This window comes from Gymnogyps californianus, chromosome 1 (genome assembly GCF_018139145.2).
Source record: "Gymnogyps californianus isolate 813 chromosome 1, ASM1813914v2, whole genome shotgun sequence".
Lineage (NCBI taxonomy): Eukaryota > Metazoa > Chordata > Aves > Accipitriformes > Cathartidae > Gymnogyps > Gymnogyps californianus.
This window is the reverse complement of record NC_059471.1, coordinates 121597845-121719740: the sequence shown is the minus strand read 5'-3', so window position 1 is coordinate 121719740 and position 121896 is coordinate 121597845. Positions and strand designations below refer to the sequence as shown.

The 121896-nt window shown below is 38.9% G+C and overlaps 3 protein-coding genes across 3 annotated transcripts; 1 reads left to right on the top strand and 2 right to left on the bottom strand.

The window, feature by feature from the left end:
• The first annotated feature begins 414 nt into the window (after positions 1 to 414).
• Positions 415 to 11491, top strand: LOC127029578 (T-cell receptor-associated transmembrane adapter 1). Its single transcript, XM_050915271.1, has 7 exons — positions 415 to 432; positions 5435 to 5545; positions 6160 to 6162; positions 7218 to 7254; positions 8584 to 8645; positions 9945 to 10003; positions 11225 to 11491. Exons 2-7 carry the CDS (start codon positions 5443 to 5445, stop codon positions 11489 to 11491), a joined length of 531 nt encoding a protein of 176 aa, XP_050771228.1. The 5' UTR covers positions 415 to 432; positions 5435 to 5442.
• A 4164-nt stretch (positions 11492 to 15655) lies between these two features.
• HJURP (Holliday junction recognition protein) lies at positions 15656 to 39031 on the bottom strand. Its single transcript, XM_050905832.1, has 13 exons — positions 38919 to 39031; positions 37558 to 37624; positions 36072 to 36136; positions 34855 to 34882; positions 30209 to 30264; positions 28597 to 28636; positions 25020 to 25081; positions 23794 to 23892; positions 22989 to 23049; positions 20458 to 22043; positions 19839 to 19902; positions 18410 to 18497; positions 15656 to 16296 (listed from the first exon to the last, which is right to left on the bottom strand). The coding sequence occupies exons 1-13, from the start codon at positions 38994 to 38996 to the stop codon at positions 16170 to 16172; spliced, it is 2421 nt and encodes an 806-aa protein (XP_050761789.1). The 5' UTR covers positions 38997 to 39031; the 3' UTR covers positions 15656 to 16169.
• Positions 39032 to 57004: 17973 nt separating this feature from the next.
• GUCA1C (guanylate cyclase activator 1C) lies at positions 57005 to 91396 on the bottom strand. The gene is made up of 4 exons (XM_050910614.1): positions 91193 to 91396; positions 63052 to 63201; positions 60206 to 60293; positions 57005 to 57135 (listed from the first exon to the last, which is right to left on the bottom strand). The coding sequence occupies exons 1-4, from the start codon at positions 91394 to 91396 to the stop codon at positions 57005 to 57007; spliced, it is 573 nt and encodes a 190-aa protein (XP_050766571.1).
• Between the last annotated feature and the right edge of the window lie 30500 nt (positions 91397 to 121896).

Below are 121896 nucleotides of genomic sequence, written 5' to 3'. Positions count from 1 at the left end.
ATCTAAATACTTTTGTTGAATTCAACATAAGATCAAAACCCGGAAGACTTAGAGTATGGGTCTCATGAATATTACAAAAGTAGGTTTGTATCACATAAAATGGAACTAATAGTCCTGTACATGCTCTTCTGTGGCAAGACAGGTGGATAATAAATGCAAGTGCGCACATAAGTATTTTATTCCTCTCTTGGAGGCAAACACTGAAGGAGACCGTCAGTTTGCTAGTGAGGTTGTAAAAGCCTGAACCACATTTCCTGTTTGTAAGAAAGCAGGTGAAAAAAAAAGACTGGAGACCTTTAAGGGTGACAGTAACTCTAGAGCTAGATTCATGCTGCCCGGTCCAAAACAAAAGAGCATCCAAGGTTTGCCAACATAACTTGATTTCCTGTTGGATAAAGGGGCGGGGAGTATTCCTAGAAACAACAAGAACAGGTAAGTCTTATCTTTTCAGTATTATAAACTTGCAAACAAAGGAGCAGTAAAAACACACTATGGTAGACTACCAGTCTTCCAAGAAGGTTGCTCAGGGTTCTGAAGTCAAGTTATTAATAATAATCATGATGATGATGAGTCATCACCAACAGCTTAAACCTTCATTAATTAAAGTTTGTTAATGAAGACTAAGCATTGGCATTAGTTTTGTGCTTAAAATATTTACTGTGCTGAGGGCTTCTTATTTTACAATGCGCTGCTTCCCTTCTGAAGTACAAAGTTGATATCTTACAAAGCAATTAGTTGGGCACTAATTAATTGCAGTTTAAGGAATCCTTTCCAGAGAATTAATCCTGTCTTAAAAACTCACACAGGTGGAAGCATCTTTAATGCTAATTTAACATTCATCAGTTTCTTAATGGGTTTCTTTTTCTAAGGGTCATTAGTACAGAATATTATTTATCTCACCATTTAATCGGAGAGGGGAGGAAAAAAGGTAATTTTATCTCATCTTTGACAAATTTGCAGACAGAAACAACAGGAAACAAACCATTTAGTGCTCCAGATCATCATCTTAAATCTGGTAGTGACCAAAGTAATTAATCTGCTTCTGTGAATGATGAGTTGATACCATAGCTGGCATGTTCAGCTAGACGGGTATCTATATTCCCCAGCTCATGTTCCTTTTCAGTAGGAAAAACTGGTAGAAGTATGATACCTTCCTGTTATCCTTTGTGATGGATTCTCTAAACAAAATACATTAGAACAAGAAGGAATGAAACTTAGTACTTCTGTTACCTATTCTTATGCTGTTAGGAGGATGAGCACCTTTTTCTAGCCCCGAATTGTTAAATCTGGCCCCTTTCCACAAGGGTAAGTATATGATTATGTCCACTCCCTTGAGTTGCAATAACATTGAATTGCAGAAGTTCATCCAGGAATGATTAGAATGTTTTGGGGGCTTTTGTTTGTTTGGTTATTTTTTTTGTTTTCTTCCCTTCCCCCCACCCCCCCATTACAGTATAACGAACGCTGCAAAGAGAAAACCCAAGAACAAGCGACCAAAAGTCTGTTTATTCCCATGTCTTGTCTCTGTTGGCGGAGAAAGTTGTCAATAGATTTAAAAAGGAGAAAAAGCACAACTAACGATGTCTTTAGAAAGTCTTTTGTTTGCACGTATTTTGTTGTGTGAATATAGTACCTTTAGTTTATAGCAGTGTAAAATATACTAAGAGGAGGTGAGTAACCCCATCCCTAAAGTCAGAAAAGTAAAAACATCATCCAGATGGAGTAAATTACCTAAGGTAGATGTTCTACTTGGATGCAACTCCAAATTTGACCCTGTTTCCAAATAGAAATGAAAGAACAGCAGAACAGGAATGTATCATTAATACTAGAGAGATTCTGGTATTAGGTATTCAAAATACTGTCATCTTTATAATGATTAAATATAGTACTTCCCCCACTCACACATCCCAACTTCTTCTAACAATAAAATGAGAATTGTTGTCCTTCTCATGAAACCTTTGGCTATACGATGAACTCTTTTTCTTTCACAGAGGAGCACATTACTTTAAGAACAGCTTCAATATGATTTCTTATGAACAAACTACTATCACTCTTAGGTTTTCCTATCACAGATAGACTATCGCAGAAAACCCTGATGGAATTTGCGCTTATCCTATTAGAATCATAGTGTACTATTCCCAGGGGCCTAATTTTTCCTTAGGACTTTTTTTTCAAAGATATAACAAAATTTTTTAAAATATTCAGTTTGACAGCAATTGAGTGAGAATGCCCCTGAACACAGTGCTACGGGTTCTTTGGAATAAATACATAATATGTAAACAATAGTAATCTGTTTTTGCTACATTTGACAGTAGATGACTTGAATGAGAATTAGAATTAAAGAATAGAATAAAAGACACTATTTCAGAACAGACTATAATTAGTCTAATAGACTTCTCTTTCTGTTTATTTCTCACTCTCCATCCACAGTCACCTCATCTTTTTTTGTCTTTAGCACAACCAGTTAACTGTCATAGGTTGCATCTGCTATTATACATATAGGGACAGCAGTGTAGTTATCTGAGGAGACAAATTGTTCATCACACAGGTATTCAGCTTTCCTGCTACTGCTGCTGTTGTCAAAGTAGTAAATATTTAAATAATGCAGTTATAAATGTAAATAGCCAGCATATTGGCAACAACTATAAGGGTGGTACAAGAACACCTGGGAAAGAGCGGGGAGTTGTATATCCGTAAAGCTAAGATATAAAATCAAAATCTCTCATATTTTGTACTAGGAAAGTAAGATTAACTTGAAACTGACATTAGAAAAGCATAGAGCACTCAGAGCAGCACCCGTATGTCTCTGATCAAGGCCTTCAGTATGGTTTTATGGGGTAAATGAAACTGCTGCTATTTCTGAAATATAAAAGTAGTGTTGTCTGACAAACAAATAGCTCGTATGGCAAAGACAAAAAAAATTTAAAAATAAGATACTGAAGTCACACATACGTTTGTATACATTCTACTGAAATACAAGCACATGTTTAAGCCAGAGTTGTGGAAAATAAATTTTAAAATAAACTAAGTAGTGTTCAGCTAGGAATAAACTTAAATATTGTTTTCTTAATCTCCCCACACCCATGCAGTTTTCTAAATTATGTTTAAGAAAGAACTACAGATTGTGAGGTTTAAAACATTGGTACGTTTTATTAGAAAACTAAGTTTCATGCCTTTTGTTTTGCTAGAATATTTTTACAGTCCTAGACCAGTGGGATTGCTCAAATACTGTAGAAGTTAAGTTAAACTTGAAACTGAAAAGGTCAGAACTGTATTTAGGTCAGAACTGTACTTCAGGTACCAGCTCACTCTTTTTATTCTAATGAATCACAACGTTGTTCCCTTCTCTTAGGCCACAATACTGCTTTTGCTCCCTGGGAAAAGAAAAAGAGTTCATAGGAAAAGAAATACGAAATGAACATAAGAAAAATGGAAAACAATCACTTCAGAAAAGATAAAAGGACAGGAGAAGGAAGGATGACTCCTATTATTTAGGCACCACATTGAGACTTAAAAGTTCTTGCCTTTGACATAGACTTCTTGTAGTTTTGGACAGGTTGCATAAGATGCAAATGTTGAGTGACTAATTGTAGAGTAACCAGGTTCCAAACACTGGTGGTTCTTGACATAGCCTGATAACATCTTCTCAAGGTAGGATCTCCCTTTCTTTTAATTCCTTCTCTGAAAAACTGGAATAACAGCTGCTTCATGGGGGTGTTGTCTCTCCTCATGAATGTCTGTATCTCATTGCAAAAAAGTGCTTCTCAACATGAAAAGTAGTATTGCAGTGATGGAGAACCCTCAAACACCTTTGGGAGAACTCAAGTAGGAGAAAAGAAAGGAATGAAAATTGGATGTTTAGTTTAAAAGGAAGGATAAATGGCCACTGGAAGTACCATGTGCAAAAACCAGTTACAAGTCTGTCAGAAAGTTACAGCTTATTTGCTCTGTTTTGTTCCTTTTAAGAGAGTTCTGATTAGGAAGGAAACCTGCATTGTGGAAGCCCATGTGATTTGTGATTTTTTACTACCAAGGATTATCTTATCTTGTTCCATCATCATAAAAACATCTGTGGCTTGGAATAAAACAAAACTAAAAGAGCTTTTGCAACACCAGCATAATTAGGGAACAAAACTCGTAAGGGGCAGTTCCTAAGGGGAGCTGGAGCCGGTCAGGCAAGGAACAAAGCTCTGTCTTCTCAGCAGGAGCAAATGCATTGCTCCCCGCCACCCCCGGCCGGCCGGCAACATGGAAATGTGTATTCCTGCACTCCTTTACCTCAGTTTTCCTTTAAGAAGCAAATAAAATGTCAGCCTCCTGAAGGAATCCAGCTACATCAAAAGCAAATAAGTGTATTAAGGACCTGCTCGAATCTCACTCTGACAGTATCATCCAGCCTCTCCCCTTGACTTCTCTGCTCTAGCTAGACTTCTTTGTGCAGTATTAGTGGAGTTCATTAATTTTTGGTACCAGGCTTTTTTTCAAACACTCCAAATCTAGAAGAACATGAAACATGCTTCTGGGGAAAGTGAAAAATCTAGCTTCAAGCTCCTTTCACTCGTGTATTTGGCTCAGCATTCCCTCTGTCAAGGAAGGGTTTCGCATTCCTACGAATGCATCGAATTCCTATGAAACAGTAGTTCTGCTAACAGTTTATTGATGTTGCTTTCTTATTATTTAGCATCTGGTTTTGATATTAATTATTAAGCTTGTATAGCAATGGCTGTCACAGAGTAAACAAGAAAATAGCAGCTTCAATTACAGAAAGCAAAAATCAACCAACCACAAAGAATACACTTGTCGTGGTTTAACCCCAGCCGGCAACTCAGCACCACACAGCTGCTTGCTCACTCCCCCTGCCCTCAGTGGGACGGGGGAGAGAATCAGAAAAAAAAACCCTCGTGGGCTGAGATAAAGACAGTTTAATAGGACAGAAAGGAATGAATAATAATTATGATATTAATAATAATAAAATGACAATAATAATACTAAAAGAATTAGACTATACAAAACAAGTGATGCACAATGCAATTGCTCACCACTCGCTGACCGATGCCCAGTTAGTTCCCGAGCAGCGATCCGCCCCTCCCGGCCAACTCCCCCCAGTTTCTATACTGGGCATGACATCATATGGTATGGAATATCACTTTGGCCAGTTTGGGTCAGCTGTCCTGGCTGTGTCCCCTCCCAGCTTCTTGTGCCCCTCCAGCCTTCTTGCTGGCTGGGCACGAGAAGCTGAAAAATCCTTGAATTAGTATAAACACTACTTAGCTACAACTAAAAACATCAGTGTGTTATCAACATTATTTTCCTACTAAATCCAAAACACTGCACTATACCAGCTACTAGGAAGAAAATTAACTCTATCCTAGCCGAAACCAGGAGAACAGTAGAACTGTTAGACAACACAAACCATAAAATTATTTTCTTTCAGTTACAGAAATGGACTGCCATTTTTCTGTCTGGGGAGTTTTGGCCTTTCTGAGTTTGGCTCTGGTTGTTTCGTTGATACTGAACATTTCACACTATATGAAAAAGAAGCAAGGTAAGTAATGTCTCTCTGTAAGGAATGGAGTTTGAGTGTTTAAAGTGTCTGTAGAGAAAGCCATCACTGCTGGGAGATTTCAAGACAACAAATTGATTCTTTTGAATCTTAAAGTTATCTTTTGGCAGGAATTATTCTAGTAGAGAGGATGTAACTTTTAAAAATTTTTAGGAGAGTCAGGTATGATTACAGAATGATTGCTAGCTGCCCAATCCGCTGCTAAAAACAGCTACCCAAATCCATTCTCTGAAGACAAACCAACAGAACATGCACGAGGTGAAGAATTTAGTTCTGGCTAAATTTTTATTTTTAAAGTATATTTTTAACATCTGTGATTTCCTTTTAAGTGTACTTTTCATGTAACTGGTTATTATTTTTACTTTAATTTAAAAATTATTTTAGGTAGCTGCACTGATACAAAATACATTTGAGAAAATTTTCTCCTCCCAAAATTCCTGAATGCTTATTTGAATTTCAGATTTCATACACATTTTATGCTTAATCAGTTTATTTAAAAAAAAAGTTCTAATTGCTTTTCATCATGGGATCATAATGTAGCTCTTAAACTAATGTGTCACTCACAATAAGGAACTGACTTGTTTAGTTTATGTTAGAGGGTGACTACAGTCATACTCTGGTTTTGGTTAAAATTAACTATGACTTTTTTAACAGAATTGATTATGCCAGTGCAACCTCTCTTATGCATACAGTTCTATAGTTATTAAGTTGTACAATCCTCACCACTCCCATTCAGGGAAAAACTGCCTTTACACAGGGAAAACTGCACCTGTGCTATACACATATGGGTGGGCAGGCAAGCAGTGGTGGATCCAACCACGTTAAACACACATACATACATAATCTACATAAGCAGAAGGCCTATGCTTATAAACTGAACTCACCAAGTATAAGAGAATTAGATTATTACAGGATATTAAAAGAGCTGCTGGAGTATTGTGGGATAGGCGAAGGCTTTTTTGGTTTATTTTGTCTTTTAGTGCTACTAGGCAGATATTTCTATGATGAAAAATCACAGTCATTTACAAAACTAACCTTGAGCAAGGTTTCGGTCAGTTTGGCTGATGCTGCATTGCTCATGGAATCGGAGCTTACTGTGGTAAATTCTGGAGTCCTGCAGCAGGGGATAGAAAGTCAGGCATTCCTGATTTACTAATGAAGCTCTAGCTTGATTAATCAAGCTCTAGCAATAAATCTCTTTGTAGCCATTGCCTCTCTGCTTCAGTTTCTTCATCTGTGTGGATCACAGGATATCTCTCTTTCAGAGATACAAGCAACAGAACTAGTAAAATAAACAAACCCTTCACCGTGTAATATAAACACATGATGCACATCCCTAGGCAGAGAAAAAGATGAGGTAGAAGCGGAAGGAGGAGGAAATAAGGCATTAATCGCATGTGTCACAATACATTTTTGGGGTCTTGTAAACTAACGTAGACTTTGCAGCCACAGCACAGGGTCATAACACAAACATTTCTTGTATTAGTCAAAAGAATTTGAGAAAAGCAGGGGGACAACTGAAGGTCCTGAGAGCCAAGAGCTTTCAATTTTACTCTCTACAGTGAAATCAAAAGCATGTCAGTTGAAACAATTATCTGAAGTGTTCTAAAATAGCACGTTTCATTTTCTCTTATTTTTTTAACAAATTTTCCAGCTAAAATGTATAAAGACTATGAAGACAACAGTCCAAGGTAAGTTGGAGAAAAAAGTTTCTTTCTGGCAAGGGTGAAATAAGCAATAATGACAGATGACTTTGGAGGGATGGCATAGATGATCCAGTATCATCTCATGCAGCCTGCCTGGAAATGTCGGAGAGCAGGAAGGCTGTGGAAAAAAAGTTTTCCAAAGAAAACAGGAAAAAAAATTCATGTGGGAAAGATGTACTCCAGTCATTTTATCAACAATCAAATAATTGCATGCTAATACGATAATTTTATATACTGAAGGAAGCGCAAGACTTTGAGCTGAAACACTATTTACTATCACTCAAACTCAATAAACCTTTAATAATTTAAAAGAACTCTCAGAAAACAATGATAAATTATAGTCTGATATTTAATACTTGTGGAGCAATAATTTACATCTATTTACATTTCATACCCTTCTTTTACTGTGACATTCAAAAGCAATAAAATGGAGTCTGTTTACAGCTGCTGGATATCTCATGATGTGTTACAACTCGGTTTCTCTTATTCCATATAAAAAAACCTCCCAAACTTCAGAAAACAGAGAGGGAAAGGGTCTCATCTGAACCCAAATATAAAAGGCCCTTGAAACAATAATACAAAAGCCTGCACCTGTTCCCCAAAACCAATCCTCAACTAAAATTTACTTGAAGTTGGGAAGTCTCTGTCTGTTACTGCCTGTTCAGTTGAAAAATACCACTGAAAAAGTGGTGTTAGATTGCATTACTTCATTCCCTTGATGAGGCACAGCATAGGGATGCAATAAGAACAAGGTTACAGTGTTTCCCACTAACAATTCCCATTTTACAAACATGCTTAAAAACATTTTCAAGCAACACCAGGTAATGAAACACAGAATACCGTTAAAAATGCAAAGCTGAACTTTGCTTTGGTCTTCTCTAGTTGTGTTGACATGTTTTAGTTGAATCAAGAATGGACTTTTTAAGAACATTGCCCCAAAAAACCCATTTGATGCTTTAGTTTGTATTGCAAAGTGGTCTCAGAGGACATGAACTGGGTTCCTTTCCGTGATCATTAATAGTTCTAGAACTACATCAAACAGGAGCTTAGTAGTCTTGAGATTAGCTTTATACTTAACTAAGTTACAAGAAAGAAGAGTTCAATTCTTGGCTAGATAACAAATCTCTCTTCAGAATACGGACATTGCCATTTCTGTCGTCTGTTGTCCCCCCCCGCTCCCTGATATTTTTGGTCTTGTTTTTTAGATCACATACAATCTGCTATTGCTATGTGTGTGTGAAATGTTTAGAGTAGAATAGTGGGGTCCTAAATAAAGCATATTCTGTGAAAAGTATTTTTCCATTCCCCTTCTAGCTATGATGACTATTACACAGAAGATGACCCAGTTTATGGCAATCTCAGTCAAGATATTTTAGGTAAGCTTGACTTTAAGAACATGTGTCTATGCAGAGGCTATAATAAATGTATGGTTAAAAGCTGACTGACCAACACTTTCTGTGTTTCTCAAATAGCAAACTTGAGAATCTACCCCTTTTCATTTGCTGTATTAATACCTACTTGGGATAGAACTGCAAACCATCATACTGCACTACTATTTGTAAGACCAGATCTCATGCTGAATTTGATTATCTACAGTCCAAATGGTCCTGTTCAGCCAAATATCCCAAAACCAAGAGCTTTTCCACATGTAAAGCTGCACCAGTTTAAATAACAGCTCGATCCATGCATGTTAAAGCAATCTAAGACACATATTACTCACTGCCCAAAGTCCATACTCCCACAGAAGCTGGCAGAAACAAACACATACCAGTTCTCTGCTGTGACTATCCACAGATCGTCAGTGACGTTGACAAATATGCTGAAACAAGCCCAGTGGCTGAATGATGGGCAGACATAGCTTTTCTCTGCTTTGCTGGGCTGAAGTTAATAATCCTTGGCAGAGAGGATACCACATTACAGGCAGTAACATCATATAACTGCAGCTAGAGCTAGATATGCTGAGGGTATGTCTTTCGAAGCCCTTATGGTGTTAAAGCAATATTTAAATAACATGAACACAACTTTTTTGCTAGCCTTATTTGGGGTTAAGCAAAACTAAACTAAAGTACTTGAACTGCGAGGAAAAAAACCAAACCCAACTTTTTCATACAGGGTTTGCATAAAATTAACTAAGCCAACACTCAAGTGCATTGACCCTACAAAAGTCTGAAAACTGGAAGGAAGTAACCTGTTTTACTGATGGCTAAAACGAGATGTGGCATGAGAAAATAACTTGCATCAAGTTCAAAGAAAACTGAAAAGTAGTCAGGGTTAGAATTTAATCACCAGCTGCTGCAAAGCACAGCCTTTTTCTCAGCCAAAGAAAAGATTGCCTGTGCTGAAAAATACATCAGTATGTGGTTACCCCCTAATTGTGTGATGTCCTCCTAGCAGTCTAAAATGATGCCCACTTAATGAATAATGAGAAACTTCCCATCCATACGAACAGAAAATGCTTTTCATTTTCACAGTATGCATGTCTGAATTTCTTAGCTATTTGCCCCTCCATAAATAGAAGGAGAGATCTGTGTATGATTTCAAAACAAAACAAACTTCTACCAAAGTAAACTGGGGGGAGTTAGTTCTGTAACGGGGAGGATCTGTTGATCTGATCTTTTAAGACTCAGTAGTGTGTCTTAATAACTAAAACATTTTTCTACTTTGATAAATTATAGAGGAATGTTGTTACGAGCAGATGAAGTCCCAGCCTCAAAGGCCAGTTAACCAACTACAGGTATCTTTAATTTTAATTCTGGATTTCTGAATGAGGGTAATGTGGTCTGTCTCAGAGTTTTTTGTTATACATTGTCATGGGATAAACACAAGATCTTCACACTGCTCATCACAAAAATTACCATGCGTTAGAGTCTCAGTTCATCAGGGAATTTAAGACAGACTTGACCCTTTGTTCAATCTGGGTCATTAATGAGGGAGCAGGAGAATTACAGTCAGCTCATTTCCATCCATATAGCATGATAAAGCTCAGTCACAGGCATGCAGATCATGCTGAACTAAGCCTGCGTCTACTGCCATAGCTTATGTAAAGAATTAATTTTGAACATCAACCAAGTGAAAACACAAGCTGCATCACATGATAATCATGAGTTTGACTGGCTCTCTCCTGCCCAGCACAAAAATCTATATGCCTTAACAAATGAAAGATGACTGCTTTCCTATTGATTTGTATTTTGTTGAGATACCTGGATGCCTAAAAGCATGCAAGCTTCAACTGAAATTTGTCTGTAATTGAAGCATTTCTAACATCAATTTCCTGAGTTGATTTCCAGGTGTTTCATAAGGACCGATTTCCAGCTTCTCTCTCAGGATACTTCCAGGGGGTAGAAATATCCTTTTTTTATCTAGACATTTGTTTTCATTAACTTCATGGAAACAGAATAATCTATGAAAATTCCAATGTCAAAAGTGCTTGACAATTTGGCTTGAAAAACATAGAGAGAAGCAGGGGAAAGACACACAAAGCATACATTTTACACTGGAAATGAGATCATATATGCAGAGGACAATCACCCATCTTTGGTCTTCTGCACAGACAAAGCCTGTGAAAAATGTTGTTGCTAATAACTGGATTCTAATTTAAAAAAAAAAAAAGTGGGAAGAAAACCAGATCAAATTATGTCTTGTACCCCAAAGAACTTGGACTGATTGTATAAGCTACCCTCATTCCCACAGGGAATCTTTCCAATAATACCTTGATGAATTTGTCCTTACTGCCACTATCCTAAGAACATGAGTCATTTACCATTAGGTTATGTTGGTCTGTTTTCTGTGCTGCCACAGCTTAATAATTTGTACTTTTATTGAGTTCATTTACAGCTAGTTTGGGTAAACTTCAGCCACTATTGTGATTACAGTGTAGACATACTTAAAGTCTTAGACATAATTTTAAAGCAAGCATAACTACTGAATGTTAAATATAAAGTGAATTTCCTTGTAGGTGGAGTCTGCCAATCAGATGTGTTATGCCTCACTTGATCACAGTGTCAAGGGAAAACGCAGAAAACCAAGGAGAAAGAAAGACCCTTCATTAGACGAGGATGAAGAAGAAAGATCATCTAACCCCACCGTGACGGCTTCCAAAGTTAGCATTTACCTCAATAGTGAGCAGCTGGCTGCTGAAAACACAGCAAGCGTAGAAGCCATTCATGATGATCCCATCAGATTAATGGGTTTGATTCATACTACAAAAGGAGAGAACATCTGAAGTGGCTTCACGAACCAAATATGTAATTATAAAGTGAAATCTGCTTGTTCGTTCTGGAGGAGCAGTGAATGATTAGAGACGATATCCTGGCAAACTGACGTACCAAACAATGGTATAAAATGGGTAAGTTAAGTGTTCCAGAGTGTCTTCCAAGTGTATTTACGGACTAAGCAAGAAATAAGTATAGATCCAGACTGCCACTTTGAAGGACCTGCCCTTCTGAAGACGTTTTGAAAGGGAGTTGTAGAAGCTGGTATCTCAGCGTTCACATGGTATCGATTCCAGTAAAAATTAATCCTTTCTTTAAAACAACCATCAACTTTCAAACAGTCCCAAAAGACCCACTCTGTTGCCTGTGGAGCTCTAGCAGAGTATAACTATTCTTCTATATAGGTTTTAACAATACTTTTGGAAGGAAATTGTGTTTCATACTTGCACACTTAATGATTTAGTTGTTTTCCCAATTAAAAACTGATCTGCTGTTCAACATTGTGTACTTTCCCACTGTGACTGGTCTATGGTAATAACACAATATATCTAAAGCTAATTGGAGAATAATTTAACAGCTTGTTTAAAGTAGTAATTGTACATCTCGCAAGATTTAACAATACCCTTACATATCTTTAGTTTCCTTCTGTAAGCAATGCCAGAATACATCTCAAATCTCAACTCCTCTACTAATGTAATGTTGTATCCAGCCATATTCAAGAGTCCACAAAGATACTAGCAAATAACAATAAATCTCCTAGGGAGGATTTTTTCCTTCTAATATTCTATACGATGTTTAAATTCCTATTGGGTTTCACATTGCCATTGTTACCAACTATTTTACAAAAGTAGAAAGAGCTTTTTATTTCCCCAAATAATTCACGTACTGTGTGCACATTCATCTTAAGACTTTAAACTCATCAGATGGTAAGCTTTTATAGCGTGGGGATTTATTTTTATATTCTGGGAATCATTAAGTAGTAGTAGCAGGAAACAGTAAGGCATGTTGATGTAATATGCCTACCTCTAGGTGTTGGACAGTTCTGCCTTCTCAAAAAAAGGATATTAGGGCCTTTAAAATCCACGCAGAGCACAGTGTCAAGGAGCTTGAAACTCTCAAGCACATACAGAGCCTTGCAAGTGTTTCAGGTCCTGCAGGAGATTGTCCTGAAAGCAGTTACAAGAAACAAAACAAAAAGCCCATAGCACAAAGAGCCTACACCTCTTCTAAAAGCAGAAGTGGACGGACACGTCCAGAGATGAGACAGATTTATGAAGGAAAAAAAATAAATGTAAAAGAAACAGTTCTTTGGCAGCCTGGTTTATGTTTAGTTTAGCTCATAGTTAATGAGCCTCTTTAATATGCCTTAACTTCTATGCTAGACCAAAAGGAAGGGGCCAACCCCTGCAGCCAAAGCTGCCCAGTGTCACTGCCTGTCTTGTGCTAGCACTTGCTTTTGTGTGCAGAAATCAAGTCATATGTTTGGCTGTTACACCCCAGAAACAAGGCAGGCTTGGAATTAAAGTGACTGCGTTACCATGGTCATAGACCAACTACCATCGGATAAGCAAAAATAAATACTGTTGAAGAATCAATAAAAACCACTTCAGTGGAGAACTGTATTAAACAACAACCCTGACTAAGGTCCTAAGGGGGGCAAGGAGGAAGGCAAATCCAAAGCTAAAGATCCAAAGCTAAACACCAAGATATCAGTGCATGAAGTACTAACTTAATTTGATTAGATTGGAAGGAATTATACTTTGTTCCACAGTAGGAACAAAATAAGTAATAAAATACATATCAACATACTCTTGCTCAGACTCATATCAAAATTGTTTTAATAGCATTAATATGTAAATATTTATATAAAATATTTCAGTTTAGCTGGCCCCAATCAGATGCAACACTCAGCCCTCTGAGATGATTAAAAGAAAGCTTTCTCAGTCTCTCAAGCAAATAAGCACAGGCCCAAGAATCTATTTGTTACTATTTGCCAACATACACATGAAACAAGGGATGGTGTATTTTCATTTAATACAACTTGTGTACACTTCGTACAAAAGTTGCTATTTCCCAATTTTCTGACAGCGTTTGCACTCTTGATTATGCCTTTTCTCTAAAAATTCCAGAGTCAAAGAACTTCTATGAGTTACCTAAATTCAACCTGCCATTTCAGCCTGATCATTAATTTAACAGAAATGAAGTACACACTTCTCTCATGGAGTACACATGTAACAGTAAGTCCACTTCATGGGATTTAGGTACATCGAGTTTCCTCTGTATTCTTAGTCTTCATTGTTTAGTCCAGCTATTTATTTACGCCAATTTTCAGCAGCTGCTTTCCCTTGCAACATAGCTTGCTAAAAGAGCAGGGCACTTGTGTAAATATTCTCCTTCAATATATACCCTCTCCACACTTAATCACTGCTTCCATTAAATTATTCACTGCTGCTCTCACAGACTCCACTTCAGGATCATCTTTAACGGCCTATCCTCTGTTTCCAAGGCACTTCTAATGCTGCCACAGTCCAGATCTAGCTTTATTCCTCCAGCTCTTTACCCTCTCTCTGCTTCAATAAGCAACTGAATGACCTATATATTTTTTTAGTAGCTTTTTGAGATAGTTTTCAAATGAGTACTGAATTCTTACATGAAAGAGCATTTTCAATACTGCTCCATCTTCAAGCCATTACAGAAGGACCTACATAAACTATCATTTATTAGTTAAGTTCTTTATGTATAAAGAAAGTTTCAAGTAATTACAACAAAATAAGAAAAGGAGATGCTAGGTCTAGGTTTATACTGTCTCAGTAACCTAGCCTGTTTTTCCAGTGTTCTTCACAAAAATTTTGAAGCAGAGGGAAGCAGTGTGAAGTTGTTTTTATTAACAGTAAGCTTAGCATTCAAGTATCAGTTCAATGGAACAGTGAAGAATGAGTGAACAAGAGGAAATATGGTGGAAGAAGCAAAACTGTTTGGAAGGGAAGAAGAATGGAGCTCAAAACAGAAGAGAGATGAAGTAGCACCACAAAATCTGTGTAAGTCTAGGACAGGTATACTCCAGTAGTCATTATAGCATCTAACAATCACTGCAGATGCATCTGTTTAAACAGTATAGTTAGGAAAAACAACACAGACTTTTGGTTATATTGTACTTTTAAGAGTCTTAATGAGACTTTTAATGTTGGAGGATCAAACGCCAAAAATAATCGTGTAACTTTCTCCCATTTTTTGCTACTGCTAGCACCAAAAAGGTGGCACTGGGATGAGCTTATCTTCCAACAGCTCAAGGTTTTTCAAGAACTACCTCTTAAAATTCTTTCAAGGTAATTTTCGTGGAGACGATGAACTATTGCTGTGTTGTTTAAATAAACTTACCTCCTTACCTGGGTAAGCCTGCATTCAGGCTGCTGTGTAGAAGTTATATCTAGAGTCAGAACATGTCCAAAACCCCAATTCCAGTTTAAAGTTACTTTAGAACAGAAAACATTAGTGGAGTTATGTAATCTCTCAGTACTGGTGTATCAAGAACTACGGGGAAATAATTACCTCAACAAATCCAAGGGGAAGGTAGTTCATAAAACATATTCCCTACAGTTCATCCAAGTCTGGAACAGGAAGAAAAATGAGCCACAAAAGCATTTCTAAAAGACAATCTTTTGTTGCTGTTGTTGAAGGCAACATAATATACAAGTGATGAGAGATAAAATGTGTGTATACATTGCAGTTCTTGTCTTACTGCAGAGTAAACCTCACTGAAGCTGGCTTCTTGTTCCATTCAAGAACAACACTTAACAAGATCTTAGTTTTAAGAGCTAAAATAACAAAAAACTCTGTGTGCCCAGAAATGAAGTAAAGCCAAAGGAAATTATTTTTTCCTTTTCTGGAGCTCAGAAAGATGACAAGGGGCAATGCCGATAAAACAGAGTATACTTGACCTGACACTTACCACTAAAACAATCTCCTTGCCAAGAAAGAACACAGCAATGAAAACCTGTGGGACCCTGCCACATCATTCTCAGGTATTTGCTGTAGGAATACAAACTCCTCCTGAGAATTCACATACCTGAAATAAAATGCTGAAAGCAGGTTCAGGTTGTTCAGAATAGGTTTTTATTCAGATTATATATTGTGTCAGGTAGAATTTTGTCAGAACAAAGAACATAACTATCAAATCCACTGAAAATTATAAAATTTTATTGAACAATCAACTTCAGTGAGCTACTTAGAAAATGTAACGTTAACATTACATAGCAGGCATATTACAAGTCATAGTGTATAATACTGCATTTGGATCATCCAGCCCAGTTTAGATTTTTTCATTTAGTACTGATACATCTATAAAGCATGAATAGGCAGGAACTCAGCAGAGCGACCTCGTTAATTATCTTATTACTAATACCTTAAGAATCAAAGCATATTAGCAGATAAAAAGATAATACAGATCACATTCTGTTATTATAAACACTACTAAATACATAACTTAAGCTTAGCCATAGAAAGGAAGCCTGATTCCCTGCAATACCTGATGAAGCCAAAGGAGTAAGAAGCGCCCTGTCAGAAGGGATGAACTAGTTCCTGAAGATTTATATTACAGGGAAGTATAAATCAGGACTAATTGTATATTACATATATATACTACATCCTTGATTCTTGGAAGAAGAAAGAAAAACAAAACTAAACCAAACTTTATAAAACAATGTTTTCTCTGTAGCAGTCCATGAACGCTCCTTGGTGAGTTTTGACCAGGAAGTCGTCTGAGGGATTGCTAGGATTTTGGTCTTTCCCATCAGTGTAGCTTAGTTTTCTGGATACCCTAGAGAAAAGAATTGTTTAAATTAAGGTGAATTACACAGAAATACTATGCTTGCTGAAACTCCAATGAACAGAATGAAATTGAAACAAATCGCCAAAGCAAGATATCTGAACATCTTGACTGTGAACAGCAGCAGGTCTCCTTGTCTGCATTCCTATTTGCTTTCAGCTGGAGAGGAAACTTTTCATCCTATGTCATTTTAATGTCTCAGTAATGCTACTACATTAACCTAAATTATATAAATATCTATTAAACTTTGAGATGTAATCTTTGAATTTATTCAAATAGCTAAAAAAGAAAGATATAAGTGAGAATACAATTATTTCCTTGCAAATTACTTAAGAAATGACATAATTTTTTTTAACATCTATTTTAAACTATTTTGGTTTACATCTGACAATTAAGGATAGCAGTATAACTGTAGGACAGCATTCACACAGAGCTGAAGAAAAGTTTATTAGTTATGAACATTTCATTTTCTGAAATATCTCTTTCATAATCATCTTCTAAATAAAGGCAATCAAGTTCCAGACAGGAAGACAATATTCCTTTTCTTTCCACAACCATTCATTACAACATACAGCATTTTGCCACATGGCTTAGGCATAAAACTTCTGAGGGCTCTGAAGCCATTAAAGAGCAGCTTCGCTCCTGGGAACCGTAGAAGGCTAAGAATATCACACCACAGGCCTAAGGAAGCTTGCCAGCTGACAGTCCGTTTTGGCCACAAATCAGCAAACATGCATTTGTGTAATTAAGGAACAAAGAAATAGATTTTATTCCAGATGGCTTGGCAAGAAAGAGTAGGAAATCAGGATTTCACGGAGTGCTTTCTCAAACTTCTCTATTTATATGCATTAAGGAAAGGAAACCCTTTTCCTTCAGAACAGTTACTAACCTCATAGGGAGGGCTATTTTGTATGGATTTGGGAAAAAGAAGTGAGGGGAAAAAAGAGAATTCAAGAACTGAGCAGAAATTTACTCAGCTAAGTGTGCATACTCAACATCACAGAAACATCCTTGTATACTCATCAGCTTGCCTCCAATCTTCTGTTATATCAAAAATAATCTGAATACAATCTTTATCAATATTCTTACACATTTGTAACACAAGCCTCTAAGTTTTAATTCCATCTTTGCTTAAACTGAAACTTTAAATCATGCAGCCTCTTTTCCGGTTAAGTTCTCCATGCAAGTAGTTTAAAAATGCATTCAGGCTTCCTTTGAAGTTTTAACTCGAACATTGTCAAGAGAATTTTGATATCAGCTGTATGATCATCTCAAGCATAGTGAAGATATATCTTGACTGAGTTTGGGAAGGCACCATATCTTGTGGTGCCAAATTAGACTGTTTGGCAAAAAAGCATGTAAAAAATGTTTTGGAAAATAAAATGAGAAATTTAGAGAACTTTTAATGCTTTTTAATCCTGCTGCCTATTAAATTAGTTTGTAATTAAAAATCCAAGAGATCTGAAACTTGAGAAACCTTTAAAAGTCACATATTTTCTAAGAAAAGCAGGTGTAGTAGGCCAGTATCCAGGGAGCTGGAAGGAGTGCTCTCCTTCTAGAGGTCTAAATACACTGCCAATAGTGATAACAGCAGGAGGAGAGAATCTCAGATATCTTCCAAACAGAGCCACTGCTTGTTTACACAGAGCCAAAATGCAGGTAACTATGCCCAACCACACAGCAGCTAACTTTTGAAAGTCCTTTTGAATGGCAATATACTGCACTCTCCACAGCCCAAGGATCTGAGAGGACTTGTTATCTCAAACACAGAGCCAGAATCAAAACAATTCTATGGTTATATCTAAAATAAGAAATGCCTCTATAATGAACACAAAATAAGGATCAGAGTAGCTATTCAGTTAGGCCATCTTACTAACTTGTGTTCACTGGCCATCCATGCTGGAGCCTGGCTAGCTTTGTCCACAGACACTGGCCTCCCAGTCTTCAAGTCTGCAGGTCTGATTAACTTGGGCCTCCCAAGCATCCATGCTGATTTTCATCAGCATGATGAAGTATGCCTGTAAGCGACAACCTCCATATCTTTAATATAGATGTAGAGCAGCAAGAATTTCTTTTGAAATTTCTTTTCTCAAAAGGCACTTACCTTTGGTGACACTTCTGTGCATTTCTGGGACAGCTGTAATTCTTCATTGCCCTAGGCCAACCAGAGTGGGCATCTGCAATCCCAGATTCTGGTGATGAAAAAAGAGTAGTATGAAAAGGGTAAGAACAATGCTGAGTAGCACGGACACTACTGTATGTTGTTAAATTATTAGCCTATTAAGTCATTGGTAATACTTCATCGGCATGCTTCAAGGAGCAAATTTCCTTAAGAAAATATTCCAATGCGAAAGGTTCTGGCAAAACTTAATTTCAAATACATTTTATACACTGAATATATTTAAGTATAAGCTAGGTTTCTTCAAAATGCTTATAATTTATCACCATTAGAAAAAGGCAGAAGTAGAAGAAACTGTTGATACCAGAAAAAAAAAAGTAATACATAAAGTATGAGTTAAAATTTGAGGAACACAAAATAAGACAGATGGGATAAGTCCACCTCAAATAATCAAATTCTTTACAATTAATCAGTAATGAAAATGCAACAAGGCAAGAACCATGCAGACAAGTGCATTTCTTCTGCCTTTCTTCTTGTATACCAGTTGAAAATATTTCAAGTCACCTTCTTCAGTATCTTCCTTTACATGTCAGTTATCCTAACGTGCCATAAAGCACGATCTAGATAATGCTTTTTGTAGTCGTTAGGCTTGAAATATTTACACCAAAATTCTATCTGGGTTTGCATCAAGTCTGGAGAGCTTCTGAAGAAAGTTAGTTTACTAGCGCAGTACCTGATGACAAGGTTCATAAAATAAAACATGGAAAATAAACATTGGTGATTTTACTTAGCAGGAAAAAAGTTCAGCTTATGTTATAAGCATGCTTTAACCAAAATCAGATTTTTAAAAGGAAATTAGCATCTAGAGTCTTAAACTAATGTAGTTTTGTTTTGGTTTTTTTTAATAATAAAATTCTACTGTCCTGAATTGGCAAAAGTCTTTTTATCCAGACTAACAATCTAATTCACCTAAGCAAGTGACAGCACCCATGCAACAACTCAATTGCAAGTTTTTGTAAAGCTGAAGAATCCAAACAAAAGCATTTGGTTATTCAAGTGTAGGGTTAACAAACTATGCATTTCCCGCTGAACATTTAGATACTGAAAGTAAAAGCAACAGCAAACTTTAAATAAAACAAAAAAAGGACCAGAGAAAACCAGCAGATAATAAGCAACAGTTTAGTAGGAAAGTCCTAGTTTACCCAAAGAAAAGCTTCTTAAATAGCCGTTAACATGTGATTCAGGAAACCCTTTTCTGTATAGATTCCTTAAAGGAACACTAAAACATACCCAATTACTACTGAGGAAGAAGAGCTGTCACCTAGACAGTAGTCTACTGAGATCTGTAGGTTTACCCTTTGAAGAAGTGCTTGTGATTGCTAAAGTAGTAATTCATAAAGTCTCTGAAACTAACCTTGCAGGGAAGTACCAGGAATACCAAGAGAAGTTTTGTCTGAAGAAGCATGAAATCCAGAGTCCTGAAAATAAAACGTCAGGTTACATCGATGGAAAAACTCTCGTATTATTTCACAGCTTGCCTCAGAAGAAATGACTGGGAACCTGGAAATACAGGCCTGATTAATATTTAAATCAACAAGTCTAATGATTCCAATGGAACCCAGTAAAGCTTAATTTGTTTGCCTCACCTTGTCCATCTATAAAATGAATAAAACATCATCACTTCAGAAGGACAACAACTTAGCAGGGTAACTGTTTGAGATTATTTTAGCCAGTGACACAGTCTATTAAAATGTAACAATTTTTATTGAGCATTTTATAACTATTTTCAAGGTTATTAAATATAGTGAGCTTCCTCACGTGATCCAGGAGATCTGATGCAACTTATATTTTAGCAAATAAAAATCCCCAAAATCTCAAACCTGTAAAACAACTCTACTGACCAAACAACCCATACTGACCAGAAGTATGCTGTCACTAGTTTAAACAGCTTCCAGCTCTAATCCATTTTTAAGCCCTTTTCCAAATATCAGCAAAGAGTGCACAATCATTTTTTTTACAAGGTCCTTAAGTACCTGACTCTGACAGTTGTGACTGTCAAAAAAGCTGGGGTTACTGCCATTGTATGTGCTCAAAGAATCCATGCCAACTGTCTGAAGATTAACGTTTTTTCTGTGAGAAATCTGTTGACATTTTGTTGAAGGAAAATAACGTTCTGGTATATTTTTCAGTCGCTTTACTGGTGAACAAAGATGATCATTTTCAGAACTTCCTAGTCTTTTAACTCTGGGAATTGCAGATAAAGTTCTAACAGGTGAGTTAACAAGCGCATTTACAGTTTCAGACATGGGTATTCCTTCATATTTCCTTACATTTGAAGCTCTCTGAAACCCAGGAAGTTTTGGAACAGCCTCCCTACACAATTGCTCATAGATCCTGTCAAATTCTCTATCATACTGTGTATTGGACCTCACAGAATCACTTAAATTACTCTTCACTAATCTTCCTTTCTCTTCAAGGTTCTGTGAATTTGAAAGAGGTCTTGTTAACGTCAAAGGCTTTTGGATTTCTTTGGAACACAGTTTGTAGTAGAGTTTTTCAAATGCATCTTCGTATTTCTGGGGCATCTTTGAAGGACTCTGCTTCACGGAAAATGAGTGTTCGCACTGGAAAGAAATTAGTCTTTCAGAAATTCTTTTTTCAGGATTTATGAGCAAAGTATTTGATGCCCTTCCAAGAGAAAAGTTTGTGACAGGTGTAAAAGCGTTACCATTGCCGTAGGAACTGCAAGTAGATGAACACAACTCTGAGGTATCACCACAAGGAAAGTCAGTTTTTTGAGTTTTACTCTCTTTTACCAGATGAAGCGCTGTTGACCCTGAACTGGCAGTTGATGTTATAAAACAGTATTCTGAGGAACATTTGTAAGCCAATTTTTCACTTTCTTGGCATTTTGAATTCTTCAGTGATACAGTAGTCTGTAACTCATCTTCAACTAGAAATGTCTCTCCCATTCTAGCCATAACATTAGGAAAAACAGTCTGTTTGGAGACTTTTTGGCCTTTTCCAGTTACCAAATGATGTTCTAAACTTGAGTCAGAGTAGTCCATTTCGATTTCATTTGTATCAATATAAGAATAAGGTACCAGACCAGATAAATTATTAACGGAACACCTGTCATCACAAAGTTCTCTGTTCTCATTTCCAAAAGTTTGATTCTGGATGTCTTCACTTCTACTGCTGCATATGCTGGGTAGCGCTTGCTTCAGTTTAAGAGGTCTGAACCCTCTTATTTTGTCTACAGTGACATTGAACTTTGTTCTTCTAGAACACCATCTTTTGTGCCTTAACTGTCCAAACATGTGTTTTAACTCTTTTCTCCGAGACTGCTTTGTCATGAGCCTTGTAAGTATCTCTACCATCGCTGGATACAAGTCTGCAAGAGTTACATTGCTCCAGGAGCATTCCTCATCTGCAGACTGGTATTCTTCCAAGATACTATCACAGCAAATTTTATTCAGTTCTGGAGAAGGTCGATGCCTGGGTATGGTTATTGTATTTGGTGAAATGGGAACACCAGAAAATTGTAACTGTAGAGGTCTGGATGAAGAACATTCATTTGACAACTCCACTTTCTTTCTGCAAACAGCAGCTTGGTTGCCTATTCAAAAAAAACAAATGAATCACAAAACAAAACCAGAAGAAGAAAACAACCCCAAACCTATTAGGGCACTTCCAGTAATGTATTACATGACTTCAAAACAATTGCATGTGCTACAGACAGTCTTACTGTAATAGTATGTTTCATTAAGCTTTTTTGCCAGGCTAAATGGATGATTAACATACAATCCATTAGGAAAAAATTAAAAGGTTTTTCCTAAACATATTGAATTAACAGACTATAGAAGACAGAAATGAAGTGTGTTGGGAAAAAAACTTTATATAGATATAAAATATTTTCATTGTAGAGGTAGCCTGCTTTGCTCTTTGTGATTTCTGACCAGGAGAAGCAGCCTTATCCTACAGGTTTTGTTACTCTATTGCCATATTACTTGAAAGCTTTGTACTTGGCTAGTACCAGTGCAGTTTTGCTTGCCGTAAAGTGTGATGAAGATAATGCTTTTTGTAGTTGTTAGGCTTGAAATATGTACACAAAAATTCTATCTTGGGTTTGCATCAAGTCTGGAGAGCTTCTGAAGAAAGAAAGTTTACTAGTGAAGTATCACTTTGAGTACCAGTTACCAGCAGACCCAAAGCCATTCATTACATTCCTTGAATTTAAAAATCAGCAGAACCAAAAAATTACGCTTTCATTTAATTGAGCTTAATGCTGCTGAATTTTGTAACTATGCATTTTTTTCCCAGGGCTATTTAAGAAAAGCTGGTTTTATGTATACAAGTTATTTATTTTCTATTTTTCAAATACATTTTGCCATAAGCAAAATCACATCTAACTTCTCTTCAAGAATCCAGCCTGTTGAACTTTTCTGTTGGATAAATAGTGCTTCTGTTTTCAATAAATTAAATATTTATTTCTAACAAATTTTAATAAAACCACATTTTGTTACTATCCTATTTGACCAACACCCAAAAGATTTAGTTGTACCAATCAGTTCTTGCACTGGCGAAGCTAAATGAAGACCTTCCAATGAACCTTGAGGTGCTATCTGAAAAACAAACAAAGCAAAAAAGACACATAATTAATATCCTGATTTTTTTGCACATTAAAGGTGACTTCAAAGCCTTATTTGTGACTCCTCCTACTCTCTCCTTACTATACTAGGTACAGAGTTATGGTCTTAAGGGGCTTAGTAAATTTCAGACAAGGAGGAAAAAGCCTAGTCTAAGACTTCAGTAAGAATTTCCAAGAGTTACCAGTTTAGTCTTGGAAAGCTATTTATCATCCTTGCAAGTTCTACATTATGTATCATATTTTAATCCCTTTCTCAAATATGATAATTTATACATGGATATATATATCTGGATAATCTATACATCTCTGGCAACTCCAGTAGGAAACAGAAGCTATACCATGTAACATAACCCTTCGCCCCCTATCCCCCTCATCCCCAAAACCAAAATAAAGCTAAAACTCCTTTTTTTTTTCCTACAAACCTCAAATTTAGACTTTTCTGAACACTTACTGAAGTGAAGATCAACTCACACATCGGGGTTCAAAGAACAAACTATAAAAGTAAAAAAACCAAGAAATATTTGGATATCCTCTGTTTCTTACAAATCATTGCTGTCAGAGACCTGAGATACTGTGATATTTACATAGACAGCAAGCAGGAGAGGAACAACAATGGAGCAGCAGAGAAGTTGTATTAGAATTCATTGTGCTGCACAGTTACTTCTTATTTTATTCTAGTTAGCTAACAACTTATAACAGAACAGGAGAAATATGTTACCGTAATCCACTTGGGAATTTTTCTAGCATGATCTTGTACTATCACATCCACTTGAACTTTTACTTTCTCTTGAAGTTTCCCGTCATCTACATACAGATTCTTAGAGGAAAAAAAAAAAAGAAAGAATTAAAACACATAGAAATTATTGACACTGACAAACCCAAACATATTGCTTAGATTTGCTTCAAACTGGTATTATTCAGATGAGGATATCCAACGAGCATAAACTTATTTTTAATGTATACATTTTATGTCAAAAAAAAATCCCGAGAAGGAACTGTATGTAAAGACATATAAAAAGAGATAACCAGCTAGTTTACTGATGCAGGGAAAAGTACACACTGCCTCAGAAGACCCACTGATAAATACAAAAACAAAACAAAAAAATCCTAGCGATAGGTTACAAAGCACTGGTAATTATGGCTGCAAATCTTTACATGTGTTATTAACATCCATGAATTCATATACAAATCAAATTTACTCTGTAACGCACCTCTATGTAAAATCTAAAAGCATTTGGTGATAAATGGCAAATGTTTTTCATTAGTGAAACTCTCACTTTCTGAAGCAGTTCTGTTGTTAGGGACATGACAATGCCTAGCACTATGCTAAACAAGTAGGAAAGTAAATTTAATTTTTCGTAATTGTATTTGAGCAAGCAGAATACAGGATTAGAATGGATGCACACACAAAGTGTGTGTTGTACTTTTCTTCACCAATGTAACTACTCTGGGTAGTCCCGATACTCATAGTCTAGTCTGGGAAACAACAGCAGAGGATTCCAGTCTGCTTTTGTTATGGTAGCCATTATTTCAGATTTACTTTTTAAAAAAAAAAAAAATCATGTTACCTATTTATGCTAGACTCTCAGGTAAACTATCATATTTTTATAAGTGTTTTCACTTTGTGATTCATCTGGTTATTCTTTTTCCATACCTATAAAAGACTTTCTCAGGGTTGCCTGTTCTATGCAATACATTGTATGGCTTTCTCTGGTATACTAATAATACCAAGACATAATATTACTTCATATTGGTCTTCATAACATTATTTATTGAACCTCTCATTTGCTATACTTACTAAAAATGTTGCATTAAGACGCAGACTACATAAAGTATTCTGCTGACTGCATCAACTGATCAGGCACACGTAAGCTATTCAAACACTTCAATCATTTCTATCGAACACAAAATTATTCCATTACATTAGACACCAGAAATTTTTACCTGGAAGTGAATGTCTTCAAATTTTCTTCTTACTGAAACTATATCGGCATCACTTTCTTCATCTACAATTTGAAGTTAAATACTAAATAAAAATCTAGTTGAACTCAAAACCAAAAACGGAAATGTTTTTAAACACACACTGTGTAACTTATTGACTAAACTGATTTCATTTTAGAAAATGGTTTTGTACACTAAAACTTTTAATCTGTATTACATTTCCATTTCAAGTCTAATTGAAAAGCATGGTTTACAGGTTCATAAATAACTTGAGGGGAACAAAGACTGAAGATAACTTGTTTGTAACCAGTTCTTCAAGATTTATGCTAACCATTTCAGAGAGTAAAATATTTTCAAAGCACTGCTCTGCAAGATTCACTATTCATTAATGTATCATTCCCACTTATTTTCCACTACATTCCTAAATACCCCAACAAAGAAAGTAAGGACTTTCTACCATGCTTCCTTTTCTTAGTTTCTTATTATCAAGACTGCCTTAGAACTGCCAAGGTGAGAAATAAGACAGACTTGAGAATATTAAAACACAAGTCCAAATCTTCCAACTCAATTTTTAGGTATTCTATGGGCATTTTTGTGAATGAAATGCAACAAAACATTTTTTTGCTAGATGTAGCCAGACCTTCCAATTCATCATTAGCTAAAGCCTCAGTCTTTCACAACCATAAAACACGTGACTGCATTGTAAGCCCCGATTTCTGAATTTCCCTGGCTGTTATATCTTTGTCCCACAATCATGTTCACCACAGTGAGGGAAAGAGGAGAGGAGAATAAGCCTGAAAAGGAAAACAATGAGTGAAAAAAAATCTTGGTTATGATACCTACCACATCACTGCCTCCTCATACTATTCTTAAATTACTAAAACCAGAATGAAAATCTTTTCCAGCTAATCCCATCTTCCTTTTTTGTTCCCTGTCAGTGCAATCATCACCTAAAGCCCTGTGGACAGCTGCTGCCATAGAGCTAAGATAAAGATACATATGAAAGAAACGCTATCTTTGTGGGAGACAACACAATTTCACATCTTCCAGGGAAAGTGTTGAGCAATCAGAGAGTTGGCTTTGACTGTCTACCTGACCCCAGTAGAATTATTTTATTAGAACTGAAACCCATACCTCTCAGATTATCAAAGTTTCTTCCCACATGACTAATGGAAAACAAAGTTGTGGTCCCTTTATCCACAGGAAATCAGTTACTAAGCATCAATAGTGGAAGAAGCAGTAAGAATGTTAATGTTTTAATCTGGAAAAGTTTCAACCTCCAATTTCTGTTGTAACAGCCGATACTCTCTTTCTGCCATACAGTCTCCTTCCTCCAGTAGAATCGGACACAAAACTGGCAGACTGCTCCCTAAATGGTCACTGAGATGACCAGACTAGACTGCTACAAAAATCAGAGGTTCTTGAGATAAAGGTAACAACTTCAGTGTCCAGGAATGGTTGACCCCATCATTCCAATTAACAAATCATTAGAAAATAGCTTGTATCATAGAATGAATTGATCTGTATACAAGTTGAATACTCTTCTAGGTGTGAAACGTCACAAAAGTGTAATTTTAGTATGTCTTCAATGTATTGTCAATCATACTTCAAATCACTTGGACATTAATTATTAGCAGAGGACCATGGCACAGCACAGAACAGAAAAAAGTGAAGTATCTTCCCCAGGGACCCTTAAAGTATTTTTAAGGGCCAAAAGGGAAATTTGGGAACACCTTTGTTCCTCAAGTGCAGAAGAGAGAAGAAAAATGAGAACTCCCACCTTTCTCTGGAAAATTTGACCCATAATACAGGAAGTTATTTCACTGGAGATGCACTCAATACGCTATCATTACCTAAAAGGTATATCTTATTTAAAAGATGAACATGTTAGTAAGGGGGTTACTGTAAATTTTAAGTTTTGACTTTGATGTGATCTTCTAAACTTAAATACACTTAGATAAATATACAATTCAGATTGAACTTTCCCCTTTCTCTCCAAATAAATTCATTTTTCTGTGACACTATCCTAATAGATACAAGAAGTTGTTCAGATATCACTATCCTTTGCCATGATACTTCCTGTGAAACCAAAGAAGGTAGACCTAATACTTTTCCCTATTAAGGGCAGACTAATACTTGCAGGTACAGGTGAGAGCTGTTTCACTTTATTTGTACCTGCTGTTGGTAGGCTTTGCATATTTTTAGAACAAAACCACTGTATAATACCTGGAAGAAACACTGCCTTCACTGAGAAATGTGAAGCATTCTGTATGAATACTAAAGATGGAAAACACCTACCAAAGCTAAAGTTTTAGCTAAAGCAGCTGAAGATACATATACCCTATTGCTAACCTTTTATATATTTAAAAAAACCAAAAAAACCTAAAACACCTAGGTGAATTCCATTTTTAAGTGAGGAATCCAATCCCACATCTCTATGAAGCTAATTTCTAGGTCTTATTGTATTTGGAGATAGCTGGGACTCACCGAGGCTGCTATAAATCCTCTCCAGTCTCTTTCTAGAACATTCACAAGAGAAGGAGAAGTGGATAATCGTAATATTGTACACTGCTATGAAGATACCAGAGTCTGAACTGCATCACTCATTTATCCCATGAGTGCAAAAGACACAAAGGACACTTACAGAAGCTAAGCTACAGATGCCTCTGAAATTTCTTTCCTATATTTGATTGCGAAGGTTGAGAAAAAACGAACTCACATTTTCTAAATTTGCAGAAATTATTTTATCATTCAAATAGATATTTGAAATTATCCTCTCAAATGATAGGAGGACAAATTTCAGATTGCTACTTTCTGTTTTCCCTCAACAGAGAAGTAATCATCTGCCTTGGAGACAGCTATGCATATGAAGCACCTAATTTATACCAGAGTATTTAAACACCAGCTAACCATATTTTGCTGCAACTGCTCTTTTAATCATTAAATGCTGGTTACTACCTAGCCATAGTTTCATTTATGCAACATAGTAAGTTTTTATATGCACAAGAATCAAAAGATCTTGAGTAATACAAGTTTTAAATATTTAAAAAACAGTCATTCAAAGATTGTTACCACTAATTAATACAATCAAATAATTATTTGGGAATACAAGGTCAAAACCACACAAAACTTTGCAGACAGGCCACAAGACTGATGCTGAAACTGTTACAAACACTACTGAAGACTTATTGTTGCAGCTGAATGCAATATCCGTGTTTACCAGACCATTAGAAATTAATGTATATATAGTAATTATTAATAAAACTTCTATTGCCACTTACGCCGAAGTTTTGATTTCACTGTTCCTTTCTTTATTAAGAAAAGGCAACTGAACATATTCCACATTGACTTTCTAGCGTATCAGGGATTCAGGACTGAGATTTTAAAGAGGAATGTGGATATTGATTTCATAGTACTACCAGTACCTCAGTCTCTTGTTATTCCTGTTCTCTACTTTCTGAAAGGGTATAGAACACGTATTAAAATTATTTTTACTATATTAGAAAATTATGAAAAAGTTATTTGCAATCTTTTTCAAAAAGTTAAAAAAGGTAGCTAAAAAGTAAGTTAAAAAACCCACCTATGTCAGATGTATCCACATGAGAGTTCTCAGGAGATTCCTTAAAAGCACATGAAAGGAATTTTAAGACCTGGTAGCATAAGCTATATTAACTAGCCTGTAGAATTTTCTGCTCTCACTACTTGCTCAGTTTTTTGAGGGGGGTGGTGGTAGTGAAACAAACTCAGTTACATTCCACAAACTATGTCCAAATGACACCATCTTTATGAACAAATTGTACATAAATTTGTCTTGATTCACATCTCATTACTCAATGGGGAAAACTATTCTCTTCCCAGCCCTTCTATATTCAGACAAATAATGCAAGAAGCTATTATACCACAAGAGCAAAAAATAGTTGACATTAACTCTAATCACCAAATCTTTATCAGTATGTACTGGGGATTTTCTCTGTGTTCCAATGTATAAGGAAAGTTTCTTAACTGCCCACTTTAAACAGTTCTTAATTGCCTACTTCAAATAATCTATATATAACATTTCAAACAGGTTTTTGCTCTGTTTTGTAGAAGTCCTGATAGTTGCATAAAAAGCTCATTTATATGGATAGGGAGCCTTTTCTAAATGTTTACCATCTACATCTGACATCACGTTCTTCAGAATTTTTTTTAAAAAAGTCTAAATCTATTCTGTCCAGTTCAATCATAAAATTAGTGTATTGTGGGTTAAAATGACATCAATAAAATGAGACAATTCTAACTACCATCTATGTAGAACAAATAATTAGGAGCGACCAGTGAGATGGCCCATATCACTCTTCAAATGCTGAATATTTTCTCCTTAAAAAGGAGTCAAAAGAAGTTATTGTAGACAACCACAGATTTTTACAAATAATAAATAAAAAAGTTAGACACACATATTGCCTAACTAAAAAGACACTTGATGGTTTAAAGCCTATAGACAACTGCTCTCTCTCCCTTTAAATAAACTTAAAAGAGTAGAATTCAGCTGAAATCCATGGCTATCATGCCTGTTATTCAATAGCTCAAATATCACAATGGGAGGGAGGATATGTAATTATATGAAACATACGTAAAACCTACCACATAAACAACATGAATAGGGACATAGCAAAAATTAAAAAAAGTTGCATGAATCCACCATCACAAAATATATTAGACCACCACATATAGAAGTCCAGAACTTGAATTCATCACCATCTCAAAGCACAGAACCTATCAGGGGAGTAAACAATCACGGGACAATCTATATATAGATGATCTATACTAATGATAACATTAATCAGAACATGAAGATTTTAATTTTACATGAACACGCACCTGGTAAGTAGACACATCTTTCCTAAAATAATGCAACTATATGCAGGGAACTACATGAGGGGAAATATAAACCAATTGTTTAATAAGATATCTAAAGTTTGAAGAACTGCAGTGAAAGAACTGCAGCAAAATACTTCAAGCCCTCAATTTTTTTCAGAAGTACTTATTTAAGGAGAATAAAGTGATTCAATTCAGCAATTAGTAGGTCTTTAAAATCTAACTTTATAGCTATGGTACAGGACCACCTGCTCATGATTAATTTCTTAGCTTTTGACTCCATAAATACATTTTCCCAAAGAGGCTTTATAAGAGCAGATGCAATGTGGTACCCATACCTGATGTGCTGTTGAATGTCCATCTTCAAAATCACTGGTCTGTTGCTTTGACATTTCTTAGCATGCATGGGAGGAAAAAAAATAATTCTATTTCAATTTGATAGGTCACAGATCAATGTTGTACCTGAACTCATTAATTCTTCATTTGGATATACTCTTATTTGTTTTGAAAAACATTAAACACAAACATTTAACAAATGGAGAACATACATAGGACTGAAAAAGAATAGACAAGTGACAGAACAACATTCTAGTCAAATACAGCAGACTAATTCTGATCAGAGATGTACACCTACCATATTACATGTTTTCTTCTTAACCCATGAAGCACCACAGAAAATAAAATTTGCCCCTTTATCAGGTGGTATCACTTGTAGAAAAGGAATACAACTGCAAACTTTTTGTGCATTTTTCTTAGCATATGTTGAAAAGGATAATGAAAAGACTAACTACTGCTGAAGCCTGAGGGTAGAGCCCCAAACCTCTATTGCATTTTTTAATGATTTTTGGCAAGGGGGCCTTCCAAAAGTGCTATGCCTGTGTTCCTGCACAGAGACACCCACCCACAATCTTTGTGGGATGTTTTTTTCCCCCCTCATTTATTTCATAAGAAGCAGAAGAAATATAAAGAGTGTAAGAGCTGTCTAATTTAGCAGAGATCTCCCCTTTTTACATTTCAATCTATATTTTGGTCTTCTTAGCTATTGCAACTCAAACGGGTTTAAATGAAACCCAAAACATTAGACCCACAGAGAAGTAGCTATCTTCAACTAAATGTCACTTCCACATAAGCTTATTTCACAATTAGCCTCTAAGCCAGATATTCTTGCTATTAAAATTACTCAGACTGAAAACTGTTTTGATATTGCTGAAAAAAGTTACATTTCTAACCATTGCCTTATTAGATTTAAAAAAGGTATCTATAGCAAGCTCTAACCTCTCAAGTCTGTATACAGCGCATACGATTATGATGTGCATATAAAAATTATTGCCTAAATCTATTGTTAATACTGCATAAATTACAGAAATTTAATCTTTCCCAAAAGAGAAGATCTATCTCTCCAAACATACGACTCTGCTGGTACTAAAGCTGTAGTGGGACTTCTCATGATTGGATGCATGTGATAGACTTAGACTTAAATAATAAAAATAATGCATGTTCTTTAGCAGATATATTTACCCTACTCAAGACTGTCATTAAACAAGTTGTTGTTTAATGCAGAATTTTTTGTCCTTGCTTTTTTCTGCATTTCTGTTTACAGATAAATTGATGTCAAATATCACAAGTGATTTACTTTTTTTGGTAAAATGGTAAGAAAACTTATCTCATACGTAACTCAGGCACATAGGTATTATTTACTCCTATAAACACTTCATATTATTTAATAGTGCCAAGCATATATCTAAAGATTTCCAGTTTTCTAAAGGCTTAAAGCATACGGAAAGGAACCTAAAGACATCATCTATTTCTTCTTCCATTTTAAAGCAGGAACGACTATACCTAACTTACGTCTAGAAGTCTAACTCATTCTTAAGAGCAACTCCATAATCTCCAAGAAACATATTTCAGGACTTCCTTACATTGACATTTGGAAAGCTTTTCTAGTATTTAACCTAGAGGCTCTCTCTTGTTCTTCCCCCCCCTTCCATTTAAGTCCTATCACCAGTGGCTCTAGTAATTTTTTTTCTTTTTCTGACTCACTCCAGCTAGTCAAGCTACTATCAAATACAAAACAAAGTACTCCACCACAAGTTTTATCACTGTTAAACAGTGCAGAAAACCTGTTTTGTGTGCTTTACATACTAGGCACCTGTGCATATCTTCTAGCACAGCGAGTGCTATTTTCACAACAGAGTGATATTCTTGGTTGGCTCAACCAGCCTTCAAAATTGCCTCTTCTTGCATTTGATTATCCCTACATAGGTCTATTACTTTGAACGTCTCTGCATGAAATCACACAAAGTTTACTTTAAGTTTTAGCCCCAATTTGTCAGACCATCTTTCACAGTGGTCATCCCTGCTTGGTATCATCTGCAGGTTAATTAAGGGTATCCTCTCTTCTACTATTTACTTAAAGAAAGTATAAACTAGTAATTTGCTCAGAACAAGTCCTGGAAAAAATCCCTCATGTTTCCCTTCAGTTTGGACACAGACCATGGATAACTATTCTAAGCACAGTTTTCCAACCAGTAGGAAAATAGGCTATAAAACCACTCTCATGTAAAGTTAATGAAGCATATTATATAACTAGAAGACTCTGGTTTCAGCTTGTAAACTTCTCAGGAAATTTATGTTCACTATTTTGCAAAAAAATTACAGTAATGCTTCCTTTAGAATATATTAGCAATGCATTTTTTTTAGAAGCTGAATAAAGCACTTTGCAAACATTTCTGGATTGGGAACACGGGAAATCAGAATAACACAGTAATGTCCCATTGAAATCCCTTACTGAGCAAGATCTATGAAACACCACAGAAGGTGTTTTGTTTCAAAAAAATTTCTCAAGGAAAGAAAGAATTTTAAGTGGCTAATATATGACAGAAATATTGCTGCTCTTAGAGGTTGAAATTTAACATACTTGGTCCTCCCATACTCAGAACTACCATATATTAAAAAAACCCACACTCAAAGGATTGTCATTTTACCCAGTAAAACTTCATGGGGGTACTGGACATTCTATCCAAATAGTAAAAATAGATTCTAGCAAAATTCAGAATTGTGAGTCGGAAAAACACACTCAAGTTACATTCCAAGGGAAGGGGTTCATTAATAAGTATTTGAGTCTTATAAAGATATTTTAAGTGTTCACAGGTAAGAGCACAGAACTTTATGTATCCTAATTGAAAACGCATATCAGGCCCACCTAAAAGTATAGAACAAGAATAGGTGAGATTTGCACGTTAGCTTTAATAATCCATAGCCAGAAGGATTTTTTCATTGTTGTTGGGCTGGGTTTTTTTTGGGGTGTTGGGGTTTGGTTTTTGGTTTTTTGTTTGGTTTTTGTTTTGGGGTGTTTTTTTTTTGTTTGGTTGGTTTTTTTAAGGGTAACACCAACCACAACCAGCCAGTTCAAATGCTTACTCCATGTACGCTTGGTTTCAAATAAAAAAGTCAGTGCAAGACATGATTTTCTTAAATTGAACAAAATCCACAAGAGTCTATCTTTTATAGCGTATATAAACATATATGTATAAACACAAATCTGTAAAAGCAGTTTTTTCCTTACGACAAAAGCTGTTAACACTAGTGCTATTCCCCCACCTTCAATATTTAGTTAAATATTTCTTCCCTAGGATAACTTGTAACTAAATAATAAAGACTTTGCTCAAGTTATAGTAAAAGTTAGAAAAAATATCTAAGATATCAATTTTTCTGCTTTTCTACCTTATCTGTAATGCAGTACGCTAAATGTGAAATTAATTAGATCAAGCCTTCGTAGCATTAAAGAAACTCCAAGTAAATTCCTTCAATAAGAACTTCTAAGGCATTCAGATCTTAGGTCAAAACACAAAGATTAACAAAAAGTTACTTCTAAAAGACTTCAAATACTGTATCTTTTAAAAAAATAACTGATAAATGCTCTTTCTTTCTGAGTTTTACTGCAGATTGCAGCCAGTCATTTTTTGTACTATTCAGACCCATCAGCATATATTTTCTAAAAATTAGAGGCAAAGGTCTGGAACATCTGAATCTTTTTGTATCAGACCCTTATTTCCCAGCTCAGCATTTTAATTTCATAGGTTGATTCAAAGTCTATACCTGAACCCTGTATGAACAAATTTTTTGGTAGGATTGTAGAGGGAGAGAGATATTAGGTTGTGTTTTGTCCTCAGATGTTCAGCGTAAAATTTTCTCAGATTAATGTCATAAAATAAGCAACACCAAAAAAACCACTTCAAAACCTTAAGAGAAAAAAGCCCAACATACCTTTGCTGTACTACACATCATAATTTCCTCCAATCATTTATCCCAGTAAAAATATGTATTGTATTGGAACATACAGCTCCTTTTCAGAACAATGAGAAAATCTTCAGATGTCATACATCTCCCTAAGTAGTATCAGAATTATGCTTTGGTGTGCAGTCTTGATTTGACTTCCACCATGATACTTGATCTCTAATGAAATAACTATACATTACCTTTTCCTGCAGGCAGCCTGATTCATTCAGTATACAGAATAACCTGCTAAATTTTTGATAGCTCATCATGTGACTTCATGAGATTCTTTTAACACACGTTTTTTAATATGCCTACTTATCTAGTTATTTTCAAAAAGCTAGCAACTTCCAAATTTCTCCACTTGTACAACCACGTAAGTTAGGGTTACAATTTTTAGATTCAATGAACATCTGACAAAACCGACATATACAACAAAAAAGCTGTCTGTTTCATTGATAAGGGGAGATTATTTTAATCAACTGTTGATGATAACATCAATTAAAATGTATTTACTTATCTTAAAGATTTCAAACTACATTTCGGAATCCTGATGAACATAAGTATTATTGGTTTTTTGGGTGGTTCCCCCCACAAAAAACGGTGAGTATCCTAAAGAGTTTGGCATAAAACCAGGACATCTTCTATTAAGTCAAGACTCTTTGGATAAGATAATTTATAGCACTTATTTTTTTTTAAAACACTTTACCTGCATTCCTTTGACTTCCTCTATTACGCTGCAATTAGAAATAGGAAAAAAAAGTCAGAAGAATCTTAGAATAGTAGTTAAAATAACTGATGCCTTTATTTACTTTGGTATATCTCACAGCTAGGCACTTCCTAAATAACCATTCAGTTTCCTTCAGGTTTCCTGTGGCCTGACCAGAAAAGCCACATATACATCGTAAAACTTACCTGATCATTCACTTCTTGCTATACTGTTGCTGTTAAAATCACTACAAGAACATAAGCTATAGCTACCTTGGCCCACATAACAGGCTAAGACAGAGAATTCCTCTTACAGTCCTTAATGGATTTAGCCTGTAAAGTTGTGCAGCAACGCTTAGTAGATGATGCCCAAGGTATTACCAGGAGTGGAAAAGGAAAGGGAAATACAGCACCTTTTCCGTCTCTGTTAAATCCACTCTTGTTCCCCAAGACTGAATTTCACTCCTCATCCCCCCACTCTGTGGGGTTCAGAACAGCTTCTGTGTTAACTACCAAGGCACAGTACACAACAGCTTTTAAGATAGATATTAGGAATGTAGCAGCAAGGTGACTTGTGACAGTTATGTGAGAAACACTGAAATTTTGATGAAATTCACTGTTGAGTTCTTATGGGGGAGTTTAGGAAATAGAAAAAGAAGCGACTGCTTGTTTAATGTAAACACTCAGAATAAAAAAAATACAGATCATATGCCCACAACAGTAATGGCTTTAGCCTGACACAGACAGCGAGTGCTGAGACTGCAAAGATACTTTAATTACTCTACCATTGTTTTACAGAAAAAAAGATCTAAAGATGAAACCAGTAAGCCGTTTGGAATTGAAAAGCTGATTACCTGAACTGTGATAAATTGATTCAATGCATATTAACTTCAATGACAATGTTCTGATGAGATCCAAAAGTACGTGTCCCCATCAGACAGCATTTTAAAAAAAAAATATATTTCTCCAGGTTTACCAGTGGTGCTAACCACTGCTAAATGGTCATCTATTTTAGTATATCTTACCTGACAGTCTTAACCAATCTATCGTAAAACCCTATTTTAAAGCAGATGTTGACTTCATTGATTAATATCTCTTGCAAATATTATATTGCACAGCAAGATTAGAATGTATTCCTATATGTATTTTATAGATATATTAAAAAAAAAGAAATATTGCTACATTTTGACTGCATAGTAGGACTATATTATTAGATACCTCAAGTACTTCCTTCTTCCATTTTTTAAGCTTCTTGGCTGACACCTTCCCCCATTGTTTTGGTCCTAGAAACAAGAGATATCAATATAAACATGGCTTTTCTTATAACACTATCTATACCAAGTATCATTCTAACAAACATAAACATTTAAGAAGAACATATTACGTAGTAACAAAACATTATAAAATCTGAGCAGCCTCCAATACAATTGCTGAAACAAAAACTTATAGGAAAACAAGCCAAGAGAATATTATAATTTCAAGTTAATTGAGAAGTCAGGCAAAAAAAAACCAAACCAAAAAACCCACACATGCTGAGTCTAACAACACTGAGCTAAAATCCAAAAAGCATTACAGCCCCAGATGCTACAAAGAGGGGAAAAGCAAGTTATTTTACTTTTTAAATTTTATTTAATGAATTCAGACTACATGGTATCTGAGGTTAGTTAAAGCCATAAGTAAGGCTTTACATGACTGACATCCATATTCATTCCATATTGAATAGAGGTTACTAAACCAAAAGCATAACCAAGCCTTTACAAATCCAAGACTGTATATTACAGTGCTGTATGCATGCTTCCTCACTCTCCCTCTCTCAATGGACAATGTATGTAAAATGCTATAAAATGCAAGCTTCCCAGTCTGTAAAAGCCTTTAAAAAGTAAATCATATTTGGTGCAACGATTTACATTGGGCTTGACACCATGTTAGTACTTCATGTGTATGTCCAGTAAGTTCTACTTTATAAGAATTGATATGGCAATTTACATATCAAAATCCTCACTTCAGTGATAATAAAAACTGGCAGAACATTTCGTTTCCCAGTAAAGCCACCAAGAGACTAAGTCACAAGTCCCAATAAAACCCCGAGCAATGTATTTTAGAACAACAGGGTTTTTTTCACAATAAGCTCTCCATAAGCATTATCAACTCTATAATGGATTGACAGTTATAATGAAACACTAGAAAAATATGACATGGCACAATGTGGTATAGATTTATGCTAACCACATGAACATTCAATGAAAAGTTAAAGAGATTATCTACCCAGTCTACCCTGACATTCGACATAACAGAAATTTATCAGAGCAGCCTTCAGAATACTAAGCGAAGATGAAACTACACAACCCATTCATGCATATCAACTTCCTGCTAATACCTCCATTCCTTTGTTTCCCCTCAGTCTGCTCCATTTTGATTCTTCTTCTCACAAGTCATCCAAATATTAACCATTGTTATCCTGAACTTTGTTAATAACTCTTTTCTGTTGTCTAAAACAGAGCATGCAACAGACTAAAATGGCGCATATAAATAAACTCTCCAGGTATTATATGCATGTATCAAAGTTTACATACGAAATGCCATACCTAAGTGGACAAAATTCACTATCTGTTGCAATTAAATGTTATATAACTGCCAACAGTTGCACGCTTTACTAAGTCTAAATATACAGCATGTAAATATTGAAGCTTTAAGAAGTTCTTACCTTCAGGTGTATGGTAAGTGAGAGTTTCCATGGAAATAAGCAAATCATCTTCAAAAGGATGATTATACTAAATAAAGACCATTAAAGATTAGAATAAATGATTAAAGCAATGTTTTTAACATGCAATTTAAGCATTGTTTTTATACAATTTTGTTTTGACCAAAACGTGAAGTTATCCATATGTTTATTGGCTGAAGTTAGAAGTCAGGAATCTGGAAATATTAATTCCTAGCGGAAACACATATATTTTAAGCATGTATATAAGTGATTCAATTTCAAGGCATAAACCAGTCACTGACAAAATGGGGCTTCAGAGAGTTTTCAAAAGTGGTTAAGTTATTCTGTTACAGTTTCTTCTAAATTTTCTCTGCAGTAACTGGAAGTAGCCACTTAGCACAGACCTACAGCTCATGACATATAAAAATATCCAATCTAATGCTAGATGAGAAAAACGTTCTAGAACCAGACTTAGCCTTATGCCAGCACCTAGACACTAACACAAAACATTTCCCTGAACAGCAAAGCTGACATCCCTGAATAAATACATGCATCTCTGGACAGAGATCTAAGGTTCCCACATCTTTAACACAAAACGGCTCTGAAGTAAGGAGGACTCATGGAGGGAGTCTCCCACTTCTTTCTGTAGTTTCATTGAAAATACCTTATCTAATGCTAGCTAGTTTGGGTTAAGGGCACTATAAAGACAACTCAGACTTATAATGAAGTCATTTATTCAATACTGGCAGTCCTGGATCTAAGTTTTATGGACGTATTCAAGGAGGTGGCTCTTTACTAGCTTACTCACGCCAAGGCACAGGAATGCATGGCTCAGCACAAACCGCAAAGCTGCCTGAGGCCCTGGGTGACAGCTGCTTTTGCCAGCCAAGAAAAATAGGAGCTTGTGACACCACAAGTAATTAATTGATGAAGAGAACTCAACGTCAGTTACTGCAAATTAGTGCACAAAAAGAAAATTGAACCTGTCAGTACTGACGCACCAGAACTTACAGGTGGTCAGGAAGGAGGGGAGTGGAGTGCACTGCCACTGCCTAAGGCGAGGCGCGCTGAGGGCCGTGGGGCCTAGCAGCCTTCCAGAGGCGGTCAGAGGGACTCACAAGGGCGACCAGGCCCGGCGAAGCCACGCCACACGCCGTTTCGGCAAGAGAAACCGTAAGCGGACCGCGCTCCTGAGACAGGCAGGAGCGAGGCAGGGCGGCGGCAGCCTGGAAGCCCCGCCGGACACGGCCGCGCAGGTGACAGAGCTTCCCCGCCGCCCCCGCGCCCGCCTCAGGACGGCGACAAGAGCCCCTGCTAACGGCCCCTGCCCAACGGCCGGGGCGGCGCGCGAGCGCGGCCCTCACCCGCTCCACGATGCGGTTGATGGAGGCCACGAAGCGGGCGTTGCTCTGCCGCAACCGCTCCTCCAGGTCCAAGGCCATGGCGCGCGGGCTGCTCTCCTCCGCGGACGCCGGGGGACGGCGGGCGCCCCGCACTGCACGCCCCGGCCCCGGCCCCCACCGCCGCCAGACGTTTGCGCCCCGCCCCACTCCAATTCAAACTGCGCGCCACCCACTCCCACCGCCTCCGCCCCGCTTCCCGCCTCTGATTGGGCCCGTTCACGTCAGTTCAGGCGCCGCAGCCCATCCAAGTAAGCAGTGGGGCGCCTTTCTCATTCTGATTGGCTGCTAGAGCTGCCCGGCACCCACCCCCTCCTCACAGTCCACCCGTCTCAAAGTCTTCCCATTAGAGGCTGTGGGTCGGACGCGGCGAGAAGTCGCTGTTCTACCTAGCAATAGTGGCCCACCGTGAGCTCCTATTGGCCGCGGGGTCAGCTCCCGATGCAGCCGGCCGAGCAATGTGCTTGCGGCGGCCGGTGGCAGCAGCGGGCGTTGTGCCGCTTCCCGGCCGCCGGCTACTCCCGCCGGGCGCGGCTAGGAGCCGCGTCGTTCCTTCGGGCGGTCGCTGCCGCTTTGCGGCCGTGGGCCGGGTAGGGTCGGGCGCTCAGAGGAGAGCCCCGCCGCGGGAGCGAACGTGGCGGTCCGGGGGCCCCGCGTGTGGCCGCTGTGAAGGCAGCCGCGGGTGCCGAGAAAGGGGAAGCTCCGCCTGCCCCGCAGGGTGCTGCCCTGGCCTCGGCAAAAAAGCCGATATTTAAAAAATAGTGTGAGCCACTTCATGTGAAATAGACGCCAGCTTTTGCCAGGGCTCCTTGGGGCCGCAGGCCCTGCCACCCCCCGCCGAGGAGTGGTGCAGGCCGGGCAGCTCTAGGCAGGGCTGTACAGAATATAACCTTTCTGTGGGATTCGGCAGAAACGGCGGGAGGAATAAGGGCTGGAGAACTTGATGCTAAATGGCTGCCGTGAGTCGTGCCCTTTCCAGTCGTTCTCCACCCGGTCCCATAGGGTTGCAGGCCTGAGGCCGCTGAGGAGGAGGGCTGGAACCGGCACCACCGAAAGCGTTACCAGCCCACCAGCGCTGATATTTTGGACGTCAGCCCGTTCCTTTCCAATATTCTTCAAGCAACCATTCCTTTTCTGTAAATAAAGTTTATATATATAAAAAAATTGCTGTCATCAGCGCATCAAGTTCCCTGGAACCTCCGAGTACAAAAACATTTGCCATTTTGCCAACATAAAGACATAGATGCATTTTTTGTAATGGCTTCTTGTCTAAAGCTGATTTGTATTTACCTACTTACTGTTTATTAGTTCAGTTGTAATAAATCTTACTTTTTAAATGGCAGAACTAAAGAAAAATACATAATTTAATCCATTTTTAAGCATTCTTACTATCATGTGGTTGTGAAGTTTCCACAACTCACAAGTTGTGCATTAAGGCCTTACCTTGTTTCTGACAGGTCTTTCTTACCCTTTTTCTCGTTCTGCATTAAGGCCTTACCTTGTTTCTGACAGGTCTTTCTTACCCTTTTTCTGGTTCTGCATTAAGGCCTTACCCTTCTTCAAGGTAAGGCCTTGAATGATTTTTCTGCCGCCACTGCATGAATCCCTGTGCTCAGCGGTGAAATCACATGTGTGGTGAGCAAGCCAGTTACAAGAGTAGCAAAGTGTTGATTTCGGTTAGCAGGAAGAGAAAGGACAAGTGTGGTAATTCAAATCTGATGAACTAGATTCTACTCCTACATTTGTGGCTCTTCTTCCACTGCGATGAATGCAGGACAAACCATCTAAAAACCAGAATCTCGCTGATGAACACCTAACTGGATATTCTTTATTTTCTTGATACCCACCTGGGAATGTATTTGCAGAAGCTCTCAGCACTTTCTCTTGCTGTTCACTTTGATGGAAGCTATGCTTTGAATATATAAAAGCTTATATAAAGTTCCTAAGATTAAAAAAAAGGTGTAAATACCCTGAATAAGTCAGATTCTATGTGTCTGAGACTGAGTTGACAAAATTGGTGGGCACTCAGTAGTTTGAACCAAGTCCCTATAATCTTTCCTTTCCCATGGGTAAAAGAGGAATAATACTACTACTTTTACTCCCCTGAATACTGGAAAAATAAATTCTGTGATACTTCCAATATGGTCAAATATTGGAATAGGTCAGAATATTAGTAGGAAGTTTATCAGTAGACAAGTAAGTCTATATATGTTCAGGGCAAGCTTTAGATGATGTGTAGTAAAAAAGACCTGAAGCCTCACACTTAAGGATAAAAGGAAGTACTGGATAACTAACTATTCAGTTCTTTCAACAGAGTGCTATTCCCGTGGAAAAAAATGCATCATAAAGTTGCTGGTGGAACAAAAAGCATCATAAAGTCTGGTTTTTCACTCTAGGGTTCAGGGTCATCATGGCCTTCGTTGTGGGGTGTTGTGAGCCCCTTGCAATGCTTTGATAATTAAAGATTGAAATACAGTGCACGCAGAGAATGAAATTAATTACTTTCCTCTGACATTCCCTAGCTTAGGAGTCACTCACTTTACAACCTTAATGTCTTCTAATTTCTTGATACCTAATTTTATACTAGAAATAATAGAAGTAGCCCCAGACTTATTTTATATTTGAGGTAATCACTAACCTACGAAAATAAGTGTATGTTCCTGTTATTTCAGTCTTATTGATAGAAGATCAGTCTTTCAGCCAATCTGTCCGGTAGTTACTTTTGGCTGTTTTGAATTCATGCTACACTTCACTAGAGTGACAGGAGCACTCAGTTGCAGAAAATTTCTTCTATCACCCCTGTGAGAAAATGAGAGTGGTGTTCAGCCGTTGTGTATGAAAACTATCCTATACCAGTAGTAACTGGTATATTTGCTAAGGTATAACCAAAAATTTGAAACTCCATGACCTTAGGAATCACAAAGTCAACAGATGTTAGCTAATGCTTTTGCCCAGAGGATGCATTTATGCAGACTGCAAAGCAAGGTAGTGCATCAAACTGTAAACAAGCAAAGAAAGGAAACAAGGAAAAGCCATAACGTTAAAACCTTGCTATTAAGGTCACTATAGGAAACAGCAGCTGTCATCTGTCTTGCGTGACCAGAGAATGGCCTATCTTTTCTTAGTGCTCCTCTGTACTTTTTTTTGTGTCTGCTGCTTGCTGTCCCTTGCTTAATTGTTGCGATTGTAAATTAACAGGGACTACCCGTTTGTCTTGTGTTTATGCAGCACCTAGCATAACGAAGTCCTTGTCTTAGGTTCTACTCCAATAAAGATACTTAATAAATCATTAAAACTATTTCTGAAGTCACGAATAAGCTGAGTAGTGGGAGGAGTGGTTTGCAGTCCTCATTTGAGTGGGGGTGGCTGGATTGTAAGGGTGTAATTGTGCTATGTGCCATGAGGAAGCTTGGGTCTTGGACAGTACCAGCGGAGGGATGAAAATGTCCTGGTCCTGCAGTCAGTACACAGCCAGACTTCTGAAGCTTTGCTCTTAGGTAGGTTCTCACTCTTGCTCTGCCACTGGGAAAGGGCATACTGATGTCAGCAGGAAATTTCCTATGGTATGAAGACAGCCAGCATCTTTTTAATCTTATGATTAAGTAAATATAGAATCATACAATCATTTAGGTTGGAAAGGACCTTTAAGATAATCGAGTGTAACCGTTAACCTAGCATGGCTGAGTCCACCACTACACCATGTCCCTAAGCGCCACGTCTACACATCTTTTAAACACCTCCAGGGATGGTGACTCAACCACTTCCCTGGGCAGCCTGTTCCAGTGCTTGACAACCCTTTCGGTGAAGAAATTTTTCCTAATATCCAATCTAAACCTCCGCTGGCGCAACTTGAGGCCATTTCCTCTCATCCTATCGCTTGTTACCTGGGAGAAGAGATGGTCTCCCACCTTGCTACAACCTCCTTTCAGGTAGTTGTAGAGAGTGATAAGGTCTCCCCTTAGCCTCCTTTTCTCCAGGCTAAACAACCCCAGTTCCCTCAGCTGTTCCTCGTAAGACTTGTGCTCTAGACCCTTCACCAGCTTTGTTGCCCTTCTTTGGATGCGCTCCAGCACCTCAGTGTCTTTCTTGTAGTGAGGGTTCCAAAACTGAACACAATATTTGAGGTGCAGCCTCACCAGTGCCGAGTACAGGGGGACGATCACTTCCCTGGTCCTGCTGGCGACACTGTTTCTGGTACAAGCCAGGATGCTCTTGGCCTTCTTGGCCACCTGGGCACGCTGCCGGCTCATGTTCAGCTGGCTGTCGACCAACACCCCCAGGTCCTTTTCCGCCCGGCAGCTTTCCAGCCACTCTTCCCCGAGCCTGTAGTGTTGCATGGGGTTGTTAACAATGAACATTGTGCCATTTTTTGCTATAAAAGAGAATATTGTTAATTAATGTGCTGCAGAAACAGAGACATTTCAGGAAGAAAACTTCTTTGGTGCCTGTATAGTGCTTGAAGCTCGTCCTCTGTTCTGTCCAAGCTCCACATCTTCTGCAATTCTGTTGAGTAGGTCTATGCAGAACTGTTTGACAGAAGATTTAGCTTCAACTTCTCTTTGATTAGTTTAGCTTGTAGAAGAATAATTTGTGGGACTGAGTTGTGTGTGCCATTGCTTACCCTGTGGTACACTGCCATATGTAATTGTTTTATTCATAGTGTTTATTCATGTTTGGAGAGAGCTGTGTCCTCTCTAGCTCATCAGTTAGCCCAGCCTCAAGCTGTATTTTATCCCTTTAATCTTTTTATCACCTTTTTATAAATCAAAACATCTGCACTAAGTGATCATTTTTACTATTCTGCACTGAACTCTCTCCAGTCAGTCAATATCTTTGAGTATGTAGGCATCTGGAATAGTAAATCATTTTCTGAAAGCAACCTCTGAAGAACCATATAAAAAGTGATTTACACATCTAATCTCTGTAAATGTTGATCTTCAGATACAGCCAAAGCATTACATTGACTATTGAAATGACAAACTCATCTCCTTTCAGTATATTTCTTCCGGATTGCATGCTGCTCTCACTCTTTGTACAAGAGAGTATGAAAGCATAAAATAACTGCTCTTTTCCAGAAACCCTTGCACAGCTCAGCTTGTGTCAAGTCAGTGAATATAATCAGAGATTCAGAGGCTGTGAAAAGCCACTGAGAAGTGTGGAGGGAGGAGCAGCTGTAGGCATGCAGAAGAGCTGGCTGCCTGTGGAAAAGGGAGCGTGAGCATCCCGGGAAAACGCCACAGTAAATTAGCCAGCACAGGCCAGGTGCTGCAGCAGGCGCTGTGTGCCGTTGCTTCTGCGAGGAGCCCTGCCTTCCCTGCTCTCCTAGAGGTAGGACGGAAAACGGTATTTTACTCCTCCTTACTCACAGCTCTATCCAAAGTCACAAATGAGTTCCTTCACATAAGGCAGTCGCTGCATGAGTGTCTCTATTAAAACAGACAGCTGTTTCCAAACCTTATCATAATTAAACACACACAACCACTCCATAACTATGCTTATATAAAACATAAAAGAAAACAAAACAAAAAAAAACCCCCACAGTTGGCCATCAGGAAGCCATCAAAAATCTTGCCTGTGAAGCCAAATACTTTGCTGAGCTCCCAAACACGGTACTGGGCTGAGTAACATTATTTAGCTCCCTACTTCTGAACATTGTGTGCAGGCCTGCTGGAATGGAATTGGAGCAGGCTCTAAGGCTGCCCTTGCTGTGTCGCTCATTCTCTGAAGGCTGTTCACTGCCCTCAGTTGTTCAAGAGCATATTTAATTTCGTGGGGGAGTAATTTAATCAGTTCCAGTCTAATCAGTCCTCTGCCAGAATGGGACTTTGCTATTTTAATTTCTTTCCTGGTGTACTGGGTTTGGCCGGGATGGAGCTAACTTTATTCATAGTAGCCCTGTGGTGCTGTGTTTTGGGTTTGTGGCTAAAACAGTGTTGGTAAGACATTAATTATGTGGCTGTTGCTGAACAGTGCTTGCAAGCATGAGGCTTTCTCTTTTTTCCCACTCTGCCCCCTTCCCCCCAGTGAGTATGAGTAGGCTGGGGCTGTGCCAGAAGTTGGGAGGGGACACAGCAGGATAGCTGACCCGAATTGACCAAAGGGATATTCCATGCTATATAATGTCATGCTCAGCAATAAAAACTGGGGTAGAGGAAGAAGAAGGTGAGGGTTTTTTTCTTCCATGTTGGCCATTGCTTGGAGACCTCTGCTTGTGGGAGGTAATGAGTCATCGCCTTTGCATCAGTTGGCTTTTGTAGGTTCCCCCCCCCGCCTTTTCTTCACCTGCTCAACTGTCTTTATCTTGACTCATGAGTTTTCTTGCATTTGCTCTTCTTGTTCTCTCCCCTGTCCCAATGGGGTGCATGTGGGTGCTTGGCTGCTGGCGGGGCTCAACCCACAGCACCTGGTTACTTCTAAAGCCTTCTGATCACTGAAATATGTCCGACTGTAAGATCATTTATAAAGGCAGGTCCCAAGTTCAACTACCATGTCTGTGAATAGAGGGACAAGTAATTACTAGGACAGGCATTACCTTGAAATGGTCAATCCTCTTTTCCATCACATGTGGAAATGGAGAAGTGAGAACAAAAGTAACTTTTTGTCATTGAGGACTCGGGGCACAAAGCTCAGGAATCAGACCTAGTAAGATTGTACTACTATTGAAGCAAAGAATGAGAATTTCCTTAAAAAGGAATGAGCGATTCTCGCCCCTTTCTCTACTCGCCATTTTCCCCAATTTCTCAGCATCAGCTGAAACTGTCTGGATTGACTTTTGCTCCAAACCCTTCACTCTCTCTGGCATTTTGTAGAAGTAGCTCCTGCCTGGACTGGCAAAGAACTGAGCGTCACCAATGTGCTGAACGAGTGCCACGCACAACTCAACAGTCACATCACACCTCTCTTGCATAGATGTCAAACTGTTTCACAAAACGTAGTAAGAATTATTAACCTTGCTTGACAGATAGAAAACTCAAGGCACAGAGCTAAGTGATTTGCCCAAGGTTATGCATATGCCGTTGGCAGATCAGCGAATAGGCGGTAGGCACGTCCTAAATTCTGGTCTACCATCCCTCTGCTTGACAGTATTAACATCTAAATAATCGTAGCCAATTCCCCTGAGTGCTTTCACACACAGCAGGATGGAAGGCTCAGGGTCTGTCCCCAGTATGCTAGTCCTCCTGAGGAATGCATGACTATCTGTCATGTCCCTTTAGGTCTTCCTTTGAAAGAAAGGGAGCAACCATTCTGCATGAGCCCATCCTTTCCTGACAGCTTGCACAAATGAATGATTGCAGTCGGATACATTGGAGGTGATATCAAAGTGTATTCGTCTGTAACAGAGGCCACTAAAAGATGTGCTGTAATCAGCACCGCTACCTAACCTCTGTCCTGCATAGGCAGATTAAATTGTTTTAAAATGTTTGAACACAGCGCTCATTGTGATCAATGTCATTCTGTTGATCAGATCAGTGGGAGTGAAAAATAAAACCACATTTACTCAACAACAAATATTGGCAGCACTTCTGAAACAGGCCAAGGGCTTATTGAAAAGAATATTGATTGAGCCAAGAAAACATCAAGCAGTTATAAAAGTTTAATCATATTCTCATTCAAGCCTGCCTTCAGTGCCAGGAATTAAAATTCTCCCATCTCCTGAGGATGGAAGATACATTTCCATAATGTTCTGTAACTTCCCATGCTTTGCATCTGTACCGAATGGTGGAATTATTCTTCGCAAATGATTTAGCTGAGATACATAGCCCTTTCTACTGTGAGCGTACAAATTATGCATAAACAAGCTGTGATTTTTTGAATGTTTCTCATTTGCAATTGTTTATCAAAGAGCTAGGCAAACCAGAGTTAGCCCACAAGGTATTTTTGAAGTGGTCAAAATAAATATTTGGTCTGCATGATTCAACAACATATGCCTGGTCACTCAAACCATGATGAAATTATAACGATTCCTCAGCTAGAAAAGATTAGTTTCATTAAAAAGGATGTGTCCCTGTCCTTATTAGAAAACTGCTCATAAACATTTGCAGTTGCCTGAGAGAACTACTGTATGGAGAGAGTGGAAGGCCATTTTCAGAATGGCATATTTTGGCACAAGTGCTGTGGCAGTGTCTGGTTATAGAAGCTGTATGTCATTTAAGAGCACAGAAGAAGTTAGTGCTTGCCAGCAGAAAACAGGAAATGGTTTTTCTGGGCTGCAGTTGTGAAGATTCACACCTTTCTAAGCTAGATTCGCTGCTGTGGAGAACAAAAAGAAAATAGAGCTATGCCTGAGCTATTATTTCCCTCCTCTTTCAACCCTCTGCTTCTCTTAGATCTGTGGCAAGCTTTATGGAAGTCAAGTGTTGCTGGGTCTGTCCTGCAAAGGGAGATGTGAACGCAGCAGGGGCAGCAGTATCTCAGTTGGCTCCCAAGTAGCTGGGACTGTAGCATTAGCAATGGTGGTAGGGTTGCGCAGGGCATGGACACCCCCTGTACACACTTGGGAGCCCTCAAACACGCTGCCGTATTCTCAAGGATTTTGTATAACAGGTACCTGGCTAAATCAGAGTTATGTGGCATGTGGTCCCATGTGTTGTAAAATTGACTTATATCCTACCCAAAATAAGGTGTGCTGGGCGTCCTTCCCCCATTGCAAAGCTCGTAAGAATTCATGGCTGTAAAAAGGGTCAGTGGGCGGCATGGCTTTAGCTTTACAGACATGTCTTGCTTGTCTCACACCTCTGACTTCTGACCACTGTGGACCACAAAGCAAGGAGTTAAACCCATCTGGACCTGTAGGCTTCAGTTTGCTTTGTCTGGCTTATCACTTCTGAGGTGCAAAGGACAGTTGCATTGGTGCATGGAGTTCTGAATATCTGACCTTCCTCTTTCTTGCCCCCCACCCTTCAATTGCCTCCTTCTGTGGGATCTTTTCAGGGAGCGGGAAGAAATTTCATACATGAAGAAGGCTTTAAAATTAAGATAGATTCTGTGTGAAGTTGGCTGAAGGATTGGGTTGCAGAAAAAAAAAATCAAAGGGGATGGATAAAGACCTGTTAGCAAGTGCTAGGGTAGAAAATGAAAAATTCAGATGCATTGGTGGGGGTGGCTTGGGTGGAGGTGGATACAAATAGGAGCAGGGCCATGAGGAACAGGGAAAGCCTCGAAAACTTGCTTGAACCATCAACAGATGCACACAGTGTGGATGCTTGGAGGCCCTTTTCTCAAGGCAATGAGGAGAAACTACATCCCCCTACTTGAAAAAAAAAATACAACAGGAAGATTTAGACCAATTCCTCTCCCGATTTGTCTGGGAAGGTAACAGTCAAAGTGACAAATCCAGAGCACAGGGCTCTGCAGAACTGTTGTGTCCTGAGGCACCTTGCCTACATCCACTTGTCCAATCTGGCATCTAACACTCACGGATTTGTAGTAGAGTACCCCTAGCTCCAGCTGTACGCCTGCTACACAAGCCAGGACAGTGCTTCCTAATGGCACCTGTGCTTGAAAATGCCCCATTTGAAGATACGTTCCCAGTCTACACTGTTATACCCTTGTCCTTCACATAGCATCCAGCACCCCTAGCTACTTGCGCTTATTGTGTGTCTCTGAGCTGTATGCGTGTTCATCATGCTGCTTTGACAAGCTGAACGCTGTGCTCCCTGTCACTTAACCCAATATTTAGAGCGTCACACATCACCATGCTCAGTTAAACTGAAAGATTAGGTCTGCTCTTTGGCACAATACACCCAAATAATTTAGAAAGAAAAAGAAAGTATTGCTTTGCGCTTTTTTCCTGCCTTACTCTTATGGTGCACAAGGTTAACATTTGCTTAGACATTTCTCTGTGTTTAGAGAAGGTCTGGTAAGGCGGACACAGACCTATACTCTGAGGTGGGGGGTAAGATCATCTGAACAAGGAGATGGGTGCTGGGAGGGAGCAAAGGAGCTGCTAGTCAAGGGGGTGTATTTCTTGCTTGTATGTTTTAAAGACGATACCATACATAGATTAGCAGCATGTGGGAAAACAAAAGCTGATCAAGAATCTTTTACAGATATAGATGAGGATTACTTTTAGAGTGGAAACTAGAGCTGGATTTATATAGCTCACTGTGTCTGGTCACCATACTACTACAGAGGTTATAGTGAAATTGATTCTCAACAAAACCTCCTTTAAGAAAAAATTGTGTTTATTCGGGCTTCTCTCTCTCTGCACTCTTTTTGGTATCACAGAAACATGTGGAGATAGATCTGTAGCCAAATACTAATCTCATAAACTCCACAAACACTAACACACACCATCTGTCGCAATTTTTACTGCAAATTACCACACCATGTGAAATGCTCCTCTCAGTCTGATAAGCGGAGCCTCATCATGGGAATAGTGTCACAAGGCCTCCTTGCACCACGGCTCTCATTTCCAGATGTCTCTGCTTTAGATATATAGGAAAAGATGCTTTATTATATCTCTCCAGTAAACAGGGAAGTTCATCTCAGTGCGCCTTGAATGCCAATGCAAAGCAGAAATGAAAGAAATCAAAATAAGCAGCAGGAGTGGCACATCTGTGAGTAAACAGTTTTCTCCAGCACAAAGCTACTCCCCAGATGCTGGAAGGCCATTTTTATCTGTCCTCTCCTGTTTTTTCTCAGGATCTGACTCCCTCTCCCTCGAGCTTCTAGTAGTACTTTGGACAGGTAGGAAAAAGCAGAAAGAATTTGGAAGGGGAAAAAAACCCCTCAGCCACAAGCAGACCAAAACAGTGGGAACAGGAAAAAAGACATGGACAAAGAACCCATTATACTCCGTTCATATCCGATTTGCTTGCTCGTCACATAAAGTATTCCTTCCTGCCAGCAGCAGACTGTCTTGCCGCAAACATACTTTGCCATCACCACTTTCAGGAGAAACTTTGGGGGGCTAGAAGGATTTTGCTTTGATGATTTCTCTTCCATCTGAAATGATGTAGTTTATTTGTTGAACTATTTCCCCCTAACTTTTGTACCTGCAGAACAGTCATTTCTTACGTGTCCACCCTCACTTTGGGCTGTCTTAAGATCATTGATCGGCACTTCCCTTTAGTCCTAGGAGTAGCTTCTTGCCTATTGTGCACATCTGACTTCTCTTCAGAGAGCTGGCAGCATTTGGCACTTTTCTAGACAGGAGGCAGAACACATCCTGTATCTGAGTGGGCGCAAATGTGCTTTCTGCAACAATCAAGCCCACCAGTAAGTACTAAATTAAGATTTATAATTGTGTTCTCCAGAGGCATTTTCTAACCCTGGCAGGCAGAACACATCATTTTTGGAGCTTCCCTTTTTGGGGAGCAACACTACGCCTTTATTTTGCTTGATTATTCATATCAGCTTCTTTAGATGGTAGGTCTGATGTGCTGACCTACCATTACAAGACCTTCCTCTTTCCACTGACTAAGGAAAGTCAGCTCCTAACTTGGGTGCTTGGGAATCTCACCAGCTTAGATACTTAGAAAAAATTGACTGATAATTAAAAAGCTTGGATTTTTTGTGTATTTGTTTTCCCTGTGCATTTTGAAGTTCTAGGGAAGACCCCAAACTTTCTTGGAGAACTGAAAAAGTATTCTGCTTGGAGGTAGTTCTGGTCATAAGTTATAGTTTGTGTTTTGCAAGCTGTTTGATGTTCACTATTTATGGAATGTTATTAGAAGTCATTGCATTGCTTAGAAGATGACTACATTATTATGATCTTCACCAGAAGTTGATTGCTAGCTGACACTGCCATTAGAGGCTGAGCTGGTGAACAGGATATCAAAGGAAAGACTGACCGAATTAAAAAATAAACAAGGGCAAGGGAATAAAGATCCTCTTTTGATGTAAGCATGTTTAGTATAATAAAGAAACAATGAAAGAACAATAAAAACCTGTTTAATTGCAAATGTTCAACTTTTTCCTCTAAGTATTAGCAGCTCTTTAAAAGTAAGCTGTGTTTTAAATCTGAGGGGATTTGAAATCCTCCAGGATAGAAGCAGTTTGTCAAATATTTGTAATTTAAATAAAAAGAGGAGGAAAAGTGCAAACTCTTCCCATATTGTCCAGAACCATTAAAGCTATGTGCCAGAGGTATGCTGCCAGTGTGAAAAAACCCACATCATTTTTATTGCTTTGGGGACAGCGATGGAAGGAACATGTGAATGGATGCTAAGAATGGAAAGCTGTGCCTGAAGCCTGATGGGAGTTTAGTTTCTTTTGATACACTCAAAACTGTGTCAACCCTTTCCATGAATATTTCATTGTTTTTTAAAAGGAAAAAGATCATGGCACTAATACATTACTCTTTTTTTTTTTTTAAAGTGTTTTCAAAATACTTATTTCATTCCTTCCCTACACCTTTCTGCAGTAGGCCACAGAAATACTGTGCTGCATAAAAGGTTAATAAGATTCTGAATAAATCAAGAATTTGATGTATTCTTTAGATGTTAGCGTGAAGAAATTCTGTTCCGGTTTGCAATCAATGGGATCATTGACTTATAATGGGACCACAAATGATCCGTAATTCCACATTCATTTATCATTCTGAGCGTACTTTGAGTTTTCCAAGAAGGGTGGAGTTTAATAGATCTGTAATTGCTATGTGTATTCAAAAAGCCAGAAGACTAGATGGCTCATGGGATAGGAGAATGGAATACCAGCCATTTTCTCTTTAGATCAGTTGCTCAGGCTCAATTGTGAAAAACAGTGCTTGAGTACCATTGCCATTCAGAGGGTGTTTAGTGGCCTGTGAGGGAAGAAATTACTGTGTTTCCTAAATAAATAGTTTTCCACAGCATGCAAAATTCCGCATGCCAACACACCTGTTGGTACCTTGCTAACTTGGACAGCTAACGAACATAATCTAGAGAGGAACAACAAAAGGTACATTTGTTTTGCTGGGCTGTTGAACATCTGCAAAGAAGCAGAAGACATCTTGAATGGTTAATTCCCTTGGTATTTGAGAAATCAGGTGCAATAACAGTAGTGCCCCAGCACTATCCTCAGGTAGAAAAAACTGCTGGTGCAGATTATCGCTATTTCAGATTCCTTGTTTTTAACACTACTAATCTGATTGCTAGACAATCTCAGAAGGCAATTTTGGTTTGTACCTTTGTGCAGGAGGTAGGCATATACAGGACAGTGTGTATGACCTCTTTTGGGCTCTTCAAGAGTGCATTGTTGGAAAAGTTTCACAATTCCATTAGGGCAGCAAGGAAAGTCAAATCTTGGACAGAGTCTCAGATGAAATACTATATACTCTCTGTTTAAGGTTTCGTTGAGCACTTGTAGAAGCAATTGAGTTGTCAAGTATCGTCTGAGGCACAGAACAGTCACAACATGAACATGGTTCTTCATAGTCTTAGTCTCTCCTCCTTTTCCTCTTTTCCATACTTTGACGTTTGGACTTTCCTCTAGAGCATGTCCCTTAGGGCCAGAGGTTGTCACACCATGATGTCCCTTCATGGGGCCTGATCACCTCTACCTCCTCTCCCTCTACAGGTTTATTCCCCTCCTGCTTTTTCCCTGTGGTCTTTTTGCGTGTTCTGTGAGTCCCTCCCTTCTACCCTCCCAGTCTCTCCAGTATTCTGCACGGGACGTGGGTTAATCTATGTTGTTTTGTAAACAGTGCAGCTTTAAATGAGACAAGAAGTTCAGGCCTTACTAAAAGCAACTAGACATTCAAACCAGAGCCAGTAGTATTTGATGATTTAGCAACTCAAAAGCTAGTATTTCATTACAGTGTTGTTTGTAAGTGCAGTAACAACTGTGTAGAAAGCTGTCTTAAATTCTCTTACAGTTCTACTGCAGAGGAGGTGGAAATAAAAATTAAGTAGTGATACAGGAAAACTTTTAGAACCACTGTCTTTGGCAGTTAGGTTACCTGTGATGGCTGAACCTTCTCTCACATGGCTAATGTAAAGCAAAAATCAGCACAGGCCTAAGCATAAGACATCACTTTTCAAGTTGATCCATCTACCTTCGTTCAAAGCCAGAGCTTTGTCTTCCGCTCTGTGTCCCAGTCGGGCTGTAGAAGTAAAAAGTTCCCTGCCTACTACATGTACCACCTGAGCAGTGGCTCCTTTCCTAATCTTTAGGTCAGAAGAAGTTGTCAGGTCACTGGAGAATAAAGCAAGGGTTCACCATAGCCTGGTTACTAATGTAGAAATGCCAGTGATGCAAACAGTTTGGGCAGGGACTGGAGAAGAGAGCCTATTCCAGCCAGAGATGGGTCATTATGCTTGTTATTTCAGACAGAGCTCTTACAGCCTAAGGTCAGCTAGATTTTGCCATGTTAAAAATCATATACTTAAGCTGTTTTCTGCCTCAGCTTTCTAATAAGGGCAGGTCAAAAAGTACCGTGTAAAGCTACCTGCATTTCCTGTTTTTTGGAATATTCTACTGTATTTAGCAGAAGTTTTAAAAATGGTACTTAAAAATCCCTCCCTGATATCTTCAGCAATTTCTATAATCATGCAGAGCTTCTAGAAATCTTTCCATGTGGAAAATCTTGATCCAGTATCAAGTAAATGGACATACACCCTTGCACACACGGAACCCAAGCTTTGAATATTTAGTTGAATACTTAGCTGTTGTGGTTTGTATGGTACAGCTAATCTTACATAAGGTCAAAAATTAAATGCAGCTGTGAGATCTTTTCCACACCACAGCAAGCTATCCCCCCACTTTGTCAGGGATGCATAACCGTGGCATAAGGTTTAATCCTGCCTGTTAATGCTTAAGCGATTTCATATCTACAAGAAAAGGCGGTTTGCTTGTGGCTTTGAATTCCCAGATTCTCAGAAGAAAAAGTACCTGTTTATTTTCCTAGCATATTGAGCTACCAGAAAAGAAAAGGAGATAATTTTAGGACAATTAAGAATTGTTCAAAAAAGGGAACTGTCACACTAATTACCTTTAGCTGTTTAGATGCAATAAAAAGAACATAAAGTCATAAGGATTTCTTAACAGTAAAAGACCTTATATTAGAAGAGAAACTACCAATTACCCTGTTGATTGGCAAAGCTCACCCAGCTGCACAGAGTGAATTTGAAACCTGTGATTCTTTCCAAGGTGAATATAGTGACAAAATGATTAGTCATTCTCAGTACACATCTATCTTAATTAAAACCCACCCCCCTGTGATGATGATACAGGCAGCCCAGCTTCTCCAGACACTCACAGCTGGCATCTGCATTAATCTTGTTGACAAAGATACTTCTTGAGAGCATGTGCTATGACGTTTTTTTCTCTCCCATGCAGGGCTTTGAAGCAAAAGCATTCCTGTGGGCTGTGGCAGTCCCCAGGATCAGTGGCTCAGCACTGCCCCTTAACCACTTAAATATTTGCTAAGGTGTGTACGTAACATGAGCTAACACTGGGTTTTCTTTTTCCTTTTCTGCTGTCTATTAAACTAGCAATAAGCGTTTCGATAGGTGAACTTACAATATTCCTTCATGACTACAAAGCACCTCCACCACAATGAGTTGCAGCTTCACGTTGTTTCAGAACAAGACTTTGGGCGGTCGCACTTGACAGGTTTTCCACGTGCCGCCTGATTTCAGTGATACACTTGATGAGCAGCTGATGAATTTAGAAGAATGAGACCAACAGAAAATTGTGGCCATAATGCATTTATCTCAAGCAGCTGTGTATCAAATTGTGCTTAAGTAGTTAAAGGAAATTTATGTTAATCAACTTATAAAAAAGCCTAGATAGAATCTTATGAATAGTCCCAGACACATGTGGAGTTAATGTAGGTAAATATTTTTGGAAATGATGTGCCAGAGTGTTTACATTAAACAGCAAAGATACTTGTTTCTTAATTACACAGGTTTCTGCTAAATGATTTTAGATTGAAGTGTAGAAAACGAGCATGTCAGCTACTCCTTTAAAACTCAGTTTAACAAAAAATGGCTAAGAATTTCCTTACATACATCATTTTTTTAATACAACACAACACTCCTCCTGAATTGGTAATTCACTTCATATAATTACAGTTACACAGAAAAATTAGACAAATTTAAATGGAAATACTCTCTTTAAAATCCCTTTATAAAAAAAAAGTCTGTGAACATAGATAGTAGTCATTTTTCAAAGTCCGTAACTTCATTAGTTTAAAAGCAAAAATCCAAAATACAACTGTTCCCATACACCCAAATTGCTTAGATTGGGCCATTTTATTTTAAATACTTTAAAGCCAATTCTGAAGGGCACCACCCTCATAGGATCTAAATACAAAAACATTAGATTAAAAAAAGTGGTTTTTTTGAAGTCTGGGTGTGAGAAAACTGATACTGACAATGACATATTAATGTGTCAGTGATGAATAAATACAAGAACTTAAAATTCGAACCACCAGCAATCTCATACATCATTCTCTTTTTTTTTGGAAAGGATATAAAGGATTCAAATGTCAGAACTATAATGTCAGAGCTGTTTATAATGTCAAGTGATGCATGTTGCATACTCTTAGTATATTCCATTGATCAAACCAGAACCTGAGATAATAAGTGCAGATGATGGAGCACATTTCATGTGCAAATGGACATGGATTTGAAATGAATTTGGAAGAAAAACATTTTCATATTGAAATCTTAATAATTGTTTAATTCAACCTGCACCGATCCATGCACAAATTATTTTGCATAAAGCTGATACTTCTAACAATAACTAATATGAGTGTGATGCCTGCAGGGCACTGTCAGGCAAGGAGAACTTATTCTTCTGATATAATGTAGTAATTTGATAAAACTTGTTGCAGACTTGAGAGAGAATCAATCCCAACAGAACCAGAGAGAACTGTAATTTTCCCTTTGAAGACAGTTCATGCAGTTCCATTTCAGCTTATAGAATTAATCATGTTATTTGTAAAGTAAGGTTGAGTTGTTTTTAGCCTGGTTTCCTAAGAAAACGAGGCATATGTGATCATGCCATCTGCGAATGCCTTCCCTGCACTCCTAACAGCTACCACGTTCAGAGACAATTGGAACCCAGTTTGAAAGAAGGTAGAAGCCTCAAAGAGACTAAATTGCTAAAAGCTTTCGCCCAGGTATCTGGGCAGGGCAAAGATACCTAAATTAGTACTCCCTGTCAGGGAAAGGCAGGAAGGAAGAATTCAGCTGTTAAACAGTCTGTTTGGCAGAAGCCAGCAGTCCCATCAGCAGGAACTAGTCGTGATGCCTCTTACCTTTTGTCTCATGCAGCTGTGGCAAAGAGCCCAGTGAAAACGAGTTGTTTTGTAAAGGAGGACATACAAGTCAAAGGACACAAATCTCTGGGAAAACAGAGTGCTTACAAAATGATTTGGTTTTAGCTATTCTTTGAACATCTAATTTTACTTTACAAAGATAACAAAATTTCATTCCAGCGCTTCTGTAAAAGGTTAATTTGAAAGAACAGTAGCTGAACCCTGCCAAAACCAACAAATCATCACATTATTTTAATTTACAGTTGTAATAAAATCAAGAGTGCTAGACAGCTTGTTAAGGAGGGTGCACATCTCAGGAATATTAAGCTGACTGAGGTGTTTCCCAGAGAACCTACTCCAATTTTGAGTATTGATTAGAGCAAATGTTAAGTTAATGCAAACCAGGCTTTGTTCTTAATTAATCCGGATAGAACCCAGTCCTACGTAGAAGTTTTTATCCACACTTTAGATAGACAGTAGGTTAAAGGGCCTGTGCTTAAAAGAAGAAATTTATTAACTCTCTGTCTTCTAGGAAGGTTGCATTTTGCGATATTTTCATTGTTTCATTGATTACTCTGAACAGTGTTCATAGAGACCAAATAAGTTATTTGTACTGCATCAAATAGCTTTTCTGTTATATGTAGGCAAAGGTTTGTGTCCTGTGGCTGCCACAGTCATTAGCGAGGGAAAGAATAAAGAAAAGAACAGGAGAGCTGTGGAGTCAAGAGTGCAAATTGTTACTCCTGGAGCAGGCTGCTCAGTATTGCCTGGGCAGGCTTTGATGACATCAAGCTCTCTGAATGTATCAAATATTATGTTCCTTGAAATGATGACGCAGATGCCACATCCGTCACTGGATCCTTCAGATGCTGTGTCTCCTGCCGCTCTGTATGACTTTGAGTACGTTGGAAAGGTCAAAATTTTTCGTAATCAATTCCATTAGGTCCTCGTCACTTTCCACGCCATTGATGAATTCTTCTAAAGTCAGTTCCCCTAAAAGGAAGTCAGATACTCCTTAGGAACCGAGAAACCCAGCAATCACTCTCAGCCCAACACAAGGCCATTCACGCCAGATTGAATCCCTCAGGAAGGTTCCCTGTTCTCTGCTGATAGGCAAATGCAAGCAGAATATTTTCTAATCTTTTCCCACTTTGCATCAGATCCTAGAACTCAGACTTGCTTTTTTCTGTTAAAAGAGATCAAACACACCTTTCACAGAAGTCTAGGACAACTATGAGTGCTTAGCATCTATGGTGACAGAAATGTGTGAAAAAGGGCGCTAATGAAGCCTGTATCAAGGCTGAATTTAGATGTATGGACCAATTCTCACAGAGCTAACTGGAATTTATCTTACAGCTGGTTTTAACAGAGATTAGGGCATGATTTGCTGAGGATTACCAGGCATACTCCCTGTGTTGACTACTAGGATTATTTAGAGCCATGATAAGATGTAGTGAAAGAATCAGTTAAGTGGTTTGATTAAATAAATTCTTCCAAGCAACTGAAATGGTCATTTAGAGCATGATTTTTTGGTCTTATGTCAAAATCAGGTAATACCTTGGAAGTTGTGAGACAACTATAAAAGCTCTTTTATTGAGGAGCAGGAATATCGTTTAGCATTCTTCCTCTTTTCTTGCTCTCTTCCTTGTCAACAAAGGCAAAGGCCAGTCCTAAGCATGTGTCTGCTTGCATGGTGCACAGGAGTGTACACAATTCTCTGGTTAGAAGTTATTCCAGTGATACTGTTTTTCTCTGAGAGGGGAAACAGAGCATGGTTTAATAGGAAGAGCTTATTTCTTTTTTCTGAGAACGGTTCGGAGTTTCTTGTTAAAATCACAACAATGAGTGATTTCTCACAGAAATAAGAAATGACAAGAGGCCAGGCAAAGAGGAAGATAGCTGGATGACTTAGGGCCCCAGGGTGCAGGGGAGCAGCAATTCAAGTCGTGTGTACTTCTGGTGAATGCTTAGCTAGATGACTTTTGGCTATTTTCAGATTTAAGTACTCCCTGGAGTTTTTTTGTGTTTTGGTTTTTGTTCATGGAAACCTTGGAAACTTCATCTGATGTGAGAAAGGAAAATGATCAGCATTTGAAAAATGTAAAAACCACTTTCTGCCCATGGGCAATAAAGGCTGCTTCCTCTTTGGTCATATGGGTCCTCACTGCACTGGTGAGCAGGCTCATATACACACTATTAAAGTGGAAAGACTTCATTTGACAGAAGTCCTGGCTCTTAGGCTTCAGTGAGAGGAGTAATCTCCAGGGGCTGGCGTGCAGTGCCCTGAGGATGTTCGTGCCTCCTCTTTCAACCCCAGTGCCCTGATATAATCATCCCAGGAGCAGAGACGGAACAAGCCACCTCTTTACATTTGTCTGTGTCCTCCTGCTTTGCCACTCATCGCTCACTTCCTCCGATCTCTCCTCCTACCCCAAGCACTTCTCTTACTTCCCATCTTCCCTCTGTGTTGCCTTTGACTGAGGTCCTTGGGTGGATGGGGTTCCTGGACCCGTCAGATGGACACGCTGCATCATTTTCCTGCTTATGCAGGTCAGCTGGTCTTCAATTCCCTCCTCTTAATCCCAGGCTGTATATGTCAAAGTACCAATACCACCATGCAAGCATACAAAACCCACTGCAGTTACCAGTGAGATGTGGTTACACTGGCATGCCCACACTCAGTGTGACCACGAGGGGTCTCAGAGTTCCTGGAGCTAATGAAAATAAATTGCAAAGCCATCAGGAGATTTGTTTTAAGAATTGCTCCCTACAACCATGGGATTATTTCTTGTATTTTAATGTGAGGAAGGACATTGCGACTTATTTGTCTATTTGCCCTTTTCTTTAATAAGAAGCTAGGTAGCATAGTTTAAGCTAAACTTGGTAAAATTTGTCCCATTCCTCAGGTGGAGCTAGTCCTGCTGCTTTGCAGCTATTTGAAAAATAACTAATTATGGAAAGTTTGAAATGGGAGTATTATGAAGATAATTCTGAATAACTCATGTTCTTGCATTTCATTGCTGAAACATAAGACACAGAAGTTTTTTTTTTCAACTGATGGTCTAGCTCAGGTCCAATTATTACTTGTAGTAAACATATGGTCAAAGCAGGGGCCGAAGTACGAATAATCATGGAATTTGGGTTAGATTCTGGAATATGACTATATGTTATTTGGAGTCCTTTGGTAATTTGCCTTCACCCAAAAGATGGGCCAAGCAGGTGAGGAAAAAATCCTCTACGAGTTATTCACATGCATCACAAGATCACTGTTTATACTTTGATTATGTATCACAAACAGCTTTTTTAAAAGTAACCTTAATACACCAAATAAGACCAGAAAAATGAACAAAAAAATGCCCAGAATTCCTGGCTGGGATCTGATTTTGCTCTGCGATGCTTTCCTAATATTCCTAATTCGTCAATGATTGCAGTAATTGATGTAAAATGTAATTGCCAGTGGAAGGAGGATCTTCACGATTAGAAATATGAGGGAAGACATTCACATGTGACAGATTTTCTATTAGAAACAACTCTGAAGCAGTGAATTAAAGTTTTAGTTTCCAAATGCAAGTCCAATTGGCTTAATCTAGCTATCTTGAGAAAAAACAGTAGCATGTGTCTTAGCATGTGTTAACGATCAGCCTTCAAGGGACATCCAATATGCTGTCCAGTCTTTAGAACATGCTAGAGCCTGTGCAACCATGCATCTTAATTGGTTTTCTTATCCATTTTAGATAGATTAAGCCAACACAAATATACTAAAAGAATACTTTGATCACACTTTCATTTTGCTGTGCAACCAGAGTACTGGCATTGTGGATGAACAGTGCAAGACCTCCATGTTGTAGCCCCTACTGCATGTAATTCCTCTGTCAGCTTAATTGAGTCAGTTGATTTACACTTCACTGTAAAGCTGAAGTAATATGGGTAAAGAAGAACAGATTCAGGCTCTCAGTTTGTCTAAAACAGTCAGTTCTTCAGTAGTGTGTTCAACTCCCCTCTTGATCCCATACTTCCTTATGGGGAAAATCCCTACCAATGCCAAGAAAACCTTCATTCTTACCGTCATTGTTCACATCTATCTTCTGAAATATCATGTTTGTGAACTCTTCAGCAGACATGTTGGTGTGGCCATTAATAGCCTGGATAGCCTAAAGGCAGAAATGAGGAAAGTTCTTTCAGACTTTTTTCCATCAAGTTGTGAAAACAATACACTGGCAACTAAAGTAATTGTGATGCAGCTCTTTGGTTCACCAACCCTTTCAAAAATCGCTAAATAAATAGCTATTTCAAGTAAATCTTCAGTAATGAGGATTGGAAATTTAATTAACACAACACAGCCTGAAGATTACAGACTAATTTACATATCTCTGAAGGTCTTCTGAAACCATGTGGCACCTCTGCTCTGCAATACACTTCAGATTCCACACCAGCATTTTTATCTTGCCCTAGAGAGTTCTGTGTCTTTGGAGAGTGCCCTATGGTGTGTGTGATTTAAATATAGTAGTATTTTTCACAGCTGAAGGCACATGAGGAGAAAGCCTAAGTCATTTTTCTATTGAGACATGTTTAACTTAGTAATCACAAATGAAGTCAGGCCAGCAGTGCTGGAAGTTGGCAGAATTTACTTGTCCTCCAAAGAAATTAAGAAAACCAGAAGTCTCCCCTCTACTTTTTCTGTGGCAAAAGTACCCAATATTTGGAGTAAAGGTATAAATGAATATTTTTGTAAAAATTGTATCCCATTCACTGAGACAGTAGTTTTTTCATTATGGTGATCATTCGGGTTAATAAAATAGGAGTCTATATGTTAATAGTGATTCAGATGCAACAAGCATGTGTTTACAGAATTGGATTCAAACTCAATATCCCAATTAGTAAGTGACTGGGAAAATATGTGCATATGTATTTATAAATACACATGCATATATGTTCTAGAATGGGCATACTATAGAATTTGTTTTTCTACACCTGAATTATCTCGAGATGAACTGTGTTGTGTAAGATAATTCACCATATGTGCCAGCTGTTTCTTTCAGTATTCTTGATATTATATTAGAACTCATTATATTTAAATAAAATGTAAGTTAAACGTATTCAGCACTAATGTGGAATTCTTGACCATCACTGTCTTTATCTTACTTTGCACAAATGAGTTCCAAAAGGCAGCAAAAATTTTACAAAAATAGGTACATAAACTTGTTTGTATTACTAATTCATACTTTAGATACTTTTGGTGTTTTCTGTGTCTGACCCTGATGCAGTCTTCAGAAGAAGGTTGTACCTCTGCCACAGTTAAATTTGTTGCAGTGCTGAGTAAAGCAGTGGCTCCTGAAGTACTGGAATCACTGACTACCACAGAATCACCTTAAATAATAAAATAAAATAACTGGGCTGTTAGGCATTGAGAGGGTGCATGGTTGTCTGGAAGGAGTTTTGATGGTTGATCATGATCTGCTGGTCCAAAGTTTGCATAGCTGTAGGGACAGATGAAGTTTTAATAGGACTTTTGTGATTTAAATTAATGACTCAGATATGACATATTTTTGGACAAGCCCTTGTTTACTGAGGCTTAGTATGAGCTGGGCCCCTAATGGCTGTGAGCGTGTATTTTTATTTTTGTTTAGAGCCCACCAATTTTAATCTAGCCTAGGCCAAATGACTTAGGCAGGTTTAAGTTAAAGTTCTCATATTGCAAAAGAGAAGAAAACACAGAGGTTTAAGCAGGTTTTAAAACCAGGTAAGTTGAAAAAGAAATCTTCTTTACATTAAAAGGATTTTAACTCTCTTTTCGGATAAAGCCCAAGACAAAACTCAGTCACCTCATTGCCTCTGGGTGAAAAATGATGGAGAATATATGCAAAAGAAAGATGTCATTAGTCTTAAATGAGGAGAAATCTGGGAGATGCAGCCTCTCCTTCTACCTTTAGAAAGCTGCTCTTTAGAAGGTTTTTCATCGACTTTATTTGTTTGACCCTGTGGCTCCGTCTGGCTCCAGTTCCTTTTAATTTGGGCAGCAGCTCTTGAAAGTCTCTAACAGTGACTAGCCAGGCACCAGCAGTAATACAGAATCCAGGAAAAGTACGTTCCTTGTTTATTATGACGTTAAATCCCTATTTCGATTTTATGCTCCCTGCAGCAAAACCTTGATCTGTAACGAGTCCTGTACATTTAGGGAGCAGTATTAAGTCATTCATATTTGCAAGGAACCCTATAATGCCTTTTGGATGAAAGCAGCTACTGAAGTGCAAAATACTGTTTCATTAGAGCAAGTTGAAAAATACAGAAATCATTTTAAAGAAATAATTGCAGTGCTTTGGTTTTATGGGTTTGAAATGGACCCATTTTCTGCAAAATTTTCTACAATATTTGTATTCAAATGTCACTATGATTTAATGGTAAAATTAAATTTCCCCAATTTAATTTTAAAATAGGGGTAATGGCATTTGTAGTAAAAAAATCCAAAAGCCTTTCAAAAAATTAAAATATTGGAATATTTTGTTGACATCTATATTGTTTCTTGCAGTAAGTTCAATCTGAGAAGCCAGTTTTGCACAATAGACTGGCACAAACACTTGTAACCAGCTGTTTTATTCGTTATGCTGCTTCAGTTCTACCCTGCCTTATAGTATAGTTTATCACAATAATGTCTCTACTGTTTCTACAGTTTTTCACTTTCAGTAAAGCGTTATATCTGTAGAACTATGGTTTGAAGTAAAATACTACTTAGATATGTTTACTTCAAAAAGCAAGAAACTAATGGCAGGAGTATTGCTAGCCAGAACAATTCTGGTTTTACAACTGTAAAACATTAGGTATAGACAATCCATTTACAACACATGATGAACCACTGTTTCAGGGGCAATGCACTATGTCAAGTGCTCTTGCTATTGGTCATAACTTGCTTACCGTGAATATGCTTAATAGTTCTTTTTTGTCAATACATCCGTTTCCATCAGCATCGTATAGCTTAAAATACCATTTCAATTTTTGGTCAATTTTCCCTCGTATAACCAAATTTATTGCAGCTATGAACTCCAAGAAGTCTATAAATCCATCCTAAGAGAGAGAGAGAGAAAAAAACCTATTATTTAACAACGTTGGTTTTCTGTTCATTCTGGCAATTTCACAGAAACAGGTCATCGAATTCACTATAACACACACAGATTTATAAAGCACCTTAACATAGAAATCTCCTGTGGTATTTAAAAAGGATGTGCTCAACTGGAAGCACTATAGGGAAGGGGTGTTAGCACAGACAGTTTTGTTCTCCCGGAAAGCTGGGGGCAGTGTGGGTGGGGAGCAAATCTGTTCTGAGCAGTTGTTATTGACGTTTTTTGAGGATAAGAGAAAGAGTTTTGTGGTAGACTTCCACGTGCAAAAAAGGGGAGTCTGGGATATCTGGTTTGGTACTAATGAGATGTCTACAGTGGAGTTGCTTATATTCATATGGGTACTGCAGAACTATGGATGGTTTCCAGTGCAACAGAGCTGTTCCAGGTGTTATTCATCTGAGTATTGATCATGTAGTAAGTGTTGTACATGGTAACCAATAACCTGGCATGAACCCCAGGTACTGTGGTTTATCCATATAAACATCAGATCTCTCTGACTAATACATTTTGCATGGGACATAAAGCCTTCAAGTCCTGTTGTGGTTTAATCCCTGCCGGCAATAAAGCACCATGCAGCCGCTCGCTCACTCACTGCCCCCCTCCCCCAGTGGGATGGGGGAGAGAATTGGTAAAAAAAAATTTAAAACTCGTGGGTTGAGATAAAGACAATTTAATAGGACAGAAAAGAGGGGGGGGGGAAATAGAATATACAAAACAAGTGACGCACAATACAGTTGCTCACCACCTGCTGACCGATGCCCAGCCAATCCCGAAGCTGCAGTGCCCCCCGGCCAGCTCCCCCCAATTTATATACTGGGCATGACATCATATGGTATGGAATACCCCTTTGGCTCGTTTGGGTCAGCTGTTCTTGCTGTGTCCCTTCCCAGCTTCTTGTGCACTCCCAGCCTCTGCTGGCAGGGCAGTATGAAAAGCTGAAGAGTCCTTGACTTAGTATAAACACTGCTTAGCAACAACTGAAACATCAGTGTGTTATCAACATTATTCTCATCCTAAATCCAAAATACAACACTGTACCAGCTACTAAGAAGAAAATTAACTTTATTCCAGCTGAAACCAGGACAAAGTCATAAACTAGTTTCTAAATAGTGAGGATTGGGGGATATTCATAGGGAAAGAACATTTCAGATTGATTTAATTCCATATTTTCTGCTTTCTTCTCTGAAGCTGCTGATGGAAACCTGTCAAGGACAGGCCTCCATGGTCAGGTGGTCTAAGCTACTGTGACAGTTCCTCTGTTTCTGTAAAAATGTGGTGAGGATGGAAGAAACAGTTGCTGAATTTGGAGAGTACTTGCTCCAACTGTTTCTCATGTGCATATAAAAAGAATTAACAGCTGGTAAATTTAATCTTGTGATCTTTACATTGATCAGCATCCAATCACTTGGAAAACCTTGGAAAGACTGTCATCAGTTTCAGATGGCCTGTGATTGAGAAAAGAAGGTTGGATGAGTATCTAGTAGGTTTAGCATGTTACTTATTTTTATTGTCATATATCAACCCACGTCTTGCCAGTTGAGGTTTTGCAATCAGCAGGCATTATTCTGTCCTCGAGACTGTACTAGACTAAAGGAAAAGAAGTCCTGTAAAGGTGCAGTGCAAGTCATTGCCATACTTGTAGTGCTTGTTTTGATTTCTGTGGAAGGCTGTTCGGCAGAGTGGCACCTAAGAGGTAAATCCAATGTTTCAAACACACTGGATTCAATGTACATGCAGAAATGGTGTGTGCATAACTTGTGCAGACTGACCATTGCTTCACAGACTCTCTGTGCAGGTTCTGCTGCGGTTGCTAGATTTACTCTAATTGCAATCACAGCAAACGCAGCAAAGGCAAAGACACCATTCAACAACTGTTTCGGATTAAATGAAATTTGGCAGTAACTGCATTGAAGTTTTCAAACAAGATTAGGCCCAGTGTTAAAAGCAGATGCTTTACCAAAAATGACACATCATGTGCCACAAACTTTATGCTTCTTTTTGGCACACCAGCTTGAATTTCAATTTTGCAAGTATTATTTCAAGAAGCATCTCATCAAGTGTTTTACTGGAGGGCAAGGTTTATTTTGCTGATTATGTTTCCATCATCTGATTTGATAGATCTATTAAGAATGTGGTTAGATGCATTTCACGTTGCTGCTTTTTTATTGCACTTCATACTACTTATTGAAATTACAGATTAATTTTAGGCTTGGTGGATGTCCATGACCAGATTACTTTTCTTCTTTCTCCCTTACATTTCACTTTTTGGATTTTGGAAAATAGTATTTTGTTTGCTTTCTTCCTATGTCTTGGTGTCACTGTTGTTGCTCTGACAAAATATGAGAAGTTCGGACAACGTAATAATCAGCTTAATGTGTTTGAGTATGTAATTCTGATCGGGTGGATCGTTTGGCCTGTCCCAAGCAGGAAGGGACTGAAGGCCAAGGTCAAAGAACTCCCACCTCTGAAAAACACCTGAGAGAAATTGTAGTTGCCAGGAAAGCCCCAGCCACATTCTGTAGACATACAAAGTCACCGGCGACATGTGAACTTCAGCAGCCAGTGCACCAGGAATAGAAATACTGAGAAGGCAGACACGTTTATCTACATGATGTGGAACCAGAAGCATTGCACAAAAGCATTGATGAGAAATGTACTGGTTTTCCTTTCTACACCAAAAAAACATACATTGTAGGTAGAAAAGAAAATATTTATGTGGTCCAGAAGGCTATGGCGATCTTGTTACACGTATACAGAACTTTCTCAGATAGATAAAGAGAAATACTGCACTTTTTACAGTAGCATCCAAGAGCCTCAGAATAGTACATTAAATAATGAAAAAACCCATAACAGTAACCTGCGAAGATCATCCTGTGGTTCTGTGAGTACAACAAATAATACAATAAATGTGTTATGATGTTATTAAAAGAATACTGCCGTGCTGATTTACCCATCTGCTGCTCTATAACCATTCACAATACAAGTATCTAGGTAGGTCCTTACGTGTCTCCGGGCTCTGTAAAACTTCACTCTGTGCAGCACGCACAGTAAAGTATCTGTTGCTCGTTAGGAAGTCAGTAATTCACAAGCAAAGTGCTACCATAAAAATAATAAAATAAATAATAATAAAATAAAATGAAAAAAAACCCCAACAACATAATAAACAAAGCTGATTACCAGTGGTGGAAGATATAAATAATTTACTTGTGGTGCTTTACCTGTTATTCCAAAGGGCAAATTTCTAGTATTTTTATTAAATGGAGTTAATGCTGGCGAAGCCTCCTTATTTGGCAGCTTAGGGTACTGGACAGATTTGGGTGATGGATGCATTTCTTGTGTGTGAAGGCTTATTTCCTGTGTCTGTATGGTCCTGGCCCTGCCATCCTTGGCTGCAGCACATTACACTGGGATACCATGGACATCTGGAGGGACGGTGAAGTCCTGCTCCCTTCCCTGCCTGAATGGGCAGAGCCAGCTGGGGTAAGTTCACAGGGTACCCCCCCTGGATATGGTGTAAAATAGGGGGGCAGAAATCTCCTAATGATGTTCTGAGGAGTGGGCTGGAGAGACACCAAAAAAATGAGTTCAAAACTTCTTTTATATGCCCCAAAGGTTTCTGGACTTTCTGCTTAGCATAGTAGACTTAATAAAAATATATACTTTTTTTTTAGTCTCTTAACAGCTTGACCAGATTAACTAGAAGCTTAAGGATGCATTATGGTTGTGCATGTATTTGTGCCCTTTGATGCTGTGTTTTTGTAACTTGTTTTGCTTTCACTGATGAGTGATTTTTTAAGCCACTTGGAACAGTTTGATTCACAAAACAAAGACAAAAGAAGGCTCCAAAACTGGAAGGAGAATTTGCTGATGATATAAAATTGGTCCTCACGGCCCTGAGGGCACCACCAGCTCTGACTGCCCCTGCCCACGGCCCAGGCCCCATTTCAGTTGTTCATTAGTTACTGGATCTCCTGAGGAGAAAGCAATTTAATTTTATCTTTTTATGAGATGTTTTTGCTTCAGAATGTGAGCCTATATGCAGTTGCTGGAGGCGGCTCACTTTTGTTCGGTGAGGACGGGGATGCATGTCCTGTGAGGGCAAAGCCGGGCAGTGAGCGACCGTAGCGTTACACAACAGCAATTAATACTCCAGCCCTGGAGCCGTAGGAGGGCATTATCCTTCTGTTCCCAGAATAGCATTGCTAATCTTCACAGGTCCTTAAAAAACTCTCGCAGCTTCAAACTATTTGAATACAGATTAAAAATAATTGACTTGTCAGCTATGAATACACAGCTGACTTTAAATGGCACGGTAATTCAAGGTTGGACCAGAATGATCTGAAACTCAGCATTTTGGCTGCCTAGCTCTTACCTGAGAGTGATTTCCTAGCAGTGTTGATGCAGTGCTACTGGGATAGCCAGCCATCTCCTGCCACACACCATGGCTATGCACGTGGAAAGGGACAATTTCTGTCCCTGCAAAACCCTATGATGAGTGAACTCATTGTCTTACTTGGACCACTGAGGACTCTACCAAGAGTCTATACACAATAAGCGGTGTCTTGTTTCCAAAATTTGCTCCTGAAAAATCTCTAAACTCAACCTGATACCAGGAAAATAGCTCAACAAGCTTTATCAGGATTAACAAGTGTGCAAATATAGACGGTCCAGGTATTTCAGACCTAGGGCTTAGGACATTAAGCCACCTTCCCTCCCCACCCCTTGTCTTTCAGAATACTACTTAAACCTCATAAGGCAGAGGGAAGAGGCACAGGTCAAACAGCAGATTACAACAGCTCAGAATAACTGTGAAATTTATAGCTAATTCTATGTGCTTCTTTCTTTCTCTGTAGACCCCATTTCAAATATAGCGCTGCTTTCTCCGCCCTCAGAAACCTAAAGGAGGATTCATTTTGCTCCATTTCATCTTCCCTGATTTCCTTGCTTTCTTTTTGCTTCTGATGACTTTCAGCTGTTCCTCAAAGGCTGCATACACATTATTGAAGAAATACAGAGCTACTTGTGACTCCATTACCTTGACACGTCCCTAAGGTCTGATACTGGAGTTTGGGGCTTGGAGAGAGCTCCAGATCCCCTACAGGCTATGGCCAGAATCACCAGTTTCCTGAATAAACACCTGCAGGGCTACAATCTTATTGGCATCACGGAAACGTGGTAGAATGGCTCATCTCCTATGTTGGAATGGAAAGATACAGGCTCTTTAGGAAGGACAGGCAAGGCAGATGAGGAGGGGGTGTCGCCCTCTATGTCAATGGAGCGCATGGAGCTCCACCTGGGGATGGATGAGGAGCTGACTGAGAGCCTATGGGTCAGGATTAAAGGGAGGGCAGGGACAGGTGACATTATAGTGGGGGTCTGCTACACGCCACCCAACCAGGAAGACCGAGCGGAGGAGGCCCTCTATAGACAGATAGGAGCAGCCTGACGTTCACAAGCCCTGGTCCTCATGGGGGACTTCAGCCACCCCGATATCTCTTGGAGGGATGACGCAGCAGGGCATAAGCAATCCAGGAGGTTCCTGGAATGCGTTGATGACAACTCCCTTCTCCAAGTGATAGAGGAGCCAACAAGGGGAGGTGCTATGCTGGACCTTGGTGAGAACAAGGAGTGGCTGGTGAGGAATATGAAGCTCAAGGGCAGCCTTGGCTGCAGTGACCATGAAATGGTGGAGTTCAAGGTCCTTAGGGCAGCGAGGAGGGCGCACAGCAAACTTGCTGCCCTGGACTTCAGGAGAGCAGACTTTGGCCTCTTCAGGGATCTGCTTGGTAGAGTACCATGGGATAAAGCCCTGGAGGGAAGAGGGGACCAAGAAAGCTGGTTAATATTCAAGGATCACCTCCTCCAAGCTCAGGAGCAATGCATCCCACCAAAGAGGAAGTCAAGCAAAAACACCAGGAGGCCTTCATGGATGAACAAGAAGCTCCTGGACAAACACAAACACAAGAAGGAAGCCTACAGAGGGTGGAAGCAAGGACAGGTAGCCTGGGACGAACACAGAGAAATTGTTTGAGCAGCCAGGGATCAGGTTAGGAAAGCCAAAGCCCTGATAGAATTAAATCTGGACAGGGATGTCAAGGGCAACAAGAAAAGCTTCTATAGGTACGTTGGTGATAAAAGGAAGACTAAGGAAAATGTGGGCCATCTCTGGAAGGAAATGGGAGACCTGGTTACCTGGGACATGGAGAAGGCTGGGGCACGCAACAACTTTTTTGCCTCTGTCTTCACTGGCAAGTGCTCCAGCCACACTGCCCAAGTCGCAGAAGGCAAAGGCAGGGAGTGGCAGAATGAAGAATCGCCCACTGTAGGAGAAGATGAGGTTCGAGACCGTCTAAGGAACCTGAAGGTGCACAAATCCATGGGACCTGATGAGATGCATCCACGGGTCCTGAGGGAACTGGCAGATGAAGTGGCTAAGCCACTATCCATCATATTTGAGAAGTCATGGCAGTCTGGTGAAGTTCCCACTGACTGGAAAAGGGGAAACATAACCCCCATTTTTAAAAAGGGAGAAAAGGAAGACCCGGGGAACTACAGGCCAGTCAGTCTCCCATCTGTGCCTGGCAAGATCATGGAGCAGATCCTCCTGGAAGCTATGCTAAGGCACATGGAAAATAAGGAGGTGATTGGTGACAGCCAACATGGCTTCACTAAGGACAAATCGTACCTGACAAATTTGGTGGCCTCCTATGACGGGGTTACAGCATTGGTGGATAAGGGAAGAGCAACTGACATCATCTACGTGGACTTGCGCAAAGCATTTGACGCTGTCCCACACGACATCCTTGTCTCTAAATTGGAGAGCCATGGATTTGATGGATGGACCACTCGGTGGATAAGGAATAGGCTGGATGGTCACACTCAAAGAGTTGCAGTCAACAACTCAAAGTCCGAGTGGAAACCAGCGACGAGTGGCATTCCTCAAGTGTTGGTATTGGGACTGGGGCTTTTTAACATCTTTGTCGGTGACATGGACAATGGGATTGAGTGCACCCTCAGCAAGTATGCTGACAACAACAAGCTGTGTGGTGCGGTCGACACGCTGGAGGGAAGGAATGTCATCCAGAGGGACCTTGACAGGCTTGAGAGGTGGTCCCATGCGAACCTCATGAAGTTCAATAAGGCCAAGTGCAAGGTCCTGCACCTGGATCGGGGCAATCCCAAGCACAAATACTGGATTTGTGGAGTGGATTGAGAGCAGCCCTGCAGAGAAGGACTTGGGGGTATTAGTGGATGAAAAACTGAATATAAGCCAATTGCATCCTGGGCTGCATCAAAAGAAGTGTGGCTAGCAGGTCGAAGGAGGTGATTCTCTGCCTCTACTCCACTCTCATGAGACCTCACCTGGAATACTGCGTTCAGCTCTGGGGCCCGCAGCGTAAGAAAGACATTGGACCTGCTCGAGCGGGTCCAGAGGAGGGCCATGAAGATGATCAGTGTGGGCTGGAGCACCTCTCCTATGAAGACAGGCTGAAAGAGTTGGGGTTGTTCAGCCTGGAGAAGAGAAGGCTCCGGGGAGACCTTGTAGCGGCCTGCCGGTACTTAAAGGGGGCCTACAGGAGGGACTCTTTATTGGGCAGAGTAGTGATAGGACAAGGGGTAACGGCTTTAAACTGAAAGAGGGTAAATTCAGATTTGATATTAGAAAGAAATTCTTTACTGTGAGGGTAGTGAGACACTGGAACAGGTTGTCCAGAGAAGTTGTGGATGCCCCCTCCCTGGAAGTGTTTGAGGCCAGGTTGGATGGGGCTTTGAGCAACCTGGTCTAGTGGAAGGTGTCCCTGCCCATAGCAGGGGTGTTGGAACTAGATGATCTTTAAGGTCCCTTCCAACCCAAACCATGCTATGATTCTATGCAAAGGCTATTGGATAAGGATGAAGAACAAAGCAGGGAATTAGGAGCTGCAGATCGTTAAGTGGTTTTGTGATAGTTGCATACCCACTGTTATATAAAGAGACGAGGCTGTATTCTGCTTTGCCCAGATGAAGAGGACCTGCGAGATTTGGGGACTTAGAAAATACCAGGACCTTTGTGTTAGAGGAGTTGGAAATGCAGAGCCAGCTATGTGTCCTGGCTCTCACCCTGGTAAAACCTGGTGAAATCCAAAATGTTAAGATGACAAACAATTTTTTTTCTTTAAAATTAACAACTAGTCCCCAAATCCCTGCCATCACCCATGATTTTCTTTCAAGATTACTGGAGAAGCAGGGAGACAGGAAAATGACCAAGGCGTCAGGCTGGGTCCTGTGCTCAGCCTGCAAGACGGCACAGCAGTGCCCAGGAGGGCTGTACTGAAGAAAAGGATGTGCTCAAGGACCTAGCCCTCTGCCACTATCTCCTGGATGGTGGGGTTCAGCTTTCTGCACCCCTAATTTTGAGCCTCTGTCTGTGCTTTTAGGAGCATCTTTCCTAACTTAAAGCGGTAGGCAAGAGAGAGAAAACTAAAAAACGCAGCCATGACCATATAATGCATTTTTCAGCAAATTTCTTGCTGACAATTGAATCAAATTTTTCTTGTTTGACAAACCCAAGAATGGAGCAGGAGAAACCTCCAGGAAAAGCACTTTGAAGACATACATGTCTTCTAGTGGCAAAGATCCTCTATTTGGCAGATTATCTCGGGTACTTCTAGATAATGTTTTTAGGAATTAATGTCTCAAAGGATGTATGCAAGAAGGCTCCTAAAAGTTAAAGACGTATACTGTCATTCCCTAAACTACTCAGTATTATCAGACAAAGAACCTCAGGGAAGGAAAAAGTTAATACTATCTACCTTCTTTACCTAGTAGGCATTTTTTATTTCTGTAAAAAATGGGAGATTATAGATCATGTTTTGTAACAAGAAAGCAGTTACCAATTTATCGTCATTACATGAGTTTGTGGCCAAGTTAGTTAAAACAGATTGTCCAATTTCTGCTGCATTTTTTCTGCAATTATTATTTGCAAAGGGTAGCTCACCAACATCATGTCACCAACATCATTGTCACCAACAAATGTGTGAATCATGATTGCATATTTTTGGATGTTTCAAAGCAACACTTAAATGATAAAGGGGAAAAAGAAGAAAATGTAAGCCTGGAGTAGCCTCTAACTGCTCTATTCATAATTAATAAGGAAATAAATAGAAAAAAAGACAGTTGCACTTTTAAAAAATACTTAAAATTTCTTTAAATAAAAGAAGCAGATTCCTGAACTGTTTCTCATTAAAATGACTTTCCCCTTTATCTACATCATAATTTAACAAGTAGTATTTAAAAGCAATTATGATTAATTGTACAAAGTTAATCTTCATTGCCTATTCATGTAATGTGACAAAATTACAGTGTTAGCTGGTAATGGTAGTAATATGCTCCAAGCACTTTTTAAGCTCAGTGAAAGCTGCAGAGTACATGCTAATTTGTTTACACTTAAATTAAATTTTCAAAGAAACCCTACACATGTTGTTAGAAAAGTGTAATTGCTTCAGTTTGATGTGTAATTTTGGTCACTGAGTAACTGCAGAGGAAAAAACTCTAAACCCTTTCTTTTGTTTTAGAAACAGTCAGGGAGTGTAGGAACTCAGGCAGCACAACTCAATAGGAGACTGTAGACAATGAAGATTATTTTGAAATAAAATTGAACTTCATCATTCTTTCATATTCCTCCCTTTCTATACTGACTCACATTGAGTTTTGCTACATTTGTTTCTGCAGAACATTCAGTAAAAATGTATGTGATCCAAATTTAATCCATGTTAAAGAAAAAAACAAGGAAAAAACGTTAAGCCAAAGAATCACTTGACCAAACTTCTAAGTGCTTAATTTTTATTGTCAGTACTTTTTGCCACTGATTTCTCTGTATCCAATGCAGTGATTCATTTTCTCTTGTGCAACGTAGCAGGCATTACAGCTTCATACAGGACCTACGGGCTGGGCTGTCTTAACCTGTGGATCTCAGGTGCTGGGTCCTAGTGTGAAAGGGGACTCCTGACAGCCAGCTGCCAAAGCATTGGTGGATGTAGTACATCTGGCCTTGCACCACGCACAAACTGTGTCTTGGGTCCGGGCATGCTCTACAGTGTGAGGGACCTACTGCCCAAGTGCAGCAAATCTCTGTTGCAAACGCAGTGAGCCTGGACACGCTGCGTACAGATGGCGAGGAAGGGCCTATTCAGTGAGGTGGGGACACTCCATGGTGTGCACTGTGAGTTTCGCTGCCCCATCACATAGCTTAATCCAATCCAGATAAGCATCAAGACTACGATGCAAGGAAAATTCAACTGGAACATTACGTAATAGCAGTTGCCTACATGAATATTTTGAAATTTCGTTTTTAAAGAGAAAATTTCTTGGACGTTCAGATTACCCTTTTTGAAATGCAAAAAAGCGCCACTGAATTCTGCAATGCTCTAAAAGAAATCTGAGACAGACCTCACTTCAATATCCATGTAAAGAATCAGCCTTCCATACTTGATGGTGCTGTGCCACTACTGGGGAATTACCTCTGGTCTAAAACTTTTAGATCATAACTCGTATCATCAAATTCTATAGTCAAGAACTCAACTGTACTGACATAAAGCAAGTAATGATTTTAATGCTAATGTTAACGTAGGCTTTTAGCTGGTAATGACACATGATTATAGCATAAGTTAGTACTATCACAGCAGTAAGTCCTGTGCCAAACTAGAAAACAGAATTAAGATTGTGAAACTGCACCAATAGTTGTGGGAAGTCCTTACAAAGTAATAGATTCCTTTTTGGAATCAATATATAAAATTGGATTTAAAAAACTTCTGGAGGTAGTTAAGAAGTAGAACAAAGACATTCTTTAAGATGGTCTATAAATAAATAGAGTAGTGTTTCATGGAACCAGGTCAAATATTTGTAGAACATAGTTTCTATTCCATGGAATTTCCTATAAGGGTACAGTACCTTTCAAAGGCACTTAAGAATGCTGACAAAAATGATATAACTACACTGCTTTGAACACAGCAAAGCATAATTTAACCTCCTCCTTATTTACAGTAATCAGGCTAGTTACTTTACATTTGAGATAATTTTATGCAACATTACTCCAGATTAAGGAGAAACAAATGGTTTAGCTTTGTTGGTTTTGTTGCTTTTGTTGGATTGTGTCTGAAACTAATGGGAAAAGGATTTGTACATGTACATGTCAACTCCAAAAAGCCCAAATATTTCAGGAAGTAAAAGCTGGAGATTTTTGTTACTTCTGACAGAAGAATTCTTTCTGGCTGAGACATATCTTGATCCTTATTTTCTTCTAGCCTTTGGTTTAGAAGCTGATTAATTTTTTGACACACAGGCTTTTATTGCTGACTCTACAATGTGATAGCTATGACAGTCATGAAAAGAAAATAAGTTTTCTAAGTATTTCTTGTTGTGGAGACTAATTAGATGTGATTGTGAGAGTGAAAAAGGGTTCAAAACCAGAAAAAGCAACAGTTAGACATCTCTGGGCAAAGTGGTAGTGCTATCCGCTTGTGCTAGGCCAACACAAGAACCACGGAAAAGGAACAGCAGAAAATGTAGCATGTCTCGCCAACCACAATACCAGCTTATATAGCTCTTGGCCTCATAGTCTAGTGTGTAATGCAGATGTTGCTGCTGCAGCCTTACTGCCTTGGTTAGCTGGCTGGTTAGAGTAAGCTAAGAAAAGTGTACTTGTCCAGAGAGGCATTTCAGCCTGAAGACATCCCTAATATTATGTGTTCAGCTTAACTTATGTTTGCACAACTATTTGAAGACTTAGGATACAAAACAGGAAAGTTGTTCAGGCAAGTCTGGGAAAATATTTCTATAATTATCATCCTCTCTTACCCTGCTTTGGATAACTGTTAACTATTGCACCCAATTCTATTGTGTCAAATTTGGTAATGCCTGCAAACATGTAAGGATGCAGCAGTCTAGGCAGTTCCTTAGGCAGCCTGACAATTCATATCACAGCAGCTATTCCTGGTCCTGAGGACACATCAGAGCAAGACAATCTGTGAAGGGAAGCCCAACTGAAGATCAAATTTTCCAGCAAAGGAGAGTTTGCCCTGAGCCATTATAATTAATCCCACAAGAGGTGGAAACACTTAATATTTAGGTTCCAGGTAGTGTTTGAAGTATTGCTCACTAGCAGTCATGTTATTTCATCTTTTAAGAGCTCTTCATGCCTTCAGTAAGAATGTGGAAGGCAGCTATCGCATAGTGCTAGGTAACCGTTGCATAGTTGGGCCATGTCAATCTTTAACAAAATAATGTCTTCAGTAGAATCTCTAGCGACTAATTGCCTCATATCGATGAGAATAATGTTCCTCTGTCTCTCACAATTCCTAAGAAGGGGGAAAAAGTGAGGGAGAAAAAACTGAAAGTCAAATGAAGAATGAGTTACATTAATCATCAAAACAACTCTAAAAAATATTACATCTTGCTGTGAACATTTGCATGCTTTTCTTGGAATATGAGGTGCAACCACTGCTTTCATAGAGAATTTCATGGCCAAATGATTTGCATTTCCTTCTGCTACAATACCTGAGAAGATATACTTGGCTAATCCCATTCATGTCCCTATAACCAGAAAGGATAACAACTATTTATAGCCAGAACACAGAATCAGATGATGAAAAGTCTACCTGAAAATCGGAACTATGAAGACAGAGCAGGACAGTGGGGAAGGAACTAGGATGAGGAAAAAAGGAATGGTGGTCTGCCTCCCAACACTTGTCAGCATTGTGCAAAGTATGAAGAGTGAAGGAAACTCTTATTCTTCAGGAAAAGAAAAAAAAAAAGGTAGCTTGAGATTTAGTTTACATTGCTATGTAGTAATTTCAACACACAACAAAGTTCTATTAAGTAACACATTTTTGCATTTCTTATTATCTGTTCTGCATCAAACAGCCTGTCTTAACTTTCTTCTTTAGATTTTAAAATGGCTTCCTTTTAAAATCTTTTTTATAGTTCTGATCTGCAAATGATGTCAGATGAACTCTAGTTTATCACAGAACTACTTTAAATTTAAAATGAAAAAGCACAAACCAGAAAGATGATTAAAGCTTGACATGAGTTGGTGGCTCCTTATCTAAAGAGTTCTTAAACTCTGTGCTGTGGAATGTCCATTTTTCTGCATCTACCAACTTTATCTCTTCATAAGAAGTGTAGCAGAAAATACTGTTCTCAGTTGAGGACTATCCAATGCTTTATAAAATGTTAACAGAAAATTCTTGAACTTGCATAATTTTCCTTCAGTGCCACATACCTATTAATCTTCTTTACTCTTCATGTATATCCTACCTTTGAAAATCTGATTTTCTTACAAAGCAACAGAGACATTTCTGTAGCTAGTTTCAATTAAAGGCAAAATAAGCAATAAGGGAACTACAATAGCAGCATCCCATTTTCAGTACATTGCTTCACATGTTAAATGGCTATGCAAATTTTGTCCTTCACAGGTCATAAGAACCCAATCAATCAATCAATTCTTACAGTGTTCAGTTTTTATTTTTAGTGGTGGCAAAGCCTATCTGCAAGCGAGTGGAAGTGGATGACAATGATCTGGGTTTCTGATTTAAAGAAAGAAGATTTTTAGAATAAGTGTTAAATAGTAGCAGTGCTGACTATAGCATGTTTCCTTAGTTCTGTTTAAGAGCAGATAACACTTCCAATATATTATGGATACACCAGACATTATTTTTCTAGATATGCTCTCTCCTTTAACATTGGTGTAACTTCATTTTGAAGGATATAATCTCTCTGGAATATGATACATATTCTCACAGAAAACCAAATATACATCAGTATACTTGGGAACTACTGAAGTATTTTAGATAAACATAACGGTTTCCTCTCTAAAATTCATCAGTAGGCTGCATGAACTAGGACTGCATGACAGTTATGCGTGGACTGAGATGCAGAGGGAATAAAAAAGCAAGAGGAATTCAGCTTACTTGTATGTGGTTGCAGCTTTTTCATTTTTGTATTGCAAATAGCTTAAGGGTGAAGAACACTGAGATCATTTTTCCCTAAAATGACCATAAAGGAAATCTTTTAAAAAATGAACTCTGTTGCACTTGTATTTTAATAAAAACATTATTTTTGAATGTTTTCATTGGAAAGCTGTGGCAAAAGATAATCCCACCATTTATTATACTGCCAATGCCACTGTATAAATAATGCTTACAAGTATTAATGTATCAGTCATTAATAAAATGTTTGCTTAAATGCTACCTCCTACACTCCTCATGATAATCTCAAGGAAAGTTAACTTTGCAATTACAGTTCTGAATGTTCAGCATCTTTATTTTTCACTGGAGCGAAGAATGATGAAGAACAACTTTCAAACTTCACTAGCATATTTATTTATTTATTTGTTGGTTTGTTTATTTAATTATTAGCAAAGCATCCCACAGAGGTCAAGGAAGGGGTGAAAAGTCTTGACATCGAACCCTTGTTTTTGAGAAACATGGAAAAAACTCCAAGAGGTGTTCAAGGATCACAATATCTGTCAATGGCCATGTATGCGATAGTTTGGAAAAGTCCTTAGCTGCGAAGGCTGGCAAATGCATGGATTTGCTGTACTTGAGTGGCCCAGTCCCTGTTTGGCAGATGGTGAGGTGCTGATGCTGGACACACATGGCCTTCTCTGGTGGAGGGGCTGCTGTTCCAACCCACCCAGTTTGCTGCAATCAGGCAGGCCACCCCTCATTGGGCTGGTATCCGTAACCCCGAGCATTACAACATAGAGACATGGGAGAAGACAGTAGTGGGAAACGCCTTCTCTTGTGTTGACTGTACAGCCATACCCTTCTGTCCCCCAAGGATGTGTTCCTGAAAGGTGTGATGGTTAGCAATATGATGAGTGATGAAGCAGTTTTTCTGTGAGACTGAATTCCTGGTCATTACCCTGTTTTTCTATCCTTTAGCCTTGATTGATCTTGGTTCATCCGAGGAAGATGAGGATGAAGACAATGATAAGGTAAAGTTCAGAAAGATGCAGCAAGAAAGTTCCTGGTAAAAGAGGGAGTTCAGTCACGCAGATGAAGCAGCTGAGATCTTTCAGGATGGTGATCCTGAAAGCCATGCTGAAAAGACAGCATGTCCTTCAGCTGACAATCCTGCTGCAGCTCCTCCTGCCTCTCTGTCCTCCACACTATACATACTGTCCCTCTATGTTTAAAACACATGTATTAAGTCCCCCCAGGCATCTGCCCTCTGCTTCTTATGGGAAAAGTTGCTTTGCTATCTGGCAACTTGGCCACTTCATATATGAGAGTGATGACAGCCTGCAGAGCAGGGTGACACAACTCTGAAACACCAGATAGAGATGCAACAATTAGCAAAGGGTTCCCATTTTGTTTTAAGTGTGTTTGGCAACTGCCAGAGCAACTAAAGGTGAGCAAATGCTATTTTCTGAAACCTCAAACCTGAAACCCAGATAAAACACATAATTTTGTTCACCAGCCTCGTGACAGAACCTGAGCGGAAGAGGAATGTTTTACCGTAACTCCTTTAACAAGAATCAACTTGGTCTGATAAGTGAATTAAATACAAGTTTCCTTGCTGTTGGTCAGTGCTGTAGTCCTACTTTTTATTTTACAGCTTTCAGGAGCTGAATTCCTTCTTCCTCCGTAAGGTCAGGGAAGGGGTTAGGTATCAATAATACTTCTGTACTGATTAGCTTCTATATAGGAGATGAGTGGCTCAGGAGCATTACTATAGCACAGACAAATTTGGAGCTATAAATATCAGTGTAAAACTATAGGATGTCAGAGATGCAGGAACAAGACACTCCCACTCATCCTTTTCATTTATAATCACACGATGGAGTTAAAGAGCACAGTCCTGTGAGGTGTTGAGTGCCTCATGAAAAACGGCAACCTCCCTCCAGCCCGACTTAAGCCAAAGAGCAATCAATATCTTATAGGATCAGGTCAATTTTTGAGAAGGACTCCCATACTCTTAACGGGCTATGCTACAGCTCTCTCCACAAGGATATCATTAAGTTTAATATCATATACTTCAAAATATGGCATATGAGTAAGAAAGCTTGAACACTCCTCAAGTGCCCATGAACTTTTGAAGATTAAACAGGAAGATACAGACATTACCATCAGTTTAGCCAAAACTGGTTCATAGGCAAAGAATATACAGCAAACTGGGTAGCTGGTGTCTTGCCTTTCCCCCAGAGACCATCTCTGAGACCTAGAGCTGCTGTGTGATCCCAGTGGCTGAGGGAGAGTGGGGACACATCTCGTGCGGGCATCTCGTCTGCAGGCGAGTGCTGGCTGGAGCAGTGAGGGTGAGTGAAAAGGAAGTGAGGACAAGGGAGGTGAAAGTAAATAAGCAGACAAACCTCTTGGGTATGCACAGTCTGACAAAAATCCTGAATTTTCTTCTTCAGCCATCATGCCCTGGTCTTAAAGCAATGACCAGTCATTGTGTTAAACACCAGAGAAAGACAGGGCACCAGAAACATGACTTAAGCAGGCTGCAAACTTTACATGATATGATTAGATTAAGAACTGTCTATCAGTAACTCACCCAGTACTAGTCATCTTTCCTCTTTTATCTCTTCCACTTGGACAATGACAGCTCTCTCGCATCTCTTCACATGACCTTGTGCACAGGTCACAGGATCCCACTTAGGCATATGGAATTTGTCAGTTGCTCACATCTACTGATCCCTCTCCTCTCCCTCCTATTTTCTCCCCCCTGAAAAAACACACACTTCCTCTGCCACTTGCTTCCAAATAGCAAGTCTTGGGGAAGTGTACCCATGGTGAACTGAGGCACATGAGAGAGACCACTGTATTGACTTAAAGATGGGGCCTTAGAAGTCAGATTTTTGTCAGATTTTGCACGTTCTGGTAAAAAACTTAGAAAAGAATGTTAAATTAAAGTTGGAATTATTTTAAAGTAATACCTGTTTTCAGGATCCCTTTAGTTTAATAACAATAACTAAAATACCTGTAAAAGACAGCAAAAATGCCTGGGGAAAAAGTGATCTGATTTATAGTTCCGTCTCACAGCATCTCTCACCCCTAGTAGGGGACTGGAACAGTATGTAATAGCTGATATTACACCTGACAAAAGAAGGAAAGTGAGTTTTATGGGGCACAAAAAGGCTAAAATTTATAACCTGCTGCATAGTTTGACAGCACTTAATAAACTGACAGAATAAGCATGTGCTGAGATAGTAGAAATTCTACACAAATCACCTGTTCCAGAAGCCAATGGCAATGGAGCATTTCTACTTTTATAAGTAAAAATAGAAAAATTCATAACAATGTGGAGCTGAACTGAAGAAATTAATATAGCAAAGCCATTTCAAAGAACTCTGAAACAATGGGTATAGAGACTAGTTTGTATATAGGAAGCCCAGTGAAGCAATTCCAAATGACCTATCTGTAGCAAACTGAACTGATGCTAAAAGATGAAGATAAAATTACAGTATCTATTGAGATCTACATTAGAGATGCCAAGCAGCTTTCTGGAGTCTGTACAATATTCTGGAAATTAAGAAAAAGATACAAACAGGCAACAGTGGGACTATGTACTTGCACTGAAAATGACAGTCCTGTGATAAAGAAGATTGTTGGTTCAAGGACAGACTGTTGCTAAACTGCAAGAACATGGGGCATACAGAAAATGCATACTGCACGTAAAGCAAAACTGCCTCTGTAGGGAAACATGAGAAAAAAAATCAGATTCATTAGTCCTGCTCTGAAAATGGTATAAAATCTCATCAGTTTTGAAAGGGGTGATGTAATTTAGATTTCTTTACAATTGAAAAAGAGGTAGTCTTTTGACAGAGTTTGAACAGAGAGGTTGCTCCTTTTTTTTTTTTTTAAAGAAAGAACTTCACATACTCCTTTTTTTCACATACTCCTTTTAAAAAAAAAAAAACAAACCTTCATGTGCTCCTTTTAAAAAAAAAGAAAACAAAAACCCAAAAAACTTCACAGCAGGGTGATCAGGAACTACCTTGATATGAAAAACGGCAGAAAAGTAAAATAATAAAATGACATTCTCTTTCTCTTGGGTATTGTGTAAGCAGTAGTAACTTGGCTGTAGGCAGCAGATACTAAATCCCTGTGTTGTGAAACAAGGAGGTCACACATCTTTCCACTCTGATAGATTCAGCTGAATGCTACCTGTTTGAAGTGTAAGACAAAAAAGGCAACTGCTAGTGCTTGAAGTGGCAAATGCCAAGTTTTAAATGCATTTGGATAAAAAGCTTACCTACAGATTTTTATCTAAATTTGTGTCATCTTTGCCAATTAACTTTTTGTCTTTTCCTCTTGATTTTTGAATCCACTCCGGCTCACTCCAGCCCCACTCCCTTTTTTCTTCCTCGGCAATTTCTATCTGCTATTTGCTCTGAAAAATGCCATTTCTCTCTCCTGCATGACTCATCTCGTGCTTCTGAACTTTGCCCGGTCTCTCTCTTCTTCCATCCCCTTTCTTCCCTGCACTCTACTACTGTCAGATGCTGGATCCTACCAGTGCTGAGTGCATACAGACATCTGCCACTGCTCATTTCAGTTGCAGAGGGGAGCTGCGTGGGGAGGACCAGAGAAAGCACCATTGCGGGCATTCCCATGTCCCAGCCTAGTCAGCTGACTTAAGAGCATAGTTGCCTTCCTCCTATCCTGCTATCTCCCTCTATTAACTTCGTTGCCAGCTCCCCACAGGCACATGGCTACTCCTCATCTCTAGCCAGCTTCAGAGTCCATTTATGTCTCTTAAGGTAGATGCAGCCTACCTCCCAGCTCAAGCAGACCTGGGTGAGGTGTTTTCAGAGGGACTAGCTAGGCTGCCCAAATGAGAGAGAGTCATATGGAAAAGATACAAAATTGTAGAAAGAGGAGGTTATCCTCCAGGAAGAGCTGGAATGGCCTACCCTGGTCAGAAAATTTACCCCATGAAGGCTTTTAATTTTTTTTTTTTTTTTTTTTTTTTGAAGTCCCAAACTGTGAGGTCCCAAGCATCACCATCTTCTCCCTATGGCCCACCCTACACTTTTCTAACTATTTGAATGAGTGTTTAGCTTCTAAATTCTGCTTTCCTCCTATGCATGTTACAAGGAGGAGGACCAAGCTAGCCTTTCCTTCTCCTGTATCTTCATCAGAATGGTAGCTTGCTTTTAAGGATTGTTTTCCTCTCCTTCATAAACCAGAAGGCTTTTGCCCCGATGAGGCAAGTTTCTAGTAGGATACAACCTCTAATCTCTCTGCCTGAGAGGAGAGGACTCACCAATTCTTGCTAACTCAAGCATGGGGATGAGGCAAAGAGAGGTCATCGCTACTTTCTATGGCATTTTAGCCACGCCGTACACAGCAAAGTGTGTGGGAATATACACACAATTGCTTAATTATTCTCTCATTGAAAACACTGATCAAGCACTGGCACAACTTTGTTAGTTCCCAGTCACATTCCTTGTGTGCCTGCTACTATATTTCTGCAAACAATGAACTCCTTGGGTTTGTGTATGGACTTAAAACCGAAACAGAAGGCAGTGACCATTTAAAAATACATCTAAAGAAGCCTATTATGTCCGATTCCTTTTTGTACTACTGCTTCATTATTCCTTTCATAGAGATTGTGAGTGTAGCACAATGCTACAAGTCCTGGTGATGAGATAAGCAATTGTGCTTATCTTAGTTGTGCACAGTCTAGCCTAGGCTTTCTTTTGTCATTAAACTAACCATTTACAGCCATGATTTTGTGGGTGTTGTTAGCCACACATGCTGCAGCGCACCGGTATCTATAAATAACAAGCAGACCACGCATAATGCAATAACAAGTCTGATACTTCCCACAGAACCATTTGTAGTGCAGTTGTTTTCATTTTAATGATTATGGGAAGTGCTCTGAGATACCACCGACTTCATGTTTTCCGTTTGGAGTTAAAGACTTAACACAATGAGAGCCCACTCCTGAAGCTGTTATTTTGATCAAGGTTTCTACTTGCCAAAGAAATGCGTCCTCCTTTGTCAGGAGGATAAGTCAGGAATACTTTCTTTTTGTAGCTATTGCAAATTCACTGATTTTCCTGAACTCAGGGTTGGCAAGAGCTTGGGCTGCGCCTTGCCTTGTGGGCATCAGGGAGCTGCAAGTGGGACTAACAACCTCTGATTAAGGACAGAGAGGCAGTGTTAAACTGTTACTTTTAAGTGGTCTTATTAGAAATGAAGGGAAAGAGTCCTCTCATCCAGGGAAAATCTGAGAGGCCAATGAAATGTCCTGGCTCCAACTGGGAGAAATAAAAAGAAAAGAAATACCTGAACTTTTGCATGCTGATAATCTGGGGAAGAAGGGGGGAGGGGGGAGAACCCCATTAGTTTAAATTTATAAAAAGTAATTTAAGTTAATAAATTCCTGTTTCAAACATCCCCCAAATCTTTGTGTTAAGGGTAATATCTCTGAATTAACCCCCACGCCCACAACTTTTTGATGCCACAGGCTGTTTTCACAAAGGATTTCAGCTTAGACAAATTGGATTTTTCCAGTTAATAGTGTTACATATAGATCCTTAAACAACTCTAAATCCCAGCTTCCTGTTTTTATCTGCCTACGCAGCACAGCTATTTGGAAGAACTTTGGATATTAAAGCATCCTTTTTCTTTTTTTTTTTTTTCCCCCACCAGCAATAAAATCCACTGAGTTAAGCATTTTGGAAAAGGGAAAACCAAGCCAATAGAGAGAGACATCAGTAAACATTTAATTAAAAGGAGAGGCTGTCTTCCCTAATTAGGTACCGTTGTTTTGATTAGAGATGTTCTCCTTCTTGGTGCCTGAAGTCTTTCCCAAGCCGAGCAGACACTGAGCAACTTGCATCTCCTAGCGGCTCCAGTGAGGAAGGCAAGGGTTTGTTGCGGTTGCTAATGAGTACGGCGATATTTCAGTCTAGAAATCCCTGTCCAAATGCTTTTCTGGGCCAGTGGAGAGGCAGGCCCTGCGGAGAGACACCCCGAGGGGCTGGTTCTTGTGGCTGCCGTTGCCAGCCTCCTCTCCCTCTTACTGCAGCTGAGCAAACCACCACCTTTATTCCCGTATGTTGTTTTTGTCCAAGTATCAGCTCTGTTTCTGATGGAGAATGAATCTCTCCTTTAGACTTTTAACTACCTTTTCAACACTTTTCCTCCACAGCTTGCATTTCAGTTCCACAAGGGTTTCAGTTAACGTACAAAGAAGGGATGAGACACTATTTCCTCCTTCCACGCTTTGAACATTTATTTCCATCTCTTTATACTTGTGCCTTAATTTTGTTAATTTTATTTTTTGTTTGTTTTACGTTTCACTTATTTCTTCCCTCTCCTGGAAAGCTGGTATCTACTTATCTTATTCCTGCCTATTCCTGTTTTTTTGACTGTACTTTTCCCACTACATTTCTTGATTCTTTCCATTTATATTTTAGAAGTAACATGGTCTTCTGATTTCTGATCTATGCAGTAATTCAAGTCTACCTGCCTTCCACTGCTCAGCTTTAAAAGTTGCTTTTTTTAAGGGGTGGGTAGGGAAGTAAAACAGCTATATTACTCTTTTACGAACTTTCCAAATAAGAATAAAAATGGTTATAATAAAATACAGAAAAAAAAAAAAGATTCATTGTAAATGTCCAAAAAATGCAGCTTAATAGATCAGAACAGACTTTGCTTTGGAAATGATGGGAAAAATAATTTTCTAAAAGGAGAGTGAAGACAAAATTATTCACACAACCTTCCAGCAGTGAAAGGGGGGAACATGAGGGTTTTAAGACTCTCGTCCAGCCCCACCTACAAGGAATCAAACTTGTTTAGTAGATTTTTGAAGAGCTCTTCTCTTAAACAACCTAAATTACATTGAAAAGAGTCCAACAAATCCAGTTTTCTCAGTTTAAGTAATGCTGCACAGCTGCTGGAAATTAATAAGAAAAAACAAACAATTCCTAGTTAACCTACCGCTTCTTATTTGCTATCACTAAAGTCCTCTGCTGTTCATGCTAACACATAGATTTCATGACGAACATTGTCCAAGAAAATTTCTTACCTGATTCTTGTCAAAGATGTGAAACACCCGCTCAACATACATGTTCGCCTGAGGGTTCATATCACGTAAACCCAGTATTATCTTAAACTCATGCAAAGTAAGTTGCCCGGAGGGGCATTGGTTCAAAAATTTCTGGTACCATCGACTGTTCTCTATTGCAGCAAAATCATCAGCTGATTCCCCGGCACCCATAGCACCGTCCACCCTTCCTCTCTGTCCACGCTGCACTGTTTGCCTTTGCGCAGTGCTCCTATGTTCCGTGGCTCGCTTCCAGCTAGAATTCAACCACAAACCAGGAGCTGTAAAACTACCATAAACCTCTTAAAGATCCGTGCAGATCTGGATTAGGTAAAAATAGAAACTCCACGGGATCATCTTTCATGACCTATTTGAAGACAAGCAGGCTTGTCAATAGGTGGGTCCTTCTCTCCGGCCAGAGCTACCTCAACGTGTTCCCAGGGCTCAACCTGCTTCTGCAGGGACTGTCTTGAAGGCAAAACATGACATTTGTGCTTGTGTTGTGTAAGATCCTGTGTCAGGTTTGCAGCCTTGGTACTCTTCCTAAACTTACAATGCTTTGCACTAAAAATGCACTGGCTGAGATGACGTTGAATGCTTCCCAAACTGTGAAACGGTGTTGCTGGGCTTTGTTTGGAGGGCTTTGCATTCAGCCCCTTGGAAACAGGGAGAATCATAAATCCTGCAAAATACTAATGATATGTATGGTGACTCTGGTGTGTACCAGTAAGTGTTCATCCAGCTGAAGGAAGATTATATATAAACAGACCATACAGCATCATAACATTAGCATTGAAAAAAATGCTAAAACTATTTAAAAACTGATGAAATTCACACACCAGAACCTGAAGAAAGAAAATAAATCAGAGCTAGTGAAATTCAGGAAGGGGACTTTTTAACTGAAGGCAGACTCTTCATGACTCTCCAATTAAAAGTACATACTTTGAATTTGACTTAACATCTCATCTAAACCAAGCATGTGATAAATACTTTTCATATAATCCTAAGGTAAAAAGAACTAGGAACATATCCTTATGTATATAATTCTGAAACAGTAAGAGCGTGGGGAGGCACTAAAAAGTAATCATATTGCTTCATTTGCATAATCCACTTAACAGACACGTTCTGTTCACACAGTCTCAGTGATGGGTTTTCAGATAATACAGTAATAGAAATTTAAATATTTAAAGCATGGCACTTTCAGTATCATAGAAACTGGAAGGTGATAGAGGCACCTTCAGCAATTTCAGGTTCAGGGAGAAGCTTGCAGCACACCAAAGTCTGTTTGCTTGGAATCTCACTTCCAAAATGCCAAGTACATGCTGCAAGAGATTAGGTCCCAAATTCTTTTCCTCATTGAGTAATGTCAAAGATCTGGCAGTGATTTTTACCATCATGGCAGTAGACAAAATCTGATCCTCTAACAGAAGGAAAATAACATATAGACTTCAGGAAAAAACCAAACAAACAACTAACACTGCAATTTTCAACTTTGAAATATAATTGCACTGCAGTGGACAAGACAGTCTGAACAATAATGACTTCTTGCATCTCTAAATGTTATGCCACTTCAGAACCTTGATTTACGTGTAGTTTCTTTCATAAACCGATAAAAAATATCTGCTTGTTCTGTTAAGAAAGAGTTAAACAGTTTCCCCTGACCAAATCAGGTAGGTTGTTATTCCACTGAAGTATAAGGGAGGGCAGACAGACTTGGTTCATCTAACTTGCAAAGAGCTGAGTCATCTTGAAATAAGATCCTTTGGCTCTGCTAAGCATGGAAAGGAGTCTTGAGCTGGATTTCTGTATTAAGATCAGAATCCAGAAGACAAATGCTTTTTGATTGTACTACACATAAGTCATGCTCTTGTTAGAGAAGCGTCGATATAGTCAGAATGATCAAGAACAGTATGAGGATACTGTTACTGAGAAAGCCTGTGCCAAGCCATAAAAATCCCAAATGCATTACTCTTGGCAAGCTGGTATGCCAACAGCTCATTCTTCAGCTCATTCTTCTTCTTACGTAAATCGGTTCCCTAAGCCAGCCTGAAGCCCCATAGAATGACTTCATAGGAAACATACGTTACAACAGATAAATATACACATCATATCAAACTAAACAGACGTGGTGTGAGTCCCACAGGGGAAGCTTATGAAATCCTGGCATGTGGCTTGAGAGGTCCTGGTCCTCGTTTGCCACAGGCTTTTCAGGGAGGCTCTCACAAGACTTTATTCAAGGCAAGAGAAAAATAAAACTGAGCTACAGCTTATCTAGATGCTATGTGTTGTATCTGAATCTTGTAGTTATACTGTTGCCATTTCATTAAAAATGATACTGTTGCTATTTCATCAAAAAGAGATTTTTTTTTTTGCTATTATTAAAAGGAAAAAGTAAAACTTTCAGGTAAAACATTCTGGTTCACTTGATTCATTTCTCTAAGTGTTTAAGCCTTTCCAGCCACTAAATTATATAAATAGATTGGACAAGGAGAAAAACTTGCCAGCCTTTTATCTGGGAGTAGATGCCACATTCTTCATATTATTTCCAGCTGCAAAAGGATACAGACTATACAATCTCATGTATGTGACTATTCTAAATGTGCCATTCTAGTCCTGCCTTCTAAATAACTTTTTCTGGGCCTACTGCTGCAACAGCTCAATGAAGATAATATACAGTAAAATCTATGCCTCAGATTACAGCAGCTAATGGAGGATTGTTACAACATCTTGCAGAACTGGAAATGAATATCAGATTTTTAGCAGGACCTCATTATTAAATAATGAAGTTATAAGCCTAGCATAAGCAGTTTTATAGTGGATTTTATGAAGCCCTAAAGGCCAAATCGTTGTTTAATTTCATTAAAATGGGGGGAAGACTTCCAAACGGATAAAACATTGAAACATCTTTTTCTGTCTAACATGGAACATTAATTAAACAAGCTCTTCTGGGAACAGTAAAACAAAAGCCTAGGTTTGTACAGACTCTGTCTTTTGTCCCCTAAATCTCCACACCCTGGTACCCCAGCTCCACCCTGTATCCTCGCCAGGCAAAAGAAAACAAGTGCCTGATTATTTTGCCAGCCAGCTGTTGCCTTAGACAATGAATAAAAGCTGAATTCTGCATGAGTGGGGCATTCATTCTGGGTGTGTCCCTGCTACCCAGCTGCCAATTTTTATGAAAACTTTAGGAAATAATTAGCTGAAATGCCTGCTCTTTGAAACTTCATTGAAATATGCCAATTGATTAAAAAGTTATGGGGAAACAGGAGAAGGGGATCAGAGATTGATGGATAGGACTGTATAACAGTCAAACTCTGATGTGTGTATAACCTGACAAGTTTAAGGCATACATCTTAACATTCATCTGATAACTTGAGCAAGCTACTCCCTGGGTGCTAAGCTATTTGTACTGGGAGGAAGGCCCTGTGATTAGTAACTTGTAAAAAACCAATCAACTAAAAGACACCCCCCAGTCCCGTCCTGCCCCCCCCCAAAAAAAAACAACCCCCCAAAACCCAAAAAACTCCCCACCTTTTTGGTTTGCATCTCCTTTCCCTGTTTAGACAGGTTCCAGGTTCACCTAAGGCTTGTCTTCATACAGAGTGACTAGCTACCTTTGCAAAATATTTTTTCCTTACAGAAAGGTACTCGAAATAACCTAGACATAGAAAAGTATTCTTCACAACTGTAACATGTTGGACTGTAATGCTTGAAGTATATGAAAAGCAAACGTCAGCGTCTATATGCACATTCTCAATACTGTAAGTAATATAAACAAGTGAAGAAAACTGTTACAGTTTTGATTACACTCAGTGTTACAAAGAGTACAAATAGTAGAGAAAGCTGAATGGGGTAAGGTGGTAAAGAGCAACCGTGCCCTGAATGTTTGTATCTAATTTATTCTGCACTCTCTGCTTGTACTGGATGCACCATTTACTGAGTACAATAGATATTTTCAAATATATAGACCAATATCGGCAGTAGTGGCAAGTTCTCCTAGGCATTTCTGTTGGTGCAAAACTATTTGAAGGGTACTTTCTTCTTCCCTCCCCACACCCTCAGTTATCTCATGGCAAACACCCAATTTCCCTATACCTGTGGTTGGTCCTGCACTGGTATGCTATCATCTTGACAGAAGCCTGGTTTTGAGGAATTGTTTGTTTCACATTCCAGTCTTCCGAAAAGTAAAACCAGCTGCAGGCTCAACTTTCTGAAACATCCTCAAGTCACTCGTTGCTTTGAAAGTATTTGTCTAAAATAAATTTTGGAATTATTTCCAAATATTTTTCAAGAATAAAAGCTAAACTGAAAAAGCTCTTAGGTGAGCTCAGACACTGTCCATGCAAGTTACCCAAGAAAGTTAGCATTGATGAAGCTTTGCTGGGGAACATAATGCCTTGATTTATTAATTGAAAAGAACACAGTAAGTTGACAATTTCTGCCAGTCAGATTCTATGTTTGTGGACTAGAAGTTTGCTCATCATCTATAATTAGCGCATTTATTGAGTTAGGTGACACTACTTAATCAAATTCCAGTATATTTAACCATCTGGTAATTGGCGGGGGTAAGAAAAGAGCATGCGAGGAGCCTGATTTTATAGGAACAGTACTTGAAGATTATGTGAGAAAGAATTACATAATACCAAAGAAGCAAGCTGAATTGGGGGTGGGGGTGTGTGTGTAAATACACACAACAGAAAACGGTGTAACAAAGCTACTGACTCTGGGAATTCTTAGTCTACTGGGCACCATACAAGAAATTAAAGGTTGGATGTAAAAACACACAAGGTACCTTATACTCTCAGCATTTTCTGAAACAGATATAATTCATTTCAGAATAAAGAAGACAAAGGCCATTTCTGGAAATTGAAACTGTCTGGAGTAGTTCTGGCTATAATTTGGACCAGTTTTAACCTGCTACTAAAGTCATTCATGTAATAACACATTTTTCATTACATCTCTGAATTCATTGAGATCAACGGCGTGGGTGGAGAACAAGAATGCTTTTATATTTTTTTTTAAATAAGTTTTTATACCATGATGGGCCCATCTGTTCCATTAGCTGGAAGCAGACTTTGATTGTGTAGTATCGACAATTCAGCCTAAACTTTATTTCAGTCAAGGACAAACTCTTTTGTAGGAATTACAGATGACTCCACTTCTTTTGTAGCATTGGATAGAAAGTGTTATTTTGGCTTAAGAGGCAAATGACAAGGCAGAGTCTTCTGGATGGGTCTCATGGATAGAAGGAACCTGTATGAACACTGAGTTGGAAGAACATGAGACAGCAATGTAACTAGCAGCCGCTGGATGCCTTTGGGATGACCTAGGATGTTAAGCAGTAAAATTGGGATGATGGATCAAAACCAGACAGATGTGTCTTTGGAGGAGGGGGAATTGACTGATACCAGTCAAACTAAGCCACAGAAGGTGCTCAGAATGAATCCAGCAATACTGTATTTGGTGACAGAAGGAATCATATTGTGTCTATGTTGCACATTCTTAAAGCATTAATACCTATGGACCCAGCCAAACACTTGCTGCTTTAAAAAAATTTTTTCAAGCAGAGTTATAAAATAAAACTTCCAATTATTAACACACACTGAAAATAATAATAAAAAACCAGGTTTCAAAGATGAGAAACTATTCAACATGTAGTAGAATGACTGTATGCAGTTTTCAAAGTGGCAAAATGTACTGGGAACAGAGCATTCAAAATTGTTTGCCTGCCCCTCATGTTTATTTACCTATAGCTTTCTATTGAATCACCTCTGAATCACTTCCATTACCTCTGAATAAGCAGCATTGCCAGCCCTCTGAGACACTTCGCTGAATGCATCACATGATACAACCATAAGAAAGCCAGCAAGTTAAGAATGAATTCTTACCTTATTCATGTCAAATGTGTGAAATACTTGTTCAACGTAGCTGTTAGCTTCTGGATTAAGTCCGTGTAGATCCAGGACGTGTTTAAATTCATGCAGACAAAGTTGTCCAGATGGACACTCCTTCATGAATTTTGTGTACCAATGGTGAATTTCCATAGCATTAATGTCATCTGCTGATCCAGCAGCACCCATAGCATCAAACATACCAGGTAACCTTTTTCAGTATTTATTCATTTAAATGTTGATTCTTGCTTCCCAACAACGATCATTCAAACACCAACTCTGTCTTTGAGAGCTACTTTAAACCTCTTACAGATCACTACCAATATAGACTAAGTAAATATAGCACCCTAGTAAGATTACTGGCTCCCAGTTTTAGTGCACCATGGTTTTATGAGCTGCTTACAGTCTTTGTGCACAGTCAGTTTGTAGAGCCTCAGCAGGGCATGAGGACCGATTATGCTGATTCTCACCCTGCATTGGCATCTGTGGTGCTAAAGCTATGTAAACTGGATGAATATTGAATAAGCAACACAGGGACTTTGAGAGTAGTTTCTAAACCTTTGTTTTAATAATTCACAAGGTTTTAACTAAACCTTCAGCCCCATTTTAGTATTTGGATACCTTTTGTGCAGCTGCCTTGTAGCAACTGACTTTTCATTTTTATTACTTCTGTATATACCGTGGTCCGAATCTTACCTTATAGGCCAAAACTGCAACATGATTTGACTTGGATAACCTGAAAAAACTGAGCAGCTATACACTAAGCACAAGGAACTTGCCGTTGTCTTTAGATAGCAGTTCTACAATTATCCGAGTCTTGCGTAAGCCAATGTTGTCCTAAAAACGGCTCCCCCACTGCCACTGCTCTTTCAATCCCATGCTTTCCCTTCTCTTAGGCCAGCATGAGTGTTTGTGGTTGCACTTATGAACAACTGTGAGAACAGATCCAGGCAAAAGCTTGCAATAAAATTGAATAGTAATAAATATAGTTAGCTTTAGACGTTATTTAGATTTTGCATTGCCTGGTCTCACAAAACATTGGGTTGTACAAGAGAAGAGATTAAGCAGGGATGAAAAAGGGGTGGCCAGCAGTAGAGGGGGTGCAGGACTGCTTCTTCTGCTGATTAAATTGTTTGTGGAAACTTGTGGTGTAGTATCATAATGTCTGTGCTGTATAGTAGTACACAGTAGTTTACAGTTTTACAGTGTTTAAGCCTTGCAGTATATACTATGGCATACAGTAGTTAAAGACTAAACTGTTGGAATGTGAAAATGCATTTGTTACACTTAATCCTATGGTAAAGGTGTTGTCTCACCAATAGCACTCTGGTGGTATCTCATAAGAGGAAAGGGGAGCACTACCCGAGCAGTATTTCTACTTCGCTCTGCAGAGCAGAACACAGTCTGGCTGCCCCCTGGAGTGCTGTGCAGCTGCATGAGCTGAATTTTCATCTGGGCCAAGGTTCAGGCTGGTTTAGTTGCAAAAACAATATCAACAGCCACAAGAGACAAATTTAATCTCAAAACTGCAAAGAAACTGAATGCAACATCACAAAACCTGGTTTTCAGGTGACAAGAGGGATGAGTGGTAGTGCATCCATTGGGTGTGCATAGTGAGGGTGGTGTAACTGAACCCGGGCAAGCTGCAGCAGAAGGTTTAGGGCAGGCTGTATGTCACAGCATACAGGCTTACATGGTCATCCAATATTTTGAGCTCTGTTTAATTCTTTAGGCAAACAAAGAACTAGGACACGCTAGTCATGTAAGATCAGAATTGCAAAATATTTGTCAGAACTAGGTACAAGCCTTCACTGCAAGAGGTGACAGGGCTGGAACAAGCAGGGCTGTGACTGGAATAGGCTTTCAGCACTTATTTATAACTACATTGCGTAAACCAGAGTCTGCAGCCAGCCAGGGCATTGCTGCTGAGGAGGGAGAGAAGGGGAAAAAAGTGTATCTGGATGCCTGGAGGACTTCAGTAGTGACATATACTGTAGCTATCATTAAAAGGTGATTTTTCTAATCTCTGGTCTTTCCTTGCACCTCTTTCAACAGTCTCCCCAGAGCAACAATAGCTGTCTGCTAACATTCTGTCAGTTAGAGGATCAAGGCCTTCAATAATGAGAAGCAGCAGGCATTACCGATGTAAAATACTGAATAAACCCAGAATAAATCTGAAACGTGAAGTGGTATTTGGAAATACTCCACTTCAAAATATCACTAGCAGGCAAAGAATGCTGTATTTGCAATAACCAAGAACAGCAAGCAAAAGAAAGGTAGCTTGAAGTAGCAATCTTCAGTCTTTTATCTTTGTTCATCAAATCTAAATTTTCAATAGCCAGTAATTGGAAATGCCGACACAGAATTTTCCATGTGTATACCTACCAAATTTCTTGTTCAACAAAAAGAGAGTTTTAAAACTCAAATGTTACTCAGACTTCCATTTTTTTCAGAAATAACAGCAGTATTCAAAGGAAAAAATCAAAGGTTTCAACTTTCAGAAGCCATAGACAATTAGGTTTTTTGTAAATACAGGAGTCTACAATCATCTTTTGTACATTTTCAAAAGTGCTTCGAAAAATGTGACAGCATAAATGTGCATATCAAAGACTAAGCCATCTCAGTCCTTGAAAACGTATATTTCTTTCATATGGCATGGAAAAATCTAACTCTGTTGTGTTTGTCCTTACAGAAGACAAGGTTAAATCGCCAGAGAAATCCACATTTTATTTAAGTAACTCTTCAAGATAATCATCAAGCTGTTCTAAATCATCTATTTGAGGAATCTGAAAAAAACTTAAATTTTACACTGCAGCATTTGACAAAATAAGCATATGAACAAGCACGACACGCTTATCAGCAAAGGTCATAATTAAAAAAGAAATGAGAGAACACCCTGAAGACTTGAAGAAGCAGTGCAATAGCCCAGAATAAAATGGAAACATGGAAGCTAGAATTAAGTGCAAGTAGGAGAAGAAACTGCTTTTAAAGGAGTTCTTGTAGGCCACGTTCCTGTTAGGATAGCTTTACTGGGGGATTATAGTGATGAAGTACACACAGATCAGAAGGTCTATGCTGGCAACACTGTTCTTTTTAGCAATTTAATACTATCCTCGCTTTCACTCTGAGGAAAAGATACTTCTCTAGTTAAAGCACAATTTTCTCAGACTTACCGTATCTGCACATTCAGGTTAGTTGGGGATTATATTTCTTCACGCGTATGACCCTACAAGCAAAGTCCACCAGTAGAATGAGGCAGAATGCAGTAGTAGCGAAGAACTTGCATGGTAGGTCTGCAGGCAATGTAATATAAAGGGGAGGGAAAGCAGCTAGAAGAGGAAAAGAAACACATAGTAGAGAGACTGACAGGACTTTGAGAATGTAAGGCACTTCAGAAAGGATGGAAAAAAAACCCTGTAAAATTCTGCCATAAAAGAAGTGTGAGGCCTGGAAAGAAGCAGCTGAACTCATGCATCAGAGTGAAAACCAGAATCTAATTCCAAAGACTTAAATCCAGCATCAACACTCGTACACAGAAACCTATTGCCCGAGTAGTGCCTGTATCAAATATATACCACGTGCTTAGTTTCCTCTGAACATGACTGGAAAAAAAAGCCAGGTCACCTAGAGCCTCTCAGGACTGTACCAGGTGGCACCTGCACTTAGACCTTCATATGTAATGGAAGTGACTCAAGGCTACTAACACAGGTTATGAAATAAAGGTCCTTGAGGCTCTGATAAACTATATGTAAGAAATTTCAAGTTTTCTATGCATGATGCTATGAAATATAGGGGGAAATGTAACATTTGAAAGCATTTGAAACATAAAAATCACAGACAATGAGGACAACAATATCAAGACAGAGAAATCAACAGCTATTTTATGGAGAAGCTTCAAGGGACTAAACTCTAACCCCAGCTTTTTCCTCATAGCAAAATTCTCACTAAGTCTCTCTTAGTGTTATGTATTAGCACCATCAGTCTCTGCAGTCCACAGGAATAAGATGCTTGGACTTTAAGGACGTAGGAAGACAGCGCTATTTAGAATTTTTATCTGATCCCTTTGCTACGGTGACGGGCAATGATCTTAACTGTGGCCATGAAAATCGCAGGTCACCTAACTGAAAAGTCTTATTTTCCTTTAACCTCAAGACAGCCTTTCTGGAATTCTTTGAAATATTTCTGCAAAATAATTTGAGAAAGGATCACTCAGATTTCTTTAAAAAAGAAGAAAGAATGTTTGTGTAATTATGCTGTGGAACTGATTACCACAAGGTGGTATGGAGGCTAAAAGTACATATGAGTTCAAAAAGCAATTAGACAATTTCATGGAGGAAAAGCCCATTAAACCCATTTATTGAACTTGTTATTTGATTGAGTGGCCACAGGCTGCTGGAAGCAGAGAGGGTGACTGAGGGGTGCCCATTCCCTAGGCACATGCTCCTGGCTATTGCCAGAGGCAGAAGAGTGGACCAGAAATACTTTTGACCCAACTAGTGAAGTATGGCTATTTTAATGTACCAAGCATGATCCAAAGAGTGTTTAATTGGCTTATCTTTATGCAGCTGGTGGTCAGACTGACTGAATGAAGAGCAATCATTTTGGAAAAAATTATGCTATTTTGAAGGTCCTGTCTTAGATGGATGTCTGGGTACAATGCAGGCAAAACCATTTTATTTGTAATTTGCACATTTATCATAAAAGCACTGATGTAAATTATTTTTTCCGTACAGTTTCTATTTGCATCTTCCCATCATCTTTTCACACAGGCTTAGTGCTTCCTTATTAGGACCCTTTCTGTTTTAATTTGCCTGTAAGCTTCTCAGTGTGCTTGTATGTGAAAATATGCAACTCCAAATACACAGGAATAAACCTGTAAATTAGTGGCTTATTACTGTGTTATGTCCTATATCTGTTTTCTTAAGTGACAAAACAATACATCTGCAGAAATCTGTCTGCTACCAAAGTCATGACGCATACAGGGACAAAACAGGGTTCTACCGATATCAGCTAATAAGAGAACAAAAACCAGAAAGAGTTGTGATGATAGCCTACACTGAGGAAATGACTAGATGGCAATTAACCTGTAATTCTTCCTCTTTTATTGTTTTTATTATTATTAATAATAATTAATTTGCAGTGGTTCTCATAAACTTTAGTAGATGCCTCTTAAAATTAGTTTTGTAAGTTGTTTCTAAATCGTTGGTAAGGTTACTTAAGTAATATTCTAATGCTGCTAAAGCCCTTTCTAAAGTATTAAGGTGACATCATTGTCTTTCTGGGACTCTTATACAACACAGACACTATTTTATCTTAAAAAAAAAACCCTGGAAACAAAAGGCAACCATCCCCTTCCCCCCACCCTCAGTGGAAAAAAGAGATAGGATAAATAAAAGTTATTCCTCCTTCAGAAGGATACTAAATATCATAAAATTGACCAAAACGTATTAATGAAACAATTTAACAATTAATATTTGTAAAGTGATTATACAAACTTAAGTTGAAGAACATACATAACATGCTTAGCATCACTAGCCTCGAAAAGAAATCTTACATTGAATAAGTAAGTCATAATTTGATTTGACAGCAGTAATTGCATCTAATCTGTCAGTCCTTGCTGAGGTAGTCTGGGGTTATCTAAGCGGTGAGATTAGTGCTACGTGCACGGGAACAGGAATTCACAGCACACAAAGCATCACGTTCCCTCTGAGCACCTGGGCGCAGAGGGACTCAGTAGGAAACGGGAGCAGATTCAGCTCCAGTGCACCAGGGCATGTCTTCCAGGCTACAAATAATCCATAGATGGACATCTGTGCTGTCTATATGCATCTATGCTTATAGATGGACATGCAACTAACTCTGGAAGCCCAGGACAGGCCACATTTTTCTTCTTTTGTTCAATAACTAGAAAGACTTGAAATTAAATGTAATTTACCCGGTGAAGGCACTTTAGTAATTCTGCCATCTTTCCCCTCAGGCTACTAAGTTTTCCTTGAACAGCTGTGTTTGCAACTCTCAGCTTTGCTGCAGTTTGCTAGGATACTCTGCTTTGTAGATACGGCAAGTGAGGGACAGAATTTTTCTCTCTTTTTTTATTTAGTTTTAAACGGAATGGAATAGTTTTTCAAATCTAAAGAGACTGTTTTGTTTTATATCCTGGATAAAGGCAACCCTGCACTCCCTTTAAAATATATTTCTTCTGAGAACTCCTATAAATATTCATCTGCATGTAGAGAATTACTAGCTAATAACCCATCATGGTTAATAACCCGTAATAGAGGACATGCAAACAATGGCCTGTAAGGTACATCCATGGTTCCTGTCTGGTCAACAGCAACTGATGCAGAATGGACTCAGGTGATTACAGTAACTTACTTTATAGCATATCCAAAAAGTTTTATCTGAACCTTTGCCAGCCTGTTGACAGCCACAATGCCAGTTTTTTACATTATTGAGGTCAAACTGAAAAAACTTGTAAGTTTTGTTTTCTCCCTCCTGTTTTTCTGTCAGAAGGACCCCAAGTAGTTGAGAGCAAGATCTGTTAATAGGATAGGACAAAGAAAACAAAAAGGAAACTGATATCTTTTTATCTTACTATCAGCATTTGGTATTACATCCTGAGAGGCAATACACAAAAATAAAACCAGCATGGAATTTAATTTAAAAGAAAGATGTGGGAAAATCTTTCGACCTTTTATAGTTTATATTCCTCAAGAGGAATTTCATCACCGCTGTGCTCTGCAGCACTGACTGTGCTGCAAAGTTGTCTCACATTGCTACAGCAATCTCAAAGATAGTTCCTGACTGCTGTAATTCTTGACAAATTTTAAGATATAAAAAAATATCAGTAGGCGTAACATTTATTCAAGTGTTTTTTCACTGAGTATTGACAAAGAGTATTCCTCTGTTTCGGTCTGAAAACTGACTAAAATACATGTTAGAGAATTTACTCTTCACTAAGAAGTTGCACTCTGTGAGGAGGAAGGCACAACTTCAGTGCTTTTAGAAGAGGAATGTACATACTTAATCAGCACATGCAATTAAAATAAAGGGACAGGAAATCTGGTGGAGTTTAGAAAGTAAAGATCACTGTTTCCAGACAATTTTGCTGATGTATTACAGATTTCTTTTTTGCATTTTTAAAGTATTTTCATCATCATATAATAAGTCAGCATATCAGCATTCACTGTTAAGAGTAAACCACTTGAACTCTAAGCTCTGAAAAATTGGATTCAGCCTTGTAATCAAAATTTGAAAAGAAACAAAGGGGGAAAAACGTGATTGGGGTTCCAAAGCTGTTTGAAGGTTTAATTTCATAAAAAAAGTGCTCTCTAGCTTGAGGTTACATATTCCATTTGTGAAACCAAGTAGGTTCCTCTCAGCCACTATACTTGGGTGGAAAGAGAGACCTCAACTGATCTTCCAATTTCATGAGCTGGCACTTTAAGAAAGTCTCTAATCTGTTCCAAACTTCCATTTTCTTAGAGAATACAATATCCACTGAACTGGTAGAAATTCCCAGGAAGATATGAGATGACAGGAAAAAATTCTTATTCCTTAAAAATCACACGTTCAGCATGCAACAGCAAGCATGAAGATTTTACCAAATTCTTTTCCATAGCATATACAAAAGGGGAAAAATATTCTAAGTACTCCAAGTTCATTTACTTACTAAACCAGGCCTCATCCTTGAAAAGCACATCACAGTGAAATATGTGAACTATTCTTGACAGCAAGTGCTGTTTGCATGAGCCTGGAAAACTGACCATTAATAGACTAGTATTGCTTCTCTCACAGTTCTTAAAAATCACCATGTTGATGTGATTTGTTTAAGACACAAGATACACTTCCTAGAGCAATTCCTCCAAATCTAAAGATTTACTCAAAGATAACCACCCTGGTTTTGCACTAACAAGTTTGAGACCAAGTTTTCTAGCTTGTTATCAAAGAAATTAATGTATTCACAACTCCCGAGTGAACTAAATTCTTTCTGTATTAATCTTTTAATAGTCTTGACTACCACAATATTTTGCAACAATAACTGAAAGCTAAAGCTGTGCTCAGGTTTTCTGAATTAGGCTTAGCCTTTTTGTCTACTTCACATAATTTAAAGCGGCTCTCTGGACTATTAAGCATATTTCCGTTAATAAATTCAAGAATACAAATCAAAGAATGCTCTTTTCCATGGAAAGTAGCATCCATGAAGAATAATTACACCTATCTAGTGGCACATCATCTTGGAACAGAAATGAATTTTAGATAGTATTTTTTACCTGGATGTAGCATGATTCTGACTTCTTTAATTGTTCAGGAGGAATCTCTGATTGTTCTTATTTAGAAAGAAAAATAATTAGTATTTACATTCAGGAGGTGAGTATTATGTGTGTGTATAAAAGAAGTCAAGAGAAGTTTGTAAAGGAAGAACAACTGAACAAAAACAAATAGGGAGAGAACACCAATTAACTTCAGGAGGGTATAGAAGCCCTAGATGAGCAAACTAACTCTTTACCGTCAGCTGGTGAGTAATGACATTTTCACAGCTGAGTTATCCTCCTGTGCCTTGAAGGTGACATTGGAGTATTTAAAAATAATAAGTCTGCAGTAATGGAGAAAAAGGCCAGGACAACTGATAAACCTGCCCTCTGATACTAATATAAGTTTCAAATCCTTTGATCTAAAATGAAGCTCACCAGAAGAGCCATAACAGGCTGTTTAATTCTGTAGATCAATTCCTGGAAAAGTTTGTAAAAACTGAAGTTTGTTGCTGCATCAAACCTCAGAGAATGTGAACGTGCACTTTGGACACCCAACTGCTGGCATCTTCCAGTAACACAAGCCCCCAGTAAATATGCATAGTTAGTAAACTTTCCTGATGCAGCAAGACAGCATAGGACAAAATATAAAAAGACCCTTGAAAACAAATCTATATGTTTCTTGGGTCCTTGGTGGGGAAGCAATTCAAACTTCGCATGAAAATACCTGCTCTTTGCCTTTCACCTTAAAGGTGTCTGGAAGCTGTTCCCTTTCTAAATTGAATTAGCAATATGCAGAAGCTGGAGGAAAGCAGCTTATTAACAGGGAAACAGTGAGCTGCAGCTTCTCTGAACGGTGCTGTAGTTCTGTCTTCTGAGTTCATCATACATCTGCAAAGTTTTAGAAACAAGTGGGTAACAATTTGTCCACAGAGACAAAACATAGCAACTAAGCACACGTAACACGGACTGGTAAAAGTAATCAAGCTGAGTAGCTGTACTTACCAAGTGTGACGCCTAAAGCATACCAATTTCTGTTGTAAATGATTGTGGTAGGTTGACCGTGGCTGGCTGCCAGATGCCCACCCAGCTGCTCTCTCATTCCTCCTCCTCAGCAGAATGGGGGAGAAAATAAGACGAAAAAGCTCACAGGTTAACATAAAGACAGGGAGAATGCTTACCAATTACTGTCATGAGCAAAACAGACTTTACTTGGAGAAAATTAATTTAATTTATTCCCAATTAAAACAGAGTACCATGCTGAGAAAGAAAGACAAATAAAAACAACACCTTCCCTACAGCCCCTCTTTTTTGCATGCTCAACTTCACTCTCTCATTCCTGACTCCTCTACCTCTTCCCCTGAGCTGCACAGGGGATGGGGAATGGGGGCTATGGTAAGTCCACAACAGCTCCTCTCTGCCTCTTCTTCCTCTGCACTCTTTTCCCCTTCTCCAGGGTGGCTTCCTCCCACGAGCTGCAGGCCTTCAGGATAAACCTGCTCCAGCCTGGGCTCTCCATGGGCTGCAGGGGAATCTCTGCTCGGACGCGTGGAGAACCTACTCCCCTCCTCCTTCTCTGACTTTGGTGTCTGCAGGGCTGTTTCTTATGCTCTTCCCCTCACTCCTCACTGACTGTGCAGCTTTTTGCCCTTTCTTACACAGGCACCACCAGCTTGGCTGAGGGGCTCAGCTGTGCCCTGGGGCAGGTCGGTTGGAGCCGGCTGGAACCAGCTGTGTCCGGCACGGGGCAGCCCCAGCTGCTCCTCACAGAGACCGCCCTGCAGCCCCCAGCTGCCAGCACATTGACACCTGCGCCCTGTACATTGCTTCAACCAAAATTTCACTGCAGCTGAGGATGGGGACAAAAGCAGACACGGCCCGCACTGAAAAACAGGAGAGGCCAATCACTTCCCTTACAAAACTCATTGGAAAAATTGTGTCGATGCATGCCTTGACACCAATTCTGTAATGTCGTCACATATCTATGTGTCAGTCAGTGTCACTGTGGTTTCCAATGAAATAGGAACTCTGCCGGCAGCTGTATGTCAGAAGTACTTAAGACAGCAGGATATTCCCCCTATTTAGAAAGCATCATTGTTTTAAATTACACTGGTGTGGACCTTTTATAGTGGAAGATACTCTGATTCTGAGTGAATACAATCAGGCAGCTGTAGGTTCCCATACTGTAAACATAGATGTAAGATCCCTTATGGGCGTGCAGGCAAGCTGTTCTCTTGATAGCTTACGTCTGGCAAAAAACTACAGCAGATCTCTAAGAAGTTCAATGACAAGAAAAGCAAATACACATCAGTGATGAAGATTTCTAAAGCATCAAGGCCAGGAAAGTCATGTCCTGGTCACTCAGTCAGGGCATCTTTACTAAGGACCATGGGTTCTAGTGAAGCCTTCCCCCAGTACAGTGGAGGGGAACAAACCGTGTGCAACAAATGAAACTATGCTTTTAAACACTGCAAGGCTTTAACTTCTTGTAGCTCGGTCAGAGCTTTTATGGAGAAAGATTAAAATCATACACACAAAGTGTGCTTATAAGACTTCAGTGCACGCCATTCCATTAGAAGAACTAGCAGAAAATTTACTTAGTGCGCAGTTTCCAATTTAGTACACTTTTAAGTAGCAGAAAACTTCTCAATTTTATGAAAATTAATTCTTTTTTTTCAACCAGCTGTATAAGATGATACTGAACCATCTGGCAGCCATAGTGTGTAATTTGCCATGTTTAAAATTAAAGAACTGGACTGCAGGCCAACTATTTGTGCTATCCAATGTGTCTTCACTATAAGTCTGTTCTATCCAATGCCATCAATGTGTCTTCCACACAGTGCCAGCAGAAGAACAGAAAGCTTTTTTTTATTTTAATTTTACATCAATGATGGAAAAGTTCATGTTTTACAAAACACTTCCTTGCATTTCAGATAAGGAGCTGCAGCACAGAAAGAGATTTGTCTCAGGGCTGCAGTGAAACGATGCTGGGGTCAGAAATAGCGCATGCAGATCTGACATCTTTGTCACTTGGCATCTCAGGCATGAGGTTCCCTCCCACTCCACTCGCTCCGTCCTTGGAAGGGGTGCAGAAGAGCTGCCTTCTGCTGCAGGGATGCGACAGCTTCCACTGAACAATGTACAGTGTATTTACTCATGTCACCGCATGCACGGCGGTTATGAGTTCAGTAAGGAGGGTAAGAGTAGCAACAGTGAAAGGGAATGAAGGAGGATCTTCTTTCAGACAGAATATTCATGTTGCCTAGTCTGCATTGCCTAATAACCCTGCTTGAATTATTGAATGGCTTGAGATGGATGCAAATCAATCGTGGATGCCATTTCAATAAATGAAGTGCAGCCCAAATCACAGACAGAGGCTTAACGCACCTGGAAACTGTACTGCAAGCTTGTGTGAGACCCTACCTTACATATTCAATTACTGTGACACTGCACTTAGAGAGTAAGGGAAGCCAGCTTCTTACAAGCTTAATTTTACGTACAAAAAGTCTGACTGTAAAGGCTGACACTGGTGGCATTTCAGATGCCTGTACTTCTGGCCTTAAGGCAGTTGTGCTTTCCCACAGAACAGTGTTGAAAGGCTGGGTTTAATGCATTTTTCCCTACTGGCAGGAAAGTCACCTTAGGGAAACACTGGTAATTCTGACAATTTTATTGGACATCTGCTCAGTTTCAGGCACATAATAATGATAAGGCTGCTATATCATGCTTATAACACACATTTGAAGAGAGTGTTTAATGCATGAACTAAAATCTGACAGTTCAACTGCAGCGTGCTCATGCTCTTTTACAAACTGCGTCTACTGAATCAAAGAATAACAAAACAAAACAGAGCAGTTTTTCCTCTGTCAAAGTTATTAAAAGGTTTTTGAGTGATTTCCACATTTCTTCTCATTTAGAAATTGTTTTTCTCCTCTCAGAAAATGACTTAGAGCAATTATATTAACAATCTTAATGACGTAGCTGGCCACAGCAACTATATTCACTGAAACAGAAATGTCATAATTTTGCTAACAAATATCTTCAAAGCTTCTTTATATGTCTACTTTTTCACTTCACAAGTTGATAATCCTTAAATAAGAAGCCTGGTTAAGTTTTGTCTATTTAATCTTAGTTCCTGCCTATATTTTTTTCTTTAGTTTAAGAAGAATCTACTAAGCTATGCTTTATCCAGTGGTTGTTCAATGTAAAAGACTCCTGGAGAGCAGAAGCCTGCTATGGAACCAGGTGCTTTTTATACCTGACCTAGAGCTTCTTAGTTTTAGTGATCGATGTAACAGGAGTATGGAATATGTCCCTAATTCTGTCATTTGCTTAGTACATCACACCTTTTTGTTTCAGGAGATAAATGGTCTGAAAATATCTAAACCTCTTTTTGCCTCTGTCTTCAGAACCTGACATAACACTTTGCTTTTTACTACAGAGCAGGCAGTCTCAGAAGCCAAATCTGCAAGTGAATCGGTTTGGTATTTTACTCCCTTTGTGAAACACATATTGCATGACAAGCCAAATTAAAAATGCAGTAAAAAGTGAGAGAGAGTTGCAAAGAGAGTTTAGATAGCACTGCTGCCACAATGCATCTAGTTTAAATTCTAAGCACAATGTTTCAAAGTTATATTCTCAAACTCCCATTCCTCCTCCAAATCTGGTAGAAGCACAGCATCTGCCAAAAACTTGCGTATTCAATTTATGCAATTTCCTGACCACCGAGTTCAGCACTAAACCAAAGATTGCCTCCCTCATCCAAGGACAAACTACTTGCAGCTTCACTTTTAATTCAATGCACTGTCCAGAAGAAGGAACAGTCTTTCACTCCCTGAAAAACAGTCCTGGACACCTGCAGGGAGCATGGCTATTACTGGCTTCAGAGAGAGACATAAGAGGTAATAAGAGATGAAAATCCTCATTTCACCCTGCTAAATCTACCGTTACACTATGGTGATGTGACAGGAAAAGAGCCAAATAAGTGCCACTTTCATCCTGCTGAAGTGCTGAAACCAGGATTAGAGTTATGTAATGTTGTAAAATGGGAATTCAACTTCTGAAGGGAGGAATCTCTCAGTTCCCTTCCTTATTAAAATCGCTGCTCATGCAGCTGAATAGCATTGCCCCAATGTGAACAAACAATGCAGAGAAGCCAAGTCCTCAAAACTGTAACTCTCACCCAAGCATAGTCTTACAAGAGCACACTCCAGGTGATCTGTGTGCACCTGAAAATTTCTGCTTAGAGTAAAATTGCAGGGCACACATCCTAGACTGGTGAGAACTTGATCAGATGTTTATTATGTTCTGGGTATTTTGCACAGTGCTCAAACTTTGTTTATATTTCTGCATAAGGCTCTGAAGCACAGACTGAAATTGGATTCAAACCTGCCTGTGCGGAAGATGAGCACAGTGGGATTGCTGAGGTATTCACCATAGAAAAGTTCACCTTAAATGAGAGGTTGGCATTTCCAGTGTCCTCCTCTACATGCACAGGGAAGATCCCACAAATGCTGTCACTGCATCAGCTTCCCGTCTAATGGCGCAGACTTCTTCAGTACACTAAATAAGCAGAGAATAGAATAAACTTAGAGAAGTCAGAGGTACCCTTCCTATCGCCTTCTTAACAGTTAACATGCTAAAGCTGCCACAGTAAGAGTCAAACTAAAACGTGAAATCAGGGAGACCACACCATCCTTATTTTTGAGTCAAGGTTGTGGAAGCAGGTGAAACCTCCACTGGGCCAAGGGCACTGGCGCCAGGGCTCTGGACTGGGGAACTCCAGTTTTCTCCAACCCTGCAGCACGACCCTAAAGTCAACTTGATCCTGAAAGCAGGGAGTAAGGGATGGCTGCCCCAGCCCCTTCACCCAGCGAGTAGAAAAAGTGCATTCAGAGTTGTAAGAGCAAAGTGAAAGCAAAGGGCTGACAGAAAGGCTTGCAAATAGGGTCAAGTAGGTCTGAGCCCTTCCAAATTATGGCAGTACTAATGCCTCTCAGGAAGAGAAAGGACTGGAAGAGTTTGGGAGAAGTGAAGTGAAAGCAGCTCAGGTATTAAACATCTGCTTTTGCTTTGGGAACAAGAGTATATGTTGCTCGGAAAAGCATAGTCTCCTTGACAGCCTGGCTGTGTAGGGTAGAGTGTAATACACACAGTGTAAGCCAGGAAAATATTGATTAAATCAACTGTTTTGCCAGCTGGTGTTCAATAATATCAGACAGGGATGAACAGAAGGCATCCTTCAACCTATTATTTGATCCAACAGGAGACAGGTACTTTTGTACTAGGAAGACAAGTGAATTAGAGTTGTAAATTTTACTAAAAAGCAAGTAAGAAGTGGTTGGTGGAGTGAAACCTTAGAATTAATTAGCTTAAACATGCAAAATCAAACAAGTAACAGGTGAATACATACTTTTGCAAAGAAATAAGGAAGATGGGAAACAGACTAAATCTTTAAGAAACAGCTAGTGTTAGGTATTTTGGATTTTTTTTAAATGTTGGATATTTTATGCTAAAATATCTAGTATTTTAGTACTGACAAACCAATATTCTGACTGTTGCCGTCTCCAAAAAATTAAATTACTTTGAGAAATCTGCTAAAAATAAAGCTTTATCCAGCGGGCTTCCTTTCACTGAGTTTTAAGAGAAACACATGAGAAAATTCAAAGCAATAATTCCCAGTTTTGACACATATTGTAAAGTGCAGAAATTGATACTGCACGCAGCAACAGTCCAAGATATCACATAAAGATAAATGATTGAGGTACTGCAGAAAAAATATTTGTCCAGATACTACCTTATTCTGATACAGCATTATTTTAATACCTGCATTAATGTTACTGAAGTGCCTTTTCCATTTATCTTGCCTCTGTGCAGCAACACCCTACATGTCTTTAAACTCATTCATCCAACAAAGCCAAGACAGTTGGCTGAATGCTACATTGCATTTGACCATTCTGACAAGACTAGGGTCGGGCATCCGACAACCCCAGCCTAGGGAGTCTTATTATAGCAATTTTATGAGAGCAGATGTTGCTCCAAGCCTTGCAAGATTACGTGTTGTGTTTGGCAGACTGGAGTTAAGCAGCTACAGTGGTACACACATTTTCTCACAGCTGCATAAAGTAGTAATTATATTGGTCTAACTGCATGCTAAAAATGTACAACTGAAGCTAAGATAGCATGATTAAGGGATCTGAAACCTTGGACAAGTCCTTGACTTTAATGTACTGGGTGAACAGCAGGGTCTTAGAAGAACCCTTTCTGGTTTTTGGCAGTTTAGGGAATAGGTGTTTAATCACTGCTTTTAAAGTCTTCTTTCTGAAAATAATTGAGGCTGTATTTTCATCAAGAATGTCAGATTTATTGTATTAACCCTATGTTTATCAAATAAAGCACCAGGAAATGAAGAAGAACAAGAATAAACAAAAATTCTATAGATATAAATTACATCAAGAGGCATTTATTTACAGAAAAATGTCGCATGTAAAATTATCATTAGTTTCTCAGAATTGACTGGAATTATTATTTAAATCTTTAAAAGAGTAAAAGAATCATTTCAACGGGTATGGAAGGCAAAATTTCATACATAAGACTCAATTAAGATCACACTCAAATCTAGGAAAAGGCTGCTAGCAGAGAGAACAGTTTCTGTTACTTTTGGTAAAAAGAGAGGCTGCTGATCATCTGCAGCACTGAAAGATGGATCTTAATCGGTTTATGAACAGAGTTGTATGACATAGTTGAGTCTGGGATGAGGAGGTGGGAAGCTGTCTCAGGAGGATATCCTGGTCATGTAATCCTCAGATAATACTAATACTCTAATATTTATATTTTGTAAATTAAATATCATACTGAAGATGGTCCCAATTTACCAGTGTACCTGTTGACTGAAAAAAGCCTCCAGTCTGAACCATTTTTGGAAATCAGGACATTTTTAGCAGTTGGTTTGGCATATAAGACCAATGAAATAAATAGCTTTAACGGTTATGCAGTCACCAAAAATAAAGCACAAATACAAGACATCAGACATAATTCTCCAGGGAGGATCTCATGACTGAAACTTGAGGGGATCATTAGCCCCAGTTTTTAACTCACTCTTTTATATAGAACGGTCTATGTTATGTATTGCATTATGTTTTGTATCATTAGCTGCAGCTATTCCAAATAGCATGGTTACTTTTCTCGCCTGTCTGGTTTAGAAGCAGCAAGCTACATCCCTTTTCTTCCCCATCAGATACATGTTTGTACATCATAACATTTTCACTGCTCTCAAATAAGTCTGCAGACTTGGCCAAGAACATCAGCTGAATTATTTGAAAATGGTTTCTTTAAAGAACTTTTAAACATGTCTACCTTTAGTAAGGATATACATGCTTATTATTTAAAAAATATTAGCAATCATTTCTTTAAAAGAGCTTACACAGAAGAATCATATTGCTCTGTATTGAGTGCAAGCAGAACAAAAGGCTCTTCAGGATGACTTTTCTTTCAGGTAAATAATCTGTAACAGGCAGATGGCATTCAGATTGGTTAGTTGCAGTTCCACATGACGTACTAGCAAAATAAGGTTTTAGTCCTGTTATATAAATAGTTTTGTTAAAAAACACTCAAAAGCAATAAAATCTCACGAATGCAAATTAAAGCTCAGAGCAGCAATATTTTTCCCTGTCATCAATAAAGCCTATTCTTAACTTCCCTCATGCCAAAGTCTTCAGTCTTATCTTGAAGCAAAGTTTATAAAATGTCACTTACAATAAAGTCAAGTTTTCTATGTGTTAATATACCCAACTTTTGATAAAAACATCGATATAGCTAACAAGAGTCAGATGCTATTGGTTCATCAGGTGCAATTGCATCCTACTTTACCTTTGCTTTTATTTTCATCAGAAATAAGTCCACTGATGTTAATGGGTTCAAAATGGCAGAGCTGAGCTATAAGTATTTCCTTGCTAGTTTTTTCCCATTTCAATCTAACACACTTTCAGACACCAGCTCATCATTATTATGAAACAGATTATGAAACTGTCTTTATCTTGAACCACAAATTTTTCTCACTTTTGCTCTTCCCATTCTTTCCCCCATCTCCTGGGAGATGGAGGTGCGTGGGGGTGTGAACGAGTGGCTGGTGGGTTCTCAGTTGCTGGCCACAATATAGAACATAAATACGTGTGCACACACAAAGCATTTCACTAGAGTTGGTGAAAAAGATTAAGCTTTTTGCAAGCTCTTTGACTGACTTAATTATCTTAAATATATCTATATTGTGACAGTTACTAAATAACGTCATAAGCAGATATGCAGACCTTTAAAAGAAGTGGTTGAGCTGATGCTAGTGGAAGAACCCCATTAACAGCTGCTGTGAAAAGCTGAGTGAAAGAGCTCAAACCTCCCACCCGACAGCCCAAGGCAGTGGCAGGTCAGCCTCTTCGCTCGTTCTGCCTTTCTACATGCAAAGTCCAAAAGGAAGAAGCAGAAGCAAGACTGATTTTGCAGGGAAAGCACTCAGCTGGATGCAGGCTGTCTATCGGAGACAGAAACTGAATCCCCTGTTTGACCAGAGGTATAGATTCGTACTAGCCTACAATTTCCTCTCATTTATATATAACACGTAACTGCTTCAACTGCCCTGGTTTATTGCCTACTGAAAAGTGGGTGGGTAATTTCACACCTGCTCTTGGATATTAGGTTTATTATACCAAGCTTTGTCTTAGAGTATACTTTGAGAACTGTTACATATTTTGGAAGAACAGGGATTTGTAACAGAGCTAGTAGCAGGCCTTTATTATAGAGGCGATAGGAGTTACTGTCTGAGAATAGTAGAGGCTTTTTCACAGAGTAATTGGCATTGATTATCTTCCATCCATGCGCACTGTCACTTATCAGTACAGATGCCCTGGAAAGATGGTTTTATGAAGTGTCCGTGTACAGTACTGTAACTTTCTTTGTGGTAAAAGCAAGTTGATTATCACCTACGATCAAATCAGACCAGCCACAAAAGTTAATTACAGGTCTAGATGTCTGGTATAGAAGTCACAGAAAGTCAAGAATGATTAGCTCACAAAAGGAGACAGGCAAGCTTCTAGCTTAAAGGAAAAAAAAAAACACCCAACCCCCCCCAGAATTAAAGATGTAAGAAAAGAAAACAAAGAGCTCCTGAAGTGCAGGGTGGATCAGAAGGGGACAGCAGGAGGAACAGCATTAAGTGCTCTTGTTCATCTCTTGTGGCCACAGTAAGTTCTCAAGTCAGTTTAGACAAGCCTTAGCTATGCCATTTCCCTGAAGTGTGTTGACATAGCTAATGACAACAAGGTCCAACAGATGATTAAGAAGATGAGGAAAGGAAGCGACGTCATGCTTTCCAAGGAAAGAAAGAATCAAGACAGATGTAACTTACTCCAGTTCTTAGCATCACATTCCTACAAATAGAAAGCAATACTGAAGCTATTATTTTCACCACTCAGGCATGATAAGAAGTGTTAAAAATAACGAACACATAAAAATGAGGTAAAGCATGGTATAATGTATGATTATCAGACATTTCAGCTAGCCCTGAAACAGGGATAATGTGTTCTGCAAACTATCCATCAAACCTATCCTGCATTACTCCATCTGACAGATTAAATGGCTGATCTTCAGTGCATGTAAAATTGCCAGATATCCAGCAACTTAAGACTACCCAGGCCAGTTTTCACAAACAAAAAGCCTGAGCCTAGTAGTAATGAAAATTACTACCTTCTTTTATTCTGCCAAAATGCCAGAATTTGCATGGCTTGAAACATAAAAATGAGAGAAAACCTGTGTGCAGATAGCTAAGCAAAGAAAGTGGGGTTAAGATGAACAAAAGCAGGTTGAAAACTGCCAGCTTTAGGGTAACAGAAGCTGCTAAGGGAACACAAGGCAATTAAACCTTACGTTAATTTTCTAGCACAGAACAGCATCATCGAAAAGCAATTAAAGGTACATGAAGTAGTGATCAGATGACCTAATTGTTCACCAATAATCTGAGATTAGCATGTAGTCGTGGCTTAGGCAAGTCATAGTGTAAGACATATGTATATATGTTTTAAACAAATTGAGACAGTGGCATGAGGGCTAAAAGAAACTCACAAAGAATCAGAAAAGATAAGCATCATAGTGGGTGGCATACCTGGAGAGAATTATGCAGTAATTTTGAAAAGTTAATGTTTCAAGCACAACCATTTGTAGGGAGTTTATAGCTATTCATCATTTATAGGACAACCAGAGTAGTATCTAAGCAGTAATAAAAGACAGATTAGGATCAAATGATACGGAGTGGGTAGAACTTGTATCATGGTGAATTCTTGCTCAATAAAATAAAAATGTCAGTGTAACACAAAAAAGTGTCCTCACAAGATGTAATTGGCTTAGCAGCATTAAGTATTGTGTATGAACTCAACTTTTGTTTGCACATCAGCAGCACAGACCCTCTATTACAGAGAGGAAACAGCTAGCAGGCAATTTCGTTTGTAACATGACTTGATAAGACCTGTAAACTCAGGCCAGATGATACTAACCTATATGCTGCCTCTTAAAAATGGCTTTATTTGCATATAGACAGGTATTTATTTGCAGGAAAAACATGGAACGCAATGTAAGTGAAAGCAACGCAACTGTGGTTCATCTTGACCAAAAGGACTGCAACCTAAACAGCTTCCTGCAACATCACCCCAAAACGAATGAGTTCCAAGGTCTGATAATAAATGACACACACCTTTAGTACCTTGCTCAGTGCCAGACTTCGTATCCCTTATGAGAAACAGTTGTGTGCTATAAGCACTCAAAACTTTACTGACATTTAGTTTAATGGATGGAAATCATTTTGCTTTCAGTCAGCTCAGGAATATTCTGCTCTTAAATTGACTGCTAATTCCTAATGCAAGCCTGCTATCCATCCATACTGCTATTATAGAAACTGCTCCTTAATTTGAAAGTCCCTCTCTTTCTCCACCAAAGGTGTCATAAATTGGTGCAGATTTCTTTTGTTCAATTAAAAATTACATTAGGAATTTTTTTTATACTCTTTGTACTCTAAAAAGCCTGTTCTGTGCTGCAGTGAAATGCTACAACAAATTCATGAAAATAACCTACTAATACCTTCTAAGCTTTGCCTGATTTATCTTCTGCTTATGCTTTACCCTCTTGATTCTGGGTGTTCAATTCACACTATTTTCAGGAACTTAATTTTCCTGTATTTCTTTATAATTTTGCAAATTACCCTCTGGCTATCAAATTTCCATTTCTGAAAGTTAATACATAATAGATGTCTTTACCTCCTGTATACTATATCAGTAGGTTTTCTTTCTTTTTTTTTTTTTTCTTTCAGAGAGGGAGACAGAGAGAGAGAGAGAAAGATAAATCTACTATTTAGAGGGTTTGATATTATTCTAAGTTGATTATATTTGTGTAACTAATTGTAAGAAAGTATTAATTGAACTTATCTAGCAGGTTTGTAGGTTGACTTTCACTGCATCACCAACATCATGTTTTCAAGAACAAGTCAGCACTTTAAGACAGATGATCCACAAGTAATTAAGGCAAATGATATCCCAAGCCAGAGATTTAGAGTGCTCAGTCATTGTGTTAAGAGTATTACTGGCTTTAAGACATTGAAAGCCCATCCATGCTAGAGCTCATCCATGCTACTTTTCCTGCCACAGCATGGTCTTTTATCGTGGTTTACAAGAAACTTGGTAAATTCATATTTATACACAACTGTGTTCAATCCTCAATGATAGTGCAATACTGTAAGACACCAGTTTTAAAAATGTTTTTTTAAGCAGCAGGAGGTTTAGGATCACCCATGTTCAATTTTGATATGATTTGTTCTCATACAACAGCTTTGGTGCTTTAAAGAAGTTCCTCACACAGATAATTTCTGGATCACTGTCTTTCACATCAATTGTAACAACATCCATGGTTCACAAAACAGCTGTTTTCTTTTAGATTGGGAAGAGGTACCTGCAAAATTATATAGGAAACAGCTAGGCTGGAGATATTTTTAGCTTAACAACATATATGTTGAACACCTTCACAGTCTGAAATCATTCCCTGGGACGTCTCCTTCTGTGTCACGCTGCAGAATATGTTTCTTTTTTAAAAGGTCTTGAGTTTGTTATGGGATGTTCCAGATGTGACTTACACCTCTGTGCCTGGGGTGCATGGAAGGGATGTTGCACGGACCTTTCTGAACTGTGTACTGCACCACTGCCTGTAGCTGAGCAGGACCATGGAGACAGAGAGCTGCCTCATGCCTGTTTAGCAGCACAAATATTCATCTGTCTAGAAAGATATTAAATTGCCCTACAAACCACTGCTATCATAGAGTAAGTTACAAGAACCTAAGATACGTTGTTAAATTGCATTTCTGGGGAACATACCTCTATGTTAAAACATCCCAGTTCACAGTTCTGATTTTAGGGCCAAGTTTTCAAGGAAGTGGCCTCTATCTTTAAATCACCCTTTTCTTGTGCAACATCCTGCTTGCAATTTTTGTAGAAAAATGTGGGTGAAACTGGATGCTTTTACCTTTCTCTGATTGACTGTCATAGAAAAAAACAGGTTTCCAATTAACAGCTTATTGACTGACAACCCTTTATCTTGCTGATAGCACTTAGCTTAATGACAGGTTAATCTTCCGAAGACTGAGATCTGACACACCTCTTTTTCAGGAAATCAGAAAACAAATAAAATGCTAATCAGTTCACATGTGGCCACATAATTCCTCACTACTGCTTGTTGCAGATATGACCAGGAATTACTTTATCAGGTTAAACCAATATTTCCTGTAATCTTCAGCAGGAGTCAACAACAGGGAAAAGCAAATAAACCAGGATACAATCAATCAACACACTCGTACTCAACAAACTTGCAGTGAAAGGAGGAAGAATGGGCTGCGATGGGATAAATTTTTTCCCGACCTTTTTGAGTGATCAATGTACATCCTGAAGCATGAAGACTGACAGCACCAATAAGTTTTTATCCCAGGCACTTTAACTACAAGCATTACTCATGCCGTGCCTTATAATTTAGACTTGTATTAACATACAGCTTTATTTACTGCTCTCTGACATTCTATTTCTTCTAGCACAACACAGAAATGTTGGGCAAGTTGAATTATAGGAGCTATAACACCACAATGTTATTTTCCCAATTGTATATACATTAACATTCTGATCCCTTTCTTATGGGAATGAAATCTGTAGTGCTAGAGGCCTGGTCTCTATCCAAGGCAAAGCCATTAATTTAGTTCACTTTTTCCCCCACCCCTTTAATCTTTGAAGATGTATGTGGGGGTGGAATTTTCAGCCATCTGAAATAAAAGTGGTTCTGTCTTTTTGACGCTTGAGGGAATGTGAGAACAATCTAATTCAAGAAAAGTTACTTTTTTGTTCTGAATAAAAAATTGTAGCAAAGTACTGTGAGCTAACTGTCTGAAAAATGGCTTGGGAGCTATTCTAATGAAAAAACGTAAACAAACCTTCACAGTAGCAATGTAATTAGTCCTCTTGTCAAAGGCATGACCTGCAATATCACAGTGTAAGAGGCTATTGCCAAATCCAAGAAGCATTCATCCTGAGTTGATCCGATAACTGTAATAAAATTACCAACACAGAAGATAAGCTTCATCATCATTCATGAGCTAAAAGATGAGTGGAAATATTTGTGGTTCAGCATGCTGAACGTCCTTTTCCAAAGAGCTTGCTAACTATACTGTATATACTGTATTTAACATGTGCTCCTGAACCTGGTATTTCACGCAGCTAGTGTCAAGGGCAGTAAAAAAATCATCATCTTGTTCTGAACTACTACACTGGTTTCAAAATGAAGATGTTAAAACCTATAGTTAGTATCTATAATTACAAGGAAACTTTTCACTGAGAAATGAGATAAGGTAAAATTTAATCAGTATATTTACAATTCTAAAAACACCATGCAGGGTAAAGGTCTTAGGAGAGCAACTTTCTTGACGCACCAACTTCTGTATGCTTGAGGGAAAAATATTAAAGGTTCCCTGAATCCCCATCATGATAAAATCACTAGCAAGAGCTAACCATACATTTGTATTTTGGAGGGCAGTAAATGTGAGTCAAACAAATGGAGAGTTACATGAAAATAGGTGTGTAACACCAGCAGGAGGAGTACATACTTATTGCTGGCAGACTTGGAGATTGTTCCAGGGAAGCTAGTACCCATTGTAATGCTAAGCAATGCTATCATTTATGCATTAACACCTAACCAAACCAGCTTAACATTAAATGTGTTAATTCTTCCTGTACAATCAAATACCACTTAGGGTGTACACAAGTTTCTGTAACTTCCTTGCACCTTAGGCTGCTCTTTGCTTGATCTCATTTTTTGAGCCTTCCCAGTGTGGTGTTTTAACAGAGCAGATTTTTTTTACCATGTCCCCTCTTCCATGTGCCTCTGGCTGTCAAATGACAAAGGGAAAACTTTTGTTCCAGTGACACTGTGACCTGTGCACACAAATGCAGATCCCCTGGGGAAAATCTTTGATTCCTTACTTATTTAAAAACTGCCTCAGAACCTGAAATAAGGTTTCTCTTGTTCTCGGAAAGGAAAATACAAAATCATTTGCTATACACAAACAGCATTTTAAGGCCAGTTTTTTTTGGGCAAGGACTCTCTTAAAAATACTGAGAACAATCCCTCCCTCAAGAAACTTACTCTGTAATGTGTCTAAAGCAAGCAAGATTCAGTACTTGATGTCCCCTCACGTCAGCCTCTGCTGTATAACAAACCTCTTTTTGAGATTTGCCTTGCCTTAATCTCTTGGTATTTAGTCCGCAGAGCTTTAGCGAAGAAACTGGTTGCTGCCATGGTGGCACAGCAGCTAGTCATTAGAGAGCCCACAGGCAGCTGCATGAAAACACAACTCAAACAGCGGCACAGGAGACAGCTGAGGCTGCTGCATGGACACTTGCGTGATTCTTATCTACATACACACTCCCACTAGATGTATGCATTAGCCATCACACAGAGGTAACAGGGCTCGCAAAGAAAGGATAAATATTTTACTTCAGATTAGGTCTGGCGAATCACTTTTGATAGTATTTGCACAATCTTTAATGTTTCTGAAAGCACATTTGAAATTGCTTGGTTACAAAATAAACACTGTGCAAACACAGAGCTAATGTAAGGAGGGAAATGCGGGATTGCAATACTGTACCTCAGGCGCATTAAGGATGCTCCTCGTGGTTAAAAAAGGAAAGAGAGTATGTTTGTCATGTAGGTGATCTAGTTTTCTTTGGGGATGGAAGTGTCTATCCTGAAGTACAGCACCTTTTAGAGCCTGCTTTTTGCATGTCGCCTTTTTTTCCTACAGTGGTCTAGGCACAGAAACGACAGAACTGATCCTTCAAGGAAAATTAGGTTCGGTGCACTCTTTTGTGACCGTTCACTCGTTCCTTAGAGAAAGGAAGAGGTCAGCTATGCTGAAACCTGCACTTCTCCTGCTTTGAGAATTGTCTGTCTCCATTTAAGAATTGTCTGTGTTTGATTTTACAGTGTAATTCATGAATACGTGTAAAATTTGACTTTTTTTAGTTCCCTGCTATCCTGGTTTCAGCTGGGATAGAGTTAATTTTCTTCCTAGTAGCTGGCATAGTGTTATGTTTTGGACTTAGTATGAGAATAATGTTGATAACACACTGATGGTTTTAGTTGTTGCTAAGTAGTGTTTATACTAAGTCAAGGATTTTTTCAGCTTCTCGTGCCCAGCCAGCAAGAAGGCTGGAGGGGCACAAGAAGCTGGGAGGGGACACAGCCAGGACAGCTGACCCAAACTGGCCAAAGGAATATTCCATACCATATGATATCATGCCCAGCATATAAACTGGGGGCCTTTGGCCGGGAGGGGTGGATCGCTGCTCGGGAACTAACTGGGCATCGGTCGGCAAGTGGTGAGCAACTGCATTGTGCATCACTTGTTTTGTATATTCTAATTCTTTTAGTATTATTATTGTCATTTTATTATCATTATCATTATCATTATTTTCCTTCCTTTCTGTCCTATTAAACTGTCTTTATCTCAACCCACAAGTTTGGGGGTTTTTTTGATTCTCTCCCCCATCCCACTGGGTGGGGAGAGTGAGCAAGCAGCTGCGTGGTGCTTAGTTGCCAGCTGGGGTTAAACCACAACACCCACTAACGTTAAATGGGTTTCCAACCAGGTAGACTCTCTGTAACACGAAACGCGACTTTTTCTGGGGGCAAGCTTCTATTTTGCGTGATGTGAAGCCAAAAGCTGATTGTGCGCATGGAGTATTTTCATTCTTATTCTAGCACTGTTTCGTAGGTGTTTGTCAGAAAACATGAAACCAAACAACGAAATACATTTGTTTCTGGGGCTCTGCTGCCTCCAGAACGAAGAGCTGTTTGTGGTCCTAATGAAAAAGCCCTCTAGGAAAAAGGTGCATGAAATTTAGACACTTAATTATATATGCCTGTCATTAAATGGTAAAGGCTCATTGAATGACTGTTCAAAAGGTTAGCAACTGACATTTTAAGTTAATGCTCAGATTCAGTATGCCCCCTGATGTAGTGGCACAATGACACAACTGCAGAAATAAGCTGCAAACCACCTTTCAAAATGACTTCTAACTACCCTTACAAGCCTGTGGAGAAAAAAGGTCACTTCAGCTATGGACACCTGCTCTTTCTGAGATGATGCATCCTGGACTTGTTCAGGTGACATCATATCAGCTCCTCCCACCCCCGTGCAGGGCAGCCATACAGACTGCATGCATATAATTTCTACCATTTGTTGACAATTCAGGATAGCATTAATGGGCATTACTGAACACCTGAACTCTGTATTTTCTGGTTTTAGGAAACTCAAGAAATGAGAATATGAAATGACCCTTCATTTTTTGCTTCTCAAATGTCTTGAGGTTGGGTGTTAACTAGACTCTCCAGAAGACTGCAATATAAGCAGAATGCAAATTTATGAAAAAAAAAATTCATTACAAAAAATGGGAATAGTAATGTGTTTTAATATGAGCAGTTTGCATAATAAATTATCATGGATAACACTAGTTCAACATCTGAATTATAGCTTACCTTGTGATTCTTTAAGAGCTATTCTGTATACATTTTCAACACATATAAAACATGTTATGTGCAGAAGTTATTTATGTAATATTCTTTGCACAAGGAATGTGGGCTTTGTAAGAGTGGTCACTCAGCATAAAATTATGTTTGGATCTTCTTGATGGAATAAATGGATGTATCAATTTCATAAATGTGAGGCCGAAATACTACAGATAAGTTGGTGACCTGGTTCAGCCCATCTCACCACCTATTCTGTTCCCAGAAGTGCTATAAGAAAATGCTGAGGGAGAACAGGAATAGGGCAAGCCATATATAATACTTCTGCAACAGCTTTCAGCTACTTTCAGCTGAATTTTTTTACATGAAATTTTTGTACATTTTCTATAAATAGCTGAAATATGTTTATGCATGAAAACAAATAGAAATTTTCAAAAATATGAAAGCATTTATAATTCCTTCCTGGAAAAAGTGTTAGTGTCACTTAAAAGATGTGTAACAATGACTATTCTTTCTTTTTTTTTTTTTTTTTTTAAAGAATAAAGGTTTGTAGTGCATTTTGAAAAGTATATATTATGCGTTCCTTTTCTGCATTGTGCTATTATTACATTTTAGGAATTCATTTATTATTCTTTGATAGGTGAATTAAGTTCAAGAAGCATCCAAAAAGAGCTTAACCCCTCTTCACCTGAAAATCCTCAAAAGATTATGTACTTTGAGTGAAGATTTTGAAAAAATGGACTCTAGTGATAGCAATGATGTTTTACTTGAAGAGACTGTAGTATGAAGAGGTAGTATAAAGCTGCCACAATAAAATGTGTACATTTTTCAAAATTCCATAGGATCCATGCACAACGAAAGTGTTATTCCATATTCATTTGGACAGTGGAAAGAACATTTATCTTACCTGCAAGAGTCCTTTGTAGGTATTACCACCAAGATAAAGGCAAATTCAGAGGAGGTAGTTATATTTAGATTTTTCAAAAGCATTTGGCAAGGGATTTCAATCAAAGAAACAGAAGGTACAATAGAATATGGGATTAAAAAGCTGTCTGAAGAACAAAAGGAAAAGCTGCATAGCTGGTAGCTTTTCAGTTTGGCAGAAAATCTTTGCCTGCAGTCTAAAGCAAAACCTGTACAAAGAGACAACCATCAAGAGACAACTTTCACCTTTAGGAAAGAGCATCCAAATGTCCACAAACAGAACGAGTAGAAACACTTCCACATCCATTGGGATCTGACGATGTCCATCTTGCCATTTTATTCCCCAAAACTGGATCTCCTGTGCAGGTTCCTTAACCTTACTTTGTTTTATGGCAAAACCGGCTTTCAGAAGGATTTGGATTATTTTCTTCCCTTTCTCAAAAACTTCTTCTGCTGTGTTGCTCCATATGATGATGTCATCAACGTATTGCAGGTGTTCTGGAGCTTCATCCCATTCCAGTGCAGTCTGGATCAGTCCATGGCAAATGGTGGGGCTGTGTTTCCACCTCTGGGGCAGTCGCTTCCAGGTTTACTGGACGCCCCTCCAAGTGAAAGCAAACTGTGGCTGGCACTCTGCTGCCAAAGGGATTGATGCACGCTTTCTACCCTCTGGAGGGGCAGTTCTAGGAGCTAGTTAGAGATTGCCCACAGATGAAAAGCCAGTAGTTTAGATAAATGAGAGATGTTATAAGAAACAAATAGCCAGTAAGGCAGTAACACAAGTGTATCAAATTAAATTTCAGAGTAAAATTTCAGCATTTCTATAATACCTGGTGCATGGTGACTCATGAAATCTTTATTTGCCCCATTTATGAACCATAACTGAATTCATATATTCTATATGTTCTAAACTCTTAACTTTACTAAATCCTTGTCTCATATTCCTTTTGGGAGAACTAACAACTTAGCATAAATGAAGCAGGATTAAGTAAGTAATGCAAGCATTGGGCTAAATAGAATGCAGAGATTATGCTTTCAGGTAATTAAATACCAAGATAAAGAAAATACACAGAAGATAAATAAGCATAACCAATGCTGGAATAGACAAGCTTCAGAAAACAAAGAGAACTAGATAAAGACAAGAGTAATCCAATTGGTTAACTTGCTGAGAAGCAACATTCCCAGAAGAAATTTTAAGAAAATAATGTTAAGAACAGAAGAGGTGTGCATTTGGCAAACTAAAGGAGAAATGCTGAATCACAAAGAACTTAACTTGTAACTTAATTTAGTGATAATTTCTGATCAATTTATCAACTATGTAGGGAGACCTAATTTGTTCTAGAAAAGAAAGGAATATGAAAAGAAAATGTGATGTTTGATTTTAAGGAACTTGTTTGTAAATCTCTAGAGAAGAAAGGAAAATGGATCAAAAATACTGGATGAGCTGAAGGGAAAAAAGAGAAGAGTGTTACCAACCTTGCAAAGAACATCACAAGAGGTGGGGGTGATGTGCTTTCCTGTACATCATTTGTACAGTGATTTCAGTTTTGCTATTAAAAACAGATTTCAAAAAATCCGCACAACTACTGACCATCCTTGTGTGATCATACTTCTGGCTGTTAGCTTTTGCAAGACTTGAGATGTGTCCAAGCATCTGATTCTTATATAAACTGTGGTCAGAAATCCTTAATAAACCAAAGAGATACTGCCCAGAGTGCAGTGGTGAAACCTCAAAGAAAACTAACTTCCTCGAAATGTAATGACTTGAATGGAAAATCCAATGAAGCAACAGATAAACAGATGCTACAGAGATACAAAGCACATCGGCTGTGAAACTGAGGACAGGCAAAGAGGGAGAATTTGAACAATCAGGATCAACCAAAGATATAGTTAACAGTGAGACAGAGAGGAGTCTCCGTGATGTAGAAGAAAAGCCTGATCTTCTGAAGTGATACATAATGGAGTGAATGGAGTTGGGAAAGAAAATGAGTATAAGAAGACATCAAAAAATACCCTGCAGAACACCTGCAAGCGGTGAGGGAGCCATGGCAGGATGGTGCACTGTTTAATTCCCACTTCATCAAAGAGCTGGAAAGAAAGCAAACATTTTAGAAATCCTGTGCAGAGACCGTCTTCTTCAACTATCACGTGTCCAAAGGGATAAAACACAAAGGAGCTCCAGCAATGGAATAGGGCCCTTGAAAAGAGAGCGCTTACCACTCTGGAAACTCTAGGGTGGAAGAGGTCCCAGTTTCAGAAGGGAACTCCAACAGATGGCCTTGTGTCCCAGAGCACGCTGGGATGCCAGAGACCCATACTCATGGAGGCGTAGCCCTGTACAGCTGAAGAGCAAGTGGTCCCACAGCACAAACGCAAATACCACAGCATGCTCCAGCTGCTGGGGCTGGGGCAGAAGGGTACACGGGCTGCGATGCCACACAGCCTGTGAGCGAACAGCACAATGGACATATGAGAACTGATTTTATGAGAATTACAGAAATCAGCTTAATATGCACTTGTGATGATATAAAGACAAATAAAACATGAAACAATTTCCTGTGCTTTTATCACTACACAGCAAAGGGTAGAAATTACAACATGTGAGGCACTATGTCTTCATCTCTGATTATTAATAATAACTCTATCAAGCCCCTTCTTGGAAAATAGTAGAATAATTTGATAAAGAGCATGATGTGACAGAAAGATGGAATGAGGTAGTCTAAAATGAACATACTAAGTAATTTTTAGAGCTATGCTACTGCTGCAAATCTAGTTGATAAGGAAAATTTCAATTGTTAAGACAGCAATTAGACATTAAATATATTTAGGGAAAGTCTTATGATTTCTTTTTCCCTCAAGACAAGACAGAATTGGAAATCAGGATGAAAAGAATGATATTACGTATCACGAAGTGATGACTTGACCAAACAGTAATTTTCTGTTCCTTAAATATGGCAGAAACACGCAGATGTCCTTGTTCACACTATTAGAATTTTGTTTCTGAGAACAAGCACTTTATCATCTGAAGAAGCACTATACCATACAGTTTTGTGATGCAAATTCCTGCAAACAGCAGATGTTTATTTACCCCCTGCCCCTTGATCTAATGCAACAATTCTTGATGCAGGATTTCTCCTTGGAAACCAAAGGCTGGGCTTAGGCTTAAGATCCTAACAGACCTTCTTGCATTTGCACTCCTTCTGACCACTGTTTCCATGGACTAAGGAAGGTAATTCCTTAAGGTCATTTAGCAAACAACTTGCCTGTAAGGTACTGATTTATCCTATTCCTAACAACCTACGATTTCTAAACTTATTACTACTTCAAAGCAAACACTGATTTCTATATTCCAGGTGTAAGAGGAGGAAGGTCTACATCTTTCAAACTGATCACTCTCTGTTTCATTCCCAGCAAACTTGGTGTTTAGCAAAACTG

What these genes read in the sequence shown, in the direction of transcription:
- LOC127029578 (XM_050915271.1), top strand. Translation starts at nt 5,443, where the DNA reads ATGGACTGCCATTTTTCTGTCTGGGGAGTTTTGGCCTTTCTGAGTTTG. An exon ending in TCTCAGTCAAGATATTTTAG is followed by an intron (nt 8,646 to 9,944) that starts GTAAGCTTGACT and finishes GATAAATTATAG; the next exon opens with AGGAATGTTGTTACGAGCAG. An exon ending in GGCCAGTTAACCAACTACAG is followed by an intron (nt 10,004 to 11,224) that starts GTATCTTTAATT and finishes ATTTCCTTGTAG; the next exon opens with GTGGAGTCTGCCAATCAGAT.
- HJURP (XM_050905832.1), bottom strand. Translation starts at nt 38,996, where the DNA reads ATGGCCTTGGACCTGGAGGAGCGGTTGCGGCAGAGCAACGCCCGCTTC. An exon ending in TTGAAGACATTCACTTCCAG is followed by an intron (nt 23,893 to 25,019) that starts GTAAAAATTTCT and finishes TTTTCCTCTAAG; the next exon opens with AATCTGTATGTAGATGACGG. An exon ending in GCCAGTGCAAGAACTGATTG is followed by an intron (nt 22,044 to 22,988) that starts GTACAACTAAAT and finishes TTTTTTGAATAG; the next exon opens with GCAACCAAGCTGCTGTTTGC.
- GUCA1C (XM_050910614.1), bottom strand. Translation starts at nt 91,396, where the DNA reads ATGTTTGATGCTATGGGTGCTGCTGGATCAGCAGATGACATTAATGCT. An exon ending in ACACATTTGACATGAATAAG is followed by an intron (nt 63,202 to 91,192) that starts GTAAGAATTCAT and finishes TCTCTCTCTTAG; the next exon opens with GATGGATTTATAGACTTCTT. An exon ending in AACTATTAAGCATATTCACG is followed by an intron (nt 60,294 to 63,051) that starts GTAAGCAAGTTA and finishes TTCTGCCTTTAG; the next exon opens with GCTATCCAGGCTATTAATGG.